At 38.2% G+C, this 104,512-nt stretch overlaps 13 protein-coding genes across 30 annotated transcripts; 8 read left to right on the top strand and 5 right to left on the bottom strand.

Annotated features, from left to right (window-relative positions):
• Nucleotides 1-7,903: 7,903 nt before the first annotated feature.
• LOC306891817 (alanine aminotransferase 2-like) lies at nt 7,904-23,876 on the bottom strand. 6 transcript variants are annotated; one of them, XM_079452375.1, is made up of 13 exons: nt 23,768-23,876; nt 19,423-19,595; nt 18,821-19,010; nt 13,639-13,728; nt 13,238-13,346; nt 12,853-12,986; nt 12,319-12,562; nt 11,983-12,062; nt 10,244-10,380; nt 9,990-10,164; nt 9,657-9,812; nt 9,469-9,581; nt 7,904-9,201 (listed from the first exon to the last, which is right to left on the bottom strand). In XM_079452375.1, the coding sequence occupies exons 3-13, from the start codon at nt 18,959-18,961 to the stop codon at nt 9,111-9,113; spliced, it is 1,470 nt and encodes a 489-aa protein (XP_079308501.1). In that variant the 5' UTR covers nt 18,962-19,010; nt 19,423-19,595; nt 23,768-23,876; the 3' UTR covers nt 7,904-9,110. The 6 variants fall into 6 exon arrangements, with proteins under 6 accessions (XP_079308501.1, XP_079308502.1, XP_079308499.1 ...); XM_079452376.1 differs by having other exon boundaries at nt 23,788-23,870; XM_079452373.1 differs by lacking the exons at nt 19,423-19,595; nt 23,768-23,876 and having other exon boundaries at nt 18,821-19,263.
• A 686-nt stretch (nt 23,877-24,562) lies between these two features.
• LOC306891519 (stress-associated endoplasmic reticulum protein 1) lies at nt 24,563-27,512 on the bottom strand. 7 transcript variants are annotated; one of them, XM_079451866.1, is made up of 6 exons: nt 27,295-27,475; nt 27,106-27,215; nt 26,664-26,954; nt 26,501-26,592; nt 26,204-26,279; nt 24,648-25,370 (listed from the first exon to the last, which is right to left on the bottom strand). In XM_079451866.1, exons 4-6 carry the CDS (start codon nt 26,579-26,581, stop codon nt 25,330-25,332), a joined length of 198 nt encoding a protein of 65 aa, XP_079307992.1. In that variant the 5' UTR covers nt 26,582-26,592; nt 26,664-26,954; nt 27,106-27,215; nt 27,295-27,475; the 3' UTR covers nt 24,648-25,329. The 7 variants fall into 7 exon arrangements, with proteins under 7 accessions (XP_079307991.1, XP_079307990.1, XP_079307989.1 ...); XM_079451869.1 differs by having other exon boundaries at nt 24,667-25,370; nt 26,680-26,954; XM_079451867.1 differs by having other exon boundaries at nt 24,667-25,370; nt 27,106-27,189.
• selenot1a (selenoprotein T, 1a) lies at nt 27,144-31,391 on the top strand. Its single transcript, XM_079451862.1, has 6 exons — nt 27,144-27,754; nt 28,816-28,926; nt 29,005-29,131; nt 29,581-29,668; nt 30,152-30,317; nt 30,406-31,391. Exons 1-5 carry the CDS (start codon nt 27,624-27,626, stop codon nt 30,274-30,276), a joined length of 582 nt encoding a protein of 193 aa, XP_079307988.1. The 5' UTR covers nt 27,144-27,623; the 3' UTR covers nt 30,277-30,317; nt 30,406-31,391.
• Nucleotides 30,864-36,139, bottom strand: LOC306891517 (glutamate-rich protein 6). Its single transcript, XM_079451861.1, has 11 exons — nt 35,877-36,139; nt 35,552-35,610; nt 34,929-35,036; nt 34,754-34,846; nt 34,485-34,654; nt 33,451-33,518; nt 33,020-33,198; nt 32,864-32,946; nt 32,583-32,738; nt 31,930-32,146; nt 30,864-31,851 (listed from the first exon to the last, which is right to left on the bottom strand). The coding sequence occupies exons 1-11, from the start codon at nt 35,905-35,907 to the stop codon at nt 31,591-31,593; spliced, it is 1,425 nt and encodes a 474-aa protein (XP_079307987.1). The 5' UTR covers nt 35,908-36,139; the 3' UTR covers nt 30,864-31,590.
• A 5,392-nt stretch (nt 36,140-41,531) lies between these two features.
• On the top strand, nt 41,532-43,427 carry LOC306891463 (uncharacterized protein). The gene is made up of 4 exons (XM_079451723.1): nt 41,532-41,846; nt 42,754-42,882; nt 42,970-43,206; nt 43,277-43,427. Exons 1-4 carry the CDS (start codon nt 41,633-41,635, stop codon nt 43,294-43,296), a joined length of 600 nt encoding a protein of 199 aa, XP_079307849.1. The 5' UTR covers nt 41,532-41,632; the 3' UTR covers nt 43,297-43,427.
• A 2,888-nt stretch (nt 43,428-46,315) lies between these two features.
• Nucleotides 46,316-49,003, top strand: LOC306892563 (uncharacterized protein). 6 transcript variants are annotated; one of them, XM_079453699.1, is made up of 7 exons: nt 46,372-46,685; nt 47,592-47,720; nt 47,801-47,902; nt 47,982-48,200; nt 48,280-48,528; nt 48,607-48,690; nt 48,771-49,003. In XM_079453699.1, exons 1-6 carry the CDS (start codon nt 46,472-46,474, stop codon nt 48,675-48,677), a joined length of 984 nt encoding a protein of 327 aa, XP_079309825.1. In that variant the 5' UTR covers nt 46,372-46,471; the 3' UTR covers nt 48,678-48,690; nt 48,771-49,003. The 6 variants fall into 6 exon arrangements, 3 of the variants coding, with proteins under 3 accessions (XP_079309824.1, XP_079309825.1, XP_079309826.1); XM_079453700.1 differs by having other exon boundaries at nt 48,048-48,200; nt 48,771-48,915; XR_013786475.1 differs by having other exon boundaries at nt 46,402-46,685; nt 48,048-48,200; nt 48,280-48,518; nt 48,771-48,915.
• A 5,521-nt stretch (nt 49,004-54,524) lies between these two features.
• Nucleotides 54,525-59,236, top strand: LOC306891449 (uncharacterized protein). 2 transcript variants are annotated; one of them, XM_079451697.1, is made up of 8 exons: nt 54,525-55,168; nt 55,977-56,108; nt 56,187-56,306; nt 56,394-56,525; nt 56,613-56,744; nt 56,834-56,983; nt 57,453-57,568; nt 57,641-59,236. In XM_079451697.1, the coding sequence occupies exons 1-8, from the start codon at nt 54,940-54,942 to the stop codon at nt 58,301-58,303; spliced, it is 1,674 nt and encodes a 557-aa protein (XP_079307823.1). In that variant the 5' UTR covers nt 54,525-54,939; the 3' UTR covers nt 58,304-59,236. The 2 variants fall into 2 exon arrangements, with proteins under 2 accessions (XP_079307823.1, XP_079307822.1); XM_079451696.1 differs by having other exon boundaries at nt 54,746-55,168; nt 56,385-56,525; nt 57,641-58,531.
• A 658-nt stretch (nt 59,237-59,894) lies between these two features.
• Nucleotides 59,895-65,257, top strand: LOC306891448 (schwannomin-interacting protein 1). The gene is made up of 7 exons (XM_079451695.1): nt 59,895-60,207; nt 61,788-61,897; nt 63,124-63,241; nt 63,337-63,537; nt 63,747-63,870; nt 64,166-64,259; nt 64,371-65,257. The coding sequence occupies exons 1-7, from the start codon at nt 60,178-60,180 to the stop codon at nt 64,459-64,461; spliced, it is 768 nt and encodes a 255-aa protein (XP_079307821.1). The 5' UTR covers nt 59,895-60,177; the 3' UTR covers nt 64,462-65,257.
• Nucleotides 65,258-71,146: 5,889 nt separating this feature from the next.
• On the top strand, nt 71,147-75,115 carry txndc12 (thioredoxin domain containing 12 (endoplasmic reticulum)). Its single transcript, XM_079452134.1, has 7 exons — nt 71,147-71,332; nt 71,784-71,844; nt 71,923-71,975; nt 72,067-72,140; nt 72,658-72,727; nt 73,192-73,275; nt 74,253-75,115. Exons 1-7 carry the CDS (start codon nt 71,230-71,232, stop codon nt 74,330-74,332), a joined length of 525 nt encoding a protein of 174 aa, XP_079308260.1. The 5' UTR covers nt 71,147-71,229; the 3' UTR covers nt 74,333-75,115.
• A 1,276-nt stretch (nt 75,116-76,391) lies between these two features.
• On the bottom strand, nt 76,392-89,874 carry gipc2 (GIPC PDZ domain containing family, member 2). Its single transcript, XM_079452133.1, has 6 exons — nt 89,122-89,874; nt 78,851-79,036; nt 78,204-78,384; nt 77,886-78,013; nt 77,438-77,519; nt 76,392-77,297 (listed from the first exon to the last, which is right to left on the bottom strand). Exons 1-6 carry the CDS (start codon nt 89,395-89,397, stop codon nt 77,146-77,148), a joined length of 1,005 nt encoding a protein of 334 aa, XP_079308259.1. The 5' UTR covers nt 89,398-89,874; the 3' UTR covers nt 76,392-77,145.
• A 240-nt stretch (nt 89,875-90,114) lies between these two features.
• On the bottom strand, nt 90,115-92,959 carry dnajb4 (DnaJ heat shock protein family (Hsp40) member B4). The gene is made up of 3 exons (XM_079451979.1): nt 92,618-92,959; nt 91,629-92,206; nt 90,115-91,175 (listed from the first exon to the last, which is right to left on the bottom strand). Exons 1-3 carry the CDS (start codon nt 92,826-92,828, stop codon nt 90,942-90,944), a joined length of 1,023 nt encoding a protein of 340 aa, XP_079308105.1. The 5' UTR covers nt 92,829-92,959; the 3' UTR covers nt 90,115-90,941.
• A 1,828-nt stretch (nt 92,960-94,787) lies between these two features.
• Nucleotides 94,788-97,409, top strand: slc25a24l (solute carrier family 25 member 24, like; the record flags this gene model as incomplete). Its single annotated transcript, XM_079451529.1, has 10 exons — nt 94,788-94,910; nt 95,005-95,131; nt 95,283-95,370; nt 95,449-95,560; nt 95,657-95,815; nt 96,057-96,194; nt 96,280-96,387; nt 96,733-96,900; nt 96,977-97,115; nt 97,228-97,409. The coding sequence occupies 10 exons, from the start codon at nt 94,788-94,790 to the stop codon at nt 97,407-97,409; spliced, it is 1,344 nt and encodes a 447-aa protein (XP_079307655.1).
• A 1,412-nt stretch (nt 97,410-98,821) lies between these two features.
• On the top strand, nt 98,822-102,877 carry cope (COPI coat complex subunit epsilon). Its single transcript, XM_079451978.1, has 10 exons — nt 98,822-98,964; nt 99,142-99,204; nt 99,394-99,494; nt 99,673-99,825; nt 99,943-99,996; nt 100,172-100,253; nt 100,493-100,648; nt 101,179-101,247; nt 101,393-101,467; nt 101,633-102,877. Exons 1-10 carry the CDS (start codon nt 98,863-98,865, stop codon nt 101,678-101,680), a joined length of 903 nt encoding a protein of 300 aa, XP_079308104.1. The 5' UTR covers nt 98,822-98,862; the 3' UTR covers nt 101,681-102,877.
• The last annotated feature ends 1,635 nt before the right edge of the window (nt 102,878-104,512 follow it).

Here is a 104,512-nt window from a genome sequence, read left to right as displayed (position 1 = left end):
TTGCAATTCAGAGTGATGGAGCAGCTTAAGAAGTTGCCACACCGTGTCATCTTCGACACCAATATCAATATGACTCAAGTTAAGATGTCACCTAATTAACTTGTAGGACATTAGGTATATGTGAATGAGAGAGATGTCTACAAGAAGTCCTGCTCAAAATACAGGCACTTTGGCAAACACCCCTCTATGCCAGCCTATGAAATTCCTACACATTATGAATTACAGTGAAACAATAAACACCTTAATTTGTCCAAATGATGTATTCATGCAATTCATTTTGTTTTATTCTTGAACTGCCTGAGTGTTTCACATTACCAAAGAGCTTATTGAAGCCTAACCAGTGTTAGTACTAGTTAGTACTAGTACTCAAGACCGGTCTCAAGACCATTTTTTGATGGTCTTGGTCTTGTCTCGTTCTCCACTGTCTTTGGTCTCGATGGTCTTGTCTTGGTCTCAGACTAAGTCTCAGGTTTTTTTTCCGATACCGGTTAAGACCTCAACTGTGGGAATTACACTAAATTGCTGGTGCATTGTCTGATTTATGTGTTAACATCATTCATGTGATTGGATGTAAAACTTCTGGCATTAAAAGCATTTACCTTCCTTATTAAATATTCTGTTACTTTTGCTACTCTTATTGCTGGTAAGAGAAGAATGGGGGATCGTCTTAAAGAAATTTGTCAAAATGAATACACACAAAGGCCCACAATATCCGAAATGTGAAAAGGTACTTGTATGAGATCTTGTTTTTTATTTTATAACATCTGATGTGATATTGATTTTGTATAATTATTCAATAAAACTTGACTAAATAACTTATTTAAGTTTTAGACACAATTAGACACAAGTTTTTGTTCTATTTTGGATAATCCCAAACAAATAGAACAAATCTGAAACTTTGTGCATTTCTCAGCTATTTTGCTATTGATTATTTAAAAAAGCAATGAAACTAATTAAGTCACTGAATGTTTTTTTTTGAAGGTCACAGACTTAAATTTATCTTGGGTATTTACAGTTTTTTTTATGTTTGGTTTTTACCTGCACAAGAATTGTAGTTACGGTGGGTGATAAAACATGGAACATTAAACATCTACACATACATTTCTCTGCCTGCCTTGGTCTTGGTCTCGGACCCTCAAAATCTTGGTCTTGTCTTGGTCTCAACACCCTCTGGTCTCGGTTTTGTCTTGGTCTCGGTTTGGGTGGTCTCGACTACAACACTGAGCCTAACTGAATAACATTAACGGAACATGTTCATGCACGTGTCGGTCACAGATTTGCATAAGAGGCTCACCGCTTTTATTTCATGCTCCCACACCTTCTGTACTGTATGTACACAGACAGACACAGATGCACCAGTGCACACACACACACCTCTGACTCAATGAGGACTTGTGTTCTGTCTCGGCCCCTCCAGCTGGCAGTCTCTGTGGCTTACTCAGCGTGATTGGATGATCATTGGTGATCATGAGTCACCTGCCATCTTCAGATGCACAGCAGTGCTCCAATAGACAAAAAGCCATGAAACAACTTTTTTGTCAGTTTTATGCGTTTCACTGGTGCAAAAAGAAATGGAGAAATGATACGGAAATGACTGACTGAATGCAACAAATGAACACAATACGACTTAATTGCTCGCTGATCCTGAAAGATAAACAAAACTAGAAACTTAACATAAATTATTGTACAAACTTTACATCCTTTGCATCCTCATGTCAATTTTCACCCACGATGTGATGCACCCGATGTTTTCGTATCACTAATGAGATGTTTCTTTTGTGCTTTGGCCTCTTGTTATACAAATGACATTAAAACTTTTTAATGGAACATTAGCAAGATTAAGCATTGATTCAAATTGTTTGTTAATTGAAAATATGACAGGTACAACAGTGCAGCATGCACTATTATTCCTGATAACTGGACGATTGAGCATTTCTACGTCTTGAATAAAACATGGGCATAGATGCTCACAGCAGACTGACCAGAATCTGGATTTTCTGAGTGAGGTTAATGAGCTCAACGCTGTGCCATCAATCTGCAGTCTATCATCTGTCATCTTGTGTATGAAATACACATAACAGATGCAAAATCGGAATGAGACTTGGAAACAACAGCCTTCAGCTAAATGATAAATGTTGTACACCTCCACATCTCTATAATTATCCTATGAAAAACACACTGCTTTCATGCTGTTTTAATACATAATTTAAGGCTTATTAATGATCATATTTATGTTGTCATCTTTCATTTCCACTCAGACATGGGGAACTGCAAGATCATCCCTGGTGTCTCACATTATGATTATGATAGAGATTTCCCTACGGATCATACCTTAAAGGTTTTTTCAGCACTTTTAGTACAATATTTTTTGTAATAGAATAGAATACTGTGTACACCACAGATACATAGAATATATGTGAATAGATGGTCTTAAATAAATGTGTTTGAGAGGTGGGCATCAACAAACGGAATTTAGGTGACTGCAACAGTGTAACTTCTCTTTTTGTAAACAACAAAGGGGGAGGAGGTCGATGTCATATTCTTTTTAGTTCTTTGCAATTACTTCTTTCCCTTTTTTCTTTGTTGGATGATATTCAGCTAAATTTATATTTTATATATTTATCATTAACAATTTATCATTAAATGAATATCAGTCTTAAATAAATCAACACAATTTCCATGTGACTTATTTGTCAGTAAAACATAGGATATTAATTACGAAAAGGTGTATCTTCTATACATTAAAGGCTTACCCCCCAAATAAATTCTGTCATCATGTACTCTCGGGTTGTTCCAAATCTGTATACATTTCTTTGTTCTGATGAACACAGAGAAAGAAATTGAGCAAATGCCCACCATTGACTACAAAAATGTCAATGCTAAAAAGTGCCCCAGAACTGTTTGCTGTGCTACATTCTTTAAAATATCTTCTTTTGTGTTCAATATTACAAGGACATTTACAAATAACTTTTTATGGCATAGTCAATGGAGAACAGCATTCTTCCAAATATCTTTCAGATTTGGAACAACTTGAGGATGAATACATGAAGACAGAATTGTAAAATTTGGGTGAACTGTTCCTTTAATAGACCTAGACCTGCTGAATCTGCTAAACTAACTAGGTTTCAGAAGGACAGCAGCAGTTTATTCTAATATATTGACATTAAAACCAGGAACAGTAGCAATGTTCCAACATCAAGAGAGCCATCACCTCTTGAACAAGTCCATTTGCTTTATCACCGTCTCCTTTTGCTCTATGACTAATTGTTTCTATTGTCTATTATAGTCTTTGTTAAGTTTCTCACTCGGCAGGTCTGTGGCACCGGGCCGGAGCCAGAATGAAGTGAGCAGATGAACAGAAAAGAAGAGTAGGTGCGACCACACCATCACCCCCTCAAAGCATGGCCTCTTACTGGGCTGCCACTCACTCATGCTGAGGGATGATTAACTATATAGTACTTATGTAAGCAGAGAGATCTTACTTTAGAATATTCTCACACTGCGTGCCTATGGATTCGGGAAATCAAAGGTCCAGTGTGTAATTGTTGGGATGATCTATTGATAGAAATGCAATATGATATACATAGCTATGTCTTCAGATGCGTATGAAGAGCTTATTTTTGAGCTGCATGTATATAAACCGCGGGTCCTCTTGCATGTAATTCATATATATCATATCACATAATATGATATATATTATATATCATAGTGTTTCGAATGCAATTTGCAACCTTGCCGCTATACTGACTCTGTATCCAAACTAGCATTTGCAACCACTGTACTGGACTTTTACCATAATAAATAGTTTTGACTGGCAAGAACATTAAACTTCTGGTTTGTCCTTTCTTTATACAGCATGAAATGTGCTCAGACATTATTATCCAAATCTTTTAATTACTCCTGAAACAGAAACTTGGCTTTGTTGACAAAGACATATGAGCAGCATCGAGTGTTGCGGCAAATCTTTAAGTGTACCAATTGGAATCAATAGATTTAGTGTAGTATTGATTCATCACTTTGCAAACTCCTTAGACAGCAGGAAAGCAAGGTATTGAATAACCTTGATAAAACTGAGATGTTTCACCATGGCAACCTGATAATAGTCTCAGAATGCCTTTCATGCCCTTAATCTGCCTCTTCACATTCTTTCATTGCGGAAATTGAAAACAAAACTATTAAGCTTTTTTAGATGTATTAAAATCTTAATAGTCAACCTTTTTAAACACATTATATTATTTTGAAAAAATATTGTAATGATATAGCCTGTTATTGGACATAAAAATGAACTGTGTAAAAAAGTAGCTCAGTTAGTCCATATCAACACAAGAGTTGGATAAAGAAGGACTTGAGTGTTTTGTGTGTGGGTGTGTCTGAATCTGTGTGTCTGTGTCTGTCTTCTGTGATCATAACCTTATATGTTTTGCTTATAGTCTATATGTTTTCTTGTACAGCAGCTTTGTAACAATGAAAATTGTAAAAAGTACTATATAAAAAAAGTTTACTTGACTTGACAATCTTACAGGAATTCATAACCATTTTACAAGGTAGCTTATTGGCATAAATTCATAAAATTGTCCTTTTGCATTTTAGTAGGATTTGCTTTGTGCCAGGTCAGAGGAGGGGTGTTACACCCTGTTGCTGGCACCTCTGGTCTCCACCCGAGGGCACCATTTTGCTCTGTGTTTTAGTCAAGGACTCCATATACCATCATGCATTGCATTGATTTCCATCAGTTAATTCAATTTAACTGTATTTGGATCCACCCCCTGTTTTCCCTGGCCCAACTTGTAACGGAACGAACGATCCTCAAGGGAGCTTCCTAAACTTTGTTAAGCAGGCTCTGGTGCAGAACGGAACTCCCTTCACTGTGGGCCAGGTGGAGGAGAAAGATACCCCAGAAGGTTTTTTGAGGGGGGCACAGAGCCAGACTGGCTATTCAATGGTGGCCAACCTAGAGCTCGCTCGCAAGGTTGCAGCCAGCCCTGAGCTCGCTCGTAAGATGGCCGCCAGCCCTGAGCCGCTCGCAAGATGGCCGCCAGACCATAGCCCGCTCACAAGATGGCCACCAGCTCAGAGCCCGCAGACACACCCGTGTTTTCTGTCATCATGGATACCAAACCAGAGATCTAGGCGTTTTAGGCTGGCTTCCAGTTTGGCAGACCCACCTTTGAGGTCGGTGAGAGCGGCTGGCATCCCAAGGCCTTCAATAGTGGAGGTTATAGAGATGGTTCCCCTGTCTGCAACGCTTACAGCCATAGCAGGGGTTATGTTGTGTGTCTGGGCTCTCACTTTGGACCCCAGTCAAGTCCACGAGTCAGTTCCCGGTCCCAGGCAAGTCCACGAGTCCGTTCCCGCTCCCAGTCAAGTCCACGAGTCCGTTCCCGCTCCCAGTCAAGTCCACGAGTCCGTTCCCGCTCCCAGTCAAGTCCACAAGTCAGTTCCCGGTCCCAGTCAAGTCCACGAGTCCGTTCCCGGTCCCAGTCAAGTCCACGAGTCCGTTCCCGCTCCCAGTCAAGTCCACGAGTCCGTTCCCGGTCCCATTCAAGTCCACGAGGCCGTTCCCGGTCCCAGTCAAGTCCGCGAGTCTGTTCCCGGTCCCAGTCAAGTCCACGAGTCCGTTCCCGGTCCCAGTGAATTCCACGAGTCCTTTCCGGTCCTGTTTGTTCCTGCATTTGTGTATATATTACCTTTGTGTTCGGTTGTCAATCGTTGTTTTATGTAATGCCTTGTGGTGTTTGTTACCCACTCGTGTTTCTTTGTCACTTTGGGACTGTTTGTTACTTTGTGGACATCATTAAACTCTAACTGCATTTGAATCTGCTCCCTGTTTTCCCTTGCCCAGCTCGTAACAAGGTATTGCTTTTGTTTTTTTCAATGTATTGCTTTTTAAGTAAAATTGTATGTCTTTGTACAATTCCCTTCAAATGAATGCATATTAATTAGCCACCTCATAAGAATTTTTTTTCCAAGGACAAGCAATGAAAAACAATATACGTAAGTTATTACATTCTTAACAACTTGTTGTGTTGAGTGTTTAATCTATAGATACATTGGAGTTGTTTGTTGCTTATATAATGGGTGATCATGCTCAGAGACCCTACTGAGCGTTAGCTGCTCAAGACTGGCACACGTTCTCACCATGTCTCTCTCCTTCTGTTGTTCGTGACAGAGGGGAAGCATTGCTAATCTGCCACAAACAGAGCAACACAGACTCTTAGATGAAGGGCCAGAGGAGATATAGAAAGACGTTTCAAAAGAAAAACAGGGAAAACAATCTTGCATTTGTTCTGCTCAGACAATGAATTGATCTTTGTAATTTTGCCAAGAAATTTCCATGAAAAAGTGTAAGCCTACAGATTACAGATCTATTTTAGTCCTGGGCCTAAAAGCACCTCAATCCACGACATGCTTGAGATTCCAAAACACGTAGGGATCAGCATTCTGAGCACATACAGACTTATCTTTCGGTGCAAGATCTATGGGAAACGTATGAGCAACTCGCCCCAAATTGCAATGTGAGTTTGCAAGGAAAAACACTACGCACCATTACACACTTGAGTGTGAGGCTGTGGTGCCAGTTTTGAAACCGAGCGAACAATAGAGCTACTGATTGCCATTTTAGTTTTTTTTTTCGTGACTTTGTTAGAGGACTCATTCCCATAATGGCATGAGTCTGACTAAATGCACGGCTTAATTGTCATGTTTAAAGGAACCATGCTGCGTATGGGAATGAAAGCAAAAAGAGTGGCTAAAAGGTGAGAAAGAATGATGAATGATGGAGGTTGAAGTAGCATATGGAACACAAAACAAAGTCTTGGCAGTCTTTTAACATTTTATACTGCTTTTAAATGATGGTTTAACTCAGTTGATCAGGGACCATGATGTGTTGTACATTTAGTTTGCAATAGAATAAAAAAGTGTAATACAAAAAAAAACTTCTTGTCAGTTGATTTGTATGATACTATTTTGTTTCTGGATCAAATTTAAAGGCTTTGACAGATCCAAAAATCATCTAGTCATGCTTATGTCATACCAAACCAGTATGGCTTTTCTTCTTCTGCAGAACACAGAAGATGTTATTGAAGACGGTTGGTAACCAAATCACATTGCCCCCACTGTATCCACAAAACCACTGAGAATCTTTCTTTTTGGATTGAAGAGCTACATCGAAATCTTTGTGGCTCTTTATTTCACATTTAATTTGCTTATTTTCTAATAATTATAATCTTCAGGTCGATAACATCATCAGGCCAACATATAGACACGTATCAGATTATAGCATGTTTAGATAAACACCAGAAGGAAAACATCTGATGATAATGTAAACATGTTCATTAGAAGAAGTGAAGGTGCAGAACACAGTGTCTCGCATCAAACTCATCTGTGAGCTCGGAGCAGCGGGCAGATTAGATCTGCCTCCGCTGTCACTCCCTATTAAGACAAGTGCATCAAGATCAATCAGCGAGCGGCAAGCAGCATTTTTAGAGGATTCCGTCAGGCGCAAAGACAAAGCCAACGGGCGGTACGAACAAGATGCTGCTTAATTACAAAGTCAGCTCCATCCCACCATCACTAACAGGGGCTGACAGAGGGCAGATACAGTATGGTATAGATCAGACTGGGAGCTTCAGCTGTTAAAAGATCAGATAAACGCACCAGAAGACCTTGTAGTCTTAACTTTGGATGAACACTTTTTTCTTTACACTTGTCATGTATAAATTAAGATTTTTAAACCATTTCAAAAATCATGTTTTTAATGTTCTCGTGTATTTATTCTATTCTATTTTTGTATTGTGTTAGTTGGCTTTATTTTTACGGCGCGTTATTATTACTAGCCTAGATAAAAACAACGCGACTGCAGTTTAATTGATATTTACTGCGAATGCACAATAAAAACAAAACTGATGTTTTGGAAATTTGAAGTTTATAAAGATATTAATACATTTTTATATAGCGTAAAGTTGCTTTCTCAAAGCGCTTCTCAGCAGACATCACATCAGGTAACACAAAACAATGACAACACTTTGTAAAACAACAAAAAAACAAATATTCCAATCACAAGTTGAAAACTTGCGGAATTCAAACACGGGCTTCATAAAGCCCTTATACGGAATATAACGTTTTGATAAATAAGGTTTTCAAATGACATATTCAAAACCCACCCTTTAGCGCATTAATAAAATTACACTATAGACAAGAGCAGCTGGGCTGCACAGTTGCATGGTAGGCCTACTGTGTCTGTGTATGGCAAGCGATGCTGTCATTTAATGTTTAATACTATCTAATGAATAAGTACTAGTATCTAATGGAATAGTTACTAGTAACTAAAAATTAAGTACTAGTAGTCTAAAAATAGATACTAGTAAACGTCAAGGTTTAAAATGACAAAATGGCTTGCTATAGCTGTGTGGGGGATTGACTTCAAAAACAAGCGTAAGCTTGTAAATCTATGTGGTAGTGTGACCTCTAGTGGTGAAAAGATTTCATTTAGGCATTTGGCAGACGCTTTTTTTATCCAAAGTAATGAAGAAAGGAAGGAAAAGGAAAATGACATCAGAAAATTGTCTTTCCCTTCAAACACCACACAGCAAAAACATAGTTATTGTTTTGTATTTTATCAGTCATATAAGGAATCTGTTATGTACATACATTAATGCTGAATCTTGCGCAGGTTCATGTGTAACAACAATGTGTTTAAAATGAAGAAAACGGCCAAAAAGATATGGAATGGTACAGACGTGCGAAGTCATCTTGAATGCCCATTACTTTCCTGTAACTGTCCACATGCGCACACACGCACGCACACACAAAGATCTCTAAAATGTTCAGGACTGTTTAACAAAAATGTAATCAATTCATTGGTTAAAATCTTGATTGCAAAATCACAGAAATTCTTCTTTCTAGTGTTATCAAGTTTTTTGTTATTAAGTTTAAAGTGTGTTCATAATTTTTTTTGCTTAAATGCATCATGTGACATGGAGACAGACATAGTGTCCATCAATGCCCAAATGACTACATGAACCAAATGTGGCCAAACAATAAGCTGGTATAAAGTGGGACTACATTTGAGCTCTTTCAGCACTCAGGGCTGTGATCAGTCAAGTGAAAGGTCATGAATACTGCTGGGTGAATTTCTGATGGAATTCCTTGAGTTTGTTAAGCAAAATCTTGAGTTTGTCTGTCGGAGGCAAGATGGTCATCCTGATGAAGCAAAGAAAATAAAATAAGAATAATTTGGAGTTCAATTTATTTACTGATACTCATAAAATCACATGACTTAAAGTGTTAAATCTCATAGAAAAACTAAAACATTTGTCCTAATTTTCTCAGCAACGTTTTACTTAACCCACATATGCTGTAATGTCTTACATGTCAAGAGATACTAACAAAAACATGATGGAATTCCCTAATCCTGGCTAGTGTTAAACTTCAAAAACCAAGAAAAACCCTGAAACTAAAGTCATATACCTGAAGTGGTTTGTGCCGTCTTTTTGACCGAAACCGCTGCCAGGGACAAGACAGATTCCTGTTTCTTCTAAAAGTGTCATGCAGTAGAACATGTCAGGAGCCTGACATCTTGCCTGTGATGTAGGAATGGACACAAAGAGAGAGATTAGTATGGAAAAAACATAAAACAAACCACATGAAAGATGTACCTTGGCTTCCTGGATGGCACGTTCAGGTAATTCGATCCGGGGGAAGGAATACATGGCTCCCTGCACAGGGTTACAGCTGATGCCTGGCACTGTATTAAGAATCTCCTCTGTCAGTTTGGCTTTTTCAGCCAAGTCACTCAGCACATCTGTGCGCTCCTAAATGAAAAAGAAAAATTCGAGGAAATCCTGTATTTAAGCATATGCGATAATGAAACACTTTAAAGAGTATACACCTGCATTTGAATCCTCCTTATCTATGTTATTAACTAAACAATAGGAAACCAATACGATTTTTAAATGTGATAACGGTTAAAGATGGAGAGAAGAGGGCACCTTGATGAATGTGTTGTAGGAGGGCTCTCCAGGCTGAGGTGGGTTGACCACCAGGTCCATGAGGGCTTGACCAGGTGCAGGTGGGCACAAGCGTACTGATACCAGCTTGGTGAGCTGAGCCTTCACGTCTGGATCCATGTTGATGACCTCCATGTACCCACCTCGAAAACCACACCTGCAGATGACCAGTGCACAGGTGTAAGAAAGTGTTAATTGCATGTAAAACATATTTAGCCTCATGGATGTGTACTTACTCTCCCATGTAGCACTTGGAGGTAGAGTGGAATGATACTAGCTCTACTTTGTTTGAATACTCTGGACCCAACTCAAAGAGCACTTTCTTAAAGGAGTGAAACTCGCATCCCTCAGCATACACATTGTCCTGATACACCTGAGAGATACACATCAGGAGAAATAGTCCATTTACATTTATGCATTTGGCAGACGCTTTTATCCAAAGGGACTTACATTGCATTGTATTAGACATTTGTTTCTGGACTAAAGCACGAGTGCACAATACATCGTCGCTGTTGATTCACTATAAGCTTGTGTTGTGTGACTTTTGCATGTACACCCCGATTGCACAACAAAACACAGACATATGTGTTACCGCTTATGGTTCATGACCGGCATCTTTTAGCTCTGGGATCACTCCATCTATCAGTTTTAAACGATCTCCAAATCCAGCGTTATATCCTCCGTATATATAACGAACACAGTGCTCTCTCTCTCTTGCTCCATCTGGTTGACGTGTGCACATGCTCCTTCTCCTGCTCTCCCTAGTTGACACATGGCCGTTAGGGATGTGCAATTAATCGAAAAATAATCGTAATTGTTAATTTTGGCCTTCATCAATTACAAATAAAATAATGGAGGTCAACGATTATTGTGCCGCGTTCCATTTTGCAATGATCCTCTCTTTTCTTGTAGTATAAATCCACAGTGCACACCTTTCCTTTACAGTGGTTCAGCAGTGCTTTATCTTTACATTTAATTTTCAGTTCAATTTAAAGTTTAAAAGCCAAGTTTTTTTATTTTCGATGTTGTTTTATAGGTTAATGACTAATCGTGTAAAATAATCAAGATCTCAATATTGGCCAAAATAATAGCAATTGATTTGTCATAATCGAGCAGCCCAAGAGGGCGTGCTCTTTCATTTCGTGCTCATGGGTTGACGTGTGGGCGTGCTTTTCCGGGAGAATTGTCCAATAAGGGGAAGTTGTTATGCTGGCTCCCTGTTGCCGCCCGCATAAAGTTCAAAGCTATGCTACTGGCCTACAAGACCACCACCGGGTCTGCACCATCATATCTCCACTCGCTAATGCAGACCTATGTTCCTGCCAGATCACTGCGGTCTGCAAAGGAACAACCACTAGTGGAACCATCCCAAAAAGGAAAAAAGTCACTCTCCCGTACCTTCTCTGGATCTGTTCCACATTGGTGGAATGATCTACCAGCTGCTACAAGATCAGCAGACTCTGTTGCCATCTTTAAAAAACGCATCTCTTCCGTCAACACGTCTCTGATTGACTTATCCTAATTCTTTTAACTTTCCTTCTTATTCAAAAATTTTTTTTTAAATAAAACATATTACTAACCTCACTATTCTTAGCTTTGTATACTGTGCTAGGCTTTAATGGACTAGTTTTTGATGCACTTATGTATTTTGTTGCCTATGTTGTTATAATTGCTTCCAATGTTTCCTCATCTGTAAGTCGCTTTGGATAAAAGCGTCTGCTAAATGACTAAATGATACGCTCTATGCTGGGGGAGTTTACCGAGCACAGAAATACTACGTCATATGTCAACAGTGTAAAGAAGTCAGAATGCAAGTAACAATGTGGCACCTCATCCTGACCCACTTTTTTCACCTGGGACGTAAAGATCACAACAACTATACATACAGTATAAATAAAGTATAAAATATAACTTAAAGCTACCATTTATACATATATAGCAACTATACTACCAAATTACCTCAATGTTTTCTTACCTCATCAGCCATTAGGAAAAGGTTTTCTTTGGCTACAAATCGGATTACATCTTCAATACACTGTCTGCTTTGTACCTGACCTGTTAAATAAAACAATTAAATTCAATGAATCAAACAATAATATAATTTGTATATTAATTTTTTTATTATAATATCTATTATATTTTTGAGATTAGTCATATTTAAACTATACATGAAATACAAATAGGAATCAATTAGGTTTTTCATGAAATTGATTGCATAATCAGAATTTGAATAGAATATTTACGGATTTAAAATATTGTATTACAGATCATCTTTTAAATCTGACAGATTATTCATCTGCAAATGATTTACCAGTGGGGTTGCCGGGGTTGATAATGCACAGTACACGCGGGTTGCAATACTCTCTGGCGGCCTTTAGAGAGCGCTGTAACTCACTAATGTCAAGACTCCAGCACTTTTCCTCATTCAAGTAGTAATTCACCTGAACGGCTCCCAGTTCTGCTATAGCAGCAGAGTACAGAGGGTACTGAGGGATAGAGATCATGACTCCTGTCCGGGTATGACCTTCCCCAGCAGTGAGCAGTTTCAGAACAGTCTGAGACACAAGTCATAAGACAATGTGAGCTAAAAACTAAAATAAATGTTAGACATACTAAAATAAATTTTAAATTATATAATGCAAAAAAGATATCAATTAACCACTACACACAATGTAATTTAGGCAAGCATGGTTTTTAAGTAATTTTAGGAACGATGCTGGTCATGGGAATGAACTAACATAAAAAGTACATGTTTAGCATATAATCTTAACTGACAACCTGAAGCAGGGGGACTTTATGTACATATGCTAAGTGTACATAAAACTGTGTTTGTCAATTAACATACTGCAATGCCGTCACTGGCCCCTGTTGTCAGGTAAATGTTATCAGGGTCAGAGGGAACACCACCGTCGCGACGTTTGATGTAGTCAGCAATGTCTTGCCTTACACAGTCAATGCCCTGACTTGTTGTGTATGCGCCTGGGAAAGAAAGAGAACAAATACCAGATTCCACAAATAACATATTAAGTGTACTACAGTAGGTGAATATTTTGTGTGCTGAAACTTGTTTAATCTTTCAAACGCCTTATGTCACCTGATCATAATGGTCATAATAGTTTTTTTCTACATTTCTAGTCAAGAGTGATTGTAGGCTTTCAGTCTGTTTAGAAATAGATTCAGATGAAGTACAGCCTAACATGGCAACTACTCGTAACACGCACACAACGTACCGATGCTGTGTCCTCCACACGCCTGTAAAATACGCCTCGCTCGGTTTTTGGCATCCTCTGGAAACTTGTTATCATCAAGTAGTTTTGGATACGCACACAATGCCATCACCTTAAAAGAAACACAAATTATGAGGCTACAGAACACAAGAACAATTAAAACAAATAACAAGAAATTGGAAATGGAAAGAATAACAGATTGCATATTTATGTTATCTTTATTAAGAGGAGGAGTTGTAAAAAATATATTTCAGTGATATCAAAAGTGAAAAGCTTTCTGTTAGACTTTAGACTTTGGTTAATGCAAGCAAACAGTTTCAAGTGCAGTGGACATGCAAGTAATAGAACACAGTGGATACGACTTCAGTAGATAATTCACTGACATTAGCAAAAAAGTCGCCTACCTGTCGGAAAAAGGTGATTGGTCGTTGCCCCATAGCGTGAGCATCTCCGATATTTGCTTTAATGACCTCTTCGAAAGGCTTCTTGACCCCCTGCAATGATAGAAAATATATCATTTTAATGATATAATATATAAACCATGTATATTATGTTACCATGATTTTAAGGATGGTAAGGTTGGCAATATTATTTATTTCAGTTAGCTTTCATCAGTATACATCGTTTTGAGAAAAAAATTCAATAATACCATGTATTCTGTCAATATTTGTCAATTTATTTCGCTCTAAAGTCACCAAAGCCTAAAGGGATGTAAAGCTGCAATTGTGAAATAAAATCTAAATGAAAATTGTAATTGAAAGAAATAACAAATGACATGTAGCATATATGTTTTATGTTGTACAGTAAAAAAAACTTTTTTATTTTATTTAATGGTTTGGTGTTAAAACACAACAAAATAACGCACAAATGCAATTTTGCAATTTAAGTGGTGTCCAAAAGTATATTTTGCAATCAGTTTTAATTAAACACAAAATGTATATTAGTATTTGAGCAGTTACTATTTTGTTTTATTGACAGCATGAATTATTTGGACTGTTTGTGTAAACTCTGATACATGTTGTACCAGCATGATTTGAAAATGATCCAACGAACATATTTGTGTGCTTCAATGGATACTTTCTACAGAAGGAAATCTGACCTAGTTAACATGGTGACAAATTTTGAACAAAGTTTCAAACTAAGAAACATGGTTTCTACACTTTACTACACTATTCAAATCATCTGTTTTAAACTTTATTTTAAAATATTAATAATCCTAAATTTTAGGTTTTAAAAAATACTAAGATTTTCAAGTGTGATCCCAGAGGTTTAGACCCCACTGTATGACTGGTTAGCATGCTGCATTGCTCAAAGTACCTTATCTGGTAAGCAAACATGTAGCAGGAGTCAGTTAGTATTGCTGAGGGCAGTGGTTCATATGTCCACACTGTGTGCCTTTCCTTCTGTTTGCTCATTACAAAAGCACTTTATCAGTGTGCATCTGAAACCTCAAAAACAAGCTCTCGCTATCACTCTCACTGCATGCTGATCGCCACACACAAACATCTTGTTATTCTCACACTCTACCCCCCACTTTAACGTGGAATGCAGTATGAACTTGAAATACAGTTAGAGTGAGATCGTGACAAACATAATCCATTAATGTTAGCTGAAAACCATCCGGTTAGATTTTGAACTGATCATAACTTTGCCACAAGAATGTAAGAAGAGCATGTTTTCACATGACCAGAAGGAATCTTATGTCAGGCTTTGTAGACAGCTCTTTAATGCAAACTTCATTTTAGAGAGAAAACAAAAACAGGCGAGGGACAAAAGGGCCAAGCCCTCAGCCACAAACAGGGCTGAAAATAAAAGCCCTATCAGACGTCAAAACCAGCATAAACAAAAGCAATATAAAAAAACACAAGATTCAACATGATCAACCAAGGAAAGCACGAAGCAATGTAAGACAAAAACCAGCACAGGACAGAAAATGCATGGAGTTGAAAAATGGTAAAAGGTTAAGGGAATGATAACCCAAAAGCCATGAGGAGCAAGAACTCATGAACGTGTACATGTGACTATATGCATGACTGTAAGGGAGCGGAACAGTGAGGAAAAGATGACAAAATCAATGTGCTTCCAACAAAGAACACAAGACAGAAGGGCACATGGCAAATGTTTTTTTCCAAACATGTACATTTCGATAAATGTTATGCATAGTTATGCCATTGTAGAGGAAAATAAATACTTTCAGAGTCAGTGGGGGATGAGATCTGTTTGGTTACTGGTTACATTCTTCAAAAAATCTTCCTTCGTGTTAAGCAAAACAAATACATTTATACAGGTTTGAAACAATGTTTCACATTTTGGGTGAGCTATCCCCTTAATCTAAATGAATATCTAACATGGTGGTCTAAGAACAGCAGTGTGCTTTGTGAAATATTTTGTGCCAACAAATGTCCTTCATCCTTCATTAAAATAAACTTTTTTTAAAGTGTTAAGAGGGTTCAGAGCTTCTCTGTGTAATAACGACTCTTTCATTTCCTCACATTTCATCCTGTCCCTTAGGCTCCAGCTGTTGGGAACGTTATAAACAATAGCAGCTCTCACAGTAGTTGGTACGGATGGGACTAATTGACAAGCTCCAGACTGCACATCTGTTTGGGGTGAGAGAGAGAGTCGATGTCCATCATAACCAGATGCATTTACCGGAACCTCTACCTTTCACCGGCCCCTTTTCTCACGCTTTTCTACTGGTCGCAAAGTGGTGAGGATCCAAAGCGCCAGCCACTCAGAGTGGCCTTTGTAACTGCCACCCCTAAAGCAAAGACAACCTTAAATCCTGTTTGAGTAGAGGGTGGAACAAGTTTTTCAAATTCTATGATCATGCAGATCTTTACAGCATGAGGTATGAGTGAGACTGGGTCAGATTTCACCAAGAATGTCTTTAGTCAAAGCTGGGCGCTTTCATTAAAACATGTTTTTGTTTTGTCAATAAATATAAAACTAAGGTCTGCAATTCTGGTTTTAGAGTAATCTATGAATCCACTGTAATGTTTTCAACTGCACATTTGGTGTTTTAGCCAAATGATCTTAGAACGGAATTACGTTAAACGCTATGTCAGACACTTACAGTTTCCTACCTACACCCTAATCCTACTGTTCAACGTGGTCCTATATTTCATTTGGCAGTCCAAGCAAAACAAGTGTTAGCATTTTGAACACATGGGTATCAAATGGAATATCAAATTACTATAACATTCATCCATGTTTTCAACTTCCATTAGCTCTGTCTCTGTGACCTATCAAATGAATGTGTGGATACAGTGTAAAATCTGATTTGTGTGAAAATATGCATACTGTGTATGACATTGAGTGTATAGAAAACATTGTGAGAAACCGAAACAAAATTTTTACTTAATTGTGTAGAGATATTTGCCAAAAAATGCTGGAAAGAAATTTCCAGATGTACAAGACTTTCACTCCCCATATCCCACAGAAAATCCGATATTTGGTCATCTGATATGGCTAGTAGGAACAATGACTTTACTGACTTTAAGCACGCTTACCTTGAACAGATTCTTACTGATACTGAAAGCATTCTTCTTTTATGGAAGGCAGGTTGGCTTGTGTAAAGAGGACATACCACCGCCTAATGTCCCTGTGTGTTTTTATATCTGATGTCCCTGTGTGTTTATATATCTGATCTTATGTTTTCCATGTCATATGTTATTGTTATATATGGAAAACGTATGTGCTTCGCTGTTGCGAAAGAGAACCGGTAAAGCCATGTGACATTGCAACCATGTGACATCACGGATTTTGACACAAAACAAATAGTGGCCACCAAGAAAAAATATTTTTTCAAAGTTTATTAATACTGTGTCATTTACACTGTTTTCTTATTTCACAATTATAAAGTCAATGCCATTGTTCATATTATAAGCCATACATTGCTCTATAACCAAGGATCCTTTTAAGTGTAGGCCGATGTAATTATTTTAACGGATGCTCGTAAAGCTTTGTCATTTACGAGAGAACACATATAGACAGTTAGTGAAGAAAATTAAATGTAAGACAGGCGAAGATAAGCAGTCAGAGTTAAGTCATAAAGAATCCGCAGAAGGAGGGAAGTGAGAGAGAGAGGGAGAGAGAGAGAGAGAGAGAGAGAGAGAGAGAGAGAGAGAGAGAGAAAGAGAGAGAGAGAGAGAGAGAGATAGATTTGTACCATATTAGATGAAGGCCACCATTGTCATGTGTGCCATTCCCAGAAACTTAAAACCCCAGTACCTTAGAATGCCAGCAAAGACTACAACAGTATGCATTTCTGCCTGCTTTCCCTGATCAAGAAAACCCTCAACAGGTTGTGCTACAAAACATCTTAATTGCATTAATATAATATTTTTGGTAAACAAAGTTGTATAGACTTCATCTCAGATTTTGTGTTTGTTGTTAATAACATCTGGTACTTCAATCTAAGTCTGTTATGTATCCAATTGAAGCATGTTCTGCATTACACAGAGCGATAGAAAAAAGAGGATTTTGCTTCTTGCTTTTCTGGTTTGGATTAGAGATCAGAGTACAATGCAGGCTCATGAATAGAGTATGTGTGAACCTTAAATAATATTGAAGTTAGCAGACCACATGATTACAAAAAAAGTCGAACAAATGACAGAATAAAATATTTTCTTTCAGCGGATGCTTGACACTGTCATCTAACAATGTTGTGATTTAATTTATGGAAGACCTCTAGTACGTGCTGTAGTCCACACACAGCGGCACATTTAAACAGTGAGGTAAAGACTTGACAAACAGAGATGCTCTCTGTTCCCATGACGATCAATGATGCAACGGAACTGTGGTCTTATGGAGAGCAGATACTACTAAAGCACCAGTCCAGAAATGAGGAATGCTATGAGATGCCTGGAGCTAAACTGACACGAATAACTGAAGCAAAGAGTGAACTTTAGCCAGGGATGGGTTAAGACAGTCTGCTTTGTAATCATTGGCTCCATTTTGTAAAAAAATCCTACAGAAGTCTAAGGCGGCGTTTATACTACTGCGTTTTCCTTTAAAAATGCACAATTCTTGCTACGGCTACGCCTGGCGTTTACACTACTCCGGAGTGTTTGACCCCCGACAACTGAGTCTTTTGTAAACACTGCAGACCCCGTTTTAGTTTGAAAACTCTAGGGTTGCGTTTCTGTGTAAATGAATGAAAACTGAACTTTAGAAAACGCATAACAGTCATAACTGTCATAAGATTAGTGCGACATTCAAAGCATACCCCAAACACTTCAAAGCACAGCTGAAGATGATGGTACACATTTGTTTATCTGAATTCTGAAGTGGTGGGTTAGACTACTGTTGTTGGGTAAATATCTAAATCAACTGATTTACTCAAATATGTCGACCTAGATCAGACTGTCCTCGTCACGCAAAAGTTTACAACTACACACAGTTGTACTTTAAACAGTGTTGTAGCTTGGCGGAGCATCAGCTCATAAAGTTGTTTTTCACAGCTGAGGGGAGGTGGAGGTTGCATGTTGTTTTTAACAAAATGTAAATGTTCACAAAACTACAATTTTGCGTTAAGGTGTTTACGTCCACACACTACTTGATAAATGTGCGAATGTCACGAACCTCTTTCAGCTCTTTCTCGATCTGCACCGCGCGCTGAACGATGGGTCCGCGCACCGCATACTCAACTTTCTTCACGTTAGCGTTCATGGTGTCGACAGTGAGCACCTTCTCATGAAGGGGTAACGCTCCGTTTTGCGACATCGTCCGCTGTGTGGGTTCGCTTCGGGGCGCAGGGATAGAAGAACGAGTCCTGTGCGGAGAGGAGAAAGAAGGCAGAGGAGAAAAGTTCAGCACCCTTGCTGGACACTTGGGGTTCACCGCCGCGTAAACATGACATGTTCCCCGCCTCAAAACCCCCACGCTTCTGTTAGATAACATGTGTGCAAAGCTAAAGTACTGAGATTCAAGAAGTACAGCTTAAATTGACGTCAACTTTGGTTATTCTTAAAAACTCGAACGCAGTTGAACCTTTAAAGGTCTACTCGAGAAGACCTTTGGACTGTGCATCGGTTTAAGATTACAATAGGAAGCACATTGCTGGCCCCATAAAACCCCCACGCCTCTCGCATCTATTGGGTCTACAAAACACATTTTCGTGACAGCCACCCCTTTTTAAACGGGGACATTAATGGACAGTACCTCCTCCAGGCTATACTACCCACCAAAAGTCTCGAATGAAGCCTCTTCTGTTGCCGAGACGACAGACAGTAGCGCGGAATCAATGAAGGATCTGAAGCAGTTCCAGACTTTGACCGGTGCGCAACACTGAACCTCCTCCCTTATACTTTTGATTGAGACATGCAGCTCCTCCCATGTTGACGGAATCTTTGTGGCTCTTTCAGGAGAGATTAACAAACAGGTTTATGAGTTATACAGGAAATATTTTCTCAATGCGTGAAGAAAAGCAAATTATTCTAGATGCCATTACTCGGCATGTGATCATGTGACCATGTGCTACTTACAACATGGTGCTCTTCATAACTTACTTCGGTGGATGTTAGGAGAGATGGATAAAATTGTCCTGTGATTTTCCAGGAACTATTGGGTTTTGAGGCAAAAGCCCAGCATACATTTATGTATGCCTCTCTAGCTTTGTTTGGTTTAAAATATTTCAGGATGTTTTTGTGCATTTTATCCTCCAATAGTTAACAAATATAAAAAAGTATTAGGCTACATGACAGGACATAAGTTAAAAAAACGATGATTTATATTAACTGGTTATATCCTTTCATTAAAACAAAAGAGGTTTAAAAACACAATGTTATTTTAATTTAAATCTATACGGATAGGATGTACATTCAGTGACCTTTTATTGCAAAACTTGACAGAGAACAGTGATATGTGACTCATATTGGAACTGGTGGAAACATGTGACAAAAAACAGAGAACAATTCAGTTAGATATCATGTTAATGTTTTATCATTGAGTCATCTGCCCCTGCATAATATTGCACTTTTAGGAACAATTTCAGTTGATTTATAAAGTAGTTAAAAGTTACTAAATTTACACAATTCAGATACTTTTCATATTCAAATGTTTTTCCCGCAATCATTTTTTGATTCCCAATAAAGGTTACCGCTACAACAAAAGAAAAAGTATATGAAAGTAATATTTTATCTTTCAAAGAGGGTGAAAAGATAAAAAACACGCAGCCCTCAAATAAAAATATACAATGATTACATTTACATGTGAAGCCCACGATGACATTAATGGATACATTTTCCTTTATACTGTTTATAGAGATAACAGTCTTCTCTGAAATAAGATTTAATCTGAAAATTAACATTTTATTCCTGAGTCAGAGTCATCAATAGGCATTTACCATGCTAAAGATTTTAGAAATGCTGATAACCAGATTATTTCTTCTAGGAAAAACGGCAAAGCTTTTGACTTGCTTCATTCACACTGTAGATTGGAGTTAATGCCGACAAAGACAACGACTGTCATTAAGTCTTTGATATTTTTAACAAAATTACCTCATTGATTGTGACTGAATACTGTGATTGTGGGTGAATACTGTGATGAAAATAATGCCCTATCGTGAAAATAAGAAAAAGATCTCCCAATATTTAGCATTTTATAGTATTTGAAACTGTATGATAATTATATTTAGTCTTTTTGGCTTAATTTGGAAATGGATAAAAACACTGCATAATAATCAAATGTCCTACATTAGACTACATGGCATAAAATGACTTTGTCATACAGATAAAATATGTATTTGTTTTTGGTAATACAGTTTTCTAATATTACATTAATGTGTGGTTAAATATCCGTGTTTTTCTCATTATGTTTACACAACAGTGTTAAAAAAATGTGAAAATTGTATGAAAAGGACTCTGCTGTGGTCTGAACTAGTTCTAGGTTGCCAGCAGGGGGCGGAGTTTATAACAAAATAAACTGGACATTAGAATATAGCAAGATTTTAAAACCATTTGAACACAACAAAGGTAAGGTTGTCTTGTTAATAAATAATTTGCTGTTTATTTTATTGTTATTGCTGAAAGGAAAGACAACCCTCCAAAGATTAATTTCAAACAACAATTTATGCTCAAAAGCTAATTTAACGGTATTCAAGATCACCAGTATCATCATAAATATCATAAAATATTTATTTTAAAAATCAATAATACATTCAACAATATTCAATGCACCAAAAAGGTTCCATGTTATACATATGATATCAGTGTGATTGCTACACATTCCCTACAGTAATAATTATAGAGTAGACTCAAACTGAAAACAAACTTGCATCATATTTGGCTTCACTTTCAGGATCACATCTGTTGAAATACTGACTGCACTGCTGTTCCAGTTCTTAAAGGGACAGTTCCCTCAAATAAACATCTCATGTCATTCCAAACATTTGCTTCCGCAGAACACAAAAAGAAATATTTTGACTGACGCTGACGTCCACTTTATGGTGACAAAACCACCAAAAAAGACTTTTGTCAAAATATAGGTTTTCAACAAAATGAGGGTATATAAATGACAGAATTTCTCTTTTTTCAGTTCAACTATCCCTTTAAGAAAGCCCTCACGTGTAATAATGTTGTTTTGCTTTTTACAATTACAAATACAAGATTAAAACCAATGCCCTAAAAACCTGTTGCAGCAGTAATAGCTGAGAGAGTCTGTGTAGCCACCGACCGCAAGGCAAACGTGGGTACGGAAAGATCCGTGAGGAGGTAAAGCTGGTGCTGAGGACTCTGCAGGCCATAACACTTGCACTCATCAGTAACGAGGTAGCACTGCACAGGAACGTGGGTGAAACCCTGAGAGAAATCCTCAGGGACGGGCTCAATAGCGGGTGAGGCTGGCAAGACATCCTCCGGGGTAAAATATCGGGTCACAGCAAATGTATAGAAGTGACGAAGGAGTTCCAACCGGCGGGCTGATGAGAGGAGCGGTGCAGCGTAGGCTGAAGCACTGCCTCGAACACGTGGGCACACGGTTATTGCGCGCCGAGATTCACGGTTGATGAGCAGAAGAGCCTGAAGGTCCCCGCGAAGGTTGACAGATGGAGGGAGGATGGAGCGGTCAGCTTGCTCCAGACAGCTGCCGAGAGTCTCCAGCAGGGGAGACCAAAAACGACACACAAGCTCTTTCCCCGCCTGATACAGAGAAGGTTTGGGGCCACAGAGAACACATACCTGAACCCCAGGAAGCAGCTGGAAACACAGTAGACGAATGGCGACTGTGGGACTGCCCTGGGGGAGGAAGACGGGATAATCACAAGAGGACGTGCCAGAGACAGAGTGTACCAGAGCTAAAAGCACAACAACTTCTTGTGGAGCCAATCGAGACCACCATTTTTCTGTGGCCTGGGCCACACGGCCGTGAACCACCAGGCAGCCGAATTCACTATCCGCTGCCTGGGTGAAAGAGTCCAGGGTCTCTTGAACCATGCCAGAATTTAACAGTGGCATGCAGTCGGCACATTGCGTCAAATGTCCCATCATCCCCTGGTCATCGTTTACACGCTCCAAGAGCATGTCAATCAAACGGTAGCAAGACCGCACCTCCCGTTTCAACCGCTCCACATTGCGTATGTTTGCAAGCTCGTCCTGTCCCAGGACCATCACCATGCAGTACCACACATTCTTCAGCAGGCGCCGCAGCTGCAGCTCACTGATATCACAGCCCCCACCACCACTCAAAGCAATGAGCATCAGGCTCTCGTGGAAGACCCTCCAGACCACACGACTGCCACACATGGTCTCGCAGCTCAACAGCTGAGCTCCATGTCCGGCACCAAACATATGGACACCATTTAAAGAGCCAATGATGGAAAAGGGGAGCTGCTTGGAAGAGCCTCGTGAGAACAATGGAACTCCACTGGAGGCTGTAAGGCAAAGCAGCTGAAGGGCTTCTGCTTGAAGCATGATGAAACTCTGGACTCTAAACAGCAGTCAGTGGAGACATTTCATCAAGCCTTTAAAAAGAAAGGAGACACAATTGAACTTAAATAAATAATATAGCTTGTTGAAAATATGCTCACTGCATTTAGACAGTTTGCTCAGAACTTATACTAACTAACTTTGACCATGTTATCTGTCGTAAACATTGTAGTACAACAACAATCATCAATTTGCCAACTACACTATAATAAAACCATAGTACATTTTTCCTATAGGTGTGACTGGTATCCATGCAACATATTCATCAATCGCCTACAATAGTCACAGTTTTACCATGACATTTTCAGTAAAACTATGGTAATACAATCATATTTACTTTGCCAAAAACATTGCCACTGCAAGTTTACTCGAAAAACCACGGTTAATATTCCAAGGTGTGTAACTTGTCTCCATGCAAAGTATTTTTGGGTTTAAAGGAGCGCACTTTTCATGTATGATTCAGTCTAGCTATGGAAACACAACCCTGAAAACAGTTTTAAACCTTTAAACTCGTATGTCATAAAACTGTAGCATTTGGGTCGCTCGCATTGACACACAACTTTTGGACACAAAATGAATTGTAATGTTATAAATAGGCTATAATTACTAATAATGATGTTCATTTGCCTTGCCTGACGTTTGAGAGTTCACTTCACATCTCCACAGCAACCTCTCAGACAACAGCACTTCCGCTTTTCTTCGCCGCCAACAAAAGCGACAGGAAATATTGATAGCTCTTTGTTGCCACCTGCAGGTTCATTTATAATATTCATTTATAATATACTTATCTATAATCTGCGGATCTTGATGATCTTTCTTTCTGTGTATTCAGAGTCAGCGATATAGAAACTGTCCGTATTAATTTCGATCATTGAAAACTACTTCAATGCTTCAATTTGATCTTTGATGAATAGGCACTAGTAGACAGAATCATGAAAAATCTGATTTACATTTACACATTTGGCAGTGTATTACCGTAGTGCATTCCAGGTAGACTATTTACTTGTATGTGTGTTCTGGGTATGGAACCCATGACCTTTGCATTGCTAATGCAATGCTGTATTGAGCTAAAGGAACAGACTGCCATAGGCCTATTTGTTTTGTCTGTTGTTGCAGCTTTTAATGTCCTCACAGGACTGACACCCAGACAGTGATGTGGAAAAACATCATTTTCAGATCACGACAGACCTATTGCCTCTAATATCCTCTTATTCATCCACACATTTCCTATTTATTACTATGCTTTCTTTCAAACACGAAAGTGGGACAATTTCGTGTTTGAAATTGTCCCACAATATTTGTAACTAAGCACTGTAATGAGCTGTATTTTATGCTTGAATAACTTACTGCAAGTTATAAGTAATATCTGAAGATTTGTTGAAATTTTAAGCTTTCTTCACTAGCAACTGGCTAATGTCTTATTGAGTGGTTGAAACAACTCAGAAATGTATTTATCTAAATGATATGCATTTAAAATACATGCACTTAAAAAGGGCATTCTTTCTTATAGACACTCAAGCAACAACAGGTATTTATTCCTTTTAAAACATTTTATTTCAGCCTGTTCTCTGTTCCTCTTTCTCACCATGACACGCATAACATCATATGTTCTAAGAAAAGATCTGAGTTTCCTTTACTGTGGTGAACAGGTCCACAATGACAAAACTATATGTGCCAGAGAACTATTGATATTTCTGATGCTCAAGTGTGTGGGAAAAAAAACTGGAAACAGTAACAAATTACAGAGAGGCAGCTATTAAATTAAAAAAGGAAAAGAGAGCCACAATTGGATCAGCATACACATTATTTTGTTTTCCATTTCATCAGAATGTTTAGGGTGGATTAAAAAGGAAACAAAAATACCATTAAAAACATTGTAGCACATTTCACACATAACAAATCGAATCGGATCACTCCTTGCAATGTATCAACATTTTTACATAACATCAATGTAAATTGACAACACTGGAATCGATCGGAATGCAGTTTTATGGCTTCTTGATTTTCCTTATTTAATAAGGCACCAGAGAGGAATGACAAGATTGTTGCACCTCACAGAAGATGAATCAGTGAAATTGAAAAAAGCCTTCAAAAGGGGCTCCATGACAAAGTTGGGTGCAGTATGTGAAACTGGCAAGGAGTGGACAGCTGAGAAATCATTGGTCCTTGTTACATGCCCATTCGAATGCTCTGAATGATCTGGAATATAGCTATGGAGAAAAATGAAAAACAAAGTCAAATTTATAGTGCCTTTACTGATGGCCAACATTCTAACCTTGGAAATGTTGAGAGGCCACAATATTAAAGACTGTTTTGTAAGCAGAGTGAAGGCTTGTATTTAAAACATTACCATTAAAACCATTCTTCTTCCCTTTCCCTTGTACAAAATAAAATTACATTAATACATTAAAAGCATAATCTCAACTGTAAACCTATGGTGTCTGGATTAAATCTTGAATAAGATAAAAGACTGACAAAACACAAGGTAGGGCAGCACAGAGAGAGCAAGATGACCAAAGCCCATGGGCCAAAATGTCATTTGCTCAATGTAAACAGATTTTCAAAGCCAGTGGGCAGAAATCCTCTCCGAGCTGGCATCAGTCCAGAAACTGAAGCCACGGTGTGCGGCACATCATAACTTTGAGATGTTCTTTAAAAGTCCACATTTTGGCCATTTCGAAATATATCATAAATATTGTGTTCTGAGTCAGTTTGGAAAGGAGTTAAGTAAGGAGTACGTTCATCAAAGCCATTTTGAGAGTACTGTAGCAACACCTGCAGATCCACGTGTTGTACCCTAATATAAATAAGTAGATAAAGCCATGCTATCAGTCCAACCTTGTTCAAGTAAACAGTGTACATCACAATCTCGGCCTTCAATGCTGTAACATTACAAGGTTTCCCACTATGCCTAAAATAAGTGAAGGTCTACCTCTGATTTATCTACCTCTCCTTGACTCAAAAAGGTGCAACACCAGCTCACTTGATGAGATTTACAATTAATGTTTTTATTTTTCCTTATTCATTGTTATCCATCACTCACCTGAGCCACAAACAACAAAGATAAAGAGTGCCAGAAGCCATGGTCCCACTGCCACCTTATCATCAGTGACGGGTTTCTGCATGAATTAAGATTTCAGTTATTAGTTACAATCGTGCATTATCATTATGTTGACAGTACAGTGGGATTTAACCATTAATTCACTTTACTACATCACAAAATTACGGTGTAAGAAAGACAATTTTACTGCGTTCAAAGCTAATCTAAAGGCTAATTTCTATATAAATCTCTTAGGGCGAAGGTGATACACTGAGCATCTCATGTGAAGAGTTGTCATACCGTTGATTTGACGTTGCCTCTCTGGGTGATGTTTTTGCTGTGTTTCTCGTTGGCCATTCGCATCCTCTGTTTGGCGACCATGATTGCAAATGCTGGTGGTTTGAAAAGAGAGCTGGTGATTCACAGTTACAAAGATGATCGATGCAAACTACGGGCCACTGACGATAAAGAGATACTACGTCGATTTTTGTCTACGTCCCCACAAAAGAAAGCTCCGCCCACACCGGAAGATGGGAAATGGGCTCCTTCTGGTTTGTGGCAAAGGGGTACAGCAATGCTCCACTGGACTTCGATGCCGCATCATTTTTGTCACGCTAACAACAATTCATAATATTTTTATTTTTGGGGGTAGGTGTAGGCATTAGCTAATGTAATTTATTGTAATTTTATGGCGAGCTTTTGCATCACTTCCGGCCGTAGCTTTAGCCACAGCGATGATTCTGGTTCCACCCATCTTTTAAAAAAAAACTGTGCATTAAAACATGCCCATTTCACAACACTTTGAAATTATGTTCATTTATTAATTTACCAAACTGTGTTATTTTACAAACCATTTAAATAGTGAATATAAAATAGAAAATAAATATACAAGAATAATAACTTACTTTTGTATCAAGTCAGTAGATTTGTTTATGGACTCTATGCATGCGTTCCACACGAAGAACCCTAGGCAGCTTTCGGTCGGAGGACTTAAAGCAGAGAGAAATTGAAAAATCTGAAAATTGTTGAATTTAGCAGTTAAAAGAGTTTTATTTTCTGGAAATGTCGGTTTTGACTAGAAGGGATACAGCTACCTTCACTGGGCATGCGCACTGCAATACCGCATAACCTTTGTCACGCTGAAAACAGTAGATTTTTTAAATAATTGTAAAGTTGGGTTTGAGGTAGGTGTAGGCGCTAGCTAATGTAATTTATTGTAATCATATGGGGAGATTTTGCACTACTTCCGGCCGTAGCTGTATCCCTTCTAGCAACAACCGGAAATATCCGCGCGGCTGCACTTTAGTGCTACGTCAAGTAGCCGAGAACCAATCACATCTCACCTCCTTCCAATACCCGTATGAAATAAAATCGCCCACTTCCTGATCTCGGCTTCGTCAGTGTTTAATCGTCGTGGTGGAAAATGCGTTGGTTGCCTCTATCGGTTTTAATAATATGGGCCTGTTGCCTTTACAGCACCTCTGCGGATAACAGCGGTGTCAAGAAAATGAAGATGCAGTTTGCCGCAGGTCCACTTCTCAAATTCCAGATATGGTGGGTGACGGTTTAACCGTTTATTTATTGTCGGTCGGTCACCGGAACAGGCCTGGAACACCGTGTAATGACATTGAATGTGTTAACAACATCCACGCGCTGTTTAACGTTTAACTTTCATAGAAATGTACATTGAATTACAAGTAGCCGTAACGGTAGTCGTGAATGTGTAACTGTGTGAATGAGGCGTCAAGCGCGAGTGATTTACATGTTAAGTAGGGTGGCCATTTCCCAAAAAGGAGGACACTTTGCGGCATTTAGTGAGGCAAAAATAACTGCATCTGGTGTACTCGCAAATACAACATCATATCGATGGTATCACGATACAGTGATTCTGAAAGAGCCTACTCTATTCAATGCCAGACAATTTGATCTAAGACATATCTTGATGTAGACCTATGTGTAGGAGCCTGCTCTAGTAGTGACGTAGCGAGCAGAGGCAGAAATAAGAAATGGAGGACAAGCTCATCTCAGTGTGTGGACACCCGGAGCTATATGATACGTGTTCATAAAAATAGGAATAAAATGATCTTGCTTGGAAGAAAGTGAGTGAGGAGGTCGGAGAATCCGGTAAATTGTAAAAACATTTTCGTGAAGCGAATTTCACTCGCGAATGAAGCGAGTAAACACAAAATGTTCAAGCGTCCAACTACTCGCGAATAGCGCGTTTTTGACGCCTCATTCGCGCTCTATGTGAACACACAGTAAAGACGCCGAGGTCTTAAGCCCGCACATGCGTTAAACGGTCTCCGATGGTTATCAGGTTATAATAGCCCTATAATCTCCTGTTAAGTGGTGGGACCTAATTTGAGGATAAGCCCATTAGTGTGTCAGTCATTTGAGTCCCTGCATTTTTAATAACTTTGCTTTTTGTATTGATTCGTCAAAGAAGGGCTGCCATACACATTTAAATCAATTATTGGGACTTTAGTCACAATGTGGCAAAATTTATTGTTTTACTACATACATGCGTTATATTTACAAAAAACAGGCTGTTGTTTTACATCTCTGTTGTGGTGAATGAAAGACTCAAAGGAGTGTCTCTTGTTTGTTTTCTACAGTATCTCCTGAGGATACAAGCGGGTGTTTGAGGAGTACATGCAGGCTTTGTACCAGCGGTACCCAGACATCCGCATCGAAGGAGAGAACTACCTTCCCATGCCTCTCTACAGGTAAAAATCACTGCCACAAGTTATTTGCGTGAAACATTATCATGCCTCTCATTTATTGGATTTCTTCCTGTCCACCAGGCACACTGCTTCCTTTCTGTCCGTGTTCAAGCTGTTGTTGATAGGAGTGATCATTGTGGGCAAGGATCCATTCGCGCTATTTGGCATGGAAGCTCCAGGCCTCTGGGTTTGGAGTCAGGAGAACAAGGCAAGATTATTTTCATTTATACAGTTCTTTGTGTTTGGAGACATTTGGATGGAAGATGTAACAGAAGGCCTTACACAAAACGCTGGTTCTAACACAAACGTTTCCCCCAAGGACCTCATTAGGATATTAACTTTGACTTCTGAGGTTAGAGGACTGATACAATTGAGACTAAAGACCATACTCTCAGTCTCAAGTTAATGTATATCCTCTGTAGCTGTAGTGTTAGAACATGCTATCTTTAACATTAACTTGTATAATATAAGAGTGTTTATTTTTAACATTCTTTGCTCTTGTGCTTTATTTGAATACATTTATTGTATTTTAAAAACAAATCATATGCAAACTAGCCACCCTGAGCTCTTTATTCAGATAAACAGATCATTGAATGTGCTGTTAGATCTACATTGCTTATCTAAAGTGAAACCTTATGACCTTTTTCCCTTTGTTAGATATATGCCTGCATGATGGTGTTCTTCTTCAGCAATATGATTGAAAATCAGTGTATGTCCACAGGTGCTTTTGAAATCATGCTAAACGGTGAGTGCCTGTACACATTATATATTCAAGTCTTTATTGTATAGTTCAATCTTAAAGGGACAGTTTATCCCCAAAAAATGTTTTTTGTTTTCGTTTACTTACCCTCGAGTTGTTCCAAATCTGTCTAAATTCCTCAGAGAACACACAGAAAGATATTTGGAGGAATATTTGTAACCAAACATTTATTGGCCACCACTGACTACCATAGTAGGGAAAATTACAATGGTCGACAAAAGTTGCTCTCCTACATTATTCAAAATATATTGTTGTTGTGTTCAACAGAACAAAGACATTTACAAATAACTTTTTCCTACTATAGTAGTCAATTGTGGCCAATAATTGTTTGGTTACAAGCATTCCTCCTCTGTGTTCATCTAAAGTGTAATTTATACAGATTCGGAACTGACATTTTGGAATTAACTTGAATAATCCATGTTCGACTGTCACTATGGGAACATTGAGTATTTTGGGTTCTTTGGTCAGATGTTCCAGTTTGGTCCAAGTTGGAGTCGGGCCATTTGCCTTCCATGCAGCAACTGGTCCAGATTCTCGAAAACGAGATGAAAATGAACGTACACATGGACACACTTCCACACCATCACTCATAACCTTGTCTCAGATCCACTGCCTGAAGCCTAGACCCCTTCACGTATGTGTGACCACCAATGCTGTGTATTGAAAATCGAATTAATTACATATGTTTGCTCAGTATTTTTTTTTTTACATTTTCTTTTTAGTTTTGAGGTGGAGCTCTTCTGCGGTTATGAGGTGACATTTATGAAGGCTTGTGCTGAAAGTAGACACTCTACTAGCGCAAGCCCGATGCTCTGCTCACCACACCACTCGGAGATGCACCACCTACAGATGCTGATGAGGAATCCAAGGCAACAGCAGCGGCCAAAATAAATATTACTGCTGACCATTTCTTGTGCAATTATCATATTGATCAGGATTTAGGGTTATGTCAACAAAATTTAAGATTGCATTTTTGTCCTTCCATCCCATCCTGCTATATGGCTAAAACAAGTTCTTTATATTTTATTTAATATGTAGTTTAGTAAGTTCTAATTTATACATGGATTCTATCATGATAGCTCAACATCTAAGCAACATTAATTATATTTCTGAGCCCAGATTTTTATATTGCTTTGTATAGCTTAAGATGTTTACTAAAAAGAAAATAAAGTGGAAACTAACAAAAACATTGTTTTTTATTGTAAGAGCCAGCTTATAGTGGTCTCAAAACATTTTACGCAATCAAGAAAAACAAAATAACCATAGGCTTCGATGCAAAATTGAAAAGGTATATTCAGAAACCAATAGCACTTTGTATTAAATATAGAACTAGTTCATTCTTTGGTTTTGTAACATTAGTAGCCTAGTTTTATCCTGTGTTTAGTCTGTTCTTATCCAGATGACTTCAGGTAAAACGTCTATATTATTGTTGCTTTGTAGTCTTACTTGGCATATTTTTAAGTAAATATATCTACTGAAGTCAATATTTTACTGAATCGCTCATTTGATTTATTCAAATGCACAAGAATCCACACGCCTTACTAATGTAGAGATTTTGTTTTACATTGAAAGTTAATACTGAAATATTTTCCATCTTGGCATCACATTTCATTTTTCTATAATTGAAACAAAAGCAATACTTGTAATGTCAACACTGCATGTAAAATGATCAGATTACAAGTAATAAACAGGTAAACGGTTAATCCTCATGTTCAGTTCCTTTAATTTGGCTCAGATTCCTATTGGTCTACATTAAACAACAGCAATTCTCAAAGAAACTAGTTCAGGCCTACACTTAATATCTCATTGTGAAGATAGCACTTAACTGCATTTTATCATTACTTTTGATAGTAAACTCAAAGTTTTGTGGTTTGTGTAGAATATGCCTCTACAAAGTGCTCATGTGTTTATGCACATGTTTGCAGACATTGCTTGATAAAGGTCTTCTCGCTTTCATCCATCTGCACTTTATGGCTCAAGCTCCTCAGCCTACGGACCAGTGAGTGGAGGAAGGGTGGAGGTCTGACCTGCAGATGTGTGGAGCTGGATGGGAAAGCCTGACACTGCTGCATCCGTGTCAGAGCCATGTACAGGCCAATTCTGCATGCGAGAAGCATTAGTTCTTCTTTGCACATGAATGGTCGAGGAGATGCAGTATGTTTTGTGGACTGCAAGAACAACAGTTAGTTTACTAACACAATACACAAAGTGAACCAGGTCAAAGTCAAGTTTGTGTACTTTCTTACCGAGCTGCCTACCCTAAACCTGGCTTGTTGTCCCAAGGCAAGAAAAGAGACAAACACCAACTGTTGGCCAAGAACCCGAACACCTATGTTTCTGTTGAGTGACATAAAGATTGGTCTCAGGACAGTCAGGGTTTCACGGTGATCTGTCCAACTCCATATTCTGACCTTTCTCCCTCTCTCATCAAGACTCTGCCCACCCCAAACGTCCATACTCAACCTAAATCACAAGCAGAGCTGTCAGACCAACAGAACGGATTCAGTGATGTCATGTTTATTGACAGTTTTACAATTGAACTCATACAATAAAGACACAAACACTGATCAGGTGAAGTGAATATAAGTTATTCAATGTGTTGGATGGCGGAAAATGGTTGAAGAAGTTAAAAGATTGCCTTGGCCTTTTTACAGTATGTCCCTGTTTCGACTGAGCTTCTATGGGATGTGCTGGATCAACAGATCTGATGCATGTAGGCCCCATCTCACAAAGTGAGGACATACATTCAGGAGGCAGGTGGTTTTAATATTGTGGCTGATCAACAAAGCTTAGCATTACTGAGCCAGCATTGCTTGTCGCTTCTTCTTCTCCTCTGTTAAAGCATTAATAAGTCAACTTGGGACTTTCAACTCTCAGTGTAATAGCAATTTGAACTTACCATATGCTGCCGTTGCCGTGGTAACAAGTGGCTCTGCCATCGGACTGAAAAATGGCTCTGACAGGACAAACAGGATTTACGATATCATCATGTATGATACACAAACTTTCCTTTTCACTTTTGATAATGATGATTGCCAGGTTTCCTGAAGGATAGCTACACCCATGAGAATAAGGACAAACACTTGACAACACATTTATTTTAGGAATGACTTCTATTTAAAGCTGACTAAGGTTCACAAATGATACCCTTTAGAAAGACGATTTAATGTTAAAGGATACAAAACTTGTGAAGAACCATCTGGTAATACAGTTAGAAATTTTGTGCCATTAGAATAGTTTTTTTCGAGGAATCTTGAACTATTCTGTAAGAAAGAGATGTTTAAAGCCATGATTACTCGACAACCTAATATGAAGAAAGATCATCAGTTCATGTACCTGATGATGGGTTAAACCAAAATCAAATGACTCCAGTGCAGAAAGCTCATTTTTCGCCCACTGGCCAAAGCGTCTCTGCTTATGCACGTAGTCTTCAACACTCCACACATTCTCTTTGGGTGCACAGTTAGAGAGCTGGAAACTGATGACAGTCTTGTTATGGGACACTGGTGAGGTATCTGAAGAAGTGTACATTGAACATCTAAAAGCCTCCCAACGTACCGAACAGTGAGATGTCGCAAAATTTCTGCTTATATAATGCTTCACATGCTTTCAGGAACTTTAAAATTCATTGACATGCACTGAAGCAATCCGTTTTAAAGGATTATGATTTATCATGTGATAAATACTATCATCGAATGTATAAGGAATTATTTAAATAAGTCAAGTGCTCATGTTGTCTCCAACACTCACATACTGTGGCCACTCACTGTTTTTTGTAGCCATACATTTGGAGTAATGATCTCTATCATATCTTTCCACCTCTTTCTGTTGATGTCTGAAATGAAGTCAAATGTAAGAAATAAGAATAAAAAAATATATATTTCTGATTAATGCTTCAATTTGAAAAAAATATTTTTTATTTAGGTTAAAGATTAAACCTGCTGATACCAGCTCTGTCATTTACCATCCATTAAAGCGATACTTCACCCAAAAATTATAATCTATCATCATTTACTCACCTGGTTGTTCCAAATCTGTATAGATTTCTTTGTTCTAATGAACACAGAGAAAGAGAAACAGATCTTGCCCCATTGACTCCCATTGTAGGAAAAATTACTTTTGAACACAAAAGAAGACATTTTGAAGAATGTAAGACAGTAGACTCTTCTGTGGCACTTTTACGTACCATTGTATTGGTTCGTATGGTAGTCAACAAGGGGCTTGTCTTGTTATAAGCATTCTTACAAATGTCTTTCTCTGTGTTCATCAGAACAAACACATTTGTATAGATTTGGAGCAATTAGAAGGAGAGTAAATGATGACAGAATTTTCATTTTGGGGTGAAGTATCCCTTAAACACAAACACAAACGCAATGTTAAACCAGACATGAAATTATACCTTCCATTTGTCTTGTTGATGAATAAATTTCCTTGAAAATTCTGTCACCATTTACTCACCCTGTTGTCATTTTAAAGGTGTGATTTTCTGTTTTCTGCATAAAACAAAATTAGATATTTTGAAAAATATTGGTAACAATTTACTATTGCCTTCTATTTTTTATGGACACAAAACCAATACAAGTGAATGTGGACCAAAGGTTTTCTGTTACCAACATTTTTTCAAAATATCTTCTTTTGTGTTCTACAGAAGAATTAAAGTCATACAGGTTTGAAATGACAGGAGGGTGAGTAAATTATGAAATTTCATTTGGAAGGCAAAATATTGCTTACAAATGTTCAGAATACATTAGTGGTTTTAGTGTAGTTAGACATTCTTTGGTCTCCACTACATCATACAAACCTGTGTTTTCCTCTTTCTATTCTTTTAACTTGAAGCTCTTCGTCCTCATTGGTGAAGAGGTCATCTTGCTGAGCAGGTCCGCTGGGCCTTTCCTCAAAGTGTTGCACAGCCATTTGTTTCTCATGAACCACAATGTCAAACAACTCTTTGTACTTGTCACAGCAAAAGCCCTGAAGACATAATAAAGTATAAATTAGACAATTTTAGATCTGAGAAACTGTTTCAGCTACAGTATAGGGAATTGTCTTGGTCCTTTTTATGAGACTAACCTCTTGCCTCTCTGCATAAACCAGATCCAGAGGAGGCCAAGCTTTTAAACCACAGAACTGACAGCATACTGGTGAGTCCTTCAGAGATTGGGGCTAGCAAACACATTTATTTAAAAGAAATGCCTTTATAAAGTCGTACACTTGTTTGAGTCTCGTGATTAAGTTAATATTGTACCTGAGGACTGTACGTCTTCTGAGACTCTCTTTTATATCTCAGCAGGCCCGGAAGCCCATGACAGTGATCTGGAGAAGACTCCAGTGTTTGAAAATATTCTTGCTCCATCTGCATACATAAAATTGTGTGATTATATGACACTGATGATTTGCCAGTGTTATTTTTTTAACAAAGAAACAAATAAACATTTAAAATATATGAAGAGTTTGGTTTCAAAATGAGATAACTCTGTTGTAATCATGTTTTTTTATTGTGTATTCCAATTGATATAAATCAAACTGCAGTTGGTTTGTTTTGATTTAAGCCATAATAACTCAGTTATGAACACAATAAAACACAATAAAAACAACATAAAAGAAAACGTGATTCTTGAAATTACAGAGTTATATAATTTTGGAACTAAACTCTTCATATGTAATCAAACATGATGAATTTCAATTAAAGATACAATATGAAAGTCTAAATAGATTTTTTAGTTGTACCTTATCTTACAGTACGTGTACCTAGTGTACCCACAGTGTACTTACCTAAGAAAGTACTGGGTAGTATAACTAACTATATGATATAAGTTTAGGTTCAGGGTTATGACATGACCCAGTTTGAATTAATTATCATATTCTTACACAATCAAAATAAGTGAAGAGTGCTTCAACTTCTGAATCCGTTATGGCAGACTCTGCATCTGTTAATATAAAAAGTGATCATACTATTCAAATTTATAGACAATTATAATTAAAGGTGGAGAATCTGTGGAGAATTCGTGATCTATGAAACATAAGTCGCATAACTTTTTGTTTTACATGAATGCCAAGATTAACAACTAAATCTTTACACAAAAATTAGCATTTAAAGTATTTTGCTCTTTTATATCATTAGTTAAGTAGAACATATTTGAAAGTAACTTTAGTCTGTAAATACATTTCTAACATGACCAATTCAAATGCTTACCTGGCTGACAGATTTTATTTTGATCTTCCATGTCGCATGTATTGCCCAGATATTTCTGGGAACATTTTAACTCTACATTTATCTTCAGTTTCTTGTCTGTTTTTGCAGCACAGATTACTTTTGCCCAAGTCACAGTTTCCCTTCTAAAACTTCTTTCTTTAAGGCCATTTTAAATCATATAGTGAAAATGTTAAGACTCACTCTGAATAGTTTCACAGCAGTTTAGTAATGTATGCACCCAGTGAAATGTTGACAGTATCCATGGATATCTAAGAGCCAAACAGTGTGACGCGATACTGTGGGCGGAGCCGAACAGGTGTCAGAAAGCGTCAAGGGTCAGCGCTTAAATCAGTTTTACGACAATTAGGGATTGTTTGAATGCCTTGTCGATTAAATGTTATAGTTTACAAGCAGAAAACCGATTGTCTTAAATCAATAGGCCTAACTTAACCCGTAGCTATTGAAATCTGTTGTCTCACAAGGTGAGGTTCTTCCTTTTTATCAACACAATGTACAACAAGATGTACATCTGCAGAACGCACATAATAATGCATATTTATTTACTCTCAGAATAATGATTGAAGTTGTTCCTTTAGACTCCGCAACTTTATATTAGTAGTAATCTGTGCACGTTTCTCTAAAGTGTGTTCTTTTAAAAGCAATTATAATAATAATTCCTAATATCTAGATATATATCAAATAGATTTTACACGATATACAACATTAAAAAAAATTGTTTTTGTTTCACAAAATGAACGGTTAATAGAAACGTAAACATTGATTTGTGTTCACTTTAAACTTGTCTACATGAAGTCATTAAATTCAATGTTAAAGAAATTTTATACACTCCAGACGCCTTGTGAACTTTTTTATTCTTATTGTTAAAGTCAAAAAGTAGTGGGTTGAACTATTACAGCGACATAAGAACAAACTCAATCCCGAACATTTTGATGATGTATTAATACTTTTATGTTACAGTTCAATTTCAGGGTGCAACGACTGAATACTCTTAAAGAAAATATATTTTCCTGTTAATAAACCATCAATAATATATTAAATCATTTAATACAGGTTTGGAAATCGTGATTCCAACAGAAATTTCATTTTCTTCATGTGACGCTAACTGCGCTGTGCTGCAGGCTGCAAGTCACGTTGTAAACACAAAGCTGACTGGCCTAAAACCTCCACTGTACATATCAGACTAGCCTGACTTTATAACTGTAAAAAGAAGGCGTGTCTGCGCAGCCCACAGTGTATAAAGAAGACTCTTGTGTCTGCGCAGCTCGCGTTATATAAAGACACGCCTAATACTTCTTTATTGAATAAAACATCAGAATGAGCTCGCGCTGTATAAAGAGGATGCGCAATTTGCGCAGACCCGCCTGACTTTATAACTGTATGACGCGTCTGCGCAGCTCGCATTGTATAAGGAAGTACGCGCCTCAATTTATAACCCTTTATATAATATAATATCAGAATAATTATACAATCCAGCCTCACTTTATAAATGTGAAGCTCGCGCTGTATAAAGAAGCTGTGTCTCTGCGCAGCTCGTGAAAGATGCGCTTCACTTTATAACGCCCAACCACGGTTCTAGACAAAATTTACTAGGGGGGCCAGTGTTTAACCAGAGGGGCACATTAAAAAAATTGCAACAAATTATATTTAAAGATTACAAACTTTATTTTACTTTACAATCATATAAACATTTATTTTGTACAGTAGTGCAAGAATGAGTGCAGGTGCAAAAGAGGTAGGGCCATAAAAAATGCATCCAGGGTACAACAATGTGCCATTTCCTATTGTGGACAGTTGAGTCCACACTTAACTTGGCATAACAATGCTGGATCAATTATACCAGTTTAACCTGAAGCTCCGTTTTCTATCCCCCATCAAAGTGGTTGGGAATTCAAGATGGGCTGTACTGGTACATCATTCTTGCACTTGCTGATATCTGTAGAAAGATGTACAGCAAAAACACATTTATTTACTTATGCATGTATACCGACATGTATTTCAATTTATAAGCCAAGTATTTACTTAAAAAAATAAACATTAGAGTCATGTTGTCAAAAAAGGAATTTACAGCAAGCACCATTTTAAGGACACACAGTAGGCCAACAATGAAATTATACTTTGCAATATGAAATACTTTGCAAAAAATGGCGGCCCAACCCAAATTGAACATGAAAATTTGACATTCAGACTTTTACTATGAGGTCCCCACGATGTATAAAACCTGAAAACGCACACCAAACAACATACACTTCCCCACCACCAATGTCTCTCTTCTAAGGGGCCACTTAAGGACAACCTACTTGACAAGATTGTGACAGTTTGTTGTGCTCTTTGTAATATTTGGCAATCGGTTTTCCCCACAGAATAGACAGGGAGGAGTTGCTTATCACAATGTAACATGGAGGAATGTTACATCATTACAGTAATAATTTATTAGTCATATTTATTACTTTTTCATGTTTTGATTCATATGATTTTTTTAAATACTCCTGTAAACTCTGAACTACAATGCAGAACCAATTATTATATCAGTTTTTTTGCAATCTATGTTATTTTAATATGCATGTTTCACATTTACATTTTACATTTACGCTTTTATCCAAAGCAACTTACAAAGAGTTCAAGGAGCAATAAGCGATATGTCATAAAAGAGCAATAGTACATTAGGTGCTAATACAAAGTTACTAGTTTCAACAAAAGCTAGACCACTACCTGTTGAGAGACGAGGGTTAGTGTACATTTTATTTTTCGTTTGTCCGTCAAGTATTTACAGAAGAGGTGTGTTTTAAGTAGTTTTTTGAAGGTTGTGAGAAATATGGTTGACCGGACCGCGTAAGGAAGAATGTTCCATCAGGAAGGAGTTGTGAAGGAGAATGAACTGTGAAGGAGAATGAGCGGGAAAGCGATTTAATGCCCTTATGAGAAGGCATTACAAGGCGCCGCTCGTTTTGAACCAGCTGAAGTGGTTAGATAGCCTTTGCAAAAGACCAGCAAGGAGAGCATAATTGCAGTAGTCCAACCTCGAGATTACCAGGGCCTGAACAAGGAGTTGTGCCACATGCTCAGTGAGGTAGAGTCTAACCTTTCGAATGTTGAATAAGACATATCGACAGGATCGCGTTGTCTTTACAATGTGATCATTGAAGGACAGCTGTTGATCAAATTTGACTGAGGTTCCTGGTCGGAGGGAGTGATAATTGGGAATTGCCAAGGTGGATGGTGAGATAGTGTTGCAATGTAGGGTGTGCCGGAAACACGAGTAGTTCTGTCTTGGTCAGGTTCAGCTGGAGGTGATGCTCTTTCATCCAAGCTGTTTGAATATGGATGGAAAAGTACCGGTGAGCAGGGAGGTGTTGATGATGTGTGTGAGTGCAGGTGTGAGTGTGCTGGATATGGCCTGAAATAAATGGGAGGGGATTAGGTTGAGCGGACAGGTGGTGGGGTGGCGGGAGAGAAGTCGGATGACTTCAATGTCAATCAGTGGGGCAAAAATAGCAGAGTTCGATGTTTGAAGTTAGGGTAGTGTGTACCAAGGTCTTCGGTGCAGAGAACTGTTTGCTGATGGATGATGTTTTCTCAGTGAAAAATACCGCAAACTCCTCAGCAGTCAAAGAGATAGTGGGCGGGGGAGGAGGGGGCAAAGAAGAGAGTTAAAGGTCTTGAAAAGCTGCAGAGTTTTAGGTGCATTGCTCACCTAGGTGGTATAAAAAGATGTTTTCGCTGTGTGATTCTTGGGCTTGTACCATTTCCAGACAGCCAAGGTTAGGAGGGGGTGGCACAAGCTGGTCTGGAGGACAAAGGACAGAGATTATTTAGACAGGATGTAAGTGTAGAGCACAAGGTGTCACCGGCAGTGTCAGCATCTAGAGATGCAAAGTTGGAGGGAAGAGAGGATGACACTTTAGCAGAGAAGGTGCCAGGGGAGAGAGAGCGAAGTTTCCGTCTAAAATAAACTGGTCTTGGTGTTTGCATAATGCATGTATGGAGGAGCATGTTGAAAGTGATGAAGAAGTGGTCAGAAATGTGAAGAGGTATGACTTTAATATTGTCCGTGGTGCCATTACGGGTTTAGATGAGATCAAGCTGGTTTCCTGATCTGTGAGTACCGGCTGTGGCGAGGCGTGTGAGGTCAAACAAGTCTGAGGACACCATCCACTGGAAACGATGAGAGCAGAACATCTAATTCTTCAATGAAGTTGTGCTTGAGGGGTGGAAAACTACGACAATACTGTGCTAAGTAGGAGAAGTAATATTGACAGTGTGGTATTCAAATGAGTAGTTGTTGCATAGGGAAGAAAGTGTGGAATATTTCCAATTGTTGTTGATAAGAAAACCTGTGCCTCCTCCTCTTCCAGTTTGGTGGGGGGAGTTTGAGAAGGAGTAGAGAGAGCAGCAGTCCTCGTGTGGCTGAGTCCTCATGACGAATCCATGTCTCAGTAAGACCTAGAATCTCAGTCTGGCTAGCAAAAGTAGGGATGAAGTTAGTCTTGTTCACCGCTGACTGGCAGTTCCAGAGACCCACAGAGAGAGTCAGAGGTGTCGAAATGTAGACATGAATGGGACGGGCGTGAGAGTAAGCGTTACGTGCCTTGCATCTTGGGCGAGAGCTCTGTCTATGATGGAGTAAGGGAATAAACTCAAAACACATGATACTAGTATACAATAGAATAAATAAAAAGCAAAAGGGATGTTAAATATCTTGTCATAGCTAAACTTTATTTGAGCAATTTTAGTTTTTTACGTTAAAGTGCTAATATTGCTTAGGATGATCAAATGGTGTGTACCATTAGTAGCTAGATTTGTAGCTAGTCGCTTTTTGAAAAATAAGTCGCTAAAGGGGTCTGAAAAATCTAGCAACAAAGACGCCAAGTTGGCAACACCGGTCATAGCAAGCAAGGTATAAGGTTACTGTTTTAATGGCGGTAGGTCTTTCTTGTTGTCCAATGTTTGTTTTGTTTATTGGCGGTTGGCAAACCAGCTTTTGGTGCATATCCGTCCGCCGCCTACTGGGATGGAGTGTGAAGGCCACGGAGGAGGAAGTGGAAAGTACTCCTTACCTAAAAAAAAATATTACAAAACTTCCTGTCCAATGAAATTCCGCCTTACATCTACATCATATGACATGTGACAGAAGGGGTGTATCCTAAAACTGACACAGCTCTGATAAACTGATAAAGCTTATTGATTGCCCCCACGTGTGTACTGTCCAATGGCATTTTTTGACTCGATTGACAAAGGGATAGAAAAGCAATTGGCAAAAAGAGAGAGAAAAGCAAATGCTTTTTTAAAAAGCCATTTAAAAATGTGCATTTAAAATGTGCATAATACAACTTTTTTTATTTTGTAATTATTTACATTTTAAAGTATGAATTAAATAAACTGTTTTTAAATGTATCCATTTATTTATCCATTTAAAAAGTATTGTTTGTATTTAACGTTTTATTGTTCAATGAAACAAAATTTTAAAACACAAATTAAATAAACCATTTCAAATAAGTCAAATCAAAATCAAAAATATATGTTTAATTTTTAAATTGATCAATTGATTCTTCATTTTATTACTAATCCTCCATACGCATGAAGTTGAAAACACCTGAATCTTACGTCAGTAATTAAACTAAGTTTGTGATTGGCCGAGGACATTACAATTTACCAAACGAGCACTGTGGGCGAATAAAGCAGCACAGTAGACCGCTTGTGCGCTATCGCATTACTTTCTTCGAACACTCGCGCACAGGATGGCATTTAGTAAAAGCCTGGGATATGAATTTGTTATCCTCTTTGCGTTAACATTCAGTACTGTAATACATTGCAGAAGCTTGCTAGATGTTTCTGGGGCACAAACAACTAACGTTAGCGATGAAGGGGATAAAATGTTCTCTGATATGTCGGCTCGAGAGGGATTTAATGAGCAGTTGGCTGTTTTTGACTTCCCCATTGACGACGACACCGGTATGTAATGCACATGTGTGTCATTGTATGTTATTTGGATTAAAAATAACTTAAATTTCGGTTACGAGTCGCTTGCATTGTATTGCAGATCTGGACATGATCTGATGTATAAACGCACTTTACATTTTGAAATGGACCTCGCAGCTGACTAACAGTTAAATATGGTTCACTCAATGAAAATTGTCGTTTACTCACGAGTTGTTCAAAGTGTAAATGCATTTCTTTATTCTGATGAACACCGAGAAAGATATTTGGCACGTTTCAATAACCAAACCGACACCCATTGATTCCCATAGAGAAGGAAAAGTAACTTTTCTTCTGTTGGACACCGAAGACATTTTGAAGCTTGTAGGACATAAAACCGTTCTGGGGTTCCTACTATGAGAGTCAAGGGTTTGGTTGTAAGAATTCTTCCAAATACGTTTGTGTGTTCGTCAGAACACAGATCATCTGAAAAGTCCGCATAAACTATCGATAGAAATGCAATATAATATACAAGGCTGTGTCGTCAGAGGTGTTTAGACTGAGTTATTTCTTTCTAGATACACAGCGGGTCGAATTTCTTGTAATTCGCCATGTTCTGTCAGCCGTCTTACTCTTTCATAAGGGAGGGGTGGAGTGAGCGGTTGGTTGCACTTCGCAACCTTGCCGCTAGATATTACTGGCTGGACCGTTAAAGGGAAAAAGATGACAGATGCTCCGCCCATGCCGTCTAATATACGTCAACTTGGAAGGACGTGCATTTTCAGATTATCTATGACGATTATGAGAGACTATGATTTGTAAAAAGAGAATGACCCACAATTATAAACTCTTTACAATAACCACTTTAAAATTTTTTCCATGAAATATTGCATTGTCATTAAATTTCACTGGGACTTTAAATGTCGCTTGAATTGTTTTGCAGATCTGCAGAGGAGCGCTCTAAAAACTAGCGATGAAGGGGCTACAACGTTTTCCGATATGTCTGATCAAGAGGGAGTTTATGAGCAGTTTGCTGATTTTGACTACCCCATTGACGACGATGTCGTCTCAGGTGTGCAATGCACTTGTTGGTCATTGTAGTATATATGGATTAAAAAAGGTTTTAAATGACTTATGAATAGCTTTCGTTGTATTGCAGATCTGCAGATGAGTGATGTTAAAGCAACTAGTGACGATGCCGACGATGCCGACGATGCCGACGATGCCGACGATGCCGACGATGCCGACGATGCCGACGATGCCGACGATGCCGACGATGCCGACGATGCCGACGATGCCGACGATGCCGACGATGCCGACGATGCCGACGATGCCGACGATGCCGACGATGCCGACGATGCCGACGATGCCGACGATGCCGACGATGCCGACGATGGTATGTTATGCATCGCATCATTGTAGTGTATATGGATTTAAATTTAGGTTACAAATCGCTTTCATTGCAGATCTGCAGAGGAACAACTAGCGATGAATGGGATAAAGCGTTATCGGACATGTCAGCTTCTACTTCACTTGCCCAAAAGTCACTTCGTCCTTTCTATCCTTGTATCTTTCCACCTCTCTCTGATATCTGAAATAAAGTCAAATATGGGAACAAACACATTTCTGATTTTCTTTTTAAATTTGAATAACTTTGGTAAAGTGTCTATTTAGGTTAAAGCTTGAACCTGCTGATACTAGTTCTGTCATTTACCATCCATTGACAAAGTCATAATTTACTCACCCTGTGTCATTTTTTAAAGGTTTTATTTTTCGGTCTTCTGCGAAACAAGATATTTTGAAAAATGTTTGGGTCTATTGTATGAGCACAAAACCAATGCAAGTGAATGGTGAACAAAAGCTTTCTTTTACCAACATTCTTTTCAAAATCTCTTTTTTGGCAGAAGAAAGTCATACAGGTTTGAAAAATGTGTAAGGCATGCAGCCAGTGTTTATAACAAAGAAACTGACAAATATATGTAGTCATACGATGAATGTCAATTAAAGCTAAAACAAATTCTAAATAGATTTTATGACTTCTATTTGCTAACACAAAATAATTAGCTTCAACTTGTGAATCCGTTATTGCAGACGCTGCGTCTGCTAACAAAATAATACTATTCACATTTATAGGCTATTTTAATTAAAGGTGGAGAATTTGTGGCTATGAAACATAAGTGGCAAAAAAATGTACTCTTCACAAAAATGAACAAGTATTTTGCTTTTATATCGGTTAACATGTTCATAACTTTTAAAATGACTATAGTCTGTTAATAGAATTCTAAAATCACAAATTCAAATCCTACCTGGTCGACAGATTTTCTTTTGATCTTCCATGTCACACGTGTATTGCCCAGATATTTCTGGGAACATTTCATCTTATCTGTGCACATTTTCTCTACAGTTTGTGGCCTTAAAAGCAGTTAATGTTGTTCCTAAAATCTATAGATTTAGCTCGATATACTACATTAATAGAAAACAAACAATAGTAGAGAATGTTCAGTATACTTTATATGAATTCATATTTCCACCCTAAATGTTGTTTGTGTAACAAAATGTGTTAATTTGTGTCCACTTTAAATTAGTCTGCATGGAGTCATTCAATTCAACGTTAAAAAAACTTTAAAAACTCCAAATTCAAGTTCTTGTGAACCTTTGTTCAAAGTCAAAGAGCAGAAGGGTCAACTATAACAGCAATGTGGTAATAAGAACAGACACAATCATGAACATAATATTTTGTATTATATACAGAATTCATAAAACATGGAATAGACAATTTTAGATCTGAAAATGCTCTATAAAAGGTCAACAGGACTTGCATTTCAACATTCAATTCAATTTTATTTATATAGCGCTTTTCACAATGTGCATTGTTCCAAAGCAGCTTTACAGGGGAAAATAAGAAAACACATTGCATGGTGTTAATATAAGTTAAATTATTGTAGTAAATAATATCTAATGTCAGCAGTCTCTCGGTCGTTTATTTAGCATATTTGCATTAATTGACTGCTTGGCTGAAATGTGTAATCTAGATTTAAATTGTGCGAATGTGTCTGATCCTCAACTAGCGTCGGGAAAGAAATTCCAGAGTTTATGGAATAACAAAGCTCGACCCCCTTTGGTGGATTTAGTTATTCTAGGTTTTATCAAAAGACCTGAGTTTTGAGATCTTAGAGAGCGTGATGGCTTGTAGTGTGATAGAAGCTCTGTTAGGTAGGTAGGGGCTAAACTGTTTAAGGCTTTATAAGTGATTTAAATAACCTTTAAGTCAATACGATACTTAATGGGTAGCCAGTGAAGGGTTCGTAACATAGGGGTTACGTGATCGTATTTTCTGGACCTGGTTAGAACTCTGGCAGCTGTGTTCTGAACTAACTGTAATTTGTTTATTGATGATGCAGGACAACCACTAAGTAGCGCATTACAGTAGTCAAGTCTTGAGGTCATAAATGCATGAATAAACTTCTCTGCGTCAGCAACACAGAATAATTCGTAATTTGGCAACATTTCTGGAAAAAGGCTGTTTTTGTGACATTTGAGATGTGACTTCGAAATGACAGGTTGCTGTCTAATATAACGCCTAGATATCTTACTGTAATTTTGGGGGTATCTGTACATCCTTAAATTTGCAGGTTATAATTCGAAATATTCGGTTTACGTGTCTTTGGTCCGATAAGTAATATTTCTATTTTATTAGAATTTGAATGTTGTTCCTTCTTTTAAAGTCAATTAAAACACATATTCAAACCAGTACAGAAAACACCCAGTAATTGCATTACTTTTGATTGCCTCCTTAAGCTTCTCATTCTCCTCTTTTGAGTACGCAAGGTATAAGGTTACTGTTTTAATGGCGGTAGGTCTTTCTTGCTGTCCAATGTATGTTTTGTTAAATGGCGGTTGGCAAATCAGCTTTTGGTGCATATCCGTCCACCAACTACTGGGATGGAGTGTGAAGACCAAGGAGGAGGAAGTGGAAAGTACTACCAGACTTAATTATAAATTTTAAAAAATTTAAAAACTTGCTGTCCAATGAAATTCGGCCATATATCTACATCATATCGCATGTGGGGGAAGGGGTGTATCCTTAAACGGAGACAAAAGCTGATTGGTTGCCCTCACGTGTGCCCTGTCCAATTGCATTTTATGACACGATTGACAAATGGATAAAGAAAAGCAATTGGCAAATAGAGAGAGAAAAGCATTTGGCAAATGTTTTAAAAAAAGCAATTTTAAAATATGCATTTTACAACTTTTTTACATTTTTCTTTGTTTTACGTTTTAAAGTATGAAAGAAATAAACAGTTTTTAAATGTATCCATTTATTTATCCATTTTAAAATTATTTGTTATTTAACGTCTTACTGTTCAATGAAACAACATTTTAAAACACAAATTAAATAAACAATTTTAAATAAGTCTATTCATTTCCCAATTAAAAATATATGTTTCATTTTTAAATTGATCAATTGATTTTTCATTTTATTACTAATCCTCCATACGCATGAAGTTGAAAACACCTGAATCTTACGTCAGTAATTAAACTAAGTTTGTGATTGGCCGTGGACATAACAATTTACCAAACGAGCACTGTGGGCGAATAAAGCAGCACAGTAGACCGCTTGTGCGCTATCGCATTACTTTCTTCGAACACCCGCGCACAGGATGGCATTTAGTAAAAGCCTGGGATATGAATTTGTTATCCTCTTTGCGTTAACATTCAGTACTGTAATACATTGCAGAAGCTTGCTAGATGTTTCTGGGGCACAAACAACTAACGTTAGCGATGAAGGGGATAAAATGTTCTCTGATATGTCGGCTCGAGAGGGATTTAATGAGCAGTTGGCTGTTTTTGACTTCCCCATTGACGACGACACCGGTATGTAATGCACATGTGTGTCATTGTATGTTATTTGGATTAAAAATAACTTAAATTTCGGTTACGAGTCGCTTGCATTGTATTGCAGATCTGGACATGATCTGATGTATAAACGCACTTTACATTTTGAAATGGACCTCGCAGCTGACTAACAGTTAAATATGGTTCACTCAATGAAAATTGTCGTTTACTCACGAGTTGTTCAAAGTGTAAATGCATTTCTTTATTCTGATGAACACCGAGAAAGATATTTGGCACGTTTCAATAACCAAACCGATCTCGACACCCATTGATTCCCATAGAGAAGGAAAAGTAACTTTTCTTCTGTGGGACACCGAAGACATTTTGAAGCTTGTAGGACATAAAACCGTTCTGGGGTTCCTATGAGAGTCAAGGGTTTGGTTGTAAGAATTCTTCCAAATACGTTTGTGTGTTCGTCAGAACACAGATCATCTGAAAAGTCCGCATAAACTATCGATAGAAATGCAATATAATATACAAGGCTGTGTCGTCAGAGGTGTTTAGACTGAGTTATTTCTTTCTAGATACACAGCGGGTCGAATTTCTTGTAATTCGCCATGTTCTGTCAGCCGTCTTACTCTTTCATAAGGGAGGGGTGGAGTGAGCGGTTGGTTGCACTTCGCAACCTTGCCGCTAGATATTACTGGCTGGACCGTTAAAGGGAAAATGTTGACAGATGCTCGGCACATGCCGTAATGTACGTCAACTTGGATGGAAGTGCATTTTCAGATTATCTATGACGATTATGAGGAATACGATTTGTAAAAAGAGAATGACCCACATTGATAAACTCTTTGCAATATTTCATGAAAAAAAAATGGGCAGTGGTTTGTATTGTCATTAAATTTCACTGGGACTTTAAATGTCGCTTGAATTGTTTTGCAGATCTGCAGAGGAGCGCTCTAAAAACTAGCGATGAAGGGGCTACAACGTTTTCCGATATGTCTGATCAAGAGGGATTTTATGAGCAGTTTGCTGATTTTGACTACCCCATTGACGACGATGTCGTCTCAGGTGTGCAATGCACTTGTTGGTCATTGTAGTATATATGGATTAAAAAAGGATTTAAATGAATAGCATTCGTTGTATTGCAGATCTGCAAAGGGGGGCTGTAAAAGCATCTAGTAATGAAGGGGATACAACGTTATCTGATATGTCAGATCAAGAGGATTATGAGCAGTTAGATGCCGACGATGGTATGTTATGCATCATTGTAGTGTATATGGATTCAGGAAGGATTTAAATTTCTGTTACCAGTCGCTCGTTATATTGCAGATCAGCAGAGGAGTGTTGTAAAAGCAACTAGTGATGAAGGGGATACAATGTTATCTGATATGTCAGATCAAGAAGATTATGAGCAGGACGATGCCGACGATGCCGACGATGCCGACGATGCCGACGATGCCGACGATGCCGACGATGCCGACGATGCCGACGATGCCGACGATGCCGACGATGCCGACGATGCCGACGATGCCGACGATGCCGACGATGGTATGTTATGCATCATTGTAGTGTATATGGATTCAGGAAGGATTTAAATTTCTGTTACCAGTCGCTCATTATATTGCAGATCAGCAGAGGAGTGTTGTAAAAGCAACTAGTGATGAAGGGGATACAACGTCATCTGATATGTCAGATCAAGACGATGCCGACGATGCCGACGATGCCGACGATGCCGACGATGCCGACGATGCCGACGATGCCGACGATGCCGACGATGCCGACGATGCCGACGATGCCGACGATGCCGACGATGCCGACGATGCCGACGATGCCGACGATGCCGACGATGCCGACGATGCCGACGATGCCGACGATGGTATGTTATGCATCATTGTAGTGTATATGGATTCAAGAAGGATTTACATTTTGGTTACCAATCGCTTTCATATTGCAGATCTGCAGAGGAGTGCTGTAAAAGTGACTAGTGACGAAGGGGATACAACGTTATCTGATATGTCAGATTGAGAGGATGACGATGGTATGTTTTGCATCATTGTCGTGTATATGGATACAAAAATGATTTAATTTGGGTTACAAATCACTTTCATTGTATTACAGATCTGCAGAGGAACAACTAGCGATGAATGGGATAAAGCGTTATCCGACATGTCAGTCCAAAAGTCACTTCGTCCTTTCTATCCTTATCATATCTTTCCATCTCTCTCTGTTGATGTCTGAAATAAAGTCAAATATAAGGAATGGGAACAAACAAATTCTGTTTTCTTTGTTTAAATTTGAATAACTTTGGTAAAAAGTGTATAATTAGGCTAAAGCTTGAACCTCCTGATACTAGTTCTGTCATTTACCATCCATTGACACAATTTTAAACAAAACATGATATACTTTTTGTCCTGCTAAGGAATAGTTTAGCTTAATGAAAGTCATAATTTACTCACCCTGTGTCATTTTAAAGGTTTTATTTTTCTGTCTTCTGCTAAACAAGGACCTGTTTGGGCCTATTGTAGGAGCACAAAACCAATGCAAGTGAATGGTGAACAAAAGCTTTCTTTTACCAACATTCTTTTCAAAATATCTTGTTGCAAAAGAAAGTCATACAGGTTTGAAAAATTTGTAAGGCATGCAGCCAGTGTGCTTTTTAACTTAGAAACCGGAAAATATATGTAGTCATACAAGATGAATGTCAATTAAAGCTAAAGCATAAAAGTCTAAATAGATTTTATGAATTATCATATTTGCTTACACAATCAAAATAAGTTTGCTTCAACTTGAGAATACGTTATTGCAGACGCTGCTGCAATATGGAACATAGAATAGACCATTTTTGAACTGAAAATGCTCTATAAAATGTCAACAGGACTTTCAACATTCAAAGTCAAAATAAAACACTTATTTAAACCAGTAAAGAAAACAGCCAGTAATTGCATTGCTTTTTGATTGATTTTATGCAAGTTGTTACACTGTCAGAAGCTGGACTTCGAAGTCACTGTAGATGGCCTGAGGGATCAAAGCATCTTCATCTGGAGAGATAGAGGTTAGTATGATCATGAGAAAACTTTATACCTTTGCCAAAAAGGATTCACCGTACTACATGATTTTGCAGGTCTGCAACATTGATTATTTAATTAATAAAATCTGGATAAATGTTAGACCAGCAGTCTAAAAAAACTGCGCTTTTGACTAATTGAGCAGAAAGGGTCAGATTAGCGTGACACTGCATGATCACAAGATCCCTGGGTTAACAGGGATGTTTGATACTGCAAAGCTTTTTTTGACACTCTGGAGGCTCAAAGTCTGTTGAAGGCTCCACGTGGAGGAACGTGAAGCTGCTTGATGTGTCAACCAGAGAGAACTTCTTGTGCTGCCACTTCTTGTGGTGCCATCCCAAAAAGGTTAAAAATATGGGATCAGAATTGTTGCAATTTTGTGAATAAATACACTATAATCCGCAAATAAATATAGAGAGTTTCACAATCTTTTTAAATCCACATATGGTCAAAAAGCTAACGATAAATATATGTATTTTAATGACATTCATTTGAAGATTGATTTCTGCAGAAGGGAACAAACATGGCGGCTAGTGGCGGTCTAAAATGCATGAATACATAAGAAATGAGAATGGCCTACTACTCAGTAATGATTGGTTGTGTTTATATCCATATGTTAGTAACAAACGACTGAATCATTTGTGACTTGATTAAAGCGTGCACGGACTAGGGTGTACAATCTCGGTGACTAAAAACTATAAAAAGCCAAAATCACTGCAAGAAAAATTCCTTCAATGTGACAGCTCTACGTTCACGACAACATTACAGTACATTACACGTCACATGTCTTTAGGATGTTCCAAAAGCACAGGTTCCAGAAAATCATTGGCAGTTTGAACCAAACTCAACCAATCCCGTCATCCCGGAACACATCTTCCGCATATTTTCCACTGGCTACCAGTTGAAGCCCGGATCAGATTCAAGTCACTGATGTTTGCATACCGGACAATCACTGGATCTGCACAGGCATATTCACACCCTTCTACACTCCTACACCCCATCAAGAACCCTGCGTACAGCAAATGAGCAGTGCCTTGTAATGCCTTCTCATAATGGCACTAAATCCCTTTCCCACTCATTCTCCTTCACAACTCCTTCCTGGTGGAACATTCTTCCTAATAGGGTCAACCACATCTCTAACAACCTTCAAAAAACTACTTAAAAGCCATCTCTTCTTCAGACAAATGAAAAAAAGTACACTAACCCTCTTCTCTCAACAGGTAGTGGTCTAGCTTTTGTTGAAACTAGTAACTTTGTATTAGCACCTACTATTGCTCTTTTGTGACATATCGCTTAATATTACTCCCCGAACTCTTTGTAAGTCGCTTTGGATAAAAGCGTCTGCTAAATGACTAAATGTAAATGTCAGCTTTCCGGGATCTCTGTATGAAAAGGGCTTTACTGTAATATACTGTGCCTTTTGTGCATTAGTGGAGAATCCATTAAAATGTAGAAATAGCTTTATAAGTTTATACGTTTATATTTTGCTTCATTCATGTTGCCTCCCTTGCTTTTTTATTGCCCCAGTTGTTTTGTATTTGCCAATAAATAAATGAAATAAACAGTATTTTAAAGCTGTCGTGTGTGTCTATAAAAAGTCAGCAATAAATTCTACAAAGTTATAACCCATCAATATACATGTATTTAGCACCAGGAAAACACGCTATACTGAGAGCACCACAGCCGTTTAGGGATTGCTGTGTGAATTTGAGAATATATTGTGTGAACAAGATCATAGTCAGAGGATAGACATCCTTTGTTTTGGCCGCCTTGTTTGCTCCCTGAATCTTAGTGCAGAGCAAACCGTGGAAGTTACTCGATTGGCCTGCGTAAATAGTGGGCGAAGTCCACCTATGTGTAGATTGTGAGCATGCCTTGACGTTAGAAATGTTTCTAAATCCCATACAGAGAGCCATCCACAAATGGGTGCACTGATCCACAAATGCGTGCAGCGATTCACAAATGCACAGAAGGTGATCTACAAATAAGTGCCATTAAAATAAATGTGTAAATATTTTTTGTATTGTATTTATTTGTGTATCCCATTTCTTTTTGTGGAACGTCAAACATGTATTTATGGTTAGCTTTTTGTGCATATGTGGATTTTAAAAATGTTTGTGAAACTCTCTATATTTATTTGCGGTTTATAGTTTATTTATTCAAAACATTACAACTATTCTAGATTCTAAAAGTATGAATAGGATACGGCCCCGTTTTTTTTACCATCGTTTCTTCTGCAGTTTTGTTTTATTGTTATTTACTGCATTTTGTTGCTTTTATACTGTTTTGTTGCTGTTTCTTTTAGATCATATATTGAAACATGCTGCCAGATATTGCATGTCCTTTTTTAGTAGGCTATATTTAATCAAAATGGATATTGTCTTTTTAATTGTATTTTATTTTCCTTGATGCATTAGTTAAGAACAAACACTATCGCATCTTCAGGTGAATTCCAATCGCACTCGGGCAGATCCTTGTAGTACGAGTTCTGGTGGGAGATGAACAGCTGTTTTCGTAAATTTAGCCGTTCATACATAGGTAATGAATACTGCAATAAAAACAACATAGTTTTCCTTCCTTCCACCCTTCCTGCATTTACTTTCAAGGGCACAACGATCGTTTTGGTCCGCGACCCATCGTGGGCGCAAACCGACTGCCCATAGCTGTGGATTGCCGATTTTTTCCTGAGGTCAAGCCCAGCCTCCTTAGATTCAGATGCGCGCATTTTGAGAGGTTAACGGTATTTTTAAGGATCGCCGCTTTCAAAGGATTATTTAAAACGTATATGATCTGTGTGTCTCGTCAATAATATATTTCGTGTCTTTCGTTTGGAATAATTCAGTTTTGTCGTAATTTATGCACTTTTTCTACGAATGTTTGCATTAGAATTGTTATGTTGTAAACAATGTCTCTGTCTGTTTTAATCATTTATTATTGTAATGCCTTTCACATCATTGTCCTGCAAAACAAACGGTATATGCAGTTAAGTTGGTTGTCTTTTATCTGTAGTGTTTTGTGGTAAAATGTATTTTTTGTGTATTGATTACTAGGCCTATCCATAAATTTGAACAGTGTGTTTTTGAAAAGCAATTTGTTGTGTTTCCACTATTACGGACTATAGAAACATGAATTCTACTAAATAGAAATAAACAGATGGTTGGTTTCAGTTGGGGTAAACCCACACTATATGCACTTCATATATGGATTTATTTTACTGTAGCGTTTCGGAGAAACACACATTCTTCAACTTTGAAAGCCTATAGAAACATTATTTCTGAGTAGAAAACAAATATATTCATTTTCTGTAGGAGGCATCCAACACTATGTGCACAGGATTTCATTTCACTATATCATCTTGAAGAAATACACATTTTACAACTTTGAAAGCCTATAGAAACATTATTTCTTATGAGCAGAAACAGATATGTAAATTTTCTGTAGGAGAAATCGATTTTTTCCACTTTGAAAACCTATAGAAACATTATTTTTAATAATTAGAAAAACCTGATCCCTGATGAAGGGAACGAGACGTTGTGTCGAGACACAATGTGGTTTGAACTTGAGAACCTATCAATTCTGATTGTACTTTTAAAAGGTCCATGAACTTGGATAATGGCATGCCATGGCAGTCTCCGCGCCCTCCATACGGGTATAAATGGAAGATGGCGTGCCTATTCGTACACCTTTTGGGCTGAGGAACCTGAGAGACATTCTCTGTCGCTGGAGCAGACAGCGAAGCATTGTGTCATGAAGGACGTTGTTTCGAGACAGAATGGGGTCCCTATATGAAACGCCACAGCACTGAGCTGCCTCATGACTTCCACTGCTGGGCTGGGCGAGTCATAAGTGAGTGTTTCCCCGAATCTGACCCTTCTAAGGTATCAGTTCGAGTGAGTAACAACGAGAGGTTCTTACCAATGGCCGTACAGGCGGAGGGAGCACTGGGGATGCTACGGAGACCACATCTGCTGTAGGTAGACAATACGTGGAATACCTACACAGTCTCACCAATGGTGAGATCTCATGGGAGTAGAAGCCCCAACCAGGGGTACGCAGAAGCAGTGGAGTCCACCGAGGGGAGAACACAGGTTCACCATCAGGGTGAGGAATCTGCTTGCCGCCGGTCTTACCTGTTGCCGTGCAAGACGGGGCCAGACACGGCTCTACGCAAAGGTTGTAGAATCTCGCAAAGGTGTCTGTCAGAGATGCCCCTTGATCATGTGCCCACGAGGAGGCTACACCCTGGGTGGAGTGAGCTCTCACTGCCAGTGGGCACGGTAGATCTTTTGACCGTTACGCCAGAGTGGTGGGAACTTTGAGCACATAGCCAGGCTGGGGTCTCAGAACCACGTGGGAATCGCCGGCCGCCCAGCCAAGCCGTCTGCAACAACAATGGGGATGTGGGGACTCAGGTAATGCCCCGATACGCTCACCAAACCTGTGTCAGATGACCAGCAGTCGACCGACCCATAGCGGGTCCATGCAAGAGCTTGAAGAGGATTCACGCATTGTCGTCAATTTCCGTTGTCCAAAGTGACCCAAATATTCAGTCAGGTCCATAAATATTGGGACATCGACACAATTCTAATCTTTTTGACTCTATACACCACCACAATGGATTTAAAATGAAACAACTGCAGACTTTCAGCTTTAATTTGAGGGTATTAACATCCAAATCAGGTGAACGGTATAGGAATTACAACAGTTTGTATAAGTGCCTATAAGTAAAAGGGATTATCATTGATAAACAGTACATTTCTATCACATTATTTTGGCAGTTAAAATCTAGGCTGTTTTTTGTCGAAGTGGGCGGGTTTTAGTGAGCCTCTAGGCCGCCTAATCTGGCTACACTGGCGAAATCAATTCGCTTTAGACGTATGTCATACACCGATCGTCTGCGCAGAGTCAAAGCCCTTTTAAAAGGGTATCGGCTCATGATAACGCCCTGCCTTCCGCGGAACGAAGGAAAGTAGACCGGACTCTAGTATTTTGAATGGATGTTAATGGGTTTTGTTAGCCGTCACGGGTTCTTCAATTTGTAGGATTACAGACCCTCCCATCTCTATATATCTCTAGCAGAGTCGCATGAAGTTGAAAACACCTGAATCTTACGTCAGTGAATAAACTAGGTTTGCGATTGGCCATGGACATTACAATTTACCAAACGAGCAATGGGGGCTAATAAAGCGGCACAGTAGCCTGCCTGTGCGCCAGTATAGCGCATGCACTTTCTTCGAGCACTCGCGTACATAATGGCGTTTTGTAAAGGCCTGGAAAATAAATTTGTTATCCTATTTGCGTTTTTGTTCAGTACTTTAATACACTGCAGAAGCTTGCTACATTTGTCTGGGACACAAACAACTAGCGATGAAGGAGATACAATGTTATCTGATATGTCAGATCAAGTGTTGGCTGATTTAGACTTCCCCATTGAAGACGACGCCGTCTCTGGTATGTAATGCACTTGAGTATTATTTTTGGGGTACGTTCTCGAGTACAATTTTGACTGAACACTTGGACTATTACTTGACTACATTTAAAAAAAAGGTACTTTTAACTCCCTAAAATTTTATTTTTGCTGGTCATTTTCTTCTAGTGCTACTAAACACCCAAATCATTAGTGCTTTTGCCATTTGTATTTATTCCACCAATGGGATTCTTCAAACATACAATGTAATGAGCCAAACAAGTAAATCTTTCCCTGGGAAATTATGATTACCTCAACACGGCACCTTGACAATACCATTGAATAAAATCATGCTAAATCCAGCCTAAATTGGTTGGCTGGTTTTAGCTGGTTTCACTGCTGAAGCAGGTGGTTTTTCAGACTGTTTTTTTGACCCACTAGCTCTCTCGGGCTGGGTGGACCAGCTTAATCCAGCTAAGACCACCCCACCAGCTTCACCAGGCTGACCAAGTAACAAGCCTGACCTGGCTGGTTTTAGCTGGTGGCTTTTCAGCAAAAAAGAAGTGTTGAAAACCTGTCTAAAACCAGCCTGCTTTTTTAGCTTAAATCCGCTTAGGCAGTTATTTTCAGTCTACCTACCTGGGCTATTAGTGAAGATAATTGGAGGAACACGATACAGTGAGCATTGGCACAGGCCCACCTAAATCGCTGGATAAAGATCATTCGTGGCAAATAAGTTCCCGAGGAAGAAGGAATAAGTTTCATTCTTGCTGTTACTTTTTTAATACTTAACTGAAAGTAAAAATAAAATACATTAAATATGTAATTAAGAACAGTTGCGTTGTATTGCAGATCTGCAGAGCAGCGCTGTAAAAACCACTTGCAATGAAAGAGATAAAACTGTGTCTGATATGTCAGATCAAGAGGGACTTTATGAGCAGTTAGCTGATTTTGACTATCCCATTTATGACGACGACGTCTCCGGTACGTAATACACTTGTGTGTAATTGTGGTGTACATGGATTTAAAAGACAGTTACAAATCGCTTTCATTGTATTGCAGATCTGCAGACGAGCGCTGTAGAACCAAGCGATGAAGGTGATAAAACGTTGTCTGATCAAGAGGGACTTTATGAGCAGTTAGATGATTTTGACTACCCCATTGACGACGACACTGTCTCTAGTATGTAATGCACTTGTGCGTCATTTTGGTGTATATGGATCCAAAAGGGATTTAAATGCTGGTTACGAATCACTTGAGTTGTTGCAGATCTGCAGAGGAGCACTGTAGAAACAACTAGCGCTGAACGGGATAAAACCATATCTGATATGTCTGATCAAGAGGGACTTTATGAGCAGTTAGATGATTTTGACTACCCCGTTGACGACGACACCGTCTCTAGTATGTAATGCACTTGTGCATCATTTTGGTGTATATGGATCCAAAAAGGATTTAAATGCTGGTTACGAATCACTTGCGTTGTTGCAGCTATGCAGAGGAGCACTGTAGAAACAACTAGCGCTGAACGGGATAAAACCATATCTGATATGTCGGATAAAGAGGGACTTTATGAGCAGTTAGATGATTTTGACAATCCAATTGGCGACGACACCGTCTCTGGTATGTAATGCACTTGTGCGCCATTGTGGTGTATATGGATTCAAAAAGGATTTAAATGCTGGTTACGAAACGCTTGCGTTGTGTTGCAGATCTGCAGAGTACTGCTGTAATTCAAGGACAATTCGTAAGCTCATCTGAAAAAGTCTGGGATGCAATATCGACAAAGCTGAGCTGTGGGGATGATTTTATAACATTGCAACTCCTTGGTTCAGGTGTGGACCAAGTTGAGCTTTGCCGAGGTAAGTTGGGAATTCCTGTTTGGTTTTGTGACTTGCTTATGGTGACCATTCAATGACAAAATTTACTATAAATTGTTTTTTTTTTCTTTCTTTATATCCTATAAAATCTATTTGGGTTGCTTTTAGTGTTATATCATTTGGTTTGTTGTTTCTATAGTAGCCCTAAATGGATAAACTGCTCTACAGAGCTTGTTATTTCCTTCGGCATAGAAGCAAAAACTCGACAACACCTTTTGATATCGTAGTGTTTTGAAAGGGAGGCGTGCATTGAGCCATTGGTAATTCGAAACCTCACCATGAGATACCACTAAATTTCACTTGACCAAAGCACTGGACCTTTAATGAATTCCATTTGCGTTAAGATAATTGGTTTTCCATTTTAATGGCAAATGTCTAGATGAAAGGCTCAGGGAATGACATTGTACATTAATTTAAGTAGGGAGAGTCACCTTTAACTTATTCCTCACAGGTAGTTCTGCACCTGTTCCTCTTGGCCATTTGCCACCTGAATGTGGACATGCTTCACCCACTCATGGAGGTCTTGTTTTTGATACACCTTATGATGGATGTGGTGTTGCACAAGAGGTACTAATGTTTAATTTGCTCTGTGTAAGGTTAAAAAGCTATAAAGCCAACTTGGATGTTTGTGCTTTTCAGGGAGGGAATTATGTCATGCAGATGCTATTACAGGGAAACCCTGTGGTCATCTCTTGTCCCATGACCTTGTCTGTTGCAAATATGACCACGTCTGGATATCAGACTCCTAGATTTCTTTTTCACTCGCTTACTCCTGGAAGCAAGAAACCACAACCTCCTGGTTACCCCAACATGTTTTTGTCATACAATAACCCCTATTACCATTATCATGGCAGGCCAACACCAGATCCAACATCAGCTCCAACCACCACATCAGCGGTTGTCTTTGAACCGATTTGGAAACCCAGACCTCTTGGTTACCCAAATATGTTTTGGTCATACTATTACCCTCATAACCATTATCACGGCAGGACGAAGCCCACCTACAAACCGGTTCCAACATCAACTACTACCACCACACCAACAGTTGCCGATGCACTGACCCAAAAAACGAAACTTCCTGCATACCCCCATCTGTTTTGGCCATATCACTACCCTAAATACCCAATGCAACATCCCGAACCTCCAAGCCCCACCATCCCACCTATAACCCCCACACCTCGACCCTGTACCACCACTTCAGCCAAACAGTCTTCTGTTGAGCATTCCAAGTACTCTTCTGTGCTTTATGAAAAAGACCCCTCTGCACTTCAATTTGTAGACTTGCTTGAACATGATCGCTAGTCTTTCACATTTAAATTGAAAAACCTGATGGCTGAGAACAGTTATTCTCAATCAGGTTAGTCATATATATTTGGGTTTGAACAAGATTGCAACCTGCTTTTGGTTCATGCTAATTTCTGTGTTTTCTAATGTCGTGAGTGACTGGAAAGCTGTTGAGGTCCTGCAGGTCAAATCTGCAAATCTTTGATTTATTTAGTGTTTTCCTTTTCAATAAATCTAATATGATTAAATCCGTTTGTCTTGTTTCGTTTAAGTATCTTATGGTGTCTGTGGCATACTCTTATGTACAGTTAGGTCCATACAAATTTGGACAGATGCAAGTTTTTTTGTTATTCTAGCCATATTTCAAAATGTATTTGGAAAACAACACACTGCTGAGCTCGGCAACCAAACAATCCTGGGCTTCTAATATCTCATGATATGAGCAGACAATATCTTCAGTTAATTAGTGTTCAGGCACTTTGATTCCAGCATGCATGACTTCCTAGGGCACGGGGTCACTGGTGTTTTTTGGTGATTGTAACCGAAGACAGAAGCATCCGGATTAATTCTTCACTTGTCTGGACGTTGAGAAGGTGTTTTTCTTTATCATGGAGAGGATACCGTCATCATCCACAACTTTTCTCACATGGAAACCCCAGAGTTTTTTGTTGCTGAGTTTAGATATATTTTTTTCAGAATGTACCAAGTTGTTTATTTGACCGCTTTTAATGTTCCTGGCATCTTTCTGATGAATTTGTTTTTTTTAAATCTAGCTATGGTCTGTTTCAATCGCATGGAGATCTCCCAGAACCCCATGATGTGGGTTCACAGCAACAGCTTTCAAATACAAACACCACACGTAGAATCAACTCCAGACCTTTAACATGCTTCATTTATTAAGAAATTATTTAAGGAAAAGCCCATCCATGTTAATAAAACAGCTTTTGATTCAACTGTCCAATTACTTTTTGTCCCTTGAAAAAGGGGTGAGCTTCATATTAAACTGCTCTAATTCTAGATCTAGATGTTAATACACTCTAAATAAAGCTGAGATTGTGCACTTTATTAAAATATACATTATAAAACTAACTCAAATACACTTTGACACATAACATAAAATTAGCTTCTGTCCAAATTTGTATGGACCTAACTGTACATAAGAGTATGCCACAGACACCATAAGATACTTAAACGAAACAAGACAAAAGCATTTAATCATTAGATTTATTGAAAAGGAAAACACTAAATATATCAAAGACTAGCAGATTCGACCTGCGGGTCCTCAACATCTTTCCAGTCACTTACGACATTAGATAACACAGAAATGAGCAAAAGCAGGTTGCACTCTTTTTCAAACCCAAATATATACTAATAACCTGATTGAGAATAACTGTTCTCAGCCATCAGGTGTTAAAATGAAAATGTTAAAGTGTAGGGATCATGTTCAAGCAAGTCTACATATTGAAGTGCAAAGAGGTCTTTTTCATAAAGCACAGAAGAGTATACTGTATACGACATGTATATGACATGACAAAAAATGAATAGCACTGCATATGCAAACATGGGTCTGCTCATGAATGTCATCGAAGGATGTCATTGTGTGTCTCCTGACCCCACCCTTTTATCAAATGGGATGGAATATAACCCGCCCGTATGATGCGAATGCTGGTAAATCTGCCACCAGAACATTGATCCTGTTCACTGCTCTTTGCTTTTCTGGTGGTGGTGTTTCATTAGGAGCTGCTTGTGCTCCTCCTCGCTCACGTTCCCTCTCCTCCCCCTCTCTTGATGTGCTTGTATTGATGCAGGATCACGGCTGGTCTCAAGGGTGTAGCTCAGACACTGCAGTGGAAGGTAGGGCTTGGCTGCTGCACTATACCATGCGCTGAAAGATGGTGCACCAGGAGAAATGTGTTTATCAGGTAAGACGGGTCTACCTTTTAATGCGGTCTTGTGTCACATCCTTGTGGATATGTAAAAAATGTATAAATATGACTAGGTAAAAAAGTTGCTGGATTTGTGATTGCTTTTATTTTGGGTTATGGTGTTTGTTATTTTTAGTCATTTGCATAAACTGGTTGAGAGGGCTGCTTTTGAAAATGCTTTTTAAACGATCTGAATAAAGCAGATTTATAATTTTTATAACAGGGTCAAATTCCTGTTTAGGCGTGGGTCTGTTTGGTTAACGTAATCTGTTAGTTAAATGGCAACATCTTGTTCTTTAAGCAAAGATGGTTGATCTCATTACTAAATGCACCAGAAACCTCTTTTACGGATTGCTAGCAAATCACAATCTGACCTCATGTCTTAAATACCTCTGTTATTTAGGGCATCATGAATCATCCGCTTGCATGCCATATATTACTGCATCCAATATTCATCCAGTCTCAGTGGAACTGGCCTGAAAAAAAATTCAAATGAAGAAACATTAAAGCCCGTATAAAAATGGTGAGAAAAGGAAGAAGTTAATAACTAGTGTTTCCACTAGTAGGCCTGTTTTGCAATCATGTCGGAGATGGATGGTAGCAATATAAAATATTAGTCATGGGCTCCAGAAGGCAACTGTGTTGCCATGGCAATGCATTTTACAGTGTAGCAAACAGATCATAGAGAAAGTCTTATTCCTGCCAATATTGCAATTATGTATTTTTACGGGTATGTATGGGCCTGTGTTTTTGATTCACAAGTACTACATTATGTCCACCTCTACACTCCACCTATCTGTCTCCGTAATGTGTTAAATTACTATTATAGCATGGCACTAACAACGCCAAAGTCATGGGTTCGAGCCCAAGGATTGCACATGTATAGGATAATGCAATGTAAGTCGCTTTGGATAAAAGTGTCTGCCAAATGCATAAATGTATATATTAAATCTAACAGTCTATACCACACAACACTGCTTTTGGTGATGTTCTGGGACTTTTCATGAAAAGAGTATACACTTAGTGCCGCATAACTTTTTGTCAGGTATTAGACAAATCCTTATAATTTTTATGGTTTTAAAATCTATAACATGTATTTTTTTAATATAGTAACTAAAATAATATGAACTTGGTTTTCAACATTTCAAGTGTCTATATCCTACCCCATCCCACATTATATGGTATAGGTAGACACTTTTCTGTGGTAACTCAAAGTATATTAGCAATGTTATATAGGTTTTTTGTTTAGAAAATAAATTTGTTCCCAATTTTAGTATCAAAAGAAAATGAACCTCGTCATATTTGTTATTATTTAATAAGGTCTTTATTTTATATATCATATTTTAACAAATGAAATGAGAACTTTCCATCTTTGTTTGATAAAAATTCAAAATTATTTTATATTATGATCATTCATCATGATCATAAAGTAGCCCATGTATGTAGATGTGTTAAAGTGGGAATGAACTGTTTTGAAATGCCAGATTTACTCCTATTTGCCAGGTCTTCTGCGGCCCAGTGTGCTGTCTATGTGAGTGTTCTTCTCATTTATATAAGTCAACTGTGTTTTTGCTCAGGCCCAGAGAAATGAGAGAGAGTGCATTAGGCAGAAGCTGGCCCTCGGCAGTTTCTATGACGACGGACCGGTTACTTTTACTGGCTGCAGCAAGAACTGCCTGTCCTCACGGTCAGTGTGTGTGTATGTCTATGCTCAGTGGGTTTGTGTGTACATGTTAGATATCACTGACTTGACTGAAGTAAAAAAAAGCTTGTTTTTTGTCTTGAAACTACATTTTCCTCACTATTTTTAAAGATGAAATCCTGGTGAAATATTGAAAAGCAAATTTTAAAAGGTCTGAAAATCTTTTTGGGTCTGTCCCATTTGGCACTAGGTGATGAAGTGTTTGTGCCAAACTAGTTTCACCATAAAGCACTATGGCTTTGTGGGTGTGACGATACACAATTGCTGCATTTCACTTCAGTGTATGTTCACATTTTGGAGCACAGTGATGTCCTACTTATAAATATATTACAAAAAATTAATTAAAAACTGTCACAAAGAAATAACAAAGAAAACACGAGTTGTCTTCTCCTGAGCTGTCTTTATAAACTTTTTAAAAACAGCTCAAGAGAATAGATGGATACAAAATATTTTATAAATGTTTGTTTTATTTTCTTGCCTTTTATTACCTTTTTGCCATACACCTCATATTTTGTTTAAATTTAACCTGAGAGAGAAACTAAAGCTAATCTTGTGCAAATATACCCCAGATATAAATTTTGTCCATCCATCGTAAACAATTCTGCATTTTTCTTTACATCTGCAAGAATTTTGAGTTGGGTTTTGACACTTCAGAGGCACCGTACAAATGCGAAAAAACGCATTTCAACAATTTTGGACTGTATGTGCAAAATCCTTGACTGTATACCTTCACAAAAGGCACGACAGAACCAGTATCAGTTTATAGGAGTAGGCCTACTGTAAAATTTGTGCAATCCAGAAAAAATTTTTGATTATAGAAGTCTTTTAGTCACGGATGTACTCTAAGAAGTTTAATAGAACTCTTTCAACTTTTTTAATAAAACAAGTTTGAACACAGCTTTCTACAGGAAGTGCTTTCATCACTGTGGTTCACAAACACTAAAATAGTGTTTTAAGAGTTATGTGGTTCCTGTCATTTTTAACAAGCGAACAAACAAGACGTCACTCCACTGCGACAAACATGACTGAACAGCACAAATTAGCATGCTAAGCAAAAATTACATGTGAATGAAATTAGCCACATTATACAAGCAAACAAATGGATACAAAGCTATGAGTGATACTTTGTGTGTTTATCTTCAGCTCTCTCCCGTCGCTTTATCGTTCTGCTCAACATTTCATACTCTTCATCCTGTTTGTTTTTACTGTAGGCTTCAGAATGGGGTGAACATGCAGATGTGCTTTGTGAATGACAGCAGCAGTGATAGGGACAGTGATGCGGAGGACAGCCGAACAGAGACCAGCTTGGACACTCCGTTGTCACCTATGGTATAAACTAGCACCTGTTAAGCATATGTCAGATGTCAGCATGTGTGGATTGTTATGCAGTAAAATCAACAGTAGAGGTTTCTTTTCCATTACAGAGCAAGCAGAGCTCCTCTCTGTCTGACCGGGACACTGGTGAGGAAGATCTGGAGTCAGAAGATTCAGAATTTTGGCGGCTACAGCGTCGGCTACAGGAAGAGGCGCGTGTTGCTTTGGCTCTGGCTCGTCCGATGGCTCGCATGCAAGTGGAGGTAGAGAGACAGATACAGCTACACCGCAGGTCTCCTGTGGCAGACCTGGTGAGTGATACATTTGTCCAAGAATGGTGCTCCATTTGTTCAGAATACTCAGAATGGCATAACCAGAGCAATAACTAAATGCATAATCTTTTTTAAATCCTTCTCTATTAAAGTAAAGTGATCATGATAATGATAACAATATGGTTATCATAATAGTTCTTGATCTTGCCGTAAACTGACCCTAACTCTTATGTGTCTATTTAATATAGTTACCACATCTGCCACATATCAGTGAGAGTCTAATGAAGAGAAATCTGAGACCCGTGGACCTGAGAGACATGAGTCTTGGTCAGTTACAGGTCATTACCAATGATCTTCACTCTCAGATACAAGGTAAACACACCCACAAATTCTTTATCTCCCCTGCTATATAAACATTTTACATTTTTAGAATACATTTTTTCAATTGAGTTTAAAATATGTATCCTCCTAAGAACACACATTTATTTGTTCATGTTATAATGTCGTTTTTTTTTTTAAAGAAATTATTGAAAGAAGTTGAATCAAGTTGTAATGGCAATGATGCCCAACACGACACTTCAGTTTTTGCTCCTTAATGGATGACCAACCATCTCTTTACCTAAATCCAATATAATGATATTATTTCTAATTTGTAATGACATTGCAGGTTTAAATGAGGAATTGGTACAGCTTTTGCTCATGCGAGATGAACTACACATGGAGCAGGATGCAATGCTGGTTGATGTTGAGGATCTAACCAGGTTGGAACCCAGAACATTTTTCTAGTCAAACCATATTTACATTAGAACCTCATTATAGTATATAAAGGGTGAATTCTGAACATGTAAGAAATTAATGATGTTTTTGAACAGGCATACACATAGCCAGCAAAGGCACATGATGGAGAAGACTCTCTCCAAAGGCAAAGGAGCTAGCCACACTCGCTGTGATTCTCCATACTGAGGCAAACAGTGAAGAGCACATGGCCAACCACTTGTGTTTCTCTATATAATAAAGCTGTGTACTCATTATTGATCCTTTTTCAGTACAACTAGATGTGTGTGTTTTGCCTTCATTGGCACTGTGTGGATGTATGTTAACTAACTCTAAGTGTCCATGCATGCTTGCACCTTAGCTAAGGGAAACACACTAAATCAAGACCACGATGACCCTTTAGAATGTAGAAATGATGGGCTTGCTGAATTATGGATTTCGTAGGTTGTGAATCTATCCATGGGATTCAATCGTATTGACAGATTGTATCTTTTCAGGGTATTTGTTGATTCTAATGTACTGACCAGAAAGTTGGTCACTTACTATGGACCTTAATGTTTGCACTCAGAAAACAATATAAGTACTCTCTGTCAAGTAGTTACCTTCTTCTCTGGGCAGATTTTAGCTGGAGTTGCTTATTAACAAGTATTTTCCCGTATTGGGGATTAATAAGGTTTACTTACTATATGCAGTGTTTATTACATTGGCTAATGTGCTGGGTAAAGTTATCCCACATATAACAAAGACAAATTACCAAAACTACTGATGGGTTTGAATATGAACTATATGTTTTATAATTTCTTGTGTTCACAATGAACTATGATGTCTAATGTCTTTTAAGATAAAGTAGTCTATTTTATCTACTTTTTCATCCAAGTTTGGCATTTCCTGTTTCACAGATGTAAGGAACACAAAGTGGTTGATACATCATGTGCACAGAAATGGAAAAGGAAATTATGAGCAAATAAATTACTTACCCAATATGACATTGACTGTTTTCTTCTATAGTACAGCCCTGAATAAGTTTTTAGCGCAGTCACAAGCAATAACAAGAAACATCAAGACTACAGCAAATTTGCCCCAATAGTGTCATTGTGGTTTGTTAGGTCAGCAACAAAAGTGAAAGAAAAGGCAATACACATAAATGATTGCAATACCACCTTTAAAAAAGGAGCACCGTGACTTGAAGCGAATAACAAAGATTAATAAATACTGAAATATAGTCCATTTAATAGTTCATGTAAGTTGTTCGTATTATCTCACTGTGCATTAACTAATGTAACTGATGCCCATTTTGATTTCAAATGTATTAGGAAATGCTTAAATTTGTACATTACCATTATTGCTGAAAATTGTTTGTTATGAGTTTTCATAATACATTTCTATTATCTATATCTGATACCTGCACTCATTTCAGAACCACACTTTGTCATGAAATATCAGCTTGCAGAATCTAAACTGAAACCGATGCTGGTTCCCTTTTTGTGGCCAGGTTGGCTAAAATATTCAGTCTTGTTCTCCCAACCAGGAAAAGAGTCCATTACCACAAAATGACGTTGTGCTCATCAGATATGACGTGCTGCTCTTAAAATAATAACAAATATTACAAGGAAAAAAACAGTTTAGTCGTACTTGTTTTTACGTGGGTATTCCACACTTGTGCAATTAACACTGTGCCATGTACTCTTACAAATTAAGGTATATTTTAGCATATGCAGCGCCGCCGCTCCCACCACGCGCATCACGCTTGTCGCTAGGGCACCAAGTGCCGAGGGGGCACCAAAAATAGCCTGATGAATTTTAATTTAATATTATTTCATTAGGCTATAGAAAAATAATTAGGCAGGCATATTTTAGCCATGTATATGTAAAAAAAAACGGCCGAACAATCCCATATCACCCCATCCACACCACCACCCGCCCATGTACGGTCCGCGCGGCAGTGCCTGTTGATCGTGCGTGCGCCTGACGCAGTTTGACAGACGGTAGCCTAGGCAACTTATTTGGAAATGGCCCCGAAAAGACAGCAGGAGTCAGGATCAGAGAAAAGAAAGAAGAAGAAACTGCGAGATGATGCCCGTACATCACTTGCAGGTAAGTCCATGTTTAATCAAATTAAATTCGGGAAATGTGAATGATGTGCTGCCACTGATCGTAATGCGCGTCGAACTTGTGTAACGGAGGCCAGCTAGTGAAGACCTATGGAGTGCGTAAACCTCAATATCGATCAACAGAGATGCTTTAGCCTCCTCGTTAGAGCGCTCGTCTCCCATTCGGACAGACGTCGGTTCGAAGCCCGGGGCGAGTAATTTTAATTTCGGTGCAGCTTGCAATCTGAATTGAGATTTTACTGTTAAACATTGATAGTTTTTTGTTTTGCTATTCTGTTTACTGAAGAAAAGTTTGCACCTTTAAGAGGGGGGGGGGGGGGGGCATCATAATGGAATTATGCTTAGGGCACCAAAATGGCTAGCAGCGGCCCTGAGCATAGGCTACTGTAAGCTATAAGCAAGGCCAGACGGAATCCGCGTCCGCGGGTATCCGCGTATATTTTCGCGGAATAGTACCGTGTATTTGATTGTTTACATATCAAGTACTCTGCTGTTTAGGGTTGCAATCTGACGATTTTATGGCGTGATCGATTCCAAAGACATCCAGTCTACTTCTCAAGCGGATCTTATAGATCAAGCGAATATTACGTCACGCAAGCAAAAGTAACATCCGCTAATTAAACAGCCTGTGTATATAAATGTCCACACGATATGGTCGTCGTGTTCGTATTGCATCACGTGTTTTTGTCGATAAAAGCAAGTTTAGCCTACACATTATACTCGGGTTTAGAAGCGCTGCGTAATCAGACGCAGCAAACTCACACACAACAAGGCAATGAGCGAATAAGTTTGTTAAAGTGCTTATGTTCTTTTACACATTAATTCCTTTCTTCTTCATCTCATGTGCTGAAACAGTATCACTGAAAGATCCATTAAAGTAGTCAAAAACACGACTGAGATCGTCATAGTTAAGCTGTGAACAGCGCAAAATTACATGTATGATCCTCATTATAAAAATATGTCATTCTGCATGTAAAGTGTATATTATAAATAAAGGTATATATTTAATAATGGTGTTTATAAAACATGTTCATAATTTTAGGTTTAATTGCAATTTTGACAGCTGATTTGTAAATGCTTTTATTTTGTAAAGTTTAAAGGCCCATTCTCTCAAATCTTTTAACACATTTATTGAAAAAAAAATTTTTATTTATAATTTATAAATCGAAACGTGCGTTAATTCCCATGTATGCAATCAGTGTGTCCTCAAAAGTCATACGTCAATATTTGTAACACCTCGGAAATTACAAAACACGAGGGATCTTGTTTTTATTTTAGTTCGTGATTATAAAAGGAAACTCCCACATCTCCAAAGAATCGTGGGTTTATAAAGGCACAAATCCTTATCCCGAGTATTAATCCCCAGCCTGGCGCAGCTGAACATAACCATGCAGCCCAAGTCCTGTAGCTGTAAGTTTTCTTCTTAATTTAGAAACGAGTTCGGCTTTGCTGTACTTTTGCCTATCCATTTAGCCATTGAGCGATAGTCTACCAGCGGTTTAATTCTTTACTTTTTGACAGTTTTGGTCGTCACTGTCCTGTGCTGTGCCCTGTGGCAATGTGGCTTTGCTGGTCCTGTCGGAGCGCGTGATTTGACATTAAAGCTCAATCAAAATACATGCAACGAGTACGTACGATCGCTGCTCTGGTCTGTATCAGACGCACTCGCCATGGTAAGAGTTTTTCGATAATTACACAGATTTGTTGAAGCATTTTGAAGTCTTATTGTCTACCTGTTTTTGTTTCCCATCAGGACCGTCTCTTCAGCGGATTTAACTGTACACAGCAAAACGCAGAGGTGCACATCAGGACGCAGACGATGTCTGCTTGCACACCACAAGTAAGAGTTTTATTAGAACAGGGATGAATATAATTATATTATATACACTATCTAAGAGCATTTGATAGCCTACTGTAATTCAAGAGGAGAGAAAGTGTAAGACCTTAATTGGTTTGTTGAAAAATATAATGAAAACCACTTTTGGGGTTTGCATAGAACAATGACTTAACTTCTTATACCAGGGATCGCATTGGATGTTTTTCTGAAAGACTAGATATTTTCTAAGTTCTTTGTGGAGCAGTATTCATTTATTTTATGAAGTCTTCCCTCCATTTCACTATTTTATAATATCAAATATGTAATTTAATCTCACTGCATGTACATTGAGAAAACTAGTTCAGCTGATTCAAATAGCTCTGTAATAAAACATATTTAATAAAACTTACTTTTACATTTTATTATAAAAAGATTTTCTTTACTTTATGAACACCTGTGCCTGAGTTTCAGCAGATCAATTATTTTTACATTTTAACATTTGCATTTGTCATTCATTTGACAGTCAGACTGCACTCACAATCCTGTCCTGAATATTAATGAGGTAATTTACCATATGTTTCTATTTTTGCTGTTTTTGCATCTTTTGCCTATTATTGACATATATGCTCATGTCATGTATCTTTGCAGAATCATTGTCTACAGCGGATCTTAGATGATCTCCAGTACTATAGGGACACAATTACAGTTTATGCTAACACAGCGCTCACTAAAACTGTAGTCAGAAGTATTGATGACATCCTTCAGGTAAAATAAGTCCCACCAAACAAAACCATTTTCTATTAGTTTTTGACAAACCGTATAATTAGCAATGTTCCTTGTCTCTCACACTCCTTATGAAACATTTGAACAGAACTGCTTTTCTGTCTCTTCAATGGACAACTCTGCGCTCAAGGTAAAAGGTTGCCTTTCATTTTCTTTAATATAACATTCTTTACATTCATTGGACCTCTGTGACCTTGCCATGTTTAATTATGATTTTATATTTTAACAGGTGTCCATGGATCTTCAAAAATCTTTTCAAGAACGACTACAGCTGTGCAAAGTCCTAAAGGGTTTTCACCTTCGAGCCATCACAATAAATCGAGTTTTCAGTTACATTTTGGCAAAATAATAGGCTAACAGCAGCAGACCAAAAATATCAATTATTTATTGTTAAGCTATTTAATTGTATTTAAACATTATTTATTATCGTATAATGTTTGTTATTTAATTTTCATTTGTACACAGATTTATTTTATTAAAGTTGAACACTGAAGCAAATGTTTGAAGGTTTGTTGTGTCTTGTCACTAGACAATTTTCTCGTGTTTTAAAAATCTTAGCTGATGGCATATGCTTACAGTAAATGTTTACAATTAGTCTCATAGACAAAAATACACACAAACATTTTTTGGTTGACCTAGTTTCGGGTTGTTTTGCAACCCATGGTTGGTCAAATATGGACAAACCTGACTGTGGGTAATTTTAAGATGCATGTTTGGGTTTTATCATCAACTCATCTCTATATAGGTTGATTGTCAGTTTCATTTCAGATTGCATTTTCTCATTAATTTCCACAATTTGCAATATATATTTTTTCCATCTACACAACATCCTTGGGACCCATCATACGGGCACACGGCTTCTCGTATCACTGTTATGCTGACGATGCAATTCACCCAGAGCAGCTCGCATTACAGCCTGCCTAGAAGACATCTCAGCTTGGATAAAAGACCATCACCTCGTGCTGAACCCTGCCAAGACAGAACTACTCGTGTTTCCGGCACACCCCCCGGAGCACCACAATCTCACCATCCAATTTGGCAATACCACAATCACTCCTTCCAAAACAGCCAGGAACCTGTCATATTTGATGAACAGCTGTCCTTCAATGATCACATCGCAAGGACAATGCCGATATGCTTTATTCAACATTAGAAATCATCAACTTCATGTCACTAATGCTCGCCTACAGGACTATCTCTGGATCTGCGCCGGACTACTTCCTATACTCCTACACCCCATCAAGAACTATGCGTTCAGCGAACCAACTGCGTCTTGTAGTGCCTTCTCAAAAGGGCAGTATAATTGCTTTCCCACTCATTCCCCTCTTTGTATTAGCACCTATTGTATTATTATTATTATTGCTCCCTGAACTAGCAATATGTGTAAGTCGCTTTGGATAAAAACATCTGCAAAATGACTTAGTGTAAATGTTAAATGTAAAAATAGAATGTAATATTTAAAACCCTACAAAACTAAAACAATTAGACATAAACTAAATAAAAACATGTAACAATATTTGGCATTTCAGACATGTTTTTTAAAGATTTGTTCCTTACAGACATGATTTTGTGAGGATGAAGTGTCCTCTGTAACACAGGCTCATGGCAGTTTATTTTCCTTAAAAGCAAAGGTGTGCTTCTCTTTTCCACAAGAAATTGCCCACAAGTTTCATTTCAGTAATGGTATTTCTACATTTGCCTGTGAAATTACAAGGTTACTTTACCAGTCACCAACTATCATGTTGGAGTTGTCTAAATTAATTTTTATTTTCATTCTCAGTCTTTTTCTGAGTTTTATTTTCTCGGTTATGAAATGACAGGCTCATTTGAATTTTGTACTTTTTCCACAAACATCCAATGACCTCTGGAACTACCCTTATAAAAAATAACCACGGTGTTTCTAGAAATAAAACCAAAAACATGGTTACCAAATTAATACGAATAAAATAAGAAGAAGACACTGTATTTCACGTTCTGTTATTAAGTTGTATGCAATATCAAAATATGAATCTTATGGAATGTTTTCAGGTCAACACACATTTTGTTGTTAGTTATTATTAAATGTCTAATTATCTATTATTCGTCATGTGTTATTTCGGCATACCGACTCAAATTCACAGGTCAATAAAAAATGTGACGCATTTGCAACGTCATCGCGTTCTCCTAATCGGGAAGGATTTGGGACCCAGCGACGTCCTGCGGTCAGAGCAGTCAGTCAGTCAGTCAGCTCAAGGCTAAATCGTCGGAATGAAAATGCTGTCTTCTTTGCTTAATATTGCCTTGATTTCATTTTTACAGCTTTTTATTGCATCTCATTTCGCAGAGGTGTCAGCCGAAGGGAATGGAAGAGGTAAAACATAACAAATACCGCTAATCGACCACATAATCTTAAATAGCAGTGCTAGACTGACGTTACCCGGTTAGTTTACCACCGGAAGGCGGATTTAAACTAACGTGAACCAGTTGCGGTTTGACCAAACGATCTGCATTTGTTTAATGAGACCGCGTGTCCACTGACGTGTGTTTATTTACCGCCATGTTAAAGAGGCATGGAATCTTTTATGCAGAAAAACATCCAGGTTGTGTAAATTTGGAGGCAACTTTAATGGCGTTGTCCCATAAGGCAAAGGAACGGAGTGATGTTAACTGGTAGTTCCTCATTCATAAATGATATGGGGAGGTCTTTAGCCCCACAGCAGGTCTCTTTGTTCTCCAGGTATTGTTGCGTGGCTGGTCTGCACACTGGTGCATAACCGGATGTGTTGCTGATGATATGATCTGTTGCTTGTGTCAAAATAAAGGATTTGGCGACCATATTCACTGGAGGAGCCTTGAAGACGGGAAAAAGGAGGCTGAAGCAAGGTACATATGAAAATGTATGTTTACCATGTGTAGTTTAATCTACGTGTGTATGGTTTTGACTGACCTTTTTGTGTTTAGTGGACTGCCTCTGATGGTCGTCATTCATAAGACCTGGTGTGGTGCCTGTAAAGGTATGATGCACCAGAATATCTTTCATATCAAATATTTGATCAAATATATATATATATTTATATATTCAATTGTATTTTCCCCTCACTTTAGCACTAAAGCCCAAGTTTGCTGAATCAAAGGAAATCTCTGAGCTGGCACACAACTTTGTCATGGTTAACCTGGAGGTGATGAACATTGCCTTTTGCTTCACTGTTAACAATATATTGCCTCTTAAAATTTTTGCATGGATACCACATATAGGTCATGTTAACGCTACATCGAAGGAGGATTTCAATCGTCTTCAGAGTAATTTGTTTAGTTTAGATTATCTATTAACTTTATTATATATGCTCCTCAATAACCAATAATATGAGTGAAAGCGAGCATACAATGAACAAAATATGGGACCTTGGTTTTCCTAACAATTGCAAAGCTTTAATGGATTAATGGTCACCTGTTTTGCAAAATAGCCACTAAAGGAGTTTCATGGTTGGCATCCATGTTTCCTGCTCTGTGCAACCAGACACTAAAATGTTGCCTTGTCAATAGTCACATGATCAGAAGTGACTCCTGAATTCTGAACAAATGCAAAACGATGTATTGGATTTTCCATATTTACTGAAGTTGTTGCTTCTAAGGTTTTTGTGTTTACTAGGCTATACTAATAAAGACATTCCAATGGCATGTTTTATTTTCCCATAGGATGAAGAGGAGCCAAAGGATGAGGCGTTAAGCCCAGATGGCGGTTACATTCCTAGAATACTTTTCCTTGGTTGGTCAAACATAGTACACAAATGAATGCAAATATGAACATGAGTAGATGTATGTTTTTGGTTGACTAGTGCTTAAAGGGATACTCCACCGAAAATTCTGTCATGAATCACTCGCCCTCTTGTTGTTCCTAACATGTATGAATTTATTTGTTCTGTTGAAAACAAAGAGAGGGATATAGGAATAATGATAGCAACCAACAGTTCTGAAGCTCCATTGACTGCCATAGTAGTTTTTTGGGGGGGGTTCTGTTGAACATAAAATATATTTTGAGGAATGTAGGATAACAAACCGTTCTGGGGCACTATTCACTACCATTTAAATCGTTCCTACTATGGAAGGGAATGGTGCTTCCATGTTTGGAACATTTTTGGGGGGAGTATCCCTTTAAGGGAAAGAATCAGTTTTGTATGTTTGGATTATGTTTATGTGCAGCTAAATCTATTATTTTGTGTTCTTTGATAGACCGTACTGGTAAAGTCCACTCTGAGATCACAAACAAGAATGGGAACCCCAACTACAAGTTCTTTTACAGCAATGCAGATCAAGGTCAGAAATTATTAATGGACCAATTATTAATTGTTGTGCTTTTTCACATTTTCTACTTGATTTAGTGTTTAATATGGATGTTTGAGCATTAAAGGGGTTGCAAAATTACAAAACTTAAAAAACAGACTATAGGGAACTAAACAAATGGCTTATGTTTCTTTTGTTTAGTCAAGTGTCACAATCCCTTATTTAAATTATTCTCGCCTGGTGCATATGCAAAATATGGAGAGTAAGGGCTTGTTGAGCTGCTTTAATAGTGTTTTTTTGCACCCTTCCTAAGGCACAAGAATTTAGTTTTAGGCTGTGGGATCTCTTTTTAATGTCTTAAAGGGTTACATTTTAAATGTATAAGACACTTACAAATTAAAAACAAACTGCCTTAAAATATCCTGTTTTAGTCATGCATGCAAAGGTGATTCTGGTCAATCCACCTGTTCTACATTTCATTTATCTTTTTCAAGCTCGAGTTAATAAAGGCAAAACTGATTTGTTTCTGTTTAATCCTGACGAGCTAAAGCTCAACATTCTGAACAGGTGAACTATTACTACAGATGGGTTCAGCTTAGCTAATTAGAGTAGACATAGTGTTTCAGAATGAGGGGCTTTGTAGAGACACAAACTTTACCAGAGTTTACCAGACTGGGGCAAGGAAAATGTAAAATGTATGCAAAATAATTTGTTTGAACAATCAAGCATGAAAATCTGTTCTAGTTTACCTCAAAAACAAAGTAAAGACTTTGTAAAAAGGCATAATAAGACCCCTTAGAGAAAATATAAGTTACATTTACGTGTGCCCATTGTTAATGTGTCTAATTCTAGGTTGCACTTTCTTTTCGTAGTCCTCTCCTTTTGATTTGTTTCATGAAATCAGACTTCAAATATTTAAAAAGTGTTTCTCAAATATGAATATTAACTTGAATATCAGTTTTTCTGCTGCTTAGTTTTGTATTGACCTTTGTTGTCTCCACCGTTTGCAGTTGTGGAAAGCATGAAGGAAGCTCAAGATATGCTGACTGGAGATTCCTTCAGGACACCCCACATTGGAGATGAACTGTGAGAAGGTCCTGTTCATCCTCAAAATATCTTAGCCAGTACACTACAATAGTCCACTGGGCACAAAACCTCTCTATTCCTCCCAACATTTCATTTGATCTGTTATGGCACAACACTAGCCTAAAAGCCATTTAGGTTGAGGAGGCATTGTCTACTGATTGAACTTCAGGGTTTTGCAGCCTGCGGTACATTGGCTTATTACTTTGAGAACCAAAACGTACTTGCACTCCATGCAAAATAAAGGGTGCTAAAGGGTTATTTAGATTTATAGACAGACTGCATTTCAGACAGATTATTTTATCATTTATGTATCAGCTGGGTTCATATTTTCATTTAGACCCTTGAAACCAGGTTCACAAAGCAATTTAATTTACGGTCAACACAACAGTAAAGGCAATTCTCCTGTGCTTCCAAGTCAGATCCTGCAAGCTGCGACATAGTAAAATCAGCAACCCAGTCGCTTTTATAAGGGCCTTATCATCCCCAAGCTGTATATGCCTGAAAACTTTCATGAGTTTATCAATCTTATGTTGAAATTATTAAAAAAAGTAATAATATCCCTTAGACTTGCCAGGTTTGTCTATTTTAGTCATCAATATATAGAGCTGCCTTGAAGTTTTAAGACCGATTTTTATTAATAGACAGTACCTGCGAATTACAACCTATGTCAATTTGTATTTTTTGGGTTGAAAGGGAATTGTCTTTGCCATATTGTACTTTTTACCAATATGTTAAATAAACCAATAAAGTTGTTACAAAATATTGATGTGTGGTTGTTCAGTATGCTTAAATATATTTTTCATATACTTGATTTACATAACTAGAAACACCATAACATTGTGGTATCAATGAATTTAAGGGTGAGCAACCCACAGAATAGACCTTTGCAGGATGCTCACTCTGAAGTCAAAAGTTTCGAAAGAAACTTGCTTTACATTATTACAAACATGAAGGTAAGCATATAAATGCATAAATCAGAAATACAACTGTATTAGAATGAAATTCGTTGCCTGTAAAAGTTGAAGCCATTGTCACCCCTTGTTTAAGGGAAATGATCATCTACATTCTTGAAATGCAACTTTTATTCATGTGCTGTGATACATTTAAGTTCGTTTTCTAACATATATTTAATATCAGTCTGATATTTGAGGCTGTCTGTGTGATGTATGTATGTTTATACAGGGGCGCAACTTCACATTTTCTGAGGGGTATGCGAGATCAGTTTTGGCGCCCCCCATCCGCCAACCCAATACAGACAACGCACCCCAATCCCAAATATAGGTAACAACCGCATTTTAGCCCATTTGAGATGTGCTGGTGAGGAAATGTTCCCAGTGAATAATAAACGTATTTTTATAAATGTTAGACATTTTGATTATTACCTATCCTTCAACAAAAAGTATCATTAACATTATTCATTATTATCAAAACGTTAACAAAAAGTATTATTTTACCAATTTAAAACGAATGTTTAGCTTGTGGTTCATTTATAGCTATTTCATCAAAATACAACAATAAATTAGTAGCCTAGTCTATGTAAATTTTTTTTTAAATTATTTATAGCATTTAATTGAATAATTTTTTGGCACAATGGCGCCCCCTATACACCGCATACCCCATTTTTTAAAATATGTTTAAATATAGACAACAGTATACACCCACACGTAATCTCGGTACTGTTATAGTGATTTTTACTTTGCTATTATTTTAGTGTTAGAAGGAATTTTAAAACTATATTGTTATAGTTGAGTGTCCCTTTAGGGTTTTCAAAAAAATGACTGACTTGTGCTACAGCAGGGGGCAGTCATTATTCAGATATTAAAACAGCACCACGAGCTATAAAATAGAAACCATACTTCCCTGTTTTCACTTCATGTTTGAGTTGCAACAAGCACTGTCCATCATGGTTCTACACAAATGCTTTACCTACAAATAATGTGTGTGTGTGTGTGTGTGTGCGTGTTACGAATGGCAATTCTTCAGTTCATAAAGATCATAACAGCCTTTGAAACTAGCCTAATACTACTAATAATGATTTTGATATATAAATGTGAACAACAGGCAGAGGTAAAAACCTTTTATTTGAGCACGACATACATTTTCATACAAAATTAACTTGTACACACAACAGTGAAGGCACACAAAACATACAATTTATCTTAAAAACTAATCCCTTATGGAATGTATAGTACAATATGCTCATGATATTTTAATCAACAATGTGCTGTCAGTTAATTTGCAATATAGCTGAATTTAACTGTCTGGTTGGCACTACTTATAATGTAAAATGCACACTTCTAAACTGTAAATGACAACAAAATATTGCAATTATAAACAGCTATTTAAGATGGTCTCTGATTTTTTTAAAAATGCCGTTGTTCGGTTCTTTCCACTTCAGGGTCTGTCTATTTCAATAAGCAAAATAAATTAAAAGGTTACAATATATTCAAAAAGTCTATTCATGTATATCAAAATTCTATACAAACTTTTCTATACGCAAAGGAGTGTTTAAAACATCACCCATTCCCTTGGCTTGTGTTAAATATGATATCCAGGCTACCAACACAAAACAATTCTCTAAATTGTCCTGATGGGCTAAACCTTGTGCCTAAATGCCACTGATGCTCTTTGACAGGCTGCAAAATGACTTATGTCAAGGAAAATACAGCAGTGCTATTTATTACTTTTTATTTATTTTTAAAAACTTTGTTGATCACAAAATTTAGATGCTCAGTATGCGAGCTATTAACTACACATATCTGAACGGTACCCTTAGCTCTGCAAATGTGCAGTGGGGGGTGTGTGTGTAGCTGCGTTTTAAAACCGTCCTTGTTTGGCATCGCCAATGGCCCCCCAGACATCAAACACAAACTCATCAGGGAAGGCAAAGTCACCCAGGGCCTGGTCCAGAGACATGGCAAATTCATCAGGGTTCTTCTTGTCTCTGCCCACCTCGACCATTGTTGCCGCTGTTTAGCAGAAGCAGGGGAGTCATTTATTTGTATAGGCAGATAAATGAATGCAATAAACCATTGTTCTGTGATTAAAATGTAACAATTTCATCAATTCTCAGTTATCTGTGGGTAAACTTGACTCTCAAGTGTCTCACCCAGTTCAGTGTCTCGAATGCCCATGTAACTTTCAAGAAGGTCATCGACTTTCTTCACTGCCTTCTCTTCAAACTCTGAGGGCTGAGAAGTCATCGTAAATCATTAGTTACAGTGTTAACTTTGGGGAGTGTAAAAAAGTTTAATTCTCATCATTATTTAACTTCATGTCTTTGAAAACCTGTGGAACACAAACCCAAAAATGTTTTGAAATGTCTCAGTTGTTTTGGGTCCATACAATTAAAAGTCAATGGGGCGGATGTTGTTTGTTTACCCAAGTTCCTCTGACTATTTTGTCTAGTATTCCCCATTAGAAAGAAAGTCATTCAGGTTTTCAATGACATGATGGTGAGTAAATCATAAAATATATTTAATTTTGGGTGAACTACCCAACTACTAACTTTAAGTCTGATACTATTTCAAATATCATCATTGAGAAAACATTGTTACCATCTCCTCAACTGTGGCGGGACCCTTGGAGCGCAATCGAAGGGTTTCTCTGCCTGAACCCATCTTGTTCTCTCCTGAGGATTTGGCTCCGCCTCCGCCTCCTCCCCTTGACCTTGGTTCAAGCATCTCTGCCAGGAAATCAACTTATTAAACAAACGTGCACTGAACTCAATACTATACAATTGTAAACATTTAAGTTCACACAATACATTTTGAGGGGATGTTTTTGAACCTCAATTTTCTGAATGTTTGACATGGAAAGAATCTTACAGACAACATACATCAGTGGTACTTTAAACGTGAATAAATCAGACAAACCGAAGGCTTTCATGGGTTCCACCAGTTTGAGGGTGAAGGATTGATCTCTGGGCAGCTCCTTCAGCATTCGTGCCACCTCAAAATGCCGCATTCCTACAATGTTCTTTCCATTAATGCATTCGATATGATCTCCTATACAGATCACCTTCACCCCATCCACCACACTGCCCTCTTTAATCCGCTGCCAGCCAAAAAAACAAACAATTTGTGAAGTTGAATTTGTGAACTTGGATGGATCATTTTAAAAGAAGAAAATTGTATGTGTTAGAATAAGTAGGATCGAAGTGTATTTGTTGTTTGCTAAATGCCATGGCGTTAATACGTTTTGTTGCAAGTTATTAGACGTAGCAAGTCTGAAACACAACAGACCTTTTTTTAAATACAAAATCAGTGTGCAGGCCTTTGCAGAACATTGGCCAAGACCTTGCCAAACAAAACCAGCATCAGACACAAGAAATGGTAAATGGTGCTGAGGAAACACAGTCATAAAACGCTCTCCAGGTTCTAAATTTGTTTACTTTCAAAAATATGCAAATCATTATCTGTACAGGGGCAGCACTAGTACGATGACAAGCTGTAGCATTACACAGAGAAAAGTGATTCCAAGGCATGTTAGATCCAGAAAGCAGCTTTGTGATACATTCTACCTTTATGAAGGCATATCCAGCTCCATTGTCTGTGATGGTGAGCCCAAGCGCATCCTCTGATTTGTACACCTCCACCTCCTTTTTAAGCCCTTTAATGTGAGCGAAGATGAAGTCTTCCAGTCCAATCTGCCCTCCCAGTAGTTTTTCCATATCAATTTTGTGGGTGTTGAGTGTGCAAAATAGGATCTGCAATAGTACAACATTCAGAGGGTTTTCAGTTAACAAATGAAGGAATACTGCACTCAAAAATAAAAACTTTCAATCTACGAGATTATGGCCAGTTTCGTTATCTTATAGTTAAATTGAGATATACAAGTCGCTTTTTTAATATTACTGCATTTTGAGACAAATTTAAAGATTTTTCAGTTATTTTCAGTTTACACACATCAAACATTCCTTTTGTCCATTATAGGAGTATCAAAGTTCAATTTCAAGCATTAATTTCATGTTTGACATGGCTTACAATTTATAATTTTCCGTCCAGAGTATGCTTACCCTAAAAATATTAGCATGTTACTTTTGTATTTCTGCCTAGGGACTTAGGCTATATATATATATATATATATATATATATATATATATATATATATATATATATATATATATATATATATATTTCACTTAACGTTCTAATAAACACATTTGATTCCATTTAAATCAGTATAATTACTCCCCACAATCTGTGCAGAACATTTTTAGACATTTTCAGATGAATTGCCTATAAACGGTGTTATGCTTTCATATGCATAGTGTGTAAAAACAACGCCACAATAAAAGTCAGATGATCAAGTCACCAATGTTACTCACAGATGCTTCTAGAAATATAATGCAAATCAACACTTGAGTATTTACAGTGCCCCCGCTGCATATATCAACAGTGTTTAGTGTGATTTACTGTGTCTTGTTGACCTTTAAATACAGAGAAACGAATATTTATTCTGTAAAATCCAATGTTCACATACACCGATAGTGTCATCCATGTCAATTAATGATAGTTTTAAGTATAACCTGCTGGCAGCAACACGGAAACATTTTACCAGGGAACCTGATATTGTTCCTAGATTTATCAAAGGTGACGTCTATAATTGCTTCTGTGTTAAAGTGTCTTCCCATTCTTAGAGGAATACCGTTTAGAAATTTCCTTCTGTGGAACATGAGGGTTTTAGGGACACTCTTGCATTCAGTTGTCCATTGAACGGCTGCATAAAAGAAAACGCTCACTTTCGCTGTTACAGTCATATATTAGCACACTGTTATTAACTACAGGCACAATGAACCATAAGTCTCAACTTATGAGTGTTAGTTGTAAATCTTATGTTTTTAACAAAGCGGATGGTTAAATAAGTGAAACCCTGAAGAAAGTTGAATGATCCTGGTCTGGCCAATGTAAACCTGGCACTGAATGTTTTTTGAGGAAACCATAACTCTAACCTTAACAGCAATGTAGTGCAGAAGCAATTTAAGAAAGAACAAAACTTTTCAGATAATGATTATTTGGCACATTTTAAACCGGTGACCTTCCGTTGTACCTTCCGCTGATAAAACTCAACAAAAACAACCTTTGGACACAATTAGATGAGCGGTAAAAATGAAACGATCAGTCCGTATCAGCTCTTTATTCCGACCTTTGGTGGTGCAGAGGCTTCAACAAAGACGACTTGTTTTCTCCCCCTTTTGTGTACTGTAGGCACTTTGGACACACATCAGCTGACATGCATACAAGACCGTTGCCCTGGTTACCAGAGCATATCAAAAGGCCCGGGATTAAGAGGGGAGCTTTCGTACGAACAGGAGGGGGCGGAGGATGCTGGACTTGGCAACTAGCTGGATGCTTTGTGCCCTGGCAGACGGGAGGACGGGGTTGGTGTCTTATCTGTGGGCTTGTGGGTGGATTCACTGACACCTACTCAGCGTTACCAGGGTTGCGAGTGACATCATTCGTCCTTTCTCTCACGCCGCACGTTTTAAGAGTCTTAGGACGTCGTCGGCAGCTACAGTCCCTCTGACGTTTCAGCCCACGCTGTGTGTGAAAAACCTAAAACTGGCAAACATCTCACTTTCTTTACAGGGCACGACCACAGAGTGTGTGAGGCAACAGTCTGACATTTCTAATTGACATTCGTGAGAAAATCTAAAAAGATGAATTTACAGTCATTTCCCACAACAACTTCTGATAAACACAATTTACACAAGTTCTTGGAAGCTCAAAGGGGCTGTTTCTTTGGTAACCGGGTGCTATTTTGAGGCCTTGGCTAGGCACTGTGCTCTGATCGAAATGAATGGACGATCAGAGAGCCGACATTATACATGAGGAAAACCCGACCATGTATTGAAGTTTTAAAAGATTCACATAAAACAGTGGAAACCGCTGAAGCGGTCAGTTTTAACACCGATTGTACATGTTAGTCGATAGAAAAGATGGAACGAAGGAGTCATCAAATCATTCATTACAACCGCTAACTAACTGACTGGCTTAAATATTACTATGTGAATACATTCACAACAGCAAAACAAGGTTCATCAACATTCTTCAGCGGTAACCATTTACACTGGGGTAAAAGAGGGATTCAAAGCTTTCAGATCTTCATTATGTGAGAGAAAAACTAACAGTTTTCTTTACAAACATTACACCGGTTTAAGGTTCTATGAATAGCCGTGTTCAGTATTATAATAAAGGTCAAAACTCTCTTACGTTAAGGTGCTTGAACATGTTTGTTGTAAATACACAGACTGAAGTTACAACATAACCCTACAAACTAGTTTCAATTGAGGCGTGACTCATATTGTGTGTTGGAACACATTCCATTCAGCTAACAAAAGCAGGTGCTACTCGAAGGACACGTTTAATTCTATTCCCATGGTGACGTAGAGTAGGAAGAGCTTCTCCATGTAGGTGACAAGCATCACAACATAACATGACAAAGCTTGGTTTCAAAATTAATGGCGTAGGTCTGTGGTGAAAATGGCCAATGAACTGCCTCACAATTGGTTAGCAATGTATTAAACGATATATGAATGAAGGCTTTGTAGGCAGTACTATCAAAACAGTCAATACAACGTTTAACGTATAAAAGTATACACGCCAATAAATGATGGGATTCTATTAATATATTAAAATAAAAGAGCTTGTATTTTGCTTTAAGAATTTTTTTTAAATTAACTATTAAAACGTTTTTGTTCTGATATTATTTTAGGTATTAAGTAGGCATATTTTCCCCAGTAATTCTCATTTTCAATGATGATTTATTACTTTTTTAACCCATTGTTGAGTCAAAAGGTACATACCTAAACATTGCTTAAATTAACCTATGCTGGGTGGGTTGTTTCAACCCATGGTTGGGTCAAACATGGACATGTTCTAGGTCAAAAAGGTTGGCTTCGTGCCTTCATCTCCACAGCATATTATGTTATTTCTTTTGACACATTCTTCTTAATCAATATGAAATTACATAATTTATCAATGCATGATTCAACCCAATTAACTCTTTCCTAACTGGAATGTACAGTTTTGTCTGGAAAGGGGATGTTTTGAAACATTAAAACAGATCTACGGAACCCAGAGATGTACTGTGTGTGTGTGTCACACTAGACGATACGGAAAACAACTCATGCAAACTATCCAGCATTTTAAAAATAAAAGCCTAACCATTGCCCATAGATTTGAATTTTTCACAAGGAAAATTTTTAGTTTTTCTACAACTGCTTTCACTGGTCTTAAGAGCAACTGTAGACACACGGTTTACTGAAATACGTTCATACCCATTGCATTAAAGTGTCTTTGCCAACATTTTACATCGGTCAAAACTACCCTGCATTTTAATAAAAAAATTACCATTTTAAAAGCTTTTGTATACAAAAAAGATTAAATAGAGAAGATCTGCTTAATAGATAAAAAGGCTGTCTGCCTATTATTTTCTGTTTACAAAGCTCTGGATTGTATAAAACAGATATTCAATTCTTATTATAAGTCTGTTTATGTTTCAGAACCTTCCAATAGTTAAAATACCTGCATGGGAAGGTCATTTGTGTGCTATCATAAAAAACTGATTATGAAAACGCACTTCTGCCTTAGAGAGACGATGGGAAAACAAACTAACTAGTCCTAACATGCTGCCAATAGAAGGCCCACAAGCAAATGTTCAGTCTAGTGTAATAAGGCCCACTCATTCACAAACTCTGAAATGACATGTCACTATCAAATCTCAACCTAAATACCTATAAAATAACTTTTTGAAATATATAATATAGAACAGAAATCCAGCATTTTGGGGCAAAAGGATCTGGTTAATTTTGCCTGCCTTCATTCAAAACATAGAAAGCAAAACTTGCTGTTAAGCAGACAACAGCACCTGCATGTAAATGCTAAACAAATGACCTATTGGCTCCATGTAAAGATAAGTAATGAAGTCACGTAGTTCAACGTGTGAACCAGAGCTCAAGTGTTGTGCTTATAAAGAGCCTTTGACAAAGTACATTTACAGATGAAGACTTCCAATGTTTTTGTCACCTGTGTTAAACCTATTCAACTGTATTCCAGTAAAGGCTGGGAAAAGCTTAGCCTTTGAGTCACTTCACAAAGAGTAATTTTGTCACATTAATTTTGTATGGGAAGACTGTGAATGTTGTACAAGCAAATGTTTGAAAGCTGGAGTCTGCAGAATCTCGATTAGAGGCATTGGGTAAAGATCTCAATGAGGAGATCTCATCAGATGATTGAGGAGAGATTTGTCAGAATGCTCGAATACAAACAGTCAATATAAGACAAAAATTATGACAGAATAACTGACTAATGCAAGTTTATGTAACGCCTGCATCATTAAATACATTGAATTATAATATTACAGACACCTGTACAGGAACCTTTTTTCACTGTGTATGGGAGTGTGAGAAAATCCTGAAATTTTGGAAAGAAGTGCACAATGTGATAAACAAAATAATCACTGTCCCTTTTGAACCAAAGTTTTTTTTATTACATTTCTATCTTAATAATCTATTATCGAGATTATGTGAATGCTGTTTTTTTATAATTTGTGAAGTTATGTTTGGTTAAAAAAAACAATAATCATTCAAAAAATTATTGAAAGCTTAAAGATGACAATCCAGCCTGATTAAAGGTATGATAACAAACAGGAACATGATAACTAAAGATAACCAAAAGTTTTCAAATTTGTATGACTGCAGAACAGAAAACATATATTTTAAAGAACATTGGTAACCAAACAACATTGACTTCCACTGTATGGACACAAAACCACTGAGACATTTCTCAGTGATAACATGATGTGGGCACACATGATGACAGAATTATTATCTAAGAAAATGGAGTCCACACCACAACTATTTAACTTATAACTAGGGATGCACCGATACCAGTTTTTCTCTGCCGATCCGATTCCGATACTGAACTTTCAAATATCGGCCGATACCGATCCAAATCCGATATCAGTTATTGTTGACCTTTTAAGGTTTAGAATGTCTGTAACTCACACAGTCATTAAATTTATCTGCTTAAAGTCAAGCTTTGCATATTCATGAAATACATCAAAACTTAGATAAATATTATACACAGTATGACGGACATCTTTATTAAGGACACTGTACTAAACTTATAATTGAAATACATTATATTTAAACAAGCTATGGAGTCATCCAAATGACTGTGGTGAGGAAGGCGGGATGAGAGCCGTGACGCGGGGCCGGTGGCGTGAGTGCTAAGTGCAATCAGCTGTGCGCGCACCGGTCCCGCATCTTATCACGGAGGAGATTGGGAGCTTAAATGGATGTTCGTCAGGACTGTTGACGAGAGAGGACCGGGCCCGAAACTGTGTTTAGTTTGTGTATGTTTTATGGCCGGCAGTCTACCGTGAGGTGGCTGTCGGCAACGTCCGTGTTTATTATTTGTTTATGTTTAATTAAAGTTTTATTATTTGAATGTTCGCCGGTTCCCGCCTCCTTCCTTCCCATCTAACGAACTTTATTACAATGACAATCTGTATTTTCCAACCATCCAGCATTTCTTTGATTGTAGCTGAAATCACGCTGTTGTGTGTGATCCTCGCAACTCTTTAGCATGTAGCACAGCACTCTGCAATGCGTAACCAGAATCCATCCCATGCGCGGTTAAACTCAAAAGGGACATGGGACACACGTCGGAGCTCCAAATATTAGCAGTGAAGCTCAAAGATTTTACATCTTTTAACTGATCCGCAACATGCGACGACACTATAAAATAACTCGGGCAAAGCTGTTTCAGAAATGTATTTACGCGATGGTAAACTAACGCGGTTCAGACGACGGAAGCCTACATTTTCCACAACAGAGAGAGGCTGATTATCTAGTACAATAAATTCCACAACTTTTTCTGTGATTTTTACAGATTTTTTTGTCGTCTTTGTGAAGTTTTTCTTGCCTTTGAAATAATTCCTGCAAGGTTTGGTGCTTTAATTCGTCCCTTTTGCGTTTCGCTTGTACAAACTCTTCGTGATCTTTTCCGTGATGCTTCTGAAGATGTTTGATTAAATGTGTCGTGTTGTAACGCGCAACAGTACTTACACACTGGCAGCTGTGCTGCTTTCTGTTGTTTCAAGCGTGAAATATTTCCACATCTGCGACATCTTCAACGCGCTGAAATTTCCATATAGGCGTAAAGTTGGGTCCTGAAAGGTCTCCCCACTAAACTCGCCTGTCGGGCCATTACGCAAAATAAATTTCAAAGTATTTAATTATTATTTTTAAGTAAATGCATTTTTCTCAAAATAAACTAACGTTTTCTATTTACTTAAATACAGCTCCCCGTTCAACAATTGCTGGTAATTTGGTATCGGATTTGGATCGGTTGTGCTGACTCGCGCATGATCGATACTAGGGATGCACCGATACCAGTTTTTCTCTGCCGATCCGATTCCGATACTGAACTTTCAAATATCGGCCGATACCGATCCAAATCCGATATCAGTTATTGTTGACCTTTTAAGGTTTAGAATGTCTGTAACTCACACAGTCATTAAATTTATCTGCTTAAAGTCAAGCTTTGCATATTCATGAAATACATCAAAACTTAGATAAATATTATACACAGTATGACGGACATCTTTATTAAGGACACTGTACTAAACTTATAATTGAAATACATTATATTTAAACAAGCTATGGAGTCATCCAAATGACTGTGGTGAGGAAGGCGGGATGAGAGCCGTGACGCGGGGCCGGTGGCGTGAGTGCTAAGTGCAATCAGCTGTGCGCGCACCGGTCCCGCATCTTATCACGGAGGAGATTGGGAGCTTAAATGGATGTTCGTCAGGACTGTTGACGAGAGAGGACCGGGCCCGAAACTGTGTTTAGTTTGTGTATGTTTTATGGCCGGCAGTCTACCGTGAGGTGGCTGTCGGCAACGTCCGTGTTTATTATTTGTTTATGTTTAATTAAAGTTTTATTATTTGAATGTTCGCCGGTTCCCGCCTCCTTCCTTCCCATCTAACGAACTTTATTACAATGACAATCTGTATTTTCCAACCATCCAGCATTTCTTTGATTGTAGCTGAAATCACGCTGTTGTGTGTGATCCTCGCAACTCTTTAGCATGTAGCACAGCACTCTGCAATGCGTAACCAGAATCCATCCCATGCGCGGTTAAACTCAAAAGGGACATGGGACACACGTCGGAGCTCCAAATATTAGCAGTGAAGCTCAAAGATTTTACATCTTTTAACTGATCCGCAACATGCGACGACACTATAAAATAACTCGGGCAAAGCTGTTTCAGAAATGTATTTACGCGATGGTAAACTAACGCGGTTCAGACGACGGAAGCCTACATTTTCCACAACAGAGAGAGGCTGATTATCTAGTACAATAAATTCCACAACTTTTTCTGTGATTTTTACAGATTTTTTTGTCGTCTTTGTGAAGTTTTTCTTGCCTTTGAAATAATTCCTGCAAGGTTTGGTGCTTTAATTCGTCCCTTTTGCGTTTCGCTTGTACAAACTCTTCGTGATCTTTTCCGTGATGCTTCTGAAGATGTTTGATTAAATGTGTCGTGTTGTAACGCGCAACAGTACTTACACACTGGCAGCTGTGCTGCTTTCTGTTGTTTCAAGCGTGAAATATTTCCACATCTGCGACATCTTCAACGCGCTGAAATTTCCATATAGGCGTAAAGTTGGGTCCTGAAAGGTCTCCCCACTAAACTCGCCTGTCGGGCCATTACGCAAAATAAATTTCAAAGTATTTAATTATTATTTTTAAGTAAATGCATTTTTCTCAAAATAAACTAACGTTTTCTATTTACTTAAATACAGCTCCCCGTTCAACAATTGCTGGTAATTTGGTATCGGATTTGGATCGGTTGTGCTGACTCGCGCATGATCGATACCCGATCCATTCAAAAAGGTATGGATCGGAGCCAAATCCGATCCAGAGTATCGGATCGGTACATCCCTAATCGATACCCGATCCATTCAAAAAGGTATGGATCGGAGCCAAATCCGATCCAGAGTATCGGATCGGTACATCCCTACTTATAACCAACTATATAACTACATGACCACCCATCAGCCGTAGTAATAAACAATGCAACCACCCAAGAATCACATCACATCAGATGCAATTAAAGACTAACAAACCGCTGTGATTTTCTGTGTGCCCTTCATCTCTCCGGAAACCACCAATTTATCATCACATGTTAGGGCCGTGCCCACTGCACAGGATGTTAGGGACTTCCTCTGAGGACCTTCACTGTACCTACACCATCCAAGAACATGAGCATCTCCCTCAGGCCTGAACTTTCACATTCAACCAACAGGACAAATGTAAAAACCACAGCAGCAATGGATCAAATTACTATCCAATTGAGCTTGGGCACAAATATATATTTTATAACTACTGTCAAATAGACCTGCTATGGCCTTGAAATCCTTGATACCATCCAACATGTCTGGCCAAACAATTTGGTTACAAGTTTGACTGGTTTCTGGGATATCGTACCCCCATAGGTCTTTAAGCACATAAGCTTTGTCTGGAAAATATTCAGTACTCATGGGGTCCCATGAGATAGTCCCAACAACACACACAGGCACAACTGTAACCACCACAGGTTTTCTAGGTATTCAGATAGAGATGTGTTTTATTAGGAGCTCCCAAGCTTGCCTATTTTATTACGTTCATGGCATAAAGTTATTTAAATAATGACCAACCTGAAAGAAATGTAGCGTTTTTGCTTAAACAATGAAAAAATGAAAAGTTGGTAGCGCTTTCAACTTTTGATACAAAATTACAATATCATGAAAAATGACAATTTTTGTGACTCATTTCAGAAAGTTAACCCCATATGTTACATATATTCGTTAAACAGAGTAAAATATTTCGAGCCTTTATTTCTTTAAATTTGGATGATCATGGCTTACAGATAATGAAAACCGAAAATTCAGTGACTCAGAAAATTTGATTATATAAGATCAATAAAAAAAACTATATTTTAAACAGAAATGTCAGGCTTCTGAAAAGTACGTCCATTTCTATGCACTAAAAACTTTGTTGGGCCTCCTTTTGCATGAATTACTGCATCAATGCGTCGTGGCATGGAGGCAATCAGTCTGTGGCACTGCCCAGGTGTAATGGAAGCCCATGTTGCTTTGATAGATTGTTGGGTCTGGTGTCTCTCATCTTCCCCTTGACAAGGTCAGGCGAGTTTGCTGTCCAATTTTCAGAAGCCTGACATTTCTGTTCAAATATCCTTCTTTTATTGATCTTATGTAATATTCAAAATTTCTGAGACACTGAAGTTTGTGGTTTCATCATCTGTAAGCCATAAATCCTCAAAATTTCAAGAAATAAAGGCTTGAGAATATTTCACTCTATGTGAATCTATGGGTTTTACTTTCTAAAATGAGTGACTAAATTTTCATGATACGCTAATGTTTTAGATGTACCTGTATATCACACGAATGCACATTTCTAATAGGACAGCTTGTTAAACTAAGGTGTCTACACAATAGTAAATGTGTCGAGGCGAAGCCAGCACATATGTCTAATTTAGTATCGATAAGCAAACCGGTGAAACTAAAATGTCAACTATTGCCTCAAGCGTTTCATATTTTCAGAGATTTTTGTTCCAGTACCTAGGCAGACGCACCTTATGCAAACACCAAACGCACTATGTTCCGACAAGACTTTTTATTTGCAACTTCGTTTGTGTGTTTTTCCATAGTCACTCACACACGCCCGCATGAATTATTCATCGAGATACTGAAATATACGTATAAACTGAGATGTACCTCATCTGTGCTTAAATTAAACACTTCTGCTACTTTGCTGTACAGCTCTTTGACGTTCGTGAAACCCTCGATCCTGCCCGTCGGACTCCCGTGGGCGAGCTGCGTGTGAAACACCAGCTTCGGTCGCAGGTTGGCAGGTGGAGGTGGAAGTCCGCCACCGTTCACCGCGGACTTCGCCGTGACACCTCCACCCGCGTGTCCGCTGACATCCTCGTTTTCCACCAAATGCGAGCTTTCCTTCGACTTGTTTTTCTTTTTACGGAGTCCCAAAGGCATGCTTGATCCTCCTGTAAATCCGCGGGGGGATTTGAAGCACACGGTACGGTTAGAGCATTGGAAGTAGAAAATCAACCTGTTGAAAATGTCCTTTTAGTTGAGTGCACACGTTTTCTGTCTTCAAAGTCGAACCGGAAGGCTGAAACAGTTATATTCAGGGTAAGAAATGCCGATCTACCGTTGGTGCGCAAACAATGGGCAACTATTGCCAAACGTGCGCGCGCTACGGGAAGGAGTCGCCACCGAGCGTCGTGACGTCATCTAGAAACTCATTTACCTGCCTCAGGTGTTTATTAAACTTTTTTTGACTCACATAGGTGAAAGCAGAATTTAACCCTGGATATATATACTTTAAAGAATAATCTAGTTTACATTATAAATATATGCACGTATAATTATAGGATTACATAACAGTTGGGCGTGTTCCGTTCCGTGTGCTTTCACTGCCCAGTCATCGTGGAAACACCGACGATCTACACGTAGTAGTCATGACTGAATTAAGTAACCTCCCTGTGGTTCATTTTTACCGTTTTATTAGTCATTATTATTTCAAGATAAGCCTTTATCTCTATTTTCACAAAAACTGATTTTCAAGGCAATAATTCTCAAATCTGGTTGATCCCAATAAACCTGTTTATATTTGCGTGTCTATAATTTCACCCTTTCATGTGCGACTGTGGCGTCCTCTGGTGGATATTTCAATAAATCGTAGCCTATACATTCTGAAAGAGGATTTTGTACCTCAGTTTTTATTAAAGGACGTTATCCAGAAAACTCAAACTTGATCCAAACACGAGTTATTGATAAGTAATCCAAAGAGTGAAAGGGTAAGGTATATTAACTATAATTTTGCAAAGACATGAATAAATGTTGTATGCCCCACAGCATACATTCTTAGTCTCTGTGAAACTAGCCTACATATGTGAGCAATACCTGTCCCTCACATTTACAAGGATCTGACATATCAGACCTGAAAAGGCATTATATTAGTCGGACTAACTACTTTGTTCAGCTAGAATTCAGCTAGGTTTGTATTCACAGTACTTTTTCCATCATACAATTCATTGCATTTAAGCAAGCCATCGTTTTGCCAATGAGAAACAGTACGAGATCCATCAGAACGGATCAATTTCACCTTGAAAAAATCCATGTAATTTACATGAAAAAGGCCAACATCTAAATAAATTTTAATTAACTCTGTGTAATACTGTAAATGTACAAAGTTTCAATTGAACATTTGTTGATAATAGGCTATAGCATGATTTAAATGAAAACAAAAACCAGAAAACCACGAAACCAAAGCCAAACATTTACTTTCAGACACATAGATTGCACTTTAAGTTTGCACTGGCGTAAATATCCATGCAACATAATTTGTATTGTATATATACCTATATGTATTACACATATATGTAAAAATAACAAAGAATTAGATAAAAATATAAATTGCACATTCTCAAAATCGGATTTCCCATTATAGTCCACATCTGGATGGGACTGAATTGTTCATATAGAAATGTCACTAAAGTGTGTTTAACCTGCCTTTATGAGGTTGGCAAGTGTCGTTTGAGGACGTCCTTGGCATTAGATGGCAGATTGTCAGGAAAGTTCACGTCAAACTCCACAATGAGGTCTCCTCTTTGTTCAGGGTTTTTTGGGAAGGGCAGTCCTTGACCAGCAATTGTCTTCCTCATGCCGGGTTTGATAACATCAGTTATCTTGATATTGCACGTTTTACCGTCTATCGTTGACACGGTGACAGAGCATCCACATAATGACTACAATAAAAAAAACGATTGTTAGTCATTTAAGAACTGTACATCACACATTATCCTGCAATATTGTTCTTCGTCTTTAAAATGTAAACGTAGCCAACCTCCTTTTTTGTCAAAAATCTAATTTTATCCTCATTTATATCCTCCCTCGGTTTAGACCTATATGAATCGTCATTTAAAAACATAGGACTGTCAGCCATATAAGCACATCTTGATGGGTTTGTAACAATTTCAGTGGGCAAGCACCTTTTCTGGCATAACACAACAGCTGATCCTGCACATGTTGCATATCTAAACAGCATATTACATAAGAGACAACCTGACACACAAAGTTTTTTCATAGATTAGTACTTAGGTAGGTAGGTGACAGACAGACGGACGGACGGACGGACGGACGGACAGACGGACAGACAGACAGACAGACAGACAGATAGATAGATAGAAGAATGTTCTCACCTGACGTAAACTGACCCGAACCGGGTAGACTATATCAGAGCCCTCTCGTCGAAAATGGGCGTGAGGCTTGTCTTTGATGACAAACACAATATCTGCGGGAATGGTATTAGGCAATTCGTCGCCTTCTCGCGGAAACGTGATTTTGGTTCCTTCTTTCCAACCACGCTTGATCTCAATGGTGAGGATTTTGTCCTCGGTTCTCAATGTCCGACCGTCCGGATTCAAGCGCTTGCGTGAGATTTTCATGCGCTTGGTGCATCCGTGAAACACCTCCTCTAAAGACACCCGGAGCTCGTGGTGGATAGCGGGGTCTTGTTTTCTGCGCGGCGGGCCTCCCTGGCCGACGTGCCTATCTCGTGGAAATCCATTGATGTTAAAACTCGTAAAAGAACCAAACGGATCGCTGCCGTCCACTTCCATATCTTCGTCGTCCCGTCCATTGACTTTCCTCCCAAAAAAGATCTCGAAGGGATTCGCGCCCCCGAAAAACGTTGCGAACGTCGCGTGAGGATCTCCATGAAAGGTGTAAGTGAAGTTACCCCCTGGCCCGTCCGACGCCCCTCCACCTCCTTTAAGACCTAAAGATAAGCATTTTTAAGAGAAACGGAATTTAAAGGTCCGAAAGATTTGGGCCCAAGCCCCCCAGCTGTCTAAATTACTGTTGCCGATGCAAACCCACCGACCAGCCCCCTCCTGCACACATCGGATATTTATGTAACCTTTTAGTGACATTTAAATAACGTTAGTGATACTTATGTAACATTAAAGAACATCCCAATGCGCTCGATATCAAAATACAGTAATATTTCGCAGCACGTCCCCGTTAAATGGAAATATGAAATGCCGGAATACAATAAAACCATGACTGCGATTTAATGTAATAATCTCTCTCCTGTATTTAGACCTCCAATACGTTTAACAGACTAGCACTGGGCAGTGAGGATAACATCTCATTCGCTGTAATTTGTTATGAAATGAGGGAGCCATACCTTCTTCCCCGTACTGATCATATATTTCTCGTTTCTTTGGATCACTAAGAACTTCATAAGCCTCCGCGACCTCCTTAAATTTCTCCTCCGCATTCGGGGTTTTGTTTTTGTCAGGGTGCCATTTCAGAGCCTGTTTTCTGTATGCCTTTTTAATATCGTCGTCGGGTGCTCCTTTCGCAATTCCCAAAATTTTATAGTAATCTTTTCCCATTCTCTCCTATGCAGAACGTTTCGTCTCCGTTTTGAACAGACTGTCCGTGGCTGGTGTCGATTCTGTCTCTTTAATCCGTGATGCAGATGGCTGGTCCTGTGATGTTTGTTTGGAGGCGGTTACTCAGCACTAAAGATCTTGTGTTATTTTAGCCACTTTAAATAGCCATCGCTCCCTCCCATGTAGCCTACCAGTGTATAGATCACTGGAATCCGAGGGCGCTATCTATCTATCTATCTATCTATCTATCTATCTATCTATCTATCTATCTATCTATCTATCTATCTATCTATCTATCTATCTATCTATCTATCTATCTATCTACCTATATACCTATCTACCTACCTACCTACCTACCTACCTACCTACCTACCTAAAAAACACATTACAAAAACTTGATATCTTTAAAATCGTCTGTGAATGGCAATCAAAGATTGAAATCAATGTTTATTATGCTCATAATTTAGATTATTTGATGCTCAAACACCTGATTATTATATTATAACACACAAATTAACAAATTGTATAATAACATCCAATAATGTTAGCCATTTCTAGTTCAATTTTATCAGTAAATAATTATAAAGTAGTAAAAAGGTGCCCAAAAAAACCCCAATGCACCAAGGGCATCACTTGGGCTTGACTGTGGTACGACTTGAATTTGAAGGTAAAAATGTGACCTTGGTTTTCGATCAGTTTTTATTTCTATTTTGTATTTTTGTATCATGGGCACTGTACTGCAAGCACAACAACTGCATATTTGCCCTAACTGTAAACACCTCTCATATGTTTCACAAATCTTATACTGTTACAGCTTTCTTTTTAGTTTTCGTATATACATTCCAGTCGCATAAAACAATACTATACTGCATTCTGCATTGTTGTTGTTTAATTTGCTCCATGTGCACTACAATATTTGCACTAACCATTGTATATATTATCTTTTGGAATACCTCTCTTTTTGTCTGTTTTTTTATCTGTATCTCTTTATAACTCCATATAACAGTATTATTCAAACAGTTTGAATGATTGGTTGACTTGATTTTTTTTGTATCATTACATAACAAACAATAAGGAAAATGTTGCATACATTATACAATTATATAATCTCAAACAGTCATTATATCACAAAATGTAATTGTTGTGGCCTTATGTTTTATTATTTACCTTTAAGACATCTAGATTTTGACATATATTACGTAACACCATCAAAATATATGAATTACATCCCTTGTCTGTGTTTTACCATAGGATCATTTTTTAAATTTATTAATATGGTTTGTTAACAACAACAGGACTATTGTTGTTAAATCAAGGTCAGAGATTCAAATAACAGGCTCATAAGCCAACGATTTATGGCTTGAAAGGGTACAGTTTCTAAAGACCTTTTGTCAGTTTGTGTTAGTTTGTGTCAGTAAGTAGTTAAGCCTACCACAGATGTAGCATTGCACGTCATTTTCTAAAAATTACAGGCAATATTACATGCAGTACTCATTCTAAATATAGTACTTCAAACTTTCCCTGTTGGTAGCTTGCCAACAAAAGATCCAATTTCAACTCTCCCAAAATGGCATTGCCTGTTTAACATAATTTTTCATATAATATTGGATAGAGACGACTAGTAGCTGTGATAAGATATCCACAGGCTTGCATTAAAATGTAAAAAAACAGTTCGTCTTGTCAAATAGTGCTGGTTATATCATGATCCGCAGCTTTATATCAGACACAACAGTGTAATATAGATCATTAGCGCCTTCTGCTGGTCACAATCAGTTACAGCAAGAGGGTTTATCAGTAAAATGATGCCATTGCGCTGGACCATTCGACCTCCATCCTATGCGGAGCCTGGGACTCATGACTAAGCGTTATCTAGAGAGAAATATATAAGAGTCATACATAGAACGCATATGTTAGTTGTAAAGTAACAGTTTGCCTTAGACATTTGATATCGATGTAATTATGGATCACTTTCGCAGCTTGTTTGATAAACTGGACACGAATAAAGACGGCTTTATTTCAGTGGAGGAACTGCATAGTGAAATGCGACGAATAGGTGTAGTACCAATATGTGAAAAGGCGCAAGTATGATATTTTATATATTTTTTTAATAACTGATATTACTACTGCTGTACTCTGAGTCTGCAGCTGTCAGAGTCAGCGTGCTTCTTTTGTTCAGGCTATCCTGTCTAAATATGACCAAAATAAAGATGGACGTCTGAGCTATCAGGAGTTTCTGATTTACATGACGGACAGAGAGAAGAAATGGAAAATAGATTTCCATGCACTTGACAGGAATAAATCAGGTAAGTTATCCGTGACAGATAGTTTTCCTGCTTTTCAAAATCAAATATCGTTAAGTTAACTTATTATTGAAGGCAAGTTATATTATCTGCTCACAAAAGACTGTGCCTGCACAGTTTCATGAATGTGATTTTACTTTCATCTTTTTATTAGGTACCATTGATCTTGAGGATATCATGACTCTGTTTAAAGAGTTAGGTTTGCTTATATCAAAACACAATGCAAAGAAAATCATTCAAATGTAAGACCACTGCAGGCTTTGTCACTTAACACTGAGTGTATTGTATCATTGATAAGTTGTCATATTGTTTGTCATTAGGATGGATGAAGATAACTCAATGACTGTAGACTGGGAAGAATTCCTCCAGCACATCATCATTAACCCAGCAGAAAACATCAGTGAGCTAGTGTCTTCTTGGAAACATAACTTGGTACAGATAACAATATTATTGTATCCAAAATGATAGGTTACTTGTTAACCTGTAATGCTGTTAGGAGTTTGAGTACAAGAGTTTGATGGTCTCCAGGTATTTGATGTAGGTGAGAGTCGCTCTATGCCTCTTGAACTTACCCCAGGGGAAACTGACCCATCAGTCTGGGGGAAATTTTTATTGGCTGCAGGCTTGGCAGATGCTGTGTCTAGAACCGTGACAGCTCCAATTGACCGCCTAAAGACTCGGCTTCAGGTATTCTTCAGCACCTGTCATTTGCAAGGGACATTTACACATACAGTTTTGAACCAACATCCATGTTGCCTACTAAATATGTTTCTATTTGGTCTTTAAAAGCAGTTTTGCTTTCATGAACACAAATGTCAGAAGAATATTTGCATTTGAAAAGTAATTCACGTATGTGTATTGTATGTGTACGATATACAAAATTAAGTTTTGATATAGAAACAGTAATGCACTGCCATATTTTGGATAGGTTTTTGAATCCAAAGCTGTGTCTCTGGGGTTCCGGGAGCTTCAGACCGGAGGTTTTAGATCCATGTGGCAAGGCAATGCTGTAAATGTTCTTAAAGGAACACCACAGTCAATGCTTCAGTGCTTCATATATGCTCAGGTGTGCACACAAACACACACAAACACACACATGTATTTACACATGCACTGGTATCTGAACGCTCTTTATCTGAATGTCCTTACAGCTGAGGATGTACAGTCTTGGCGAGAGGGACAGTCTGTCTGTGCATCAAAGGTTTGGACTGGGCTGTGTGTCAGGGGCTGTGGCACATGCTGTGTTCTACCCCTTAGAGGTATCAGAGTGACACAACAGGTTGGAGTTTCATACTGTTAGGTGCTGACCTTAAATGTGTGTTAAGATGACCAAAAGTGTCTCACACTGCAAATGCGATACTCAACCTGTACATTATATCTTATGGCACAGATTAACGTTCTGTTCATGTTCCTGTGATAGTATGTCTTGTTAAAAAATTGTTATTCCAAAATTAAAATACTGCGATTGCTTACTCAACTTTGTTATTTTGAACCTGTATAATTGTATTAAGTTGCATGCTTTTGTTGTCTTATAGCCAGGAAAGTCGATGATATAAATGTTTTGGGTTTTGTGAACTTCTAACATTTATTCTTGCTTGCCGCAGGTCCTTAAAGTAAGACTCAATCTTCAGACAGCTGGCACATACAACGGTGTCCTGGGATGTGCCAAGTTGATTTACCAGAATGAGTCTGTGGCAGCTTTCTATAGGGGGTTCAAACCCAGCATACTCTGCATGATACCTTATGCTGGTGTGGAATGCGCAGTCCATCAGGTAATTTAGAGTTATGAGTTATGTGTGTTCAAAATGCATTCTGTATTGACTTATAATACTTTTTCTCTCCTGGCAGTCAATTTTAAACTGGGCCAGACAGGACCCAGCCCACATCAATGACCCTAAACTCTTCCTCATCAGTTTCGCAGCATTTGCCTCAGGACAGGCCACCAGTTACCCTCTCGCCGTCATCAGAACACAGCAGCAAGCTCAAGGTGAATGTTAAACTGAACATAATTCAGGTTTATAGAATAGTCATTTTTATCAACAAAAATCTATGGTTTATAAAATGCAAATGGTTAACTGTCATTTCATTTATAATTTTAGCTGTCAGTGCAACCTCCCAGAAACCTGTGAATGTTTTTCAAGGACTCATTGGAATCTATGAGGCGCACGGTGTCAGAGGTTTTTATAATGGAATGGGTGCTAGCTTTGTGAGAGCAGTCCCATGTGCTTTGCTGAATTATACAATGACCTCAAAATTTGAGACACTGCTTTCCTCATTGTAATGTGGAATAAAGCTTCAAAGAAGAGGCCATGTAACCCTATGTACATTATATTTGTTTATTTATTAATGAAGTGTACCTTTGCCTGAACATGTGCACTTTTTATATGTGTTCTATTTACTTGAGTGAATAGATGTGAATAGATCCTGCTTTTTCTGTGTAGCCTATGCTATTTCTTTTTCTAGACAGTCTTAAAAGCATGAAGTCATGTCAAGATGCAGGCTATAAGAACTTGTTGAGATCACGCAACTAAATAAGACATCTCTCTGTCAGTGCACTGCGACAATGAAAAGAGAAAGAAGAATTAAACAAAAGCTCTTACTTGGGACCCATCATACGGGCACATGGCTTCTCCTACACTGTTATGCTGACAACACCCAGATTTACATCTCATTTCACCCAGTCGATACCAATGTAGCAGCTCGCATTACGGCATGCCTAGAAGACATCTCAGCTTGGATGAAAGACCGTCACCTCCAGCTGAACCCTTCCAAGACAGAACTACTCATATTTCCAGCACACCCCCCGGAGCACCACAATCTCACATTGCAAAGACAATACTGTCATGCCGATATGCCTTATTCAACATTAGAAAGGTTAGACCCTATCTCACTGAGCATGCGCCACAACACCTTGTCCAGGCCCAGATGATCTTAAGGTTGGACTACTGCAATGCTCTCCTTGCTGGTCTTCCTGCAAAGGCTATCAAACCACTCCAGATGGTTCAGAATACAGCAGCATCTTCCAACAGCTCAAAAGGGCTCATGTGACCCCACTTTTCATCTCTCTCCTCTGTATCAGATTCAAGTCATCAATGCTTGACTACAGGACTATCACTGGATCTGCGCCGGCATAGTTCCACATCCTCCCACACCCCATCAAGAACCCTGCGTTCAGCGGCATCTTGTAGTGCCTTCTCATATGGGCATTTGTCGCTTTCTTGCATATTCTCCTTCACAACTCCTTCCAGGTGGCCTAACTCGGTCCAGTCAACCCCATCTCTCACAACATTAAAAAACTACTTTAAACCCTTCTTTCTGTGCATACTTGACAGACAAATGAAAAAGAACAAGTATTGGTCTGGCTTTTGTTGAAACTAGTAACTTTTGTATTAGCACCTATTGTATTATTTCTCCTGTATGACAGATCGCTTATTGCTCGCTGAACTCTCTGTAAGTCTCTTTGGATAAAAGGGATACAGCTACCTCCACTGGGCATGCGCACTTCAATCCCGCATATCTGTTACATTTAATATAACTTGTTTTTTTATTCAAAAAAATGTAAGAACCTAACATTAGGTTTAGGGATGGGTTCGGTGTATGTATTAGCTAATTTATTTTATTGTAATTCAATAGTAAGATTTTGCATCACTTCCGGGCGTAGCGGTATCCCTACCAGCCATAACCTGGTTCTACGTGGACAGTAGTGACGTCGACAAAGTTGACGTTTGGCAAACATGGCGGCGCAGCAGAGCGAAGTAGACGAGCTCTTCGACGTGAAAAACGCATTTTATATTGGCAGTTATCAACACTGCATTAACGAAGCACAGAAAGTCAAGGTGAGCACTGTCCAGCTATTCGACGTTATTCTGCGTGGTATACAAACCTTTTCCGCAGAAGCATTTCTGGATTTGTTTTGCGTTAGCCTGCAGGCTAATCCCTTCACCTCTCCGACAATGTATCTTAATTCAAAACAATGACAATTGAAACTGGGTGTCGATTTGTGTTTTTTTTAGACGTCGGGGCCAGAAAAAGAAGCCGAGAAGAATATTTTCTTGTACAGGGCATACATTGCTCAGGTAAAATCTGTTTAGGATCTGTCTGAAAAGAGTGTAAGTTAACCATATTTGCATGACGTAAACGCCAATATAACATATGTATAACTTAACAGCATACTATAGAGAAACAATGTTTTCTTAATTGAACTTAATTGAACGAATGTCTTGTTTCGTTTTCAGCTTGTTGACAAAATAATTTGTGGTTCACAGAGAAAGTATGGTGTGGTACTGGATGACATTAAGGCCAGCTCATCTGAGGAGCTGCAGGCTGTCAGGATGTTTGCAGAGTACCTGTCCAACGAAGGCAAGAGGTCTGTGCAGTCAAGCTTGTGTTTTTTTGTGTTTTTGTCTCAAACAGAATGTTAACATGCACTTTTGTGCATACAGTTTCTCTATTTGGCTCAGTAAATGATCAGTGTATTTTATGCTTGATGTCAACTGGATCGTGTCTGAAGGCATCTCATTTCTGTTGCACTGTGTTTCTTTAAGGGATGCTATCTTAACAGAGTTAGAAAAAAAGATGGCTAAAAGTGTTGATGTTTCAAACACCACTTTCCTGTTGATGGCAGCGTCCATTTATTTGCATGAGATGAACACAGATGCTGCGTTACGGACACTGCACCAGGGAGACAGTCTTGAGTGGTAAGTGTAGAATTTATGAAGGTTTTACTGTATATAAATTAAAAGAAATGTGTGTTTTCCTCTTTGACTTAGATTACAATTATCTAAGCTCACCATTGTTTTGTATTTCTGTTGCAGTATGTCAATGACTGTCCAGGTACTTCTGAAGTTGGACAGAGTGGATATGGCAAGGTATGATAATGTTTTTTATATTTATGCCTAAATGCTCTTAAACTACCTGCGAATTCACAAAAATAGAGCCCTACATTTGAAAATGTTTGCTACAAATAATGTTTAATCTGTCTTAAAATATTGCGCTTAAATGTAATTCTTTATGGGGCTGTCTTGCTGTTCATTGTCCCCACAGAAAAGAATTAAAAAAGATGCAAGACCAAGATGAAGACGCCACCCTGACCCAGCTTGCCACAGCCTGGGTCAACCTTGCAGTTGTGAGTATTAAGCTTCCTTCTATTATGCAGTTTTCTAATGTATAATTAGACGATTCAAAGAATAGTTAGAGCATTGTTTTATAAATAACACTGAGCAGCAGTGGTTAAGCATATCATTTCTTTCTACTGATTATCAGTCTATACATTTTCACATTTTTGGAGCAGGTTGATGTCACTATGGGTTATCCTTCTTCGTTTATGGGAAGTAAATGTCGTTCTCATCTTTCTTGCATCAATAGGGAGGAGAGAAATTGCAGGATGCATTTTACATCTTCCAGGAAATGTCAGACAAGAACTCGCCCACACTGCTGCTACTGAATGGCCAGGCTGCCAGTCACATGGCTCAGAATAAGTGGGATGAGGCTGAGTCAGTTCTACAAGATGCTCTTGACAAAGTAAGACCCATGAACTCAACGTGGTGATACATATAATTGAATGTGTTTTTACACTTACACTTTGTACATGGTCTTAATGTACAGCAAGTTCTCTTCCTGCTTCTGGTACGTTTAGGTCATCGATGTTCTAGTGGAAATCGTTTTGCACACTCATGTTCGTCTCATGTGGATGCAAGCTGCTCTCCAAATCTGTTAATAATGAGAGACACAGCTATGAGAAATGCATTATCCTACATTCCTACTGAACATGCAAAACATTTCACATCTGGGACTTTTAATTGCGATTCATGATTTACACACCGCCAACCAAATTCTAACTTGTGTTGACTTTCATTTGCCTCATACAGTAAAAAGTAGCCTAAACCTAATCAAAAGCCAATTCAGATTTTAATTTGACCCTTATGTTGACCTTAGAGAGCAAAAAATGGGTAGTCTTTGAGGGCAAACTGTTGAATCTAGCAAGCTATTGATTACTAATTGGTTAGGCTTTGACCGAAGTGAAATTTTATTTTGTGCTTTTGTGACTACAGGACAGCAGCCACCCTGAGACTCTCATCAATCTCATCGTGTTGACACAGCATTTAGGCAAGCCTCCCGAGGTTAGTATCCTTCAAAACCAGTAAATGTACATTGTTTTGGTACACCCTTCCATTTTATATACTTAAGGAATTCTTGTGAAGCATGGTCGTAGTGCTGTACGTTGGTCCATGTAAGGATGCTCATAAGGTTTATATTCCTTCACAGGTTACAAATCGTTATTTGTCTCAACTGAAAGATGCACACAAATTTCATCCCTTTATTAAGGATTATCTGGCTAAGGTAAAGTTATTCAATCTTGCTTTACACATTACGTTTTCAACTCTTAGGAAATACGGTCAAGGCAAAGGACTAATGAAGTGGTTACATAAACTACTGTTGACTAAATGTTAACCATTTTATAATAAAAAAGACATTACTCAAGGTCAGAAATTATGTTTTCCACAGGAGAATGAGTTTGACAGACTTGCCATGCAGTACGCCCCCAGCGCCTGAACACTGATCAAGGTGTTATTTATACATCTTCAGCAAAGCAATTTAATATCTTTACTGTACACTTTTGCAATTTAAACATAATAGCTGTTTAGGGTTTTTGTTTGCGTAGTCATTTTGACATCCAATACATTCTACAAACATTCCTCTGTGATGGTTAAATAAACATGTTAATGTCAAATACCCTTGTCTTGTTGCAATATTTCTTTAGAATTTTTTTTATAATGTGGTAAATGGTGCAAAAGGTGTTTCTTCATATACATATACATTATCAGTTGCAGTCATGCTATAAATTACTTAAGTAAGGGATATTGTACAGGAAGCTGGGGCCCGTTCTTCGTACGTCGCTTATTACATCCGAGATCAAAAGACACATCCAAGATGACATCATCGTGCTAATCATGATCCGGCTAATTGGGTTCTTCGAACACACCTGTTGTTTATGATAAGTATCGCTGGATTGAGTTATCTGAGATCATTGCGCGTTCTTGCGTTGGTTTAAAAGGGGATATGTATCGATAGTAGAAACAATGATCAGCAACGCTGTGATTGGCTGTTCAGCATGGCTAAAGAAAACGCCCAGTTTTCCTCTCAAGCAGAACAAGAGCTTTTAATGGAAGGTTATGCCCAATTTGAACATTTAATTCAAACAAATTAAATGCATAAATGGTGTCCATGTCAGATGTTTCTATCACTTTCTACAGTATGTATTTTTGCGTTTTTTATTTATTTCATATTTACTTATGTCAGAGCCACCACGGGACCCACTAGAACATGGGAACAAGTAAATGTGAGGTACAAGAATATTCTACAAAATGGTAGCCTTTACTTCTTATACAGTCCTTATGTAAAAAGCCACTGTTAAATGATGTGTCTATTTATGACAGCCACAAAGAAAAAGGCTGAAAGATTACAGGTGGTGGTCCTGCACCCCCACAATATACCCCAGCAGAAGAGCTGGCCCTTGGGTTAAATTCAAACCGACCCGTTGTGGAGGTAGCTCTTCCTTATCCCTGGGGGCAGCTCTTCCTTATACCCAAAGCCAGGCACCAGTAGCAGCAACACCTACATTACTGTTAGGCTAAATGAGCTTTTATTTCTCTTAGTATACTGTAAAATGGTTTGTTGCTGCATTAAATGAATTTGGTACAGTCATTTCAAATGTTTGTGAAAGTGAAAACTAATAAACTTTGTTCATATAAAATATGTTGCCATGAGTAATTGATCACATTATTTTTTTACAGTGTAGTTAATTGTAATGACATTATTTCCCCCCCCCAAGAGTGCAACACATTGTAATACCCATTTATTTCCATTGCACGTACTGTGTAGAAATCCTCTCAGATGACTGTCCTTTGGAGGAAGAACCTGCAAGTGCATAAATAACTTAACTATAATTTGTATATACTTGTGTACCTATTCTTTCTGTCTGCAACATGAGTTGCAGGAGTCCACGCCTACAGAAAGGCCTACAGAAAGGCCTACAGAAAGGCTCACAGAACAGTCTGCACAAAGAACTGCTGATACAGAGGTGGGCAGTGTTTTACTTTTACTTTTGTTGCATGAGGCATGTTTTGACCCTTTTTTTCACAAAATTACACAGGGTGACATCCGTTCCCTATATAAACGACATCTTTAACCAAAAATAGAGTATTTTAAGGTGAAAAAAGATAAATTAGAGGAGAAATTGAACTTGACAACTTGAAAGAGAGAAAAATTTCACTGGAGATAGAGTTGCTTCAGAGTAAGTGCTAGTACACTATTTCACACATAGTAGTATTGCTGACTTTCCATAACTATCTCTTATTGCAGGCAAAATATGACTTGCTGGCTTTTCTTTATAAATAATCTTTTAAATAAAACTCAAGAAACTAAGCATATTTGTCTTGTCTTTTATTCAGTAAAAAAATGGTGTTCCACAATTCTGTCCCGTGCAGCTCTGCCACTAGGTTGGTTCAAGTGCACTGGCTGGAGGTCATCATCAGGCTGCACCCCCACCACAGGGGTCCTCTCCTTTCTGATGGTGGCAATGTTATGCAATATGGCATATGGAACAATTATGTCACAGGCCCTGTCAGGTGCAACCCTCAGACTTTTCAGACACTGAAATCTTCCCTTTAGTTGCCCAAAGGTCATTTCAATGCTTGTCCTGGCTAGAGCTGCATTGTAACGGGTTTGTGGTCCAGGGTTTGGCTCACGGAAGGGCGTTATAAAATACTGCCTGCAGGCATAGCCCCTGTCTCCAAGCAGGATCCCGTCACAATCCCCTGTATAATGGAAAATGCAGTTCTGTTAGGCTCAGCATAATACTGTGTATAATACTGTGAGCTTGAAATGTTTGTTCCCTTACCACGTTCAAATAATGTGCATAAATGTGACTCTCTGAAAATTCTTGAGTCATGTACTGATCCTGGCCATTTTGCTTCCACATTGGTGACATGGAGCATTGAGTCACACACCATCGAAGAGATTTTAGTCAGTCAACTGCATACTTTTTGATTTCATTACTTTTTTCCATGAAATAATCTGGAATATTATAAATTGTAATAGTAATTTACCTGCACATTTACACTATGAACGCCCTTTCGCTTCACAAAATCCCCCTCATTATATTGATATTTTATAATTATAAAATTATATTTTGCCTGAGGGGGCCTTGATGGGGACATGTGTGCAGTCTATGGCACCAATCACGTTAGGGAAGCCTGAAGGACACAAACTGTTATTCATACTTATTGGCATGGTCATGATTGCATGTCATTAACAATTATAAATGTACTTGCAATAGCTAAAAAATCCTGCGGTTTTAAGTGGCTTAGAAATACAACAAAAACC

This window comes from Barbatula barbatula (assembly GCF_947034865.1).
Source record: "Barbatula barbatula genome assembly, chromosome: 3".
Lineage (NCBI taxonomy): Eukaryota > Metazoa > Chordata > Actinopteri > Cypriniformes > Nemacheilidae > Barbatula > Barbatula barbatula.
This window is presented reverse-complemented; position numbering and strand designations above follow the sequence as displayed.

What these genes read in the sequence shown, in the direction of transcription:
- LOC306891817 (XM_079452372.1), bottom strand. Translation starts at nt 19,138, where the DNA reads ATGTTATCTAACAGAAGCGTGGGGGTTTTGAGGCGGGGAACATGTCAT. An exon ending in GGGCCAGTGACGGCATTGCA is followed by an intron (nt 12,563 to 12,852) that starts GTATGTTAATTG and finishes CTTGTGTCTCAG; the next exon opens with ACTGTTCTGAAACTGCTCAC. An exon ending in TTTTCCTAATGGCTGATGAG is followed by an intron (nt 10,381 to 11,982) that starts GTAAGAAAACAT and finishes TGTATCTCTCAG; the next exon opens with GTGTATCAGGACAATGTGTA.
- LOC306891519 (XM_079451863.1), bottom strand. Translation starts at nt 26,581, where the DNA reads ATGGTCGCCAAACAGAGGATGCGAATGGCCAACGAGAAACACAGCAAA. An exon ending in GAGGCAACGTCAAATCAACG is followed by an intron (nt 26,280 to 26,500) that starts GTATGACAACTC and finishes TAATTCATGCAG; the next exon opens with AAACCCGTCACTGATGATAA. An exon ending in CTTTGTTGTTTGTGGCTCAG is followed by an intron (nt 25,371 to 26,203) that starts GTGAGTGATGGA and finishes TTTTCTCCATAG; the next exon opens with CTATATTCCAGATCATTCAG.
- LOC306891517 (XM_079451861.1), bottom strand. Translation starts at nt 35,907, where the DNA reads ATGGAAGATCAAAATAAAATCTGTCAGCCAG. An exon ending in CACGGCAACGGCAGCATATG is followed by an intron (nt 32,147 to 32,582) that starts GTAAGTTCAAAT and finishes CTTGTGATTTAG; the next exon opens with GTTGAGTATGGACGTTTGGG. An exon ending in GGTTTAGGGTAGGCAGCTCG is followed by an intron (nt 31,852 to 31,929) that starts GTAAGAAAGTAC and finishes TTGTTCTTGCAG; the next exon opens with TCCACAAAACATACTGCATC.
- LOC306891463 (XM_079451723.1), top strand. Translation starts at nt 41,633, where the DNA reads ATGGCATTTAGTAAAAGCCTGGGATATGAATTTGTTATCCTCTTTGCG. An exon ending in TGACGACGATGTCGTCTCAG is followed by an intron (nt 42,883 to 42,969) that starts GTGTGCAATGCA and finishes GTTGTATTGCAG; the next exon opens with ATCTGCAGATGAGTGATGTT. An exon ending in TGCCGACGATGCCGACGATG is followed by an intron (nt 43,207 to 43,276) that starts GTATGTTATGCA and finishes CTTTCATTGCAG; the next exon opens with ATCTGCAGAGGAACAACTAG.
- LOC306892563 (XM_079453699.1), top strand. Translation starts at nt 46,472, where the DNA reads ATGGCATTTAGTAAAAGCCTGGGATATGAATTTGTTATCCTCTTTGCG. An exon ending in TGACGACGATGTCGTCTCAG is followed by an intron (nt 47,721 to 47,800) that starts GTGTGCAATGCA and finishes GTTGTATTGCAG; the next exon opens with ATCTGCAAAGGGGGGCTGTA. An exon ending in GCAGTTAGATGCCGACGATG is followed by an intron (nt 47,903 to 47,981) that starts GTATGTTATGCA and finishes GTTATATTGCAG; the next exon opens with ATCAGCAGAGGAGTGTTGTA.
- LOC306891449 (XM_079451696.1), top strand. Translation starts at nt 54,940, where the DNA reads ATGCACTTTCTTCGAGCACTCGCGTACATAATGGCGTTTTGTAAAGGC. An exon ending in TTATGACGACGACGTCTCCG is followed by an intron (nt 56,109 to 56,186) that starts GTACGTAATACA and finishes ATTGTATTGCAG; the next exon opens with ATCTGCAGACGAGCGCTGTA. An exon ending in CCAAGTTGAGCTTTGCCGAG is followed by an intron (nt 56,984 to 57,452) that starts GTAAGTTGGGAA and finishes TATTCCTCACAG; the next exon opens with GTAGTTCTGCACCTGTTCCT.
- LOC306891448 (XM_079451695.1), top strand. Translation starts at nt 60,178, where the DNA reads ATGGTGCACCAGGAGAAATGTGTTTATCAG. An exon ending in AGGAGAAATGTGTTTATCAG is followed by an intron (nt 60,208 to 61,787) that starts GTAAGACGGGTC and finishes GTTTTTGCTCAG; the next exon opens with GCCCAGAGAAATGAGAGAGA. An exon ending in ACACTCCGTTGTCACCTATG is followed by an intron (nt 63,242 to 63,336) that starts GTATAAACTAGC and finishes TTTCCATTACAG; the next exon opens with AGCAAGCAGAGCTCCTCTCT.
- txndc12 (XM_079452134.1), top strand. Translation starts at nt 71,230, where the DNA reads ATGAAAATGCTGTCTTCTTTGCTTAATATTGCCTTGATTTCATTTTTA. An exon ending in CTGGTGTGGTGCCTGTAAAG is followed by an intron (nt 71,976 to 72,066) that starts GTATGATGCACC and finishes CCCTCACTTTAG; the next exon opens with CACTAAAGCCCAAGTTTGCT. An exon ending in TTACAGCAATGCAGATCAAG is followed by an intron (nt 73,276 to 74,252) that starts GTCAGAAATTAT and finishes CACCGTTTGCAG; the next exon opens with TTGTGGAAAGCATGAAGGAA.
- gipc2 (XM_079452133.1), bottom strand. Translation starts at nt 89,397, where the DNA reads ATGCCTTTGGGACTCCGTAAAAAGAAAAACAAGTCGAAGGAAAGCTCG. An exon ending in TTAATTTAAGCACAGATGAG is followed by an intron (nt 79,037 to 89,121) that starts GTACATCTCAGT and finishes GTACTATTGCAG; the next exon opens with ATCCTATTTTGCACACTCAA. An exon ending in CTGGATATGCCTTCATAAAG is followed by an intron (nt 78,385 to 78,850) that starts GTAGAATGTATC and finishes TTTGGCTGGCAG; the next exon opens with CGGATTAAAGAGGGCAGTGT.
- dnajb4 (XM_079451979.1), bottom strand. Translation starts at nt 92,828, where the DNA reads ATGGGAAAAGATTACTATAAAATTTTGGGAATTGCGAAAGGAGCACCC. An exon ending in TGATCAGTACGGGGAAGAAG is followed by an intron (nt 92,207 to 92,617) that starts GTATGGCTCCCT and finishes GCTTATCTTTAG; the next exon opens with GTCTTAAAGGAGGTGGAGGG. An exon ending in TTCGGGTCAGTTTACGTCAG is followed by an intron (nt 91,176 to 91,628) that starts GTGAGAACATTC and finishes TTTTTATTGTAG; the next exon opens with TCATTATGTGGATGCTCTGT.
- cope (XM_079451978.1), top strand. Translation starts at nt 98,863, where the DNA reads ATGGCGGCGCAGCAGAGCGAAGTAGACGAGCTCTTCGACGTGAAAAAC. An exon ending in CAGGGAGACAGTCTTGAGTG is followed by an intron (nt 99,826 to 99,942) that starts GTAAGTGTAGAA and finishes TTTCTGTTGCAG; the next exon opens with TATGTCAATGACTGTCCAGG. An exon ending in TACAAGATGCTCTTGACAAA is followed by an intron (nt 100,649 to 101,178) that starts GTAAGACCCATG and finishes TTGTGACTACAG; the next exon opens with GACAGCAGCCACCCTGAGAC.